The sequence below is a fragment of the Eriocheir sinensis genome, chromosome 14 (assembly GCF_024679095.1).
Source record: "Eriocheir sinensis breed Jianghai 21 chromosome 14, ASM2467909v1, whole genome shotgun sequence".
Lineage (NCBI taxonomy): Eukaryota > Metazoa > Arthropoda > Malacostraca > Decapoda > Varunidae > Eriocheir > Eriocheir sinensis.
The window spans coordinates 3,030,607-3,174,785 of record NC_066522.1 but is presented as its reverse complement, the minus strand read 5'-3'; the positions used below and the strand labels follow the sequence as shown (position 1 = coordinate 3,174,785).

The window sequence follows — 144,179 nt, the reverse complement described above, 5'->3', positions numbered from 1 at the left end:
TATAAAAATATACGTACAAAACACACAATAAATAATGTAAATGCATATAAAATTATGGATACAAAATACACATGAAATAATCTAAATTCGAATCCAAAAAAAAAATAATAACAATAAAAAAATGTAATTTTGAATGAAAATATATATAAATATAGATATATATATATATATATATATATATATATATATATATATATATATATATATATATATATATATATATATATATATATATATATATATATATATATATATATATATATATATATATACAAATAAATATATACACATAAAATAATTTAAATTTGAATGAAAATAAATACAAAAATAAACATAAAATAAGGCAAATTTGTAATGAAATATATATACAACAACTACTACCCAACACTCTACTACTACCCAACACTCTGCTCTGCTAAGTGTTATTTCTGATTCATTACATTCCATCACCCTCACCTTAACACACTTGCTTTCCTTCGCTGTACTAACCCCATACATCTCACAACCTCACAGTGGTGCACGCAAGCTCCTTCTAAACGTTCTACACGTATTTTTTTTTTCCTATTCATTTTCCAGGAAGTGTTCATATTAGGTGCTGTTTCAGGCTGTGATTTTCCTTGTTAAACGGAAATTTCCAGGCCACCAGACACCCCGCTCGCCGGCCGTATTCCCAGGGGACCCTTTGTTTCACCCGGGACCCTCTGTCTCACTACGCTCCGCGGAAGGATCAGCCAATATGCCCTCAAAATTGAAACGTTGTTCTAACTGTGGCCTTCGCCAAGCTCCGCAGTACTTTAGGACAAGTAACGGGGCAAGCGAGACTTGCCGTTTCTGCATCAAGGCAGAGCAAGATGAAAGAAAAATCAAGCACCTGGAATCCACGATCCACTCGTTAACGCGGGACATGAAATATTTGGCGGAGCGAGTCACAGCGTGTAGCAGGTGTTCCTGCTCATCTACTCGCGGGGGTACCTCACCCCCCCTTCCTTCCACCCCTGTTTCTCCCCATAGAGCAGCCTCCCTTCTCCTGCCTGCCTCCCCCTCCTCGCTGGTGCCTTCTCCCTTCACTTCCCCCTCCTCCTGCATCTCCCTCTTCCCTTCCACTCCTCCAACCGCTTCTCTCCTCTCCTCCCCTCTCCCCTCTCCTCACCCGCCATCTCCCCTCTCCACACCCGCCATACTTCCCTTCCCTTCTGCCGCCGCTGACTCTCATTCATCACCCCCCTCTCCCCTTTCCTCCACCTCTTCCCTCCCTTCCGTCTCTTCCTGCTCTTCCTCGCATTTAATTCTCTCTCCTTGTCCTCCCCATCCCTCCCTCCTCTGCTACCACTACCTCCCCCCTCCTCCTCCTCCTCCCCGCATCCTCCTCTCCCCTCCTCCCCTCCCCACCACCTCCACCACCTCAGCCACCTCCTCCTCCCCCCCTCCCCCTTCGACGTCATCCCTTCCTCTCTCCTTCTTCCACTCATCGTCCTCCCCTCCTCCTCCTCCTCCTCCTCCTCCTCCTTCCCCTCCTCTTCCTCCTCCTCCTCCTCCTCTTTCCCCTCCCCTGTTGCCGCCCCTCCCTCTCCTTCTGTAGCGGCTTCCCTTCCGTCTACTGACAAAGTTAATAAGAGGAAAGTACTGGTGGTTGGGGACTCTCAAGTCAGGTTCATTGACAGGTACTTTTGTTCAAGGGATAAGGAAAATAGGCTTCGAGTGTGCTTTCCCGGGGCAGGCATCCAGCACGTATCTGACAGAATGGAGGAAATTTTAGCAGGGGAGGGGACACAGCCAATCGTCTTCTGCAGTTACGGTGGTAATGACATCGGTAAGGTGGGTAGCGAAGAGATATTTCGGCGCTTCAGGGAATCGTTTGCTAAAGTGAGGGACTTCGGGGGGGTGCCGGCTGTTTGTGGGGTTTTGCCGAGGAGGGGGTTGGGAGAGGGATGGCTTTCAGAGCTTAGCAGTAAACAGCAGGCTGGCGGCCCACTGTAAGCGAAATGGTTGGCTTTTCCTTGACAATTGGGACCTCTTCTACAATAAAGGCACCTTGTATGCCAAGGATGGCGTGCACCTGTCACTCCAGGGGGTGGAGGTTCTCGCAGACTCCCTCGAGCGATCACTTAGCACCCTACAGGATTTTTTAGAGTAGGCGAGGGGGGAGGGCCTGTCAGTGCATCGCAGACTGGGACTAGGGGGCGCAGGAGAAATCGAAAGGATATAAGAAAGGATGGGCTAACGGCTTATTACACCAACAGTAGGAGTCTCAGGAACAAGATAGATCTACTAAGGGGGAAAGCATGTGTCGAGAAATTCGACATTATAGCTATCACGGAAACATGGGTAGATACTGCCAACAAAAACTTCATGTCTGAGTATGAAATAGATGGTTACCAGATGTTTCACAAAGATAGAAAGGGAAGAAGGGGAGGGGGGGTGGCACTTTATGTTAAAGACACACTTAAATGTTCCGCTAACAACTCTATTCAAACAAATGGCGACTCAGAATCAGTTTGGGTGGACGTCCACAAAGGGAAGGACAAACTAATTCTAGGGGTTCTTTACAGGCCACCCAACCTCAGCAGGCAGGACACTGATATATTACTACAAGAGGTAGGCAGGGCGAGCAGGAGCAAAAATGTCTGCATAATGGGGGATTTTAACTATAGGAATATAGATTGGGAAGGCGTGGTGGGTGATCTAGAGTCTGAGGATTTTCTGAAAGTAATACAAGATAATTTTCTCAAGCAGACAGTAACAGAGCCCACCAGGGGTAACAACATTCTGGACTTGGTCTTAACTAACACCGAGTATATGATCAGCGAGCTAGATGTTGGGGGAGAATTAGGTGGCAGTGATCACAAGGAAATTAGGTTTAAATTAGACTGGGCGGTGACCCATGAACTCAACCCGGTGTTGGTGCCCGACTTTAGAAGAGCTGATTATGAGGGGCTCAGAAAACACCTTGAGGAGGTAAATTGGGAAACCTTAGGGCTGGATGAGGGCCAGATCTCAGGGCTGGAACCGGAAAGACAGGGGAACCATGTAGAAATGACCTACAATAATTTAGTTAGAGAAATTGCAGAGGGTCAGAGACAGCATATCCCTTACCAAGCACGTAGGAAGGAAAATAACGACCCCAAATGGATGACCCGCAGACTCAAGCATGAAATAGGCTTGAAGAGAGGAATTTATAGGAAAATAAAGAACGGAGAGATCCACCTCAGGGGTAGGTATGTTGAGCTAGCCAGGTCGGTGAAGAAGAACACCCGCCTTGCAAAAGAAATTATGAGATTAGCCAGAGCGATCCCAGGCTTCTTCAAATTGTACAGGACGAAAACAAGGACAGAATTGGACCCGTTGAGAAATGATGAATGACTATTTCTCTGGAAAATCAACTCGGAGAGAGTTCAGATAGGTGAGTTGAAGAAAAACAAATCGAAGTATTCCCAAGGGTTCTGAAAGAAGGAAGTCCTAAATTCTGGTATGTGCCCAATCAATGGAAAGTAGCTAATGTGACGCCGATTTTCAAAGGGAGACAAGTCAGCCACCTCAAACTATCGCCCAATTAGCTTAACATCAGTTGTGGGAAAGATGTTAGAGTCGATTATAGCCAGGAGCATTAGGGACCATCTAGAAAAGCATAATTTAATTAATGACTCACAACATGGGTTCACAAAGGGTAGGTCTTGCCTTACTAACCTGTTGTCCTTCTACACTAAAGTAATCGAGGCGGTTGACAGAGATGAAAACTATGACATATTATATCTAGATTTCAGTAAAGCGTTCGACAAAGTCCCTCATCACCGGCTATTACTAAAATTACAGGCTCACGGCGTAGATGGGAAAGTTTTGAGCTGGATCAGGGCGTGGCTTAGTGGTAGGAAGCAGAGAGTGCAAATCAATGGTAGGAAATCTGAATGGGGCAGTGTTACGAGTCCCACAGGGGTCGGTGCTGGGTCCTCTGCTTTTTATTATTTACATCAATGATTTGGACACAGGAATCAGTAGCGATGTCAGTAAGTTCGCAGATGATACCAAGATCGGTAGAGTAATCCAATCAGACAGCGACGCTACCGTTCTCCAGGATGAGCTTGACAGACTATATGATTGGGCGAGGAAGTGGCAGATGGAATTCAATGTCGGGAAGTGTAGCATTTTGAGTGTAGGTAGGAATAACCCCTTACACAATTACTCCTTAAATGACACTCCTCTAAGCAGGTCTGGGCGGGAGAGAGACTTAGGAGTCCTAGTGAGCGCTGACCACCGTCCTAGGGCTCAATGCATTCAGGCTAAAAATCGGGCAAACAGAGTAGCTAGGTTTCATCTCAAGGAGCGTGAGCAATAGGAGCGCTGAAGTCATCCTCAAACTTTACTTAGCACTAGTTCGACCTCATCTCGATTATGCAGTTCAGTTCTGGTCCCCCTATTATAGAATGGATATCAAGATGTTAGAATCTGTACAGAGGAGGATGACGAAGATGATTCAGGGGGTGAGGAACTTGCCTTATGAAGACAGGCTAAAGCAGTTAAATCTACACTCTCTAGAAAGGCGAAGGGTGCGAGGAGACTTGATCGAAGTTTATAAATGGATGAAGGGATTTAATAAAGGGGATGTCAATAAAATTTTGAGAGTGAAAGAGCCAGGTAGGACGCGTGGCAATGGTTTTAAGTTGGACAAATTCAGATTCAACAAAGACATAGGCAAGAATTGGTTCACTAATAGAGTGGTGGACGAATGGAACAGGCTTGGGAGCCATGTTGTGGGTGCTAATACCATAGATACATTCAAGAAGAGGTTAGATAAAGCCATGGATGGTGAGGTAAGGTGGGGTTGAGTGTACAGGAGCTGCCTTGTATAGGCCAACCGGCCTCTTGCAGACTCCTTACGTTCTTATGTTCTTATATATATATATATACAAAATACACATTAAATAATGTAAATACGTATAAAAATATATAAACAAAATACACATAAAACAATGTAAACTCGTATCAAAATAAATCAACAAAATACCAATAAAATAATATATATTTGTGTGAAATTAATTTAAAAAAATACACATAACAACTGAAATTTGTATTGAAATCTATACAAAAAAAAACAGAAATAATTTAAATTTGTATGAAAATAGATATACAATACACATAAAATTAGGTAAGTTTGTTTTGAAATATACGTATATACAAATTACCCATAAAATATTGTAAATTTCTATCAAAATATATAAACAAATAAACATAAAATAACGCAAATTTGCATAAAAAAAAATAGATATATATATATATATATATATATATATATATATATATATATATATATATATATAGATATATATATATATATATATATATATATATATATATATATATATATACAAAATATACATTAAATCATATAAATATGTATGGAAAATATATACATAATACTCATAGAATAAGGTAAATTGTATCAATATAAATATACAGAATTTCAATAAAGTAATATAAAAATTTATGAAAATAAAGATGCAAAGTACCCATAAAATAACTCATATTTGAAAAAATATATATACAAAAATACACATAAAATAATTAAATTTGTATTAAAATAAATATCAAAAATACACATACAATAAGGTAAACATGTATTGAAATAGATATGCAAAATACACATAAAATAATATAAATTTGTATCAAAATATACACGAATACACACAATAAAATAGCGTATTTTCTTAGGAAAATATATATACAAAATACACATAAAATAATTAAATACGTAGAAAAATATATATACAAAATACACATAAAATAAAGTAAATTCGAATCAAAATAAATAAACAAAATTCCAGTAAAAGAATGTATATATGTAGGAAAATATATATACAAAATACAAATAAAATAACTAAAATTTGTATAAAAATATATACAAAAATACAAAAAAATAATCTAAATTTGTTTGAAAATACATATACAAAATACACATAAAATTAGGCAAATTTGTATTGAAATACATATACAAATACACATAAAATAATGTAAATTTTTATGAAAATATATAAACAAATACACATAAAATAACGTATATTTGCATAAAATATATATACAAAATATACATTAAATAATGTAAATATGTATAAAAATATATATACAAAATACACATAGAATAATGTAAAATTGTCTCAAAATAAATAAACAGAACATCAATAAAATAATGTAAATTTGGATGAAAATAAAGATGCAAAATACCCATATAATAACGCATATTTGTATAAAAATATATATACAAAAATACACATCAAATAATTAAATTAGTATTAAAATAAATATACAAAATGCACATACAATAAAGTAAATTGGTATTAAAATAGACATGCAAAATATACATCAATAATGTAAATTTGTATCAAAATATATATATGAATACATATAAAATAGAGTAAATATCTATGAAAATATACATACAAAATACATATAAAATGACGTAAATAAGTATAAAAATATATACATACCAAATACACCTAAAATAATGTAAATTCGTAACAAAATAAATAAACAAAATTCCGATAAAAAAAAGTATATTTATAATAAAATAAATATACAAAATACACATAAAATATCGAAAATTTGTATGAAAATATATACAAAAAAACACGAAAATAATTGAAATTTGTATGAAAATAGATATACAAAATACACATATAATTAGTTAAATTTGTATTTTAATACATGTACAAAATACACATAGAATAATGTAAACTTGTATGAAATGAAAACAAATACACATAAAATAACGTACATTTGTATAAAATATATATACAAAATACACATAGAATAATTTAAAATCGTATCAAGGTAAATAAACAGAATATCAATAAAATAATGTAAATTTGTATGAAAATAAAGATGCAAAATACCCATAAAATAAAACATATTTTTATAAAAATACATATACAAAAATACACATAGAATAATTAAATTTGTATTAAAAGTAATATACAAAATGCACATACATAATGCAATAAACACATAAAACAATGTAAATTTGTTTCAAAATATATATACGAATACAGATAAAATAACGTAGATTTCTATAGAAATATATGTACAAAATACACATGAAATGATATAAATACGTATAAAAACATATATACAAATATACACATTAAATAATGTAAATTCGTGTCAAAATAAATAAACAAAATATCAATAAAAGAATGTGAATTTGTAAGAAAATAGATATACAAAATACACATTAAATAACCTAAATTTGTATAAAACTATGTACAAGAATACACAAAAAATAATTTAAACTTGTATGAAAATAAATATACAAAATACACATAAAATTAGGTAACTTTGTTTTGAAATACATATACAAAATACACATAAAATAAAGTAAATATGAATGAAAATATATAAACAAATACACTTAAAAAAAATAAAAATTTTATTAAATATATATAAAAAAAAAAAATTAAAAAATGTAAAAATGTATAAAAAAATATATTCAAAAAACAAATAGAATAATGTACAATCGTATCAAAATAAATACAGATTGTTAATAAAATAATGTAAATTTATGAAAATAAAGATGTAAATACCCATAAAATAACGCATTTTTTATAAAAAATATATATACCAAAATACACATAAAATATTGAAATTTATATTAAAATATACAAAATACACATACAATAAGGTAAATTTGTCTTGAAATAGATATGCAAAATACACATAAAAAATGTCAATTTGTATCAAAATATATACGAATACACACAATAAAATAACGTAATTTTAATGAAAATATATATACAAAATGCACATAAAATAACACAAATACGTAGAAAATATATATACAAATACACATAAAATAATGTAAATTCATTATCAAAATAAATAAACAAAATTCCAATAAAAGAACGTATATTTGTAGGAAAATAAATATACAAAATACAAATAAAATAAATAAAATTTGTATAAAAATATATACAAAAATACATAAAAATAATTTAAATTTGTTTGAAAATAGATCTGCAAATACACATAAAATTAGTCAAATTTGCATTGAAATACATATACAAAATACACATAAAATAATGTAAATTTGTATGAAAATATATAAACGAATATACCTAAAATAACGTAGATTTGCATAAAATATATTTACAAAATATACATTAAATAATGTAAATATTTATAAAAATATATATACAAAATACACATTGAATAATGTAAAATCGTATCAAAATAAATAAACAGAATATCAATAAAATAATGTTAATTTACATGAAAATAAAGATGCAAAATACCCATATAATAACGTATATTTGTATAAAAAAAATATATACAAAAATACACATCAAATAATTAAATTTGTATTAAAATAAATATACAAAATGCACATACAATAAAGTAAATTTGTATTGAAATAGATATGCAAAATACACATCAATAATATAAATTTGTATCAAAATATATATAAGAATACAAGTAAAATAGAGTAAATTTCTATGAAAATATACTTACAAAATACATATAAAATGATGTAGATAAGAATAAAAATATATATACCAAATTCACCTAAAATAATGTAAATTCGTATCAAAATAAATAAACAAAATTCCGATAAAAAACATATATTTATAGGAAAATAGATATACAAAATACACATAAAATAACGAAAATTTGTATAAAACTATATACAAAAAACACAAAAATAATCTCAATTTGTATAAAAATAGATATACAAAATACACATATAAATAGTTAAATTTGTATTTAAATACATGTACAAAATATACATAAAATAATGTAAATTTGTATGAAATGAAAACAGATACATATAAAATAACGTATATTTGTATAAAATATATATACAAAATGCACATAGAATAATGTAAAATCGTATCAAAATAAATACAAAGAATATCAATAAAATAATGTAAATTTGTATGAAAATAAAGATGCAAAATACCCATAAAATAAAGCATATTTTTATAAAAATACATATACAAAAATACACATAGAATAATTAAATTTGTATTAAAATTAATATACAAAATGCACATACAATAAGGTAAATTTGTATTGAAAAAATATGCAGAATACACATAAAACAATGTAAATTTGTTTCAAAATGTATATACGAATACACATAAAATAACGTAGATTTCTATAGAAATATATATAAAAAATACACATGAAATGATGTAAATACGAAAAAAATATATATACAAAATACACATTAAATAATGTATATTTGCGTCAAAATAAACAAACAAAATATTAATAAAGAAATATGTATTTGTATGAAAATAGATATACAAAATACACATAAAATAATCTAAATTTGTATATGTTTTCTCATACAAATTTACATTATTTTATTGGTATTTTATTTATATATTTTGATACGAATTACATGATTATATGTGTATTTCTTACATATTTTTTTATACGTATTTACATTATTTAATGTGTATTTTGTTTATATGTTTTGATACAATTTTACGTTATTATATTTGTATTTGTATAAATATTTGATACAAATTTACATTATTTTATGTATTTTGCATATATATATTCCAATTCAAATTTAGCTTATTTTATGTGCATTTTGTATATCTATTTTCATACAAATTTTATTACTTCTGTGTATTTTTGTATATAGTTTTGTTTAAATTTCCTTATTTTATGTGTATTTTGTATATTTATATTTATACAAATACACATTCTTTTATTAGTATTTTGTTTATTTATTTTGATACGAATTTACATTATTTTGTGTATTTTGTATACATTTTTTATACGTATTTACTTCATTTTATGTGTATTTTATATATATATATATATATATATATATATATATATATATATATATATATATATATATATATATATATATATATATATATATATATATATATATAAATCTACGTTATTTATGTGTATTCGTATATATATTTTGAAACAAATTTACATACTTTTTTATGTATTTTGCATATCTATTTCAATACAAATTTACCTTATTGTATGTGCATTTTGTATATCTATTTTAATACAAATTTAATTTTTTATGTGTATTTTTTTATATATATTTTTATAAAAAAAATGAGTTATTTTATGGGTATTTTGCTTCTTTATTTTCATACAAATTTACATTATTTTATTAATATTCTGTGTATTTATTTTGATACGATTTTACATTATTCTATTTGTGTTTTGTATATATATTTTTTATACATATTTACATTATTTAATGTGTAATTTGTATATATATTTTATACAAATTTACGTTATTTTAATTGCATTTGTTTATGTATTTTCATTCAAATTTACATTATTTTTTGTGTATTTTGTATATGTATTTCAATACAAATTTACCTCATTTTATGTGTATTTTATATATTTATTTTCAAACAAATTTGAATTATTTTTGTGTATTTTTGTATATAGTTTATATATATATATATATATATATATATATATATATATATATATATATATATATATATATATATATATATATATATATATATATATATATATATATATATATATATATATATATATATATATATATATATATATATATATATATATATATATATATATATATATATATATATATATATATATATATATATATATATATATATATATATATATATATATATATATATATATATATATATATATATATATATATATATATATATATATATATATATCTATATATATATATATATATACAGAATTCTACGTTATTTTATGTGCATTCGTATATATATTTTTAAACAAATTTACATTGTTTTTTGTGTATTTTGCATACTTTTTCTATACAAATTTACCTTATTTCTTGTGCATTTTGTATATTATTGATATTCTTCTATTGGTATTTTGTTTATTTATTTTGGTACGAATTTACATTATTTTATGTGTAATTTGAATATATATTTTTATAAGTATTTACATCATTTTATGTGTATTTTTTATATAATTTTTTTATAGAAATCTACGTTTTTTTATGTGTATTCGTATATATATTTTGAAACAAATTTACATTGTTTTATGTGTGTTTTGAATATCTATTTCAATACAAATTAACCTTATTGTATGTGCATTATGTATATTTATTTTAATACAAATTTAATTATTTGATGTGTATTTTTGTATATATATTTTTTTTTTAATATGCTTTTTTATAAGTATTTTGCATCTTTATTTTTGTACAAATTTACATCATTTTAATTGATATTCTATGTATTTTTTTAATACGATTTTATATTGTTCTATGTGTATTTTGTATATATTTTTTTTTTACATATGTACATTATTTAATGTGCATTTTCTATATATATTTTATACAAATATAGGTTGCTTTATGTCTATTTGTTTATATATTTTCATACAAATATACATTATTTTATGTGTATTTTGCATATGTATTTCAATACAAATTTACCTAATTTTATATGTATTTTGTATATCTATTTTCATACAAATTGAAATTATTTTGTGTATTTTTGATTTACAAATTTTTGTTATTTTATATATTATTTTTTATATTTATTTTCCTACATATATACATTCTTTAACTGAAATTTAGTTTTTTGAAATTTATACGAATTTACCTTATTTTAGGAGTGTTTTGTATATATATATTTTTATACGTATTTACATCATTTTATGTGCAATTTTTATATATATTTTTATAGAAATTTACGTTATTTTATGTGTTTTCGTATATATATTTAAACAGATATATACATTATTTGATGTTTGTTTTGCATTTCTATTTCAATACAAATTTACCTTATTGTATGTGCATTTAGTATATTTATTTTAATACAAATTTAACTATTTTATGTGTATTTTTGTATATATTTTTATATAAATATGCGTTATTTTATGGTTATTTTGCAATTTTTTTTTCATTAAAATTTACTTTATTTTATTGATATTCTGTTCATTTATTTTGATACGATTTTTCATTATTCTATGTGTATTATGTATATATTTTTTATACATTTTTCCATTATTTAATGTGTATTTTGTATATATATTTTATACAAATTTACGTTATTTTATGTGTATTTGTTGATATATTTTGAGACAAATTTACAATATTTTATGGGTATTTTGTATATATATTTCAAAGGAAATTTAGATTATTTCATAGTTATTTTGCATACATATTTTTATACGCATTTACATTATTTAATGTGTATTTTGTATATGTTTTCTCATACAAATTTACATTATTTTATTGGTATTTTGTTTATATATTTTGATACGAATTACATGATTATATGTGTATTTTGTACATATTTTTCATACGTATTTACATTATTTAATGTGTATTTTGTTTATATATTTTTATAATAATCTACGTTATTATATGTGTATTTGTATAAATATTTTGATACAAAGTTACAATATTTTATGTATTTTGTATATATATTTCAATTCAAATTTAGCTTATTTTATGTGTATTTTGTATATCTATTTTCATACAAATTTAATTACTTGTGTGTATTTTAGTATATAGTTTTATACAAATTTACGTTATTTTATGTTTATTTTGTTGATTTATATTCATGCAAATATACATTCTTTACTATTATTTTGTTTATTTATTTTGATACGAATTTACATTATTTTATGTGTATTTTGTATACATACTTTATACGTATTTACTTCATATTATGTGAATTTTGTATATATATTTTTAAAGAACTCTACGTTATTTTATATGTATTAGTATATATATTTTGAAGCAAATTTACATTGTTTTATATGTATTTTGCATATCTATTTAGATACAAATTTACCTTATTGAATGTACATTTTGTATATTTATTTTAATACAAATTCAAATATTTGATGTGTATTTAGGTATATATATTTTTTTATAAAAAATGCGTTATTTTATGGGTATTTTGCATCTTAATTTTCATACAAATTTACATTGTTTTATTAATATTCTGCGTATTTATTTTGATACGATTTTAGATTATTCTATTTGTGATAGGTATATATTTTTTTTATACATATTTACATTAATTAATGTGAATTTTGTATATATATTTTATACAAATTTACGTTATCTTAAGTGTATTTGTTTATATATTTTCATTCAAATTTAATTATTATTTTATGTGTATTTTGTATTTGTATTTCAATACAAACTTACCTAATTTTACGTGTATTTTGTATATATATTTTCATACAAATTTAAACTATTTTTGTGTATTTTTGTATATAGTTTTATACAAATTTAGGTTATTTTATGTGTATTTTGTATATCTATTTTCATACATATACACATTCTTTTATTGATATTTTGTTTATTTATTTTGACACGAATTTACATTATTTAATGTGTATTTTGTATATATATATATATATATATATATATATATATATATATATATATATATATATATATATATATATATATATATATATATATATATATATATATATATATATATATTTTTTTTTTTTTTATACGTATTTACCTCATTTCATGTGTATTTTGTATATTTATTTCTATAGAAATCTATGTTATTTTATAAGTATTCGTATATATATTTTGAAACAAATTTACATTGTCTTATGTGTATTTTGCATATTTTTTCAATACAAATTTACCTTATTGTATGTGCATTTTGTATATTAATATTAATACAAATTTAATTACTCTATATGTATTTTTGTAAATGTATTTTCATAAAAATATGCTTTAATTTATGGATATTTTGCATCTTTATTTTCCTACAAATTTACATTATTTTATTGATATTCTGTGTATTTATTTTGATACGATTTTAAATTATTCTATGTGTATTGTGTATATATATTTTATACAAATTTACGTTATTTTATGTGTATTTGTTTTCATTTCATACAAATTTACATTATTTTATGTGTATTTTTTACATGTATTTAAATACAAAACTAATTATAAGTGTATTTGTAAATCTATTTTCATACAAATTGAAACTATTTTTGTGTATTTTTGTATATATTTTTATACAAATTTTCGTTATTTTATGTGTATTTTGTATATTTTTTTCCTACATATATACGTTCTTTTATCGGAATTTTGTTTATTTATTTTGATACGAATTTACATTATTTTAGGTGCATTTGGTAAATATATTTTTATACATATTTACATCATTTATATGTATTTTGTATGTATATTTTCATAGAAATTTACTCTATTTTATGTGTATTCGTATATATATTTTCATACAAATCATTGATGTGTATTTTGCATATCTATTTAAATACAAATTTACTTTATTGTATGTGCATTTAGGATATTTATTTTAATACAAAGTTAATTATTTTATGTGTTTTTTTGTATGTATATTTTTTTACAAATATGCGTTATTATATTTTTATTTTGCATCTCTATTTTCATACAAATTTACATTATTTTATTAATATTCTGTTTATTTATTTTGAAACGATTGTACATTATTCTATGTGTATTTTGTATATATATTTTTATACATATTTACATTATTTAATGTATATTTTGTATATATACTTTATGCAAATTTACGTTATTTTATGTGTATTTGTTTATATATTGTCATACAAATGTACATTATTTCATGTGTATTTTGTATATATATTTCAATACCAATTTGCCTAATTTTATGTTTAGTTTGCATATCTATTTTCAAACAAATTTAAATTTTTTTTGTGTATTTTTGTATATATTTTTAAACAAATTTTATTTATTTTATTTGTATTTTGTATATATATTTTCCTACAAATATATATTCTTTTATTGGAATTTTGTTTATTCATTTTGATACGAATTTACATTGTTTTATGTGTATTTTGTATATTTATTTTTCTACGTATCTATATTATTTTATGAGTATTTTGTATATATATTTTCATAAAAATTTACGTTATTTTATTGTGTGTATTCGTATATATTTGGATACAAATTTTATACAAATTCATGTTATTTTATGTGTATTTGAATATATATTTTCATACAAATTTACATTATTTTATGTGTATTTTTACATATATTTCATTACAAATTTATCTTATTTTATGTTTATTTTGTATATTCATTTCATTCAATTTTAAATTATTTTATGTGTATATTTGTATTTGTATTTAAGTTAATTTATGTGTTTTTCTATTTATATTTTCATCAAAAACTACATTATTTTATTGGTATTTTGTTAATTTAATTCGAAACGAATTTAGATTATTTCATAGGTATTTTGTATACATATTTTTATACGCATTTACATTATTCAGTGTGTGTTTTATATATATATATATATATATATATATATATATATATATATATATATATATATATATATATATATATATATATATATATATATATATATATATATATATATATATATATATATATATATATATATATATATATATATATATATATATATATATATATATTTTTTTTTTTTTTTTATTGAAATTTATTTTATTTTATGTGCATTTTTGTACATATATTTTTACAGAAATTTGCGTTACTTGATGTGTATTTTGTATATGTTTTCTCATACAAATTTACATTATTTAATTGGTATTTTGTTTATTTATTTTGATACGAATTAGATGATTATATGTGTATTTTGTACATATTTTTTATACGTATTTACATTCTTTAATGTGTATTTTGTTTTTATATTTTTATACAAATTTACGTTATTATATGTGTATTTGTCTAAATATTTTTATACAAATCTACATTATTTTATGTGTTGTGTATATATATATATATATATAGATATATATATATATATATATATATATATATATATATATATATATATATATATATATATATATATATATATATATATATATATATATATATATATATTGTATATCTATTTTCATACATATACATCCTTTTATTGACATTTTGTTTATTTATTTTGACGTGAGTTTACATTATTTAATGTGTATTTTGTATATATATTTTTATACGTATTTACATCATCTCATGTGTATTTTGTATATATAAATTTCTATAGAAATCTACGTTATTTTATGTGTATATATATATATATATATATATATATATATATATATATATATATATATATATATATATATATATATATATATATATATATATATATATATATATATATATATATATATATATATATATATATATATATATATATATATATATATATATATATATATATATATATATATATATATATATATATATATATATATATAGTTTTATACAAATTTAGGTTATTTTATGTGTATTTTGTATATCTATTTTCATACATATACACATCCTTTTATTGATATTTTGTTTATTTATTTAGACACGAGTTTACATTATTTAATGTGTATTTTGTATATATATTTTTATACGTATTTACCTCATTTCATGTGTATTTTGTATATATATTTCTATAGAAATCTACGTTATTTATGTGTATTCGTATATATATATATATATATATATATATATATATATATATATATATATATATATATATATATATATATATATATATATATATATATATATATATATATATATATATATATATATATATATATATATATATATATATATATATATATATATATATATATATATATATATATATATATATATATATATATATATATATATATATATATATATATATATATATATATATATATATATATATATGTATATGTATATATATATATATATATATTTCAATTCAAATTTAGCTTATTTTATGTGTATTTTGTATATATATTTTCATACAAATTTAATTACTGTTTTGTATTTATGTATATAGTTTTATACAAATTTACGTTATTTGATGTGTATTTTGTATATTTATATTTATACAAATACACATTCTTTTATTGGTATTTTGTTTATTTATTTTGATACAAATACACATTCTTTTATTAGTATTTTGTTTATTTATTTTGTACATTTTTTTATGTGTATTTTTATATTTTTTATGTATTTTGTATATATATTTTTATAGAAATCTGGGTTATTTAATGTGTATTCGTATATATATTTTGAAACATATTTACATTGTTTTATATGTATTTTGCATATCTATTTCAATACAAATTTACCTTATTGTATGTGCATTTTGTATATATTTTTTAATACAAATTCAAATATTTTGTGTATTTTGGTATATATATATATATATTTTTTTTTAAATGAGTCATTTTATGGGTATTTTGCATCTTTATTTTCATTCGAATTTACATTATTTTATTAATATTCTCTGTACTTATTTTGATACGATTTTACATTATTCTCTTTCTGTTTTGTATATATTTTTTATACATATTTACATTATTTAATATGTATTTTGTATATATATTTTATACGAATTTACGTTATTTTAAGTGTATTTGTTTATTTATTTTCATTCATATTTACATAATTTTATGTGTATTTTGTATATGTATTTCAATACAAACATACCTAATTTTATGTGTATTTTGTTTATTTATTTTCATACAAATTTTAATTATTTTTGTGTCTTTTTGTATATAGTTTCATACAAATTTACGTTATTTTATATGTATTTTGTATATCTATTTTCATACAAATACACATTCTTTTATTGATATTTTGTTTATTTATTTTGACACGAATTTACATTATTTAATGTGTATTTTCTATATATATTTTTATACGTATTTCCATCATTTCATATGTATTTTGTATATATATTTCTATAGAAATCAACGTTATTTTATGTGTATTCGTATATATGTTTTGAAAAAAAAATTTGTACATGTATTTCAATACAAATTTAACTAATTATATGTGTATTTTGTATATCTATTTTCATACAAATTGAAATTATTTTTTTGTATTTTTGTATATATTTTTATACAAATTTTCTTTATCTTATGTGTATTTTGTATATATATTTTAGTACAAATATACTTTCTTTTATTGGAATTCTGTTTATTTATTTTGATACGAATTTACATTATTTTAGGTGTATTTGGTATATATATTTTTATACTTATTTACATCATTATATTTGTATTTGTATGTATATTTTCATAGAAATTTACTCTATTTTATGTGTATTCGTATATATTTTTTGATAAAAATTTACATTATTTATGTGTATTTTGCATATCTATTTCAATACAAATTTACTTTATTGTATGTGCATTTTGTATATTTATTTTAAAACAAATTTAACTATTTTATGTGTATTTTTGTATATATAAATATATATATATATATATATATATATATATATATATATATATATATATATATATATATATATATATATATATATATATATATATATATATATATATATATATATATATATATATATATATATATATATATATATATATATATATATATATATATATATATATATATATATATATATATATATATATATATATATATATATATATATATATATATATATATATATATACATATATATATATATATATATATATACTGCATCTTTACTTTCATACATATTTACATTATTTTATGATTTCTGTTTACTTATTTTGATACGATTTTACATTATTCTATGTGTATTTTGTATACGTATTTTCATTGTTTAATGTGTTTTTTGTTTATATATTTTTAAACAAATTTACGTTATTTTATGAGTATCTGTTTAAATATCTTGATAGAAATTTACATTATTTGATGTATTTTATATATATATTTCAATTCAAATTTAGTTTATTTTATGAATATTTTGTATATTTATTTTCATACAAATTTAAATTACTTTTGTGTTTTTTTGTATATAGTTTTATACAAATTTACGTTATTTTATGTGTATTTTGTATATTTATTTTCATACAAATTCACATTCTTCTATTGGTATTTTGTTTATATATTTTGTTGCGAATTTGCATTATTTTACAAATACACATTCTTTTATTAGTATTTTCATTTTTATATTGATTTGAGGTTATATAATTTTATGTGTATTTTGTAAACATTTTTTTATACGTATTTACTTCATTTTATGTGCATTTTGTATATATATTTTCACAGAAATCTACGTTATTTTATGTGTATTCGTATATATATTTTGAAACAAATTTACATTGTTTTATATGTATTTTGCAAATCTATTTAAATACAAATTTATCTTATTGTATGTACATTTTGTATATTTATTTTAATACAAATTCAAATATTTCATGTGTATTTTGATATATATATATATATATATATATATATATATATATATATATATATATATATATATATATATATATATATATATATATATTTATCTTTTTTTTATTAAAAAAAATGCGTTATTTTATGAGTATTTTGAATCTTAATTTTCATGCAAATTTACATTAGTTTATTAATATTCTGTGTATTTATTTGATACGATTTTACGTTATTCTATTTGTGTTTTGTATATATTTATTTTATACATATTTACATTATTTAATGTGTATTTTGTCTATATATTTTATACAAATTTACGTTATTTTAAGTGTATTTGTTTATATATTTTCATTCAAATTTAATTATTTTTGATGTGTATTTTGCATATGTATTTCAATACAAATTTAAATAATTTTATGTGTATTTTGTATATATATTTTCATACAAATTTAAATTATTTTTGTTTATTTTTGTATATAGTTTTATACAAATTTAGGTTATTTTATGTGTATTTTGTATATCTATTTTCATACATATACACATCCTTTTATTGATATTTTGTTTATTTATTTAGACACGAGTTTACATTATTTAATGTGTATTTTGTATATATATTTTTATACGTATTTACCTCATTTCATGTGTATTTTGTATATATATTTCTATAGACATCTACGTTATTTTATGTGTATTCGTATATATATTTTGAAACAAATTTACATTGTTTTATGTGTATTTTGCATATTTTTTCAATACAAATTTACCTTATTGTATGTGCATTTTGTATAATAATTTTAATACAAATTTAATTATTCTATGTGTATTTTTGTATATGTATATTTATATAAAATATGATTTATTTTATGGGTATTTTTCATCTTTATTTTTATACAAATTTACATTATTTTATTGATATTATATGTATTTTTTTATACGATTTTAATTATTCTATGTGTATTTTGTATATATATATATATATATATATATATATATATATATATATATATATATATATATATATATATATATATATATATATATATATATATATATATATATATATATATATATATATATATATATATATATATATATATATATATATATATATATATATATATATATATATATTTATATATATATATATATATATATATATATATATATATATATATATATATATATATATATATTATTTTTGTGTATTTTTGTTTATATTTTTATACAAATTTTCGTTATTTTATGTGTATTTTGTATATTTATTTTTCTTCAAATATACTTTCTTATATCGGAATTTTATTTATTTGTTTTGATACGAATTTACATTATTTTAGGTGTATTTGGTATATATATTTTTATACTTATTTACATCATTTTATATGTATTTTGTATGTATATTTTCATAGAAATTTACTCTATTTTATGTGTATTCGTTTATTTGATACAAATATACATTATTGATGTGTATTTTGCATATCTATTTCAATACAAATTTACTTTATTTTATGGGTATTTTGCGTCTTTATTTTCATACAAATTTGCATAATTTTATTGATATTCTGTTTATTTATTTTGATACGATTTTACATTATTCTATATGTATTTTGTATATATATTTTTATACATATTTACATTATTTAATGTATATTTTATATATATATTTCATGCAAATTTACGTTATTTTAAGTGTATTTGTTTATTTATATTCATACAAATTTACATTATTTTATGTGTATTTTGTATATGCATTTCAATACAAATTTGCTTAATTTTATGTGTATTTTGCATATCCATTTTCAAACAAATTTTAATTATTTGTGTGCTTTTTTGTATATATTTTTATACAAATTTTAGTTATTTTATTTGTATTTTGTATATATATTTTCTTACAAATATACATTCTTTTATTGGAATTTTGTTTATTTATTTTGATACGAATTTACTTTATTTTAAATGTATTTTGTATATATATTTTTCTACGTATTTACATTATTTTATGTGTATTTTGTATATATATTTTCCTAAAAATTTACGTTATTTTATTGTGTGTATTCGTATATATTTTGATACAAATTTGCATTATTTTATGTGTATTTTGTATATCTATTTCAATACCAATTTACCTTATTGTATGTGTATTTTGTATATTTATTTTAATACAAATTTCATTATTTTGTGTATTTTGTATATATATATATATATATATATATATATATATATATATATATATATATATATATATATATATATATATATATATATATATATATATATATATATATATATATATATATATATATATATATATATATATATATATATATATATATATATAGATATATATATATATATATATATATATATATATATATATATATATATATATATACAGGGACGTGCACAGGTAGGTTGCCCAGGTTGTCTGAGCAACTGCCGTTTTGCCCTTCTCGGCTGATGTTGCCCTTCTGAAAAATAGTGTTACGAATGTGTGTATTTTTTCCTAATATTATTTCCTCCAGGGACGTTATTATAGTCCCCGTTTTCTATTTTTACCCTCCCTCCCCTAGTGCTGTTGCAAAAGTAACCAATGATATTTCCGCTTCCAACAAAACATTATTACACTGAAATTACCTATTTAAATATAAGTATTCATCAATCTAAAATTATTTTAACTATTTTCTCACATTTGAAAACTTATAATATTAGCTATCTAGCTAGTTAATTCATTCCCGCCAAAACGTACTTGAAGCGTCCCTCGCGGCGTCACAGTCACTTCCCCCGCGACCGTCGCGACGCCTTCACACACGTCCCCTCGCAGGTAAAACTCCCCCATATTCACCGTATTTTGTATAGTTAATAACCTTCGATAACATGTGCTGCTATAACAACTAGTGAGCTAAGGATCCCTAGAAGGCTGTGATAACTATGAATCCCATATTATACAGTTGACCGGGTGAAGTGAGGCATGTTGGGTATGATAGGCTGGACTGCTTGCATCACCCGCAGCCCAACACCCATCCTTCATACCGACTCACGATTTGCTTTTTTGTTCTTTGCTGTGCTGTGGGTTCTACAAAACGCTTTCGAACTACACAGTGCAGCTTACAAGTGTCAGAAGACAGTGACAGCCATGCTGGAAGTGTTCAAGGAAAACAACGCAGACATCATTTTCCCCACCCTATTCAAGCTGACCAAAATCTATGCCACTCTGCCAGTCTCCACAGCAACAGTGGAAAGGTCCTTCTCGAAGCTTAAGCTAGTTAAAACCAGGCTCAGAAATCAGTGTGGTCAAGAGCGGCTGTCTGACCTCCTCCTCCTGGCCATAGAGAAGGACATAGAAATAAACAAACACGAGGTCCTGAAGATTTTTGTTGACATGACTCCCAATAGACGCCTCCTCTTTTGAACGTTTGCACTGTCAGCATATCCCTTATGTAAATATGTATATGGAAGTAAGCAAGTTTATTTTTTTCAATTTACCTAGAAATAGTGAGCTCAAGTGCTGAATTTTTGTTTTTGCTTATTTGTAATATTCTAATAAAGACAGTGTGCATAAAGTGCAAAGCCTGTTAGGGTGTTTTGTTGTTGTTGTTGTTGCAGTTTGTGTGTGGGGGGGGGGGGGTTGCCCTTTTTTCAGGTTTGAGCAACTGCCCTCTAAAATTCCTGTGCACGTCCCTGTATATATATATATAAATATATATATATATATATATATATATATATATATATATATATATATATATATATATATATATATATATATATATATATATATAAGTTATTTTATGGGTATTTTACATCTTTATTTTCATAAATGTTTACATTACATTATTGATATTCTGTATATTCATATTGATACAATTTTACATTATTTTATGTGTATTTTGTATATATTTTTCTTACATATTTACATTATTTAATGTATTATATATATATATATATATATATATATATATATATATATATATATATATATATATATATATATATATATATATATATATATATATATATATATATATATGTATATATATATATATATATATATATATATATATATATATATATATATATATATATCTATATATATATTTTATATATATATTATATAATTTATGTTTATTTGTTTATATATTTTGATAGAAATTTACTATATTTTATGAGTATTTTGTATATACGTATATTTCAAAACAAATTTACCTAATTTTATGTGTATTTTGTTTATCTATTTTCATACAAATTAAATTATTTTTGTGTTTTTTTGCATAGATTTTAATACAAATTTTAGTTATGTTGTGTATTTTGTAAATTTAATTTCACACAAATATATATTATTTTATTGGTATTTCGTTGATTTTTTTTATACGAATTTACATTGTTTTATGTGTAGTGTGTATATATATTTTTATACGTATTTATATTATTTAATACGTATTTTGTATATATATATATATATATATATATATATATATATATATATATATATATATATATATATATATATATATATATATATATATATATATATATATATATATATATATATATATATATATATATATATATATATATATATATATATTTATACTCTTTTATGTTTTTTTACGTGTATTTGTATATATATTTTGATACAAATCTACATTATTTTATGTGTATTTTGTATATATATTTCATTACAAATTTGCCTTATTTAATGTTTATATTTATATTTATTTTCAATCAAATTTGAAATATTTTTTGTGTATAAATTTATTTGTATATACGATATTTTATATGTATTTTCTCTATATATTTTCATTCAAAACTACATTATTTTGTAGGTATATTCTTCATTTATTTCGATACGAATTTAGATTATTTCATGTGTATTTTCTATGCATATTTTTATACGCATTTACATTATTTAATGTGTGTTTTGTATATATATTTTTTATACAATTTTACTTCATTTTATGTGCATTTGTGCTGTTTTTTTATACAAATTTACATTATTTTAAGTGTATTCTGTAAATTTTTTACTACAAATTTGCCTTATTTTATGTGTATTTTGTTTATTTATTTTCATACAAATTTAAATTATTTTATGTGCATTTTTGTACATATATTTTTATAGAAATTTGCGTTATTTTATGTGTATTTTGTATATATTTTTTCATACAAATTTACATTTTTTTATTGGTATTTTGTTTACGTATTTTGATACGAATTTACATTATTATATGTGTATTTTGTATATATTTTATATACGTATTTTCATTATTTAATGTGTATTTTGTTTATATATTTTAAAACAAATGTATTTTGTATATATATTTCAATACAAATTTAGTTTATTTTATATATATTTTATATATCTATTTTCATACAAATTTAAATTACTTTTGTGTATTTTTGTATATAGTTTTAAATAAATTTACGTTATTTTATATGTATTTTGTATATTTATTTTCATACAAATTCACATTCTTCTATATGTATTTTGTTTATTTATTTTGGTACGAATTTACATATATATATATATATATATATATATATATATATATATATATATATATATATATATATATATATATATATATATATATATATATATATATATATATATATATATATATATATATATATATATATATATATATATATATATGTATATATTTTTTTTTTTTATACGTATTTACATCATTTTATATGTACTTTTTATATATTTTTTTTTAAATGTACGTTTTTTTATGTGTATTCGTATATATATTTTGAAACAAACTTACATTGTTTTATGTGTGTTTTGCATATCTATTTCAATACAAATTTACTATATTGTATGTGCATTTTGTATATTTATTTTAATACAAATTTAATAATCCTATCTGTATTTTTGTATATGTATTTTTTTTAAATATGCTTTATTTTATGGATATTTTGCATCTTCATTTTCATACAAATTTACATTATTTAATTGATATTCTGTGTATTTATTTTGATACGATTTTATATTATTTTGTGTGTATTTTGTATATATATTTTATACAAATTTACGTTATTTTATGTGTATTTGTTCTCATTTCATACAAATTTACATTATTTTATGTGTATTTTGTACATGTATTTAAATACAAATTTAAATACAAATTTAACTAATTCTATGTGTATTTTGTATATCTATTTTTATACAAATATAAATTATTTTAGTGTATTTTTGTATATTTTTTATACAAATTTTCGTTATTTTATGTGTATTTTGTATATTTATTTTCCTACAAATTTACATCCTTTTATCGGAATTTTGTTTATTTATTTTGATACGAATTTACATTATTTTAGGTGTATTTGGTATATATATTTTTATACTTATTTACGTCATTTTATATGTATTTTGTATGTATATTTTCACAGAAATTTAATCTATTTTATGTGTATTCGTATATATATTTTGATACTAATTTACATTATTTATGTGTATTTTGCATATCTATTTCAATACAAATTTACTTTATTGTATGTGCATTTTTTATATATATTTTAATACAAATTTAATTATTTTATGTGTATTTTTGTATATATATTTTTATACAAATATGCGATACAATACGGGTATTTTGCATCTTTATTTTCAAACAAATCTATATTATTTTATTGATATTCTGTTTATTTATTTTGATACGATTTTACATTATTCTATGTGTATTTTGTATATATATTTTTATACATATTTACATTATTTAATGTATATTTTGTATATATATTTTATGCAAATTTACGTTATTTAATGTGTATTTGTTTATATATTTTCATACAAATTTACATTATTTTATGTGTATTTTGTATATGTATATCAATACAAATTTGCCTAATTTTATGTGTATTATGCATATCTATTTTCGAACAAATTAAATTATTTTTTTGTATTTTTGTATATATTTTTATACAAATTTAATTATTTTATTTGTATTTTGTATATATATTTTCCTACAAATATACATTCTTTTATTGGAATTTTGTTTATTTATTTTGATATGAATTTACATTATTTTTATGTGTATTTTGTAGAAAAATTAAGCTACACAGCACAATTGATAGGAAAAGTGTGTGAATAAACAGAAGAGACGCCCGAGAGGAGGAGGATCTAAGAAGCGATACAGGTCAAAAAAAGAAGAATGTTTGTTTATATATCCGCCTAAATGCGTTCCATTTACGGCGCGAAAACCCGGACCTGGGTCTGGGTTAAACCCACAGAGTTATAGCGTCTTCCATTCAGCGTAACCCGTTTCTGGGTCGTGATCTGTAGAGTCCCTCATAGAGTCCCGACAACCTAAGACGCCATTATTGGCCCTGTGTTTTCGCCGCGCTTTTCAAACACTAGCACTAGCGGTGAAAACAGGGCCAATAATAGCGTCCAAATCTTAGGCTGTCGGGACTCTATCTATCAAGGGACTCTACAGATCACGACCCAGAAACGGGTTACGCTAAATGGAAGAGGCTATTATATATGATGGTATATAACTCTGTGTCTTTACCACGAGTTCTACTGACTAGATTCTGTTCGGTACTTTCCAGATTAAACATTAGTCTTCGTAGAATCTATTAGAAAAATGGTTCAAGCTATACATGAGGCAGGAGATTAGAAAAAAATGCGAAAATGGTGTAGCTTTGGTGCGAGTATTTAGCTTATAATAACTGAATGGTAGAGTGTTTCTCACCACTTCACCTGAAAAATGTTAGCATAAACACTTGGGATCAATGTCTTGTTGACTATAGGCACAGTGCATCATGATTTTAAAGTTTGCGAGTCCTCATAGCTTCAACAGGAGTTGACTCAGTTTTATTTAAAGTAGCTAGCGATCACTGGCAATTTAGGGGGGACAGAATTCCTTCATGGGATGTATAACAAAAAACCCACACTGACAAAGGCCCGTTTCCCCTTCTGAGGGGAAGAATCACTGAAGAAAAAATCCACATCATATTTTATTTTATTGTAGTAATTTATAACATAAAAAACATCCAAAAGTTCCTAATAAAAGAGCTCGTTTCAGAATTTGGTTCTTCACATTTTATGAGTGTGATGTACCTCTCTACACTTGCCTTGGTCTGGACTGCTTCCCGCCAACTCCGAACTGTGATGTAGTGCCACTCGCGAGCGGCGAGCTTCAAGAAGTGTTGGAAAGTAGCTTACTGACCAGAATTACGCATACGGCATACCTCCGGTTACGAAGTGAAAATCTTTTATTACTAGGGGACTGCTTTGTGGACGTCGTTACACCGGTGGCCAGCGTCACCACTCCTCCCAGCAGGGACTGACCGCCCAGTGAACAAATTCCAGAAATTCGAAGTTACAGATTCCGATTATCGGGACTCATTGTGTGGACCTCAGGGCAGGATAATATGAGCGGATTACTGTCCCCACTGTCTCGGAAGCTGGGTGTGGCGGCCCCAGCCACCCTAAGGTATGGTCACTACATCGGTCCTGCCACCACTGGGTAGCCTATATGTGATGTAGCGTAGCTCCGCCACCACAAAGTACCTTACACACCACTATATCGTGGTTACAGAGCGAAAATACGTACCCTTTATCCATAATATGAAGGTGCACATTCTTAGACAATAACCTAACCTGTGTCCTGCCAGACAGACCATGCCAGTTCAGTCCAGAGGCGTTGGACAAAGTACATTCGGGGCTTAGAAAATTTAAATTATCTCGAAAGGTTAAAATCACTAAATTTATTCACAATACACGGTCGTTTGCTCTGTCATGACATGATCAAGTACTGGCAGATCTTTCATAATAAATGTGCAATCTCCCCTTCAGACCTTTTTGTTCTAATTCCAGGTCTACCCACCAGAGGCCACCAGTACAAAATACCACATGTTAGGACCCAGCTTGAACTAAGAAAGAGGTCCTTCAGTGTCAGAGGCATTCCTTTGTGGAATTCCCTCCATGAATCCCTAGTTACCCTCCAGTCTCTATCTCCATTTAAATCAGCACTTGCTCATCATCTTGGGGACAAACTTTTAGAATATCATTAAATGGGCTGTAGCTTCTTCATCTAAACATATAAATTAAATTACAAATTGACTGCATATGATGCACTATCCAGCTCTTTCATTAGTATTTGTTTTTGTTTATGTAATTGTATATTGAGAGCTGGCGTGTTATGCACCTATACAGGCGCCCTGTGCAATTTTGTCCAGATCCAGATCAGCAGAGTGCTGGCTTCCTAGTACCCCCTCCTCATCATGTGGTTTGTGGGCTCGGGAAGCCCACCAGGTGAGCACCACTGATGCATAGGAGACAGTCGGGACGGCAGCTGCAGTCTGGGTTGCACTGGCTAGGTTTGATTGTGTTAGGTGTCCTTAGGTTAGATTAGTTTTTAAGCATGTACACCAAATTGGGTTAAGATTCGTTTTAGGTCCGTGCCAGTATCTCATTACCTACCTTATGAAACATCAGTATCTCTTCATATATCTTTTCTACAAACCTTCAACAGTCATGGAAACGCTTTGAAAATCCAATTCAAGGACTTTTTTTTACTCATGAAAATAGGGGATAATGTTTACGAAAGCACGTCGCCTCCTCTGGCGACGGTGCAGCTGGTGTTGCGAGAAATACCTCCTTGCTGAAATAAGTAACATATACATGTGGGGGGGTGGTCCAGGGGGGGGGCTATGCCCCCCCTGGTTAGAAGGGGGCTCGAGGGGGGCACAGCCCCCCCGTTAGTAGGTCGTAAAGTTCGGTTGGAGTAGTTTAAATATGCTCCCCGACCCTAAACCCTCTGCGAGCTATTTTACGGATGCGGCGGCTGCAGCGTCGTCGCGGCCACCGCCAGAGGAGGCGACGCGCTTCTGTAATGCCCCGACGAGCTTATTTTCCATCCTTCCTATTTCTCAACACAGCCTCTGCGTGTATCGAAATAACATGAGAAATTAATCAAGACAAAGTGAGGGTATTCCCCGGCTGCCTGGGATTGAACCCGCGACCAGCGTGACGGGAGAGCCACTCCTTACCGAGTCGGCCAAAGAGGTACCCCACTGGCTAAGTGGGTTATGGGAGGCTCGTTCATCAGGCCGTCGCCGCACTACACTTCCGTAAACATTATCCCCTATTTTCAAGAGTGAAAAAAAAGGCCTTGAATTGGATTTTCAAAGCGTTTCCATGACTGTTGAAGTTTTGTAGAAAAGATATATGAAGAGATACTGATGTTTCATAAAGTAGATTATGAGATACTGGCACGGACCTAATACGAATTTTTACCCCAAATTGTGTTTAAAAGACGTTTTTTCATCCTTAAGGGGAGGCAACACCTCCAAAAATCAATTTTTTGAGCCATACCTCAAAATTGGGTTTTTGACAGTTTTGTTATTCCTGAAATAATGCGGGTTTTCTGTGAAAACCACATCCACTTATCTCAAGTCTTTCTATTTTAAAATGCCCTTTGTTTACCGTCAATTAAAGGTTCTTTAAATGTCCCGCGCACGTGGTGGCACGTATGCCGTCACTCTGCATCATTTTGAAGCATTTTATTTTATTTTTGGCGTTTTTTTATAGTATTTTAGAATTTTGAGCATCATATGGCAATACCGAGTGTCGGTGGTGGTCTCACAGACTGTCATACGGGAAGGTTGTTGTCACCACTCTTGCCAGCGTTACCCTTCCATTGAACACTTTACTTGACAGTTTTTCTCAGTTGTTTTTGCTTTCACATCAAGATGGGGCGACTAAAAAGGCATAAGCGCAATCTGAGAAACCTTATGGCAGCTATAAATCAGCAAGGAGGGCTGCCAACCTCCGAGGAGGGTACCTCCGCAGAGCGTGATGAGACTATCACTGATAGTGATGGGAAGGAACAGAATATCACTGAAATCAATGTAAAATTGGTGTATGAAGCCCTCATCAATAACCTTGGAGCACCTGGACTGAACCGCATCATTGCAGCCCTCAGCATGCCTTCCATTTCTCAGGGCAAGTTTGACAGGTACGCAGGATACCTGTACAAGAGGATGGAGAGTCATTATGAAGATATGATGAAGAAGGGAATAGAGGCAGTTTTTCAGCACTACAGGAACACTGGTGTGGAGCCTGATGCAGCTACGGGATACCTGGATATTTCCTACGATGGCACCTGGCAGAAAAGAGGACACACTTCTCACGTGTAAAGGGGGCTTCGTGGTGCAGTGGTTAGCACACTCGACCTACAACCGAGAGAGCCCAGGTTCGATTCCCGGGCGGAGTGGAAAAATTTGGGCAGCTTTTCCGATACCCTACGCCCCTGTCCACCCAGCAGTGAATGGGTACCAGGTATTAATCGGGGGTTGTGTCCCGTCTCCTGGGATCTGTTCCCTTCTCCTATAAGTCCTTCCCCTTCTGTCTCTCTCCGGCATATGACCACAGATGTTGCGCCGACTAAACGAAACTTTCCAACTTTTTCTCACGTGTAAAAGGGGATCAGGTGCCTTTTCTGAAAAATTATGCTCATAATATAATGAGAAAAGAAGTCTTTATATCCTTAGTAGCCTTCAAATACACTATTACAACAATACACACAAATATTTTAATATGTTTATGCGGGAGCAACCATAAGTTTTCAGAAAACACACCATATCTCGAAACGTAAGTTTTTGTTATTAAAGTTGATATTACTCACTTATTAATTAACCGATTGTAAAAGTGAATATACCTATGGAAAGCTAAATGCATCCCCTATTTTTTGGCTGTAAGAAAAATTTACTTTTCTTAGTTGTGATTTACTTAGAAATATTTTTGTCAATAAAATTTACTGTTTTTTTTCAACATGTTTCTCATCATATTACAGAACTGTGAAAACACTTAGAAAAAATATGCCAAGGCAAAAATGTAGCAACAGGTATGGTTATTAAAGGGACAAAAATTCAAACTTGTGCGTGACCGTTACAAGCTAGAATATCCGTTACAACTTTCCTATTTTTCAGGTATAGTATTTTCATTTTTTCCGAAGGTATTCATCCAACTCCAGTGAAATTTACAGGGTTTCTTATTTTGTCAAAACACTATAAGCTGTGTATTTTTTAAAAGAACTAGGCCGAAAAAAATTTGCACCTTCACCTATAACTGGCATTGCCTCCCCTTAACCATAATATGAAGGCATATATGGTATTTTGAGGTGGTGGAGTTAAATTATACATTACCATTCAGTGGTTGCATTTCATGTTTTTCTTTTGTCTCATGATATTTACCGAATTTAACAACATTAGCTTAAGTATAGCATCAGTAGATCACTTTTTGTATTTGCAGCTTAGTGCTGGTAGACTCCTTTGAGAGGCTTGGTGGTTGGCCCCAGCCCAGACCAAAATTTGATATATGTATTTTAGGTGTGCGTCCATCTTGGCCCATTGCCAACTTGGACCATTCACCATTATCGACTCAGCCCACCTGGTGAACCAACTCGGACCATTTTTTTAATACCAACTCGGACCATCAACCATCAGCTCGATATAACTATCACTGCTCATTACTAACTACTTTGATCTCTCATTCATTGCTTCTCTTCACGTTTAGTGAAAATCTTTAGCACCAAACGAAACTACCTGGTCAAGAGTTTTCCATACTTTGATCAATCATTCAATGCTTGTCCTCACGTGAAAACCTTTAGAAGCCTTTGCGGTGATCGACATGTCTGATCTGTGTTTGGTGTGTGAGAATTCGGTGAGGCCCCGACAGGTATGTACTAGTATGGCGAATCTAGAAAGATTAAAACCTGTCTTATGCTAGCACTAAGCCACACACACACACACACACAGACACACACGGCCCGGTAGCTCAGTGGGTAGGGCGTCTGCCTCACAACCAGAAGGACCGGGGTTCGATTCCCCGGCCGGGTGAAGATAAGTTGGGTTTATCTTCTTTCACGTGTAGCCCTTGTTCACCAAGCAGTGAGTAGGTACGCGACATAAGGCGAGGAGTTGTGACCTCGTTGTCGCGGTGTGTTGTGTGTGAGTGGTCTCAGTCCTCCCCAAAGATCGGTCACCGAGCTCTGAGCTCCTTCCTTAGGGGAACAGCTGGGTGTCTCAAGAGAGACCCGCAGCAGACCACGAGGTGAATTACACACACCTGTAGTTTAAATGATAGAATTTTTGTAAGATCTGACTGTCAGGTATTTATATCATAACATTAGGCCCTACTATGTGATGGATGCATGCGCTGGCAGCACAGGACATGCGGCAGTGGTGTCACCAGGCTGGAATATAGGACGGCCATCAAGGAGGGGCACAACATAGACTGGAGGTGTAATTTCCGCAGAGCAGTGACACTAGTGCAACACCCACCAGAGATGAGAGATGTTTGGCACCTGACACAAGCGAAACTTCCATGGAAGATGAAAATATGGTGCCATCAGATACTAGTGCTGGAAGTTCATGTCTGACATCACTGGATGGTGATGCAGCTCCTGCTGATGACCCTACAGCTTCTAATGTTCGTACCTGACATGAATCCATAACATATGAAAAAGTGCTCTCATCAACACAAAGAGGGCAGCATAAACTTATAGACAGTTTAGGTTACGCATATACGGTGAAAAGAAAAACACGTGTTGGTGTACACTGGAGATGTGCTGTGAGGAATAAGAATTTAAACTGCAGAGATTACAAGAAAATATTTTCAATGTTGGACGCACAGTAAAACTACAGAACAACTACTTCTCCCCCTCCAGCACTCCACCCCCCCCCCCTCCACCCAAAACAAGCCTGGGGAACCAGGTTTTGGGGCTGAAGGCAAAATCACTGAAAAATGAGCTTCAAAAATTTCCCAAAATAAATCCCTTAAATAGGGAAAATTCCCTGGTCTCGAAAGTAAGGAAAGTTCCTAACATATACTCTTGTATTCTATTATAACATAACCTTGCAGCCGGTCTGTTGACGAGTGTCGGGCATGTCATTGGATGGTCAGCGTAGTGGAACCCCACCACTGCCACCCAAATCCGTCCCGCGCTACGTAATTTTCGACGGCCCACACCTCATGTCGAATGTATTTAAACTACCTTAACCAAACTTTACATAACCTAACCTCTAATGGGGGGCTTTGCCCCCTTCGACCCCCCTCCTAACCACCCCTCTGAACCCCCTCACATTATAACCTCTTGAGGAAAAAGACCCTAGAAATAAAGCAACTCTAGGGAAATGTCAAGTTTCATTTGCAATGGACGAAAATAATCATGCAATACTCACCGAGAGGGGAGGTGGGATCCAACAATTAACAATTACATATGGTACAATACTGACGGTTAGCCTGGCCACTTCTGCTAAGTTGATGCTAGATCCTTGTTACTGATTACTTTGGGGTACAAAATAAAACCGATTTGTGACAGCTGTCATCCAGCCATGATGCTCCTGCTGTCAACTGACCCGGTAGTGACCTACCGATAGCTACTTATCACCATGGCCTCCATTTTACTCAAATTTTGAGTTGCTCACGTTGAACAATATCCAGTTTGTTTCCTGACACATACTTGTCACAGCTTGATGTGACTGCGAGGCGCCAAGCGCACCCCATGTCACACGCCCATGTCACCAATGTTCGAATATGGTGGTATTGAAGGGTCACAAGGACTTGGTTTTGGGTTATTTGACGCCACAATGTGGCATGAGGTGCCTCATGGGCAAATCAAAGTGACATGTGTCATAAGACAAACATCTGGTATAGAAGTGGATAGTAACCAGTCCTTTTGTCAAACTACATGCATACCAATAAAGAGGTTAAATACTCAGTTAACACTTACTGAGAGGCAGGGTTGGAAAAAATCATGATTTAAAAAAATATTCAAAAAAATTGATTTATTTAATTTAAATCATTTTTTTTTTTTTTTTTTTTTTTTTTTTTTTTTTTTTTTTTGTTTGCACTGATTATTTCTTTCAGTCTTATGAGGCCATTTTCTTGTATTAAATTTGGCAATGTTAAATGAAACCATAGTTTAATACACATTACCCATGTTGAGTTTTCACAAAAATCATAAGTAGGACTAATAGTTTTTTTATTTTTTTATTATGATTTTGAGTATTTTTCTTGTAAGAGATGGCAATGATTCACTGGTGCCTGTTTTGCTACAGGACCAGTAGACTTGATACTTTTCCTCTACAACTGCTTCACATGTTCTTCTTTCTTCCTTATGTATACAGTAGAGCCTCACTTAGCGCGAGATCAATTAGCGCGAACCGCAATTAGCGCGAGCCACCATCTACCAAGAAAAAAAATAATTAGCGCGCAAGCCTCAGCTAGCGCGAGCAGCCACCACGACTGAATTTTGAAAATTGCGCCAACCCGCCATGATGCGCGGCACAAGCCGCCATGTTGCACGGCACAAGTCGCCATGATGCGCGGCACAAGTCGCCATGATGCGCGGCACAACCCGCCATGATGCGCAGCACAAACCGCCATGATGCGCGACACAAGCCGCCATGATGCGCAGCACAAGCCGTCATGATGCGCGGCACAAGCCGCCATGATGCGCGGCACAAGCCGCCATGATGCGCAGCACAAGCCGCCATGATGCGCAGCACAAGCTGCCATGATGCGCGGCACAAGCCGCGAGAGCCCTTACTTTAGCAGACGACGCCATGTTGATACAGGGCAAGTGCTTTGTTTACGTTGTGGATGTGGATACGGGCAACTGACCTTGGCCGTGTGTGACGCACACCCGGAAAATTTGGATTTGCCGGTTGTCCAAGTGTGATACTGCCTTAAGGCAGCGAAGCCGCTGACCGGGTGAGCGCCGGCGATGACGTCATCGGACTCCCAGCGAATCACAAGCGTGTTTTCAGAGCTCAGCAAATCGTAGGGTTGTTTTTTTAATTTGAGTAATTATCAAACCCAAAAGTCAGACCCACGTGTCCACCAAATATTTTTTTTCATATTGGTCACTTCATTCAATTAGCGCGAATTCAGTTAGCGCGACCGCGTTCATCCACCTAATTCTCGCGCTAAATGGGGCTCTACTGTGTGTGTATATATATATATATATATATATATATATATATATATATATATATATATATATATATATATATATATATATATATATATATATATATATATATATATATATATATATATATATATATATATATATATATATATATATATATATATATATATATATATATATATATATATATATATATATATATATATATATATATATATATATATATATATATATATATATATATATATATATATATATATATATATATATATATATATATATATATATATATATATATATATATATATATATATATATATATATATATATATATATATATATATATATATATATATATATATATAACAGTTTCTCCACCTATCCACTGACACAATCTTCCAAACAACTATCCCTATTCTTTGACAACACCCAGCTATCACCTTCCTCAACACTAAACATTCTCGGTCTATCCTTAACTCAAAATCTCAACTGGAAACTTCATATCTCATCTCTTACTAAATCAGCTTCCTCGAGGCTGGGCGTTTTGTGCCGTCTCCACCAGTTCTTCTCCCTGCACAGTTGCTGTCCATATACAGGGCCTTGTCCGCCCTCGTATGGAGTATGCATCTCATGTGGGGGGCTCCACCACACAGCTCTTCTGGACAGAGTGGAGGCTAAGGCTCTTCGTCTCATCAGCTCTCCTCCTCATACTGATAGTCTTCTACCTCTTAAATTCCGCAATGTTGCCTCTCTTTCTATCTTCTATCGATATTTCCACGCTGACTGCTCTTCTGAACTTGCTAACTGCATGCCCCCTCCCGTGGCCCGCTGCACTCGACTTTCTACTCATGCTCATCCCTATACTGTCCAAACCCCTTATGCAAGAGTTAACCAGCATCTTCACTCTTTCATCCCTCACGCTGGTAAACTCTGGAACAATCTTCCTTCATCTGTATTTCTTCTTGCCTATGACTTAAACTCTTTCAAGAGGAGGGTATCAGGACACCTCTCCTCCCGAAATTGACTTCTCTTTCGCCACCTCTTTGGATTCTTTTTAGGAGCAGTGAGTAGCGGCTTTTTTTTATTAATGTTTGCTTTTGTGTGCCCTTGAACTGTCTCCTTATATATATATATATATATATATATATATATATATATATATATATATATATATATATATATATATATATATATATATATATATATATATATATATATATATATATATATATATATATATATATATATATATATATATATATATATATATATATATATATATATATATATATATATATATATATATATATATATATATATATATATATATATATATATATATATATATATATATATATATATATATATATATATATATATATATATATATATATATATATATATATATATATATATATATATATATATACAGTACCAGCAAAAAGTATTCGGAAAATGCACGGGTTGTAGCATAAGAGTGACCTTCCATGATCAGAGCTTGCCCAAGCAGGTAGCAGGCTTAGATCTCATAATAGTATTACTGGGCACCTACAGTCAATGTCTAGCAGCCCTCCAAGTCCTGTTTCCCACCAGTGTCGCATGTGGGTCCGTAACGAACAAATGGTGATTGAAGCTTGCCAGGAAAATAAATTTCTGCCTTTTCTTCTCCCCTGTTGTTTTCCATACCAACACCTACGCACACACCTAAGATGGGTCCCAAGAACCTCACTGATCTAGAAAAGGCACGTATTCTTGCCTATCATGAAGAAAACGTGTCAGTGAAAGAAATTTGTAGGAGAACAGGGAAAGGAAAAACCGCTGTTTATAGCCTCATTATAGCCACATGCGGCACTGGCAGAAAACAGGACTGGGAGGGCTGCTAGACATTGACTGTAGTTGCCCAGTAATACTATAATGAGATCTAAGCCTACTACCTGCTTGGGCAAGCTCTTATCATGGAAGGTCACGCATATTCCGCATACTTTTTGCGAGTACTGTACATACTATATACTACAGTAAAACCTCACCATTTGTGCGGCCTTAATATGCAGCCATCATCCCACCATTTGCGCAGGTGGTCTTGCCATTTGTGCACCTTGTCGCTATGGTAACAGCGTCTCACTGGCAGCAAAATGTCGTTTCACGCCATAACCCGATTGCCTTTCCTCGTCTCATGGTGACTGCAATTATTCGATGTTTTCTGCCTCATCTTTGCACCACCATCATGCTGCACGCAGCGTCATCGAAGCCTAAACCCCAGAAGAACCCGATGATGACCATAGCACAGGTGGAAGAAAAAAGCGAAAGATTGGCCATGAGTATGATGTATTTCCTGCCAGCAGACCAGTTTTTTTTTTTTTTTTTTTTTTGCTGGTAAGGGGGGGGGTGTTGGGCCGTGACCACCCATATGTATTTATCTCCATGGGTTATTAAGTTCGCCATTTGCGCATTTGCCATGTGCGCACCTTCAGACCGCCCATATGTGCGCAAATGGTGAGGTTTGACTGTATATATATATATATATATATATATATATCTATATATATATATATATATATATATATATATATATATATTGTTATATTGATATATGGGATATCCAGGAGGGACGCGGGCTTGAATCCTGGCTGCCACACAGCTGGGATTTTTCAGTCACTGCCAAGTGGCCCAAGACTACCCACATGCTGCCCTGAAGACCACCTATCAACCCAGACTCTGGATAACCTCTCCAAAGAGAGGCTCATAGATGAGATCCTGGGGGCAGTATGAGCCAAAGCAGGATGGCGCCACTATAAACATTCACCTGCGCTACAACGGGCTGGACCGACCATCAGACCCCCACCACTAAAAAGAGCCTAACGGCACAATAGGCAGCGACGTAAAATAAATATATATATATATATATATATATATATATATATATATATATATATATATATATATATATATATATATATATATATATATATTTATTAAATTAAATCATTAGATATTTTACTCTTGATATAACACTTAAATCATTTTAAATACGGTATATTTGATATTGAATTAAATCCTGATTTTTTTTACTCAGATTTAAATCGATTTAAATCATTTGATTTAAATCAAAACAACCCTGCCGAGAGGTGAAGTAGAAATATATTTTGAGTAGACTAAAGAAGGCTAGAGTGTCGATCCATCCGGCCATCATGGCGACGAGAGGAAAACTGAGCTTCAGGAAGCCGCTTATGTGTCACCCCCGCGTAGTAACTCTTCATGAATGTAGTCCTTTAAAATTATAAAATACAAATACTTGCGCCATTATTTGCTTTAATATAGAGAAGAAAATAACGTAAAACTCTTAAGAACCGTTTTATGTCCGAAATCGTAATGATCCATGCGCGTTCTGGATATTACTGACTTAGGAACTAGTTTCTGTGATGTAGTACAAGGCAGCTATGAGGCTCAATCTGCTTAGGGAGCCCTCATGAAACTACAACACTGGACTTAGAAATTTTCAAGGCATCCCCACATATTTAAGCTGTTGAAGCAGTAAATTGGCATGAATCGGTAACTAAAACCTTAACAAGTGTGAAGCAAATGAAGTATCCTATGCACTCCGCATGCTATTTTTTTGCGATGTATTAGAAGCAGTAGTTGGCTTGATTAACCGAAGTGTGCAAGTGATTTTTTTAATTGTCATATTGCAGGGAATGAGTCGTCAGCAGGGCAACATAACTGCACTGTTCTTGTGTCACTGAGACGATGTCGTTCAGTGTGAGTTGTGTTCTAGTGGACTGCAATGGGTCCGATTCACTCCGACATCTACTTTTCGATGTACAGTACCCTCCCGATTTTCGCGCTTGCTTCGTTCCGCAGGTATAGCGCTAAACTCACGGATCACAAAACTCGGGGTATTGAAAACACTGAAAAAGTGCTTATTTGTTCTGGCCCGTGGAGAAGCTGACTTTTTTTCCCCACTTTACTCCCTTGTTATCTCAAAATACGTACCGTGTAAAAAGGAAGAAAATGTGAAGAGAAAACGGGTCGTTTTGAAGCCGCAGCTGAAGGCGGCTGGCTGTTCTGACAGTTCTGAATAGTGAATACACGCTTGTGATTGGACGAGTCCGATGATGTCATCGATGGTGCTCATCCAATCAGCAGCCTCTAACTATGACAAAACAAAAGCTTTGTGAATCTGAAGTCAACGTTGATAGTTAAATCATTACTTCGTTGCTTTTAGCGAGGGACATTAGCACGAACCTCTGCGAATCTCGCTCCAGCAAGTGTGAACACGGTCACCCAACCACTAGTTTCTCAAGAATTTTGTAGAGAGATTCAAAGTCGGCTGCATTTCACGAGAAACTCATCAAAATTCTGGTCAGAAACTGTCACCAGCATGTCGGTTATTTTCTCGTGAGGTCGGTAAGTTGTGGTCACAAGAAGAAGAGCGTATCAGCTGATTGGCTTTGTAGCTATACGTGTTTTTTTTCCAGTACCACATTGAGTTCCACGAAGCTATACTCTGGCTCATTTAAACATGCGGTTGTGGGCAGGGTCAGCCTAAAGGTTCCCCTTGTACAGCGTTGCCGCGTGTCTCCCAGCCCGCGATGTAGAAATGTTCTAATACATATAAGTAAAACCATGGCAAATATGATCAGCAAATATGCATACACGTTTAATCTTAGTATTATAACATATGAAAGAACAGTCAACTTATTATGGATAAAATATTTTATAAGCATATAAAGAAACGTGGCATACATATTTTACAGTGTTGCTAAAAAATGCTATACTTATTGAGTTTCCCTGTCATTTTGGGAAGTGTAAGTAGTTTCACAATTATGTTTAGATTGTATTGTGAAGGAATATACATTAAAATAAGCTGACATAAGTAAGAAAAAAATATACATTCAAATCCTCGTGGCGGTAACACCACGAGAGAGAGAGAGAGAGAGAGAGAGAGAGAGAGAGAGAGAGAGAGAGAGGCAACCAACGTGGGGTGAAAAACGTGGCAACGCTGTACTTTTGAATTATTCCTCACATGGCACCCTTTAACTGCATGTTTAGCTGAGCCAGAGTATAGATAAGCTTGGAGTAACCAAGTTGGGCAGGTCTTGGACTTGAGTCTTGTCCAAGCGTAGCCACTCCATTATCATGTCTTGGTCCTCATTGCTAAATTCTCGTGGCATTTAATTAACAGTAGCAAGCTGTAACACACTCTCCCATTGTCTCCGAGCTAACCACTCACGAACCATCAAATGCTTTCTTTTCATTTTTTCCTTTTCTTCAGCAGACACCACAAAGCAAACTCTGCAATGTCTGGATCCATTGTTTGTTTTGCTTTTCAGCTGATATATCCCAGAATGCAACAGTCCTCTGTGTGACCAAACTTGAGGATAAATTCAAGGCAGAAAATTGTCGGGAGGTAATTTCAGTGGGAAATTCCCGAAAAACTAGCTTGTGTGACTGCGCCTTTAAGCTGCTGGTGTCACACTGGGCCTTTTTCCTCCAACCGCGTTAGCGATAGGGGCGACTGGCAACTCCAACTTTTCCAGGTGTGCACCACACATAACCAGTGGCGTTCCTGAGGGGGGGGGCGAGGGGGGGCTGTTTGAAATCGCCCCCCGGGCCCCAAAGTGAGGGGGGCCCCAAAATGCGAAATTTAACCATTGCTGCTATGGCAGGAGGACAAGCTAAATTCAGTGGCCCCAAAATGGTCAAGGGCCCCATTTATATTTGGACCCGAAAGACAAATTTGGGTCTCACTAAAGGGCCCCAATTTTCAATTTTGTAAACAAAAATGTAACAAAAATGTTCAATTATTCAGTGTGCACCTAGTTTTAAGAAATAAAATGTCTGAAATTTGCATTTACAAGTGCCTTTAAAATGATTCTACAATTGCTCATATTCTAAAAATTTTCCCGGGGTGGGGGGGTGGGGGCTAACAGCACCCCACTAAACCCCGCAGCTGCTTTGGCTCATTGTGCTCGCCTCTCACCCCATAAGAGGGGCCCCAAATGGGAATGAGCCCCCCGGGCCCCAAAATGTCTAGGAACGCCCCTGCACATAACCAAGGTCGGTTGTCCGTATTCACAACGTAAACAAAGCAGTTGCCATGTATCGATTAAATAGTGAACAAAGCAGTCTGCCAGTCTACTTTCCGAGTTTCTTGGTTGGCCATTTTCCACTGCTAGTTCCTCACTCCTCAGCCACTGACATCGTCTGTTTGTTCACATACAGCCGCGCGGTTGATCGTACCCCCAACCATTTTCCATCCGTACGGACAACTGACAACTCGCTCCCGGTTGGGTGCACGGGCAACCTCGGTTGCCAATAGCCCCAACGGTTGGAGGAAAACGGCCAGTGTGACACCACCTTAAAATCGCGCGTGACGCCGACGGTAGGTAGACGTGACCCGTACATGTCAAAGCAACGCGAAACTCAGGGCGATAATGTGCGAAAGTTGGGATGGTAAGAATTTAGGATTGAGCGCGAAACTCGAGGATCGCGAAACTCAGATAGCACGAAACTCGAGCGGGTACTGTATATCTAAAAGTACTGAATTTGGTACCTTGTTGGTGAATTAGAATGTATAAGACGTCTTACTACACATAGGTAATATTGTTGTTTTTTTTGTTGTTTTTTTTAGTTATAACATATACGTTTTCAGGATACTATAAACAGTGTTCTGACCCACGTGGCACCCCAGGGTAGGCCTAGGATCCTGGATACCAGTGCCCTGGCAGATAAGTCATATGTCCATGCCTGCTGTTCTTGCTGCTGTTGCCACCCTTGATGGCCCCACCAAGTTTATATTAGGTGCCTACTTTGATGCCCTAGCTGGTTGTCAGATTTTGTTCTGTTGCTGCTGTTTTTAGGACATGCTACAGGTAATTCTGGTCATTTACAGCATCAGTAATATCTTTACTTTTTCACCCAACCCAGCAATAATGAAATTGGCTGCTAAAGATGCCCTTGCTGGTGGTCGGTCTGCGATGCTGCTCTGATGTCCTAGGTGATTAAAGTCACTTCAGTAACAACATATCTCTTTTATTTTCACCCCCCCAGCATGATGCAAAGAGACTGGGAGCAAGTGAAAAAAAAATTATGAAAACATTTTTTGTTGTTTTACTTTCAAAACCAAGCCGTACTTTGACAGCTTGGCCCACACATACCCATGGGTCATAAGGCCTGGGGCCACTGGAGCATCACAGGGGACATCTGGATTCCACACTGGGCTGGCCAGGTGACCAAGACTGTCTGAAGTATAGCTTAGTTTATATGGGCTATTAAAATAGTCATTTCACATTTTTTTTTTTTTTTCAAATATTTTTTGTTGTTGTCTGTTTAACTTTATATCCATTGTATAGCATAAAGATCATGGTTTTTAAGAAAAATATAATAATGAATGTAATTGTTTGTTTATTATTTTTTTCAATTTCCTAAATTTGTTCTTGATCCGGTAGATGGTTGGTAGTCACGTTTGTATTTCAATGGTGGTATTCTATGGTTAAGCACAAGTGGATATATACACCAATAACCACTTATCAGCAAGCTTTAAATTTTAATAAATGGACAGCACAGTCTAATACATCAACGAACACTTATCAGCAAGATTTGAATTTTAATACACGGACACCACAGTCTAGTCTGCTTTCACTCCTTAATGAACTGTTACACTTGCTGTCTTAGTTTTCAAGATGACTGCATAGCTTTTCGATAAGGTTAACTCCTCCCACTTAATGGTAAGCTGATGTATTGCCTGTCTATTAGGCCCCCCACAATGGGTTAGGATTGGTTAACTTTAGTTTATTTTGATGAATTTCTGTGATTAGATGCACTGTACAGAAGGCTATAAATTTTCTTAACTCGTAAAGCATCGGCAAATATGACACCTTGTGATTTTGCTAGTGCCAGCCACATTTTTTTCCTTGTCGAAACCAGTCTCAACCCTCTCGCGCACGATGACGCGTTTCGCGTCATCAAAGGGTAAAAGTCTTGGCACATGACGCAAAACGCGTCATAAAAGTTAAAAAAATTGATTCAAAATTAAGTTTTTGGTGAAAGTGCATCAAATTTGTGAGCATCATTTGTTGGGATAAGTTTCTTAATGGTAACGTGGCAACCTTTCTAAGGGGCGTAGATGAGGAGCTTTGAGCGATTTTTATTTGTTAGCCTACTCTGACAGGAAAGGAAAATAATACAGTTTTCTTGGTGTAACTCAGGAACTAATAGGTGTATGAGGATTTTGAGGATACCATAAGAATCCTCACTAAATTCTGCTTCGAAACATATTCGGCTAAAATGGTTGGCCCACAAAATTTCAAGCTAGCGAGTGGGGAAGAGTTGGTACTTCGGATTTGTTGTCTACAATACTCTATACGGAGACTTGAAACAAGTTTGTATTGCTTATATATATACTTTCCTCTATTTTTATTTGCACATGTTCTAGTACAAGTCTTTATGAAGCCACTGATACCAAATTTATTGGGGTACGATATATCTGTGAGGGTAAAATATGTCCGGGAATGTAGAGTATCGCGGCGGCAAAAAAAGGCCGGTCGGGCCTGAGAAATGTATGTTGAGTGAAACAGAAACTTATTGGAAACTTACGGTGTGCGAGAGGGTTAAATGATGTGAAAGGAATGGAAATGACAGTCATTGCACCCAGAACTGACTGGAAGTGGTATTATGGTGCACAAAATATTCCACGCTAAAGTTAGCGGCCTAGCAAAACCTTATGTATGTGAGGCACCACGTGCAGTATTGGGGTAAGCGCCAACCACGTGGGTTTGGAGTTATGATCATATACTACTATTTTGACCCTTCCTCTTTTATCCGAGCAAGTCGTTTACCCAAAATCAACACTGGAAATAGGGTAAAAAGTCTCGGGAAAAACCTATCTCGCTGAAACGTATGGTCCGCGCAAGGTAGGATGGGCATGCTGGCGTGGAGTAATGGTGTAAGTCCCCAGCGGGCTCTGGGAGGAAGTGACGCAGTTGCCATGTCTAGCTGATCTAACTAATTTTTTGTACAATTTCTAACTTTGTTTGATATTCAATAGCTGATTTAATGTACTTTTGTTTGTTGTACTTTTTATAATTAAGTAGTGACAATTTTTAACTAGTTCGTTCTGAGTGAACATGACTAGCTACATTAATTACAACAATTTGCATTATCTTCCGACTGCTCTGAATCCCAGTAAATCACAATACTACGAGTAAAAAAATACTTCTGGTGGATTTTCTTCTTTTTTCAAAACCCAGGGTGTTTTTGTGTTTTGTTTTTTGTGTTTCTTTTTTCTTATTGCGCTTCGTACATAACATGGGCAGTTTTGTCTTTACATAAGCTTCATTTTGGTATCAAAATGATGATTCTAGCTTTAAAACCAACAAAAAAATTTGAAGTTGCAAAAACCTCAACTGCGATTTCTGAGTTTTTTAAAAACTGGCGCTTACCCCAATATTGCACGCAGCGCCTCATATATTTTTTTCACTTCCTATTTTTCTCATACTTCGAGGAGTGAGTTGGGGACATGCATAATATCGTTACTATGTTGAGAGGAAAACAGCATGTCATAATTTAGCTTCAAGAAATTATACAGTCACAAAAAAAGCCCTTTCCTATGTGATTGGTTTTGCATAATTGTTTTTGTGCGGGTGGAGAATGTGTGTGTGTGTGTGTGTGTGTGTGTGTATAATTCACCACAGCCTGATCAAGTGTTGGACTCGTAATCACCAGCAGGTACCCTCCCGACATGAGCAAGTGCTCTTTATCGTCAATCTCTGGGTACTGCCATGACCTCACACACCACACCCCCCATCCCCCTTGCTCAAGGGTGGACAGTAACCACTCCTAGTCAACAGAAAGAATCCGGCCTGAGCGGGCTCGAACCGCCACCCTGTCAGACTGTGAAGCCTGGCATCTACCAGTTGTGCCACGGAATGGTGTGTGTGTGTGTGTGTGTGTGTGTGTGTGTGTATTTACCTAGTTGTAGCTTTACAGGGCCTGGGCTTACTCATGTGTGGTCCCGTATCCGTATCCGTATTTGTCCAACTTTTCCTTAAAGTTTTGCACACTTCGCCAATACTACATCCTCACTTAGTCTGTTCCAAACCTCTATATTTCTTTGCGGGAAGCTATATTTCTTTATGTCTCTCAAGCATCTTCCTTTCCTCAATTTTTTACTGTGTCCTCTTGTGCTCCTGGTGTTTATTCCTTCTTTTAGTAGTAACTCCTCATTATCTACATCTTCCATTTTGCTCAATAATTTATAAATTAGTATTAGGTCTCCCCTGTCTCCTCTTTTTTCCAGTGTTTGTAGGTCCATCTCCTTTAATCTTTCTTCATATGTCAATCCCTCCAGTTCTGGATCCATTTTTGTTGCCATTTTTTGTATTCTTTCTACTTTTTTACGTGTTTCTTCTTATGGGGAGACCACACTGCCTCTGCATATTCCAATTTTGGTCTAATCGTAATGCTTCTTAACTTTTTCATCATATCCTTATCCATGTAGTGGAATGCTAATCCTATATTTCTCACCATTTTATTCGTATCCCCAAATATCCTTTAAACATGAGTCTCAGGCTGTAGATTAGCTTGTATTGTCACTCCCAGATCTCTCTCTTCTTGAACTTTCTTTAAGGGGGGCGACTAAGGGTATTTTTTGACGAATATATTTAAAATCAGACAAATACGTTTTTTTCGCTCAGCATGGCCGGGATAGCCAAAATTGCCATGTGGTGAGGTTTGTTTTCGTAAAATTAAAGCCCCTCACCCCCTGGAAGCCACATTTAAATGGCCCGCGCTATTGCATCATAGCCTGACTCGCACGTCAACACACGCTGTATCATTCAGTGCTTGTATGTACGTAAAATTTGCATTAGAATTTTTTTTTTTTTTCTCCGTAAATTTTGTCATCTGTCATTCCTCTCGTGCCGGATCGCAGGGAGGGTGTGAGTCGAGGAGAGGAGTGTGGCAGAGCCAGTCCCTACCCAGACAACAACGGGGAAGGGCACGCAACCTGTTCGTTTGTACTCCAGCCAAATAAAGGTCTTTAGAAATGACGTACAAACGCAAGTTGAGTAGTAAGAGAGCCATCAACATGAAGAAGGCTTATTGAACAAGATGGAGCGGCCAAGACCAGGAAGGGAGCAGTTTCAGAGCTTATGAAGCGAGGCATGATCCCGTCACGCTCACCCGCCGCTCATCACCACCACCAGCTGATTCACCACTCCCTACACCGAGTACCTCATCACACTCTTCACCACCATCACCTGCATCACCACCAGCTGCAGAATCATTGCCACATGAAACATCACTGCAGCTCCAACAACAAATTCTGCAGATAGGTGTTCAGTTGAACCCTCCTCCTCCTGATACAAGCAAAACTTTCATCACCGTGTGGCTTTCCCAGCTACAGACACTCATCGCGAGACAGAAGTGCCCAGTACGGTCGTGCAGGAATACCTTAACCGTAACCTCTTCTACAGTGAGGAAGGTGGCGCCTTCTGACACCCTCACCTGCGAGTGAGAAATACTTTTTTACAAAGGGGGACCAGATGCCTTAGCATTCTCCAGTAAGTCAACAAGGTATACACAATCATATGTGAAAATATTATGCCAATCAGATAAATACAAATGGCAAGACATGGATAAAATGGAAAAAACTCTTTAGAGGCCAATATCTCTGAAAGGAGTTTTTTACACTTCAAAAAATTTCACAAAATCAGGAAAAAGTCTGTCTGACTTCTGTTTGGTACCAACTAAAACTACAACTAAAGGGCAATTTTTTGTATTTATGAAATTTCAAAAATGTAAAAAGAAAACAGGACACAGAGTAGAGAAAATTGTAAGTGAAAAAAAATTGCAATTTTTTTGCTCGAAGACAAAACAACATATCACAATTTTATAAATACAAAATGTAGATATGTAAACAAAGTTTCCATGTTTTTTTTTTTTCACAGCAATTAACTGAAAAATAAAGTCTGTGAAACAAAAAAACAAAATATTACACTTTATATGAGTCTCCCCTATACTTCACCCAAATTTCATGAAATTCACAGAATGTCATATATTTACAAAAACAAATAACATACTAAGATTTCATAGCTATTGGACGTACCATATGGGCAGGAGGACCCCCCTTAATATAGCTCCATCTCCCATTCTATATGTCCATTTTGGTCTCCCTTCACTCTTTCCCATTTCCATTACATGACTTTTCTTCACATTAAATTCCATCTCCCATTTAATACTCCATTTCCGAAGCTTGTTCAGGTCATCTTGCAGAATTTCACAGTCTTTACTGTTTCTAATATGTCTTAAACAGTTTTGCATCGTCTGCAAACAGGCTCATATGACTGTTTACTCCCTCCGGCATATCATTTGCATATACTAGGAAGAGTACAGGTTGTCACCATTCTAAAAGACTTCAAACATACTGTAGAGTGAAAAAATCAAATGTACGAAAAGCTAGCTCTAGGCAAACAATGCATATACATACCAAAGTGTCTGCCATAATATGTACATAACTTTCTTGCATTGGGTATTTTTACAGTGGCATTACTAGGGGTCTATGGAGGAATCCTAATGCCCATACAGACTTATTCAGCTTGCCAAATAACATTTAAATCTCCACAGAGCAATGGCTAGTTTGTCTATCTACAAATCTGTGGGCCCAGGTTTGAATCCTGTTCTGGGCAGTTGGTGTGCAGTTCATTGAGTTGTTCATCCTCCCTTTCAGACTGCTCGATAAGTGGGTAGCTGGAGAAACCTGGGAAGAGTAAACTGTGGCAATCTCAGACTTAACACTGGCTTGAGCCTCAGAGAAATGGGTTCTTTCCACTACAGACTCAAAGGGCCAGTGTGACAGAGCTCAGCTATATTGTATGCATCCAGCTATACCTTTACCTTTTGTAATTCCAGATGGGAAGAGCTCTACTTTGCCTATGCTACTGTTACTGTAGGGAAATCTGTTAGCTTAACCCCCAAAGGGCAGGGGTGTATGGTGAAAACGGTTCTCCCCGTATGGCAATGTTCTGACGTTTTCCCGAAAATTGCTCACTTTCCATTATCGATTTAATGGCTCTCCCTAACCCAGTTACTTTAAATTTGTGACCATTCGCTTTATCCAACCTTCCTCTTCAATCTGACACAAACCCGAAGTCTCTATGTCATGCTGTGTTTCCGTGGTTATGTGATGAAGTGCAGTAACTTTAAGCTCTCAGCAAGCCTGTGTTTGCAGCACTGCACAGGTTGTGGTTGAGGAGTCAAGGTCACTGGCTGTAGACACTCAGGTGCAGAATTAGGCATGGAATATACAAAAAAACTCTCCTCCTGCCATTGTTACAGTTACTAAAACACTGAGAATGGCATGGAGGAGTTATGTGGCAGCCTATGAGTTATGCTGACCCATAAATCCCCATGCAAACTTCAAAATTACAGCAGAAAAGACAGACCGGAAAACCCATCACCCATCCTCTACGTGGCAACTGGAAAAACCCGTCACCCACCCTTTAAGGCTTAAAATACCAAATTTTTCCTTCATATTATAGTTGAAGATAATTATATTTGTTTCCTTTAATATGAAGGTACATATGGTATTATTGGAAGTCCGACACATCTTCATAACCATCTCGTGCATGGTGATGCGTTTCGCGTCATCAAAGAGTAAAAGGTCCTGGCGCACGATGACTCGAAACGCATCATAAAAGTGAAGAAAAATTGATTAAAAATTAAGTTTTCGGTGAAAGTGCGTCAAATTTTGGAGCGTCATTTGTTAGGATAAGTTTCTTAATGGTAACATATGGCAACCTTTCTAAGGAGCGTAGATGAGGGGCTTTGAGCGATTTTTATTTGTTAGCCTACTCTGACGGGAGAGGAAAAAAATACAGTTTTCTCAGTGTAACTCGGGAACTAATAGACTTATGAGAAATTTGAAGATACCATAAGAATTCTCACTAAATTCTGCTTCGAAACATATATTTGGCTAAAAAAGTTGGCTCACAAAATTTCAAGCTAGCGAGTGGGAAAGAGTTGGTACTTCGGATTTATTCTACTGTACTCTATAGGGAGACTTGAAACAAATTTGTATTGTTTATATATATATATATATATATATATATATATATATATATATATATATATATATATATATATATATATATATATATATATATATATTTTATTTGCGCATGTTCTAGTACAAGTCTTTATGAAGCCATTGATACCAAATTTATTGGGGTACGATATATCTGTGAGGGTAAAATATGTCCGGGAATGTAGAGTATCGTGGCGGCAAAAAAAGGCTGGTTGGGCCTGAGAAATGTATGATGAGCGGAACAGAAACTAATTGGAAACTTACGGTGTGTGAGAGGGTTAATCACTAAACTCATCAGTTTTGTTGTGTATTGTTTCAGTTATGAGACTTATTTTCTGACAGTCATTTTTTTAAGAATATAACATTTCCTTCACAAATACTTGCAACCACTGGTTCAAAAGAAGCAACATACCAGCTTGAGTTTCATTACTGGCACTTCCCTTATCAGATATATGTTGCACTTCCTTAGTCTTTACACTCCAGTTTTTGCATAATTCCATATGTAAGCATTTTCCAATGGAAGGTAGGCAAAAGTACTGCTGTTCTTGAATGTTGATATTTAGCAATACGTACAATGATGTGTAGTAATATTCATGTTTGTGATTGGACAGAAAGGCAGAGGAATTTTTGCGTCTCCTGGAGGTGCAGGGAGGAAGTCAGCTCTCCCTCAGCACCACTGCAAGGACTATCATCTGCCTCGATGTGGCTGCTTCCTTCACCAACACCAAAGTGGACAAGGTCAGACCACATACGTACCTCTTCAAGTAGATATTCGTTGAAGGTTGCATGAATTTCATTTATGAGACTTATTTTCTGATAGTCATTTTTTTTTAAGAATATAACATTTCCTTCACAAATATACTTGCAACCACTGGTTCAAAAGAAGTAACATACCAGCTTGTCTTTTTTTTTCCAGTAAAGGAGGTACCTCAAGGGCAAAATAAATATGAAACAAAAAAGCCTGCTCATACTTCCGGAAATACTTGATAGAGTAGTCAAAAGAGGGTCAGTTTTGGTGGAAGAGGTGTCCTGATACATGTACTACTTCCCTCTTGCAAGAGTTGAAGTCATAGGCAGGAGGAAATACAGATGAAGGAAGGCTATTCAAAGGTTTGCAAGCAACATAAGGGATAAAAGATGCTGGTAAACTCTTGCATAAGGGATTTGCATAGCAAAAGGGATGAGCTAGAGTAGAAAATCATGTGCAGTGGGGCCAAGGGAGGAGTGAAGGCATGCAATTAGCAAGTTCAGGAGAACAGTCAGCATGAAAATATTTAAAGAAGATAGAAAGAGAGGCAACATTGCAGCGGAATTAAGAGATAGAAGACTGTCATTAAGAGGAAGGGAGTTGATGATGCTACTACTGGCACTATAGTCAGTTCACCAGAGTCTGAGGTGTGCTTTATCAAGCATTGGCAATCTGCTGTCACACAGCATGTTTGATTGCATGGATAATGTATGGTAGCCTACACATAGGAAACCGTCATCAGTATCAATAACATGCAGGCAACAATACCAAATATTGGCAGATATAGTCAATTTTGAGTTAAAAATTATTACTTCTGTCCAGGGTTGGCAAAAACCAATGGCTTAATTTTTTTTTTTTTTTTTTTTTTTTTTTTTTAAGTATTTTTATTACAGCAATTCTATCTGTATAAACATATATGAGTTTGAAAAGGAATTATAGATAGATTTAGAACCAGATTTAGCAATATATTCATTTGATCTTCATACAATCTGTAAAAGAGGCAAAATGCAGCTTCTCTAACATGCTTTTTAATTGCAATGTTAAAGAGTAGTAAAACATGAAAGACCTCTTCTAATTTTCCAGTTGCATGCTACAAAAACAGTTGTAAGAGAGAGAGAGAGAGAGAGAGAGAGTTGGGGGGGGGCTTTCCTGGCTATCCCGCACCGCATACTGCCGCTGCATCGCGCTCCCCGGAGTTAGGGGCGCTGTTATGATGACTCAGAACAACAATGGCCGCCTTAGCATACACAGACTGTACGTATGTACAATTTACAGTCCACAGACGCCAGTGTCACCATGCAACATGGACAGCATGCATCTAATATCTACTGTGCTAGAACCTAAGTAATACTTATTCTGAGTTATTAATGAGAATAGAGTCACTAGGACTGAAAATCATTAGAATAGTGGTCCTGGCAATTATTCAGGCGACGATTACCATTGCAACTTCCAGGACAGGGTGTCCCCCCCCCCCACCCTTCGGTGATGACTGCATTCACGATGCCCCCCTACAATACCTAGTTACACTATACCTCGCTGCTACAGTAATACACTACCGGTACACAACACTATCACTTTGCACCTTGCTCCCGACCGCAGCTCACAGCTCTGAATGACTAGAATCGTGAGTCACTCTTTCCCTTCCCACAAAGGGTTGCCAGGTTTGGCATAATTATGCCAATTTGGTATATTCCAGACCTGGTTGGCATACTGGAAATTTAGTTTTATGCCTAACCTCATTTGGCATAATTTTTGGTATATTCAGGGGCGTTTTTAATATTATTTCATTTATATTCATAATAAGGTGCTGGAAGTCAAAGACGTTGACCAGATTCTATAATATATCTAGTGAATAAAACATCAGAAAAAAAGCATTATACACATCAGATGAGGGTACTGTTCCTCTTGGTACTGTTTCAGGACCTAAAGTTCCTGATCACCGCAGAACGCGTATTGTTCGTGTTGTTTCTATCATAACCCCAGCTCAAGTGGGCCTATGGAAAATATAATGCAAGGTTAAGCTGGGTTTCTCGGTGATGCACTTACTGCTCAGTAATACAGACTTGCTCTTTGCTTTCTATACCTATATATTACAAATATAAATGTTTTGTATGCCATTGAAATTTAACTACCATTTTTATGTGTGTGTGTGTGTGTGTGTATGGATCAGTGCAGTACTGTATGCAATATATAATTGCTCTGTAGGAATGAATATAAATTTGTTGTACTCCATTATAAATTACACATACCTGATTTCTGTGGCTTAGTGCAGTACTGTATGTTATATGCATTTGCTCAGTAAGTTTCAGAAAACAATAAGTATGAATAAGTATTGTACTACATTTGAATTTACACATAATTTAGCTACAAGTATTTTTCTGTATGCATGGTTGGAAAGGATTTTTTTTAAACAATTTATCTGCTGTTTAGTGAAGTGGCAAACATATTTATTTATATATATATATATATATATATATATATATATATATATATATATATATATATATATATATATATATATATATATTATATATATATATATAGATATATATATATATATATATATATATATATATATATATATATAATGTACCAAAATTATGTTTTCAGTTACTTTGAAGTTACAGCATTTGAATAGAGATTTGAGTTTACCAACTGACGTTTTCATCCTGGTGTTAGTAAAATGACTGTGCATAATAAAAAATTTAAAACCACATATAATGGAAACCACAATACCTGATGAAACTAAAAAAGATTCACAAAAAACACTGGTTTTATTGATGGGTTTTTGGTTTAAACCAGGGGTGTCAAACTCATGGCCCGCGGGATAGTCATAAATGGCCCACGGTATCACGGTAACTTCAATCTTGCCAATGTATTTTCTACCCTTGTTGGCCCCCATGACGGCACTTCAGAGTATGAATTGGCCCTCCAAGGGTTTTGAGTTTGACACCCCTGGCCCTGGTTTAAACCGCCAACCCTGCTGTACATAATTAAAATCTTACATATAGTTAAAACCACAATACTGATGAAACTAACAAAGATACACACAAAAGAAAAAAAATTGTTTTATTAATTGGTTTAAACCACTGTTTTTTTTATTGGTTTAAACCATGGTTTAAACATTTGGTTTAAACCGCCAACCCTGCTTCTGTCACAAACAGCTGTTTTGTTAATATGAAGCCTGCTAATTTTCTCAGTGGCAGACAATGGCAAGACTTAAATAATTATAATTAGCAATCTTGTAAAAAACAACTGTTTGTGACATCACTAATAATTTTTAACTCAAAATTGACTATAATTTATGGCATTTGTTATTGATGCTTGCATGTTATTGATTTTCTATTTGATGGGCACTACTCATGCCTTCAAGGCTTCCTGCAACTACTAATATATACTAATACATATACTTACCACCGCTACAATAAAGTTAACACTCTTATCTAAGAAAGAAAGGAAGCAAAGAAGAGAAGTGTGAGGGAAAATGTGAATTGGCACAGTGTGGTAGAGGCCATTAAATACCTCACTCTAGTATAGAATGAGCCCCTTACCTCAGAAAATTTCATCATAGGTTTTTTATTTTTTTCAGAAATTGGCTGTGAAGTTGTCTGGACTGACACGACCCCAGTACATGGCTTTAAGTCAGACTGTGATCCGCCTGTTGAACCTTTCTCCAAAGGTCACTGTGACTGATCTCTGTAAAACACACTCCATTACTTCTGCCAGCCACTTAGCTCAGCAGGTCCTTGCACTGTAAGTAGCTCATCCTTGTACAGTAAAATTTTGATGACCAGAATATCAGTGAGCCCAAGCTCTTAGGATTAATGATTTTTTCATATTATCAAATGACACCCCAAAATATGTGTACATACATATTGGATATTATTTCAAACATTGATGTGGATAGTTTGTTTACCCACCCATAATTTTATGCCACTCAAAACATTTTCGTAGGTCTATCTGAATGAGGAATGCAGCGTCCTCAACCTCCCCAAGCTGTCGTCCCCCCCCCCCCCATCTCTCTCTCTCTCTCTCTCTCTCTCTCTCTCTCTCTCTCTCTCCCCCCCCCTCCCCCCCTGTTCATGCTTCTTTCTCTGGGTAACTGGGGGATTAATCCTCCCTGGGGTCCTGTGTCCCTGCCCTATGGTGAGCAGTCAGTTCAGCCCCTGGTATGGGCTGGTTGGAGGGAGGGGTTTGCACCCCCTCCCCTCACAAAAAACCTTACCTAAGCCAAAAACAAATTAAAAAGTAGAGGTCGACCCCGATCCAGTCTTGCTGGGGGGCCCAACCACGCGGCAGGCTTCCACGATGCATCCACATCTGGGGAGCCTGCCATCAGTGACAGGTGCAAGGCAAAGCCTTTGGGACCCCTACATCTCAAAGGAGGAAGGGCCCCCTAGCCCCTCTTTTTGTTTTGGGTGTTGCCGGGATGGTGCAGAGGCTGTGCTCGCCTGCAGAACCAGACCTTCAGAGGGCTCTGTGTGTGGACTCCTGGAACGTCCAGAGCCTCTCGGACGATGATCGACTGCCCGACCTAGCAAATGAGCTCAGAAGGCTGAGGGTGGACATAGTGGCACTCTGAGATGAGGAGGCCTGGCAGTGGCAAAATCAGTTAGGGGGCCTTGTCCAGCCTCTTTCCCATGAATGCAGGAGTGAGGCAGGGCTGTGTCCTTGCCCCATTACTTTTCAACACTTATATGGTCTGGGTACTGGGCAGAGCTGTGGGCCAGAGTCATTGCGGAGCATGCATTGGCAATACCAGGGTCACTGACCATGTTTTTGCCGATGATGCAGTAATCCTGGTGGAGCCACTTGAGGTTTTGGTGATGGCTCTTAAGGCACTGCACGAGGAGGCGAAGCTCTTGGGACTTCAGGTCTCTTGGGCCAAGACCAAGGTACAGGTGATTGGAGACTTGCTAGATGAAATAGATGAAACAGTCAGGCTGTTCATGCGTGTGGCAAGGACGTTGAGATCTCAGAAAGTTTCACTTATCTTGGTAGCATAGTTCATAACAATGGTGAGACTCGCCAGGAAGTCTTTCGGCGGATTGGCCTGACCCACGGTGTTATGGACTCACTCAACACGAGTATATGGCGTTGTCGATACCTGTGCAGAAGGACAAAGATCCGGATCTTCAAGTCCCTTGTGCTCCCTGTCATACTCTATGGTTGTGAGACATGGACAATAAATAGGGACTTGGAGAGGCAGATTGATGCCATTGGTAATGAATGTCTACGCAGAATCATGGGATATCGCTGGAATGACTTTGTGTCAAACCGGCGACTACTCTGTGAGACTGATTCGACATATATTACCTGCATAGTCCGTCAACGCCAACTCTGGCTCTACGGGCACGTGGCACTTTACCCTGAAGCTGATCCTGCTCATCGGGTTGTCTCTATAAGAGACAATCCTGAGTGGAGGAGGCCAAGGGGACGCCCACAGAGTTCATGGCTTGAGCAAGTCAATAGATCCTCATCATTATCATCATTTCATTGACGCCTGCTCCTAGGAGCTCCCACCAGGGGATGGCCACGGCAAAAAAGTTTCCATCTTTCTCTATATAGACACTCCCTCCTTGCCTGCTCAAAGTTTCTCAAGGATCTTTCACCCCTCTCCCTAACGTACTCCTGCACCCTATCTCTCCATTTCACTGGAGGTCGTCCTCTAACATTCCCTCCCTCTATCTCACTCACATATACCATTCTGGTCATCTCACTCTCTTCCATTCGCTCCATGTGGCCGAACCACTTTAAAGTCTGTCGCTTCACTTCTTCCCTTCACCCACGTGAGACATTCCAAAACGCTCATACACACTTTCATTACTCATTCCATCCATTCTACTCACACCACAAGCACTCCTCAAATAACTCATTTCCACTGCGTGCACTCTAGACATCTGATTTTCATTCCAGGCCCATGTTTCACTTGCATATGTGAGGGTTGGTACTATTATTGTATTTCTCAAATCCCTCTTTACCTCCATGCTCACACTTCTGCCATTTATGATTCGTCCCAAAGACCCTACCACCTTTCTTCCTTGCAATGCCCTTTCTCTTGTCTCTCTCTCCGTACCACCATGCTTACACATAACTGATCCAAGGTACTTAAATTCATTGACCTCCTCCATTTCTTCACCATTCAAAATTATTTTGCATTCTTTTTCACATTCAATACCTACTCTGTATGGGCATACAAAATCTACAACCTCACTTCTACTCCGCTCACAAACCATCACTTTACTTTTGTTGACATATACTTTCAGCTTTCTCCTTTTACAGACACTATCAAAAACACTGACCAAATTTTGTAAGTCACTTTCATTTTCTGCAATGAGCACTGTGTCATCAGCAAACAGGATTGAATTCATCACCCACTTCCTTCCCTCAGCAAACATTCTTACTCCAACTTCCCCAACTTTGCCCTTCATTTCCCTCATGACACCATCCATATAAATATTGAACAACCACAGTGACTTGACACACCCCTGCCTTAATCCCACTTTTATCTCGAAATGTTCACTTGCTTCTCCACAAATTTTGACACATGCAGATGCATCCTCATAGAAAGACTTTATTGCACTAAGCAGTTTTCCTCCCACACCATATATCTTTAAAACATCCCACAATGCAATCCAATTGACTCTGTCATAAGCTTTTTCTAAGTCCATGAAGGCAGTGTATAGTTTCTTTTCTTTTGCTATTATTTTTTCTACTTCCATCCTGAAGGAAAATATCTGATCCACACTGCCCCTTCCTGAAGCCTCCTTGTTCATCACTGATTTTCTCTTCTGTAAGTCTTTGTACCCTCTCTATTATGACTTTTCCATATACCTTTTCCGGATATACTCAGGACTCATACCCCTATAGCTCCCACATTCCCCTCTCCTGCTATATCCTGCCGGGAGGTACTCAGGTTGGGAAGGGGGCCTGCATGGAGACTTACCCGGAGGGACCCCTGGGCTTGGCGTCGTAGATTGGGCGAGGCGACGCGCCCCCCAGCGAATGCCCCCACTGATTGATTGATATAGCAAAAATATCAAATAATGTAACCAAAATTGGCTTTCCATTGGTGAGATGCGGATGTTGTGGGCCAGAAAAGGGTAGTGCCAAGCAGCCTTGCTTAATGAGACCTTTCTAATCAATTCAAAGGTCTCTCCCAGGTTTTCACACTGGCAGCAGGCAATGTAAAGGACCTTGGCTGCTTAACATCCATTTCGACCCTGGCATTCAGCTGGAGTAGGTAGGAAGACACCTACCGAACGGGCGCAAGCCACTCCCGTTGAGGTATATATGGGAAGTGAGGAGGATGCTGAAGTCCTCCAAAGACCCTTTCCATGTCCTCACTAACCGTTTCCCTATTGTCTCATCAACACCAGAGAGTAGTTCAGCATGCTCTCTAAAGACAGATCCTCTCTCTATCCACACCACACTACATTCACACAACATACACACCTTTTCCCAAAATTCAAAATTCAAAATGGCATACCAAAACACTGCCTCGGAGTCCCCGCCTGGGGGGGGACCACAAATTCCCCCAGGGAGGACTCCCCTCCTGGCTGCCGACCTGAGAGGTGTCTTGATAACTCCTCAAACCTCTTTCTTATCAATTTCTGCAACATTCGCGGTCTTCGTTCTAATTTTCATTCTGCAGAACACCATCTCTCCTCCTCTAAACCTCACCTCTTCCTCACCAAAACACAGGTTTCTGAGGCTACTGACAGCAATCTCTACTCTGTTCCCTCCTACTATCTCTATCCTAAATTTCAATCCAAAGCTGGTTGTTGTGCCTACGTGCGCAACGACATCACTTGCTCTCGTGCCCACGACCTTGACTTCAGAATTTTCCACCACCTGCCTAAGACTTCATTGTCATTCTATTACTAAATACATCTGTGATGTTTATCTCTCACCTAACTCTACTAACTATGTAAAATTCTTTGACTCCTTGAACTCTTAAGTGGAGCACATTTTGACCCACTCTCCCTCTGCTGAAATCTCCATCTTGGGAGATTTCAATGTTCACCACCAGCTTTGGCTTTCATCTTCTTTCACTGACCATCCTGGTAAACAAGCCTACAACTTTGCTCCCCTCAATGACCTAGACCAGTTGGTTCAGCACCCTACACGTATTCCCAATCGTCTTGGAAACCAGCCCAACATGTTAGACCTCTTTCTTACCTCTATCCCTTCTGCTTACTCTGTCAAACTGTTCTCTCCATTGGTCTCCTCCGATCACAACCTTATTTCTGTATCCTGTCCTATCGCTCCTGTACACCCTCTGGACCCACCGAAGAGGCATTGCTTCTGGCATTTTGCTTCAGCTCGGTGGGACGACCTGAGGATGTACTTTTCCAATTTCCCGTAGAATGATTATTGCTTCCAGGAGCGAGACCCCTCTGTGTGTGCCCAGCACATCACAGAGGTGATTGTCTCTGGAATGGAGGCATACATTCGACGTACTTACTCTACTCCTCATGCTAAAAAGCCTTGGTTTAATCACACTTGTTCTCGTGCTGTCAAAGATAGAGAGGCGACTCACAAGAGGTACCAGAGCCTTCGCACTCCTGCTAACCATGATCTTTACATTTCTGCCCAGAATCGTGCCAAATCTATTCCCTGACTTACCAAAAACTACTTCATTGATAGAAAATGCCAAAACCTTGCTTTTTCTAATTCTTCCCGGGACTTCTGGCATCTAGCCAAAAACATCTCCAACTTCACTATTTCATCTTTCCCTCCTCTCCTTAGTCCTGATGGCAGCACCGCCATCTCATCTATCTCTAAGGGTGAACTCTTCTCTCAAACTTTCTCTAAAAACTCCACTCTGGACGATGCTGGGCATATTCCTCCTACTCATCCCCCCTCTGACTCCTTTATGCCTGCTATTAAGATTCTTAAGAATGATGTTTTCTATGCCCTCTCTGGCCTCAATCCTCAGAAGGCTTATGGACCTGATGGAGTGCCTCCTATTGTCCTTAAAAACTGTGCTTCCATGCTGACACCCTACCTGGTCAAACTCTTTCGCCTCTGCCTGTCAACATCTACCTTTCCTTCCTGCTGGAAGTATGCTTTCATACAGCCTGTGCCTAAGAAGGGTGACCGCTCCAATCCCTCAAACTACCGTCCTGTAGCTTTACTTTCTTGTCTATCTAAAGCTTTTGAATCAATCCTTAACCGAAAGATTCAAAAGCACCTTTCCACTTCTGATCTTCTATCTTATCGCCAGTATGGGTTCCACAAGGGGCGTTCTACTGGTGATCTCTTTGCCTTCCTAACTGACTCCTGGTCATCCTCTCTTAGCCATTTCGGTGAAACCTTTGCTGTTGCGCTGGACATATCAAAAGCCTTTGATAGGGTCTGGCACAAATCTTTGCTTTCCAAACTACCCTCCTACGGTTTCTATCCTTCTCTCTGTACCTTTATCTCAAGTTTTCTTACTGACCGTTCTATTTCTGCTGTGGTAGACGGTCACTGTTCTTCCCCTAAACCTATTAACAGTGGTGTCCTGCAGGGTTCTGTCCTATCTCCCACTCTCTTTCTGTTGTTCATTGATGATCTTTCCAAAACGAACTGTTCTATCCATTCTTACGCCGATGACTCTACTCTGCATTACTCAACTTCTTTTAACAGAAGACCCACCCAACACGAACTAAACGACTCCAGGCTGGAGGCAGCAGAACGCTTAGCCTCAGACCTTACTATAATTTCTGATTGGGGCAAGAACCTGGTGTCCTTCAGCGCCTCAAAAACAGTTTCTCCATCTATCCACTCGACACAATCTTCCAAACAACTATCCCCTATTCTTTGACAACACTCAGCTATCACCTTCTTCAACACTAAACATCCTTGGTCTATCCTTAACTCAAAATCTCAGCTGGAAAGTTCATATCTCTTCTCTTACTAAATCAGCTTCCTCGAGGCTGGGCGTTCTGTACCGTCTCCGCCAGTTCTTCTCTCCCGCACAGTTGCTATCCATTTACAGGGGCCTTGTCCCCCCTCGTATGGAGTATGCATCTCACGTGTGGAGGGGCTCCACTCACACAGCTCTCTTGAACAGAGTGGAGTCTACGGCTCTTCATCTCATCAGCTCTCCTCCTCATACTGATAGTCTTCTACCACTTAACCCCTTCACTATGGCCGGGCCAAAACAGCGCCCCACGCCGTATCTGAGATCGCCACGCATGCCAAATTTCAAATGTCGCTATTGAATATAACAAGTTTTCAGCCATAAACCCAACATAATCATCATGTATTATATATGAAAACATGCAGAATTAAATGGTGCACATAAAGAACTCACTACGGCCGGGCCAAAACAGCGCCCCGCACCGTATCCGGGATTGCCGCGCGTGCCAAATTTCAAATGTCGCTATTGAATATAACAAGTTTTCAGCCATAAACTCAATGTAATCATCATATATTATATATGAAAACATGCAGAATTAAATGATGCGCATAAAAAAAATCACTATGGCCGGGCCAAAACAACGCCCCACGTCTTATCCAGGATCAGCACGCGTGCCAAATTTCAAATGTTGCTATTGAATATAACAAGTTTTCAGCCATAAACTTAAAATAATCATCGTGTATTATATATGAAAACATGCAGAATTAAATGGTGCACATACAGAAACATAAATTATTTGATAATTTTGAGATGTAAGCATAAATATAGAGATAAAATAACTCTTTTATTGGCCAAAGCAAGCCAGGACACAGTATGCACGTCCTCAGTACATGGCACGCAAGGAGCAGTATACGCGATCTCGTGTTGAAGGGGTTAAACTCCACCACCATGTTGCCTCTCTATCTTCTATCGATATTTTCATGCTGACTGCTCTTCTGAACTTGCTGACTGCATGCCTCCCCCCTCCCGCGGCCTCGCCTCACACGACTCTACTCAAGCTCATCCCTTTACTGTCCAAATCCCTTACGCACGAGTTAACCAGCATCTTCACTCTTTCATCCCTCATGCTGGTAAACTCTGGAACAATCTTCCTTCCTCTGTATTTCCTCCTGCTTACAACTTGAACTCTTTCAAGAGGAGGGTATCAGGACACCTCTCCTCCCAGAATTGACCTATCTTTCAGCCACTCCTCTAGCTCTTTTTAGGAGCAGTGAATAGCAGGCTTTTTTTTCATATTTGTTTCCTCTTTTTTATGCCCTTGAACTGACTCCTTTGCTGTAAAAAAAAAAAAATCAGACAAATGTCTATTTCAGGATATCATATTTTTGTTTCAAGAATTTGGACTTGGGTTTCTCAAATTATATGTTCCTGGTACTGGTACTGCTACAAAAAGTACCAGTGAAACTCAGTTTATCAGATTAATTAGATTAACTGTTTTGCAAATTCTTTGGTTTAGGGTTTAGTCTTTCTACAAGTGATAATAATTACATTACCTAAATTTCAGACATGAAAGAAGTTTACTTGGATGCATGGAAAGCATTGGAAAAATTAACTCTGGTAGTAATCTAGAGTGGCACACTTAATCAAATAGTAAAAGAGCTTTCACACATTCAAGAACTGTATCCTGAAAGACACCAATTAGCATACAGTTTGGCAGATCCTGGACATTTGGTGTCAATTATCAGACTTTGTGCTTGCCATGCAGTGTTCTGGAAACATTCAAAAGTTGGTCCCAAATTAGCCATATCAAATTAGGATTGTATTGCATTCCTGAGTCTTTGTGTTACTTCTTACCCATTTCTATCTCTTCGAGCTGTTTCCAGTTGCTTCATATGGCCCAAAAATTGTTGAAAGTCAACAGACCCATTTTCACTTCCTTTAAAATTTCCTTCTGTTGCAGCAATGGCACAGCCAGCCTCAGTTTGGTTGGCCCCAGTGGACATCTAGATACCACTATAACTTTAGCAGCTTCATTTGTTTGTTGGATAAGTAGATCAAGGTGTCCAGACCACTGTAGTCTATTTTGCTAGATGATAAAGTGAACTAGGTATGTGGTGTCTAAAACAAACAACAACAAAAATGTGGATAGAAACAGGAAAAAAAGTTTAGTGGGAGTTAAGTGTTGGAATCGAGTGAAGGAGAGTGGGAGGATTGATAGATGCAGCCACAGGGATACTTTTACATGGTTTTGAAGTGCAATTTGTAGCAAATCATATGAGGCTCTTGGTCTGTCATACAGGTTTGAGTTACATCGAGTAAGTGCAACCTCAAAGCATGTTTATTCGTGTTCCAAAAATTACCATTTGTTTTTAAAATTTAAGACTTCAGGATGCTTCTTGTTCATTCCAATCCACTTCTTATGCTCATCAATGGACTGGAGCTAGCTCCAATTTAGGGCCATTTTTCCAAGGTTTGGCTGAATTTCAAGTTTGGCAAGTAGTCCTTGAATAGGTGAAAGCTCCATAAGGACTTTTAAAGTTAGCACATTAACTTAGCTCAGTTTCTTCCCCTTAATGGATTCAGTAAATTTAAATTAGATCCAGTAACTAACTAAATAAATAAAAATTAGGTCAAGGAATTAATATGAAGGAAGTTTTGATTGATTACATTTATGGAAAAAGTTTTTTGTGACATTCGTTACACATAACATTGAAAATTACTTTTTTTTTATGCACAGATATGAGAATGAAAACACCAGCAAGGAAGTGGACCTCACCATGCCTATTTACCCCACTGCTGCAGTTCAAGCAGCTTGCAGGTAAGCATTCTGTCATACAAGTTCATATATAAGATTCAAATTCTGCTCCATTTCCCCTAACCCAAAAGACACCTCTAGATGACCTCCAACGAACGGCAGTGGCAGATCCAGGGGGGAGGGGGGCACCTGGTCACGTGCCCCCCCCCAAAAAAAAATATTATTTTTTTAATAACAATTAATAATAATTATCATTATTACCATTATTATTAAAATGCATAAATGAATGATTAGCTGCTACTATCCATATCAGACCCTATGATATACCATTTTTCGCAAATATCTTTCAAACGAAGACTCTGATCAGTATGGTGCTTTGGCACAGATTGTTTCACACACTTCGCTAATTTTTGACACTATTGTGCACTGCCAGATGCGGTTAATTATGGCGTTTACTCTTGACTGTGATGGCAAAACCTGTGTGAGCCACTTACACATTCGAACAAGTGAGGCGTGACGTATTTGTGACGTGTATCCACCACCTACCTCCACCCCTTGCTTCCCCTACTCCCAGCCCTCCCTTTCCCTCCCTCCTCCTTTTCCCCCGCACTCTCTCCCCCCGCCCTCTTGCTCTCCATACCCCCCCCCCCCCCTCTCTCTCTCTCTCTCTCTCTCTCTCTCTCTCTCTCTCTCTCTCTCTCTCTCTCTCTCTCTCTCTCTCTCTCTCTCTCTCTCTCTCTCTCTCTCTCTCTCTCTCTCTCTCTCTCTCTCTCTCTCTCTCTCTCTCTCTCTCTCTCTCTCTCTCTCTCTCTCTCTCTCTCTCTCTCTCTGTGTGTGTGTGTGTGTGTGTGTGTGTGTGTGTACATGCGATGTGAAGCGTTGCACACATATGACTTGTCTACACTGGCAAATAACTCGAAAGTATATGCTAAGTATGGTAGGGTTTTATGCACAGACCCTGATTCCTGTTCCAGCGTAACTGGATGTTGCTTAAGTGCTGTATGAGGTTTGTTTGGCAATTATACAACCATTGAAAGTTATACGAGTATATGGCCCTCCTTCCCACAGGTTACGTTGAGCGTATGATGGAATGAAGCACGTAGCTGACGCTTGATAATTTATAGGAAATCGCGTAAGAGACAGAAAGGAATAACGGTGGAATTGAAGCAGGAATTCATTGCAGAGTAAAAACGTGAAACGAAATTGGAGAAATATATGAATAATTTATTCTGATGTTAGGAAAAGACTGCCATACGATATGTGTTCATGTAGATATGTTAAAAAGTCATAGCAAACAAAAGTAGATAGCGAGTATATGATAATGTAAATAACAGACCACATAGGCTATGTTACTTCAACATTCATCACCATCGACAAACAGGTCATCCTCGTCATCACTGTTGATGCTGATGCAGACGGGATATAATTTCTATTTATCTGCCATTAATTCAAGTCATACGTGTGCATGGATTCATATCTCGTGTACAGCACAAGCGTTTGTGAGAGAGAGAGAGAGAGAGGGGGGGGGGGGGTATGGGGGAGAAAGAGGGCGGGGGAGAAGGAGGGAGGGTAAGGGAGGGATGGGAGTAGGGGAAGCAAGGGGTGGAGGTAGGTGGTGGATGCACGTCACAAATACGTCACGCCTCACTTGTTCGAATGTGTAAGTGGCTCACGCAGGTTTTGTCATCACAGTCAAGAGTAAACGCCATAATTAACCACATCTGGCATTGCACAATAGCGTCAAAAATTAGCGGAGTGTGTGAAACAATCTGTGCCAAAGTCCCATGCTGATCCGAGTCTTTGTTTGAAAGATTTTTGCGAAAAACAGTATGTCATAGGGTCTGATATGGATAGTAGTTTGCGTTAATTAACACAAAAATTATGTTTAACTCTTTGAGTACGGGTGGCAATATATTCCTCTGGATGCTGTGCACGGGGAAAATTCAGACATTTAACCCATAAACTGCGCAATTAAGATTCAGGTGGGTGCGCAATAAATGGCAAAACAATAACCTGATGGGAAACAATTTTTAGTATTACAACACCCAAGAGAGACATTTTGAGCACCAAATAGTGCAAAAAAAATAATAATAATTCACCTAATGTGGCAATGATGGCAGGATAAAGGTTGTGGATATGAGGCGACCTTGGGAGCGCTGGTAGTGACGGGGTAGATAGGACGGTGGCAGAGGGAAGATGACACACGGCACAGTCACGTCTGAACATTCTCTTGCCACTAATTATTCATTCCAGTTACAACAAACAAAATATATCACAGGAAACATCACTTTGTCAATTTCGATAATCAACCTCTTGCGCGTCATTATCAAGAGGCCAGTCATTAGTCACACCAGCAATATTCTTGTCAAAGTTATGAATGTCTGGCACAAAATCTGATCCATCAGACCAGACGAATGGAGTACGCGTTGTCTCACGTCTCTGAGGCTCCTGCTCTCCCTCTGCCTCCCTCTCTTCTCCCATCCCAGCTGACACCCCTCCCTCACGCAGTTCATTAGCTGAGTCTTCTCTTATACCCCCACTGTCGTATTCCTCATCTTTCTGCCACTCTGAATCATCGGACAGTGATGATGGTGTCAGTGAGTGACTAGGCTAGCTAGTAACTTTCCGCACTGTTGGAGAGGCAGCGTGTCTGTGACCTTGAGGGCCAGAAGCATGCTCACGCTTGCCACGCTTCCTTAGACCAGCTGAATCTGATGGTTGAATGAAATCTGAATCACTGTCTCTATCAAATTTGTCTACTACAATCTTTCTCTTTACCAATACTTTCTTTTTACCCCCTCCCATGCCTCCCCCTCGGTCACGACCACAGGAGCTATATGAGACTGGTTGGCATCAGTAGATGACATAATTCTACTCTCCATGGCTGCTAAAGAGCAACTGATATGACGATGGTGACTACATGGTGCGAAAGAGGGATGATGTTGCCACACAAGGTTCATTGGAATATACTTTGGCATTGCAGGAAATATAAATCTTCACCTTGGAACATGTGTCATCTTAAGATGTCTGGCGCAGTCTAACTCATAGCATCTTGAGATGTCTGGCGCAGTTTACGGGTTAAAAGAGGTGGAAATGGTGTCTTTCTTCTTTGCAATAATTGTATATTCATTTAGTATATATGGTGGTGTAATAAAACTTCTCTCCTAATAATAATAAAAAAGTTATGACAACCTAAATATGGCACATTTTCTCGTGGCCATGACGCATCGTGTGGAAGCACCCCACTCGCTCTCACACAAGCTCATGTGCTCGCCACGCTGTGCAAAGTTTCTGTTTGTTTCCTTGACAATTAGATCCAGTAAATCATTATCCATATATGCAAGAAAATAGTCACATTCTTGTTGCACTTCTGGGAAATTATCTGTGATTCCCACCTGAACACCGTCAAACTGAGGCACACTTGGTATAAAAAAACACCACTGGTCCACTGAAAGTTTCCATCACTAGCAGCAGCACTAGCTCTTGCACGCCCTCTTGTTGCAGTAATCCTAGATCGTGAAGAAACATGGCCATGCCTCCGTCTTGAAGTACTCGGGGCAGGGGTAGGGAGAGGCTGTGAGGCAGGCGGTGTATATACATCACTATCGCTGCTTCATTGACTAATGTCTCCAAAATCGGATAGCCAGTCACTGTCACTAGTATCACTGTCAATGTCACTACCATAGCAGTCATCAGTCACTGTCACTTTGATTCGCCCGCGCTCTACTTCCGCCCGGAGCAGAGGAACTGCTTGACGCATTACGAGACATGCCAGATGTATTGCGAACAAAAGTGGAAAATGATCTGTGGCCTTCGGTAAGCCGCGCGCTGGAGACGAATGAGAGTGGGTATGGATGCCATATGCCTCCACCATTCTTCTGAGTCAAGAACTGGTGGTATATTTGAAACTTAGGGAGCGTAGAGTGTGATGATTATATATATGATCTCCGTACAGGTGGGGTGTATGGTAGCGCACTTATATATACGATCGCCATATTCTAAGGGTTAAAGCTAAAAAGAAAAAAACAAACGTGAAATACTCCCCCAGAACAAGTATTTACACCTCAGTTTATTCACGCTCTGCGAGTTTCGCCTCACTGACTTGTCTATAGTCTATCGATTTTAACTTGAGCCCTTGGGCGCGACTCAGGGATTCCCCACACTGAATGATGCGGCCTGGCCCCTGTTGCCAAGGTCCGTCAGGTGGCAGCGTCGCATGAGCCATGTTGCCAAGTGATATGGAAGGTTTACTGAGTTGTTCTTTCCTCTAATCCCAAGCCATTCATAACACCATGCAGTCGTATTATGAATGTATATACGTATATTCCATAAATAGATAACGAACAGACTAACAGGGAGACAGATCGCCATATGCGCAGGTCATCGCTAGATCTGTAAACAATGGGGGTTTCCCCGGGCCAAGCCACAGGGCTCAAGTTAGAGTCGATGGACTATAGTACGCGAATCGGACAGGTACTGGACGAGGGGGAGAGAGGCTAAGAGAGCTGCGGCTGGTCGCTATTGACCTCCAAAGACTAGGCTACCTCTTAATAAATGATCCAGTTCAGGGCCTGGATGATTTACATGATTATGTCACTGAATTCAGAATATGGAGATCACGTTGATCTTCTGTACCTAAAAGTTCCTTGCCAAATGCTGTACTTGATACATATGAGCAGTGCTCACAAAATTATCCTGTTACAGAGAAAATTATTACTTATTTATGCCACTTTGCTCATTTCATCTACTACAGCTGAACAAAGTTTTTTTACACTTAAACATACAAAATCATACAGACGGTCAACTATGGGTGAGGAGAGATTGGATAGGCTTGCAAAATATGGATTCACCGTGAACTGACCAACGTTGATCTGATTGAAAATTTTGTTACGGCTGTCACTGATATATTTTCAAAAAAGAAAAAAAGAAACTTCATCCTGTAATTTGTACATCACAACACACACACACACACACACACACACACACACACACACACACACACACACACACACACACACACACACACACAAGATGGCGGACTGACACAGCTGATCATCCAGACGTGCTCTAAATTCACATCACAGCTGCGTGAGATTAAATCCTGGACGGCAAATTACTAAGGTGGGAGCCGTGCTAGGGTACAATCGTGCTGTTCCGAAGAAACAAAGGCTGTTGACAGTGTACAACATCGAGAAATGAGCGAGGAGGAGGCGGGGGCGGCGGACTTGCCGACCCCACTGGCAGTGTTTACATCGCCGGGCGCAGGGGTCAGGACAAGACAGGCAGCAAAAAGGCAAGATTTTGAGTTTGAGGGCTTCACGGATGACATGGAGAGAACCAGAGACAGAGACAGTATGTTGAGAAGGAGGCTCATAGACTTGGAAAGGCAGATGAAGGATATGAGAGATAGAATGGGGACACTGGAGAGAGAGGTGGACGTTCTGAAGACAGAGAAGGATGTTTGGAAGAATGCATATAATGACCTGCACAAGCAGGTAACATTGAACGAGAAAAAGGCAGAAGACGCGGAGGTTAAAGTCAAGGAATTAAATGAAACGCGTAAAGTCTGGAAGGAGGAGCAAGAAAAGGAGAATGTTAGCTTTAAGAAAATTGTGGAGGAACAAGTCAAGGCTGTGGATGAAGCTATAACTGAAAAGGTGATTAAGGTGATAAAAGAAAAACCAGAAATAGTGAGGGACTCTGCTGAAAAAAAGAAGTATGTAATAGTGGTGGGCATTAATGAAGAGCACAAGCCAGTTAGACATACAAGGGAAAAGAAGGAAAGGAAGGCAGTGGAGCAAGTAATTGAAGCAATTCAGGAGGAAGATCATGAGCTGGCAGGAGAGATTGAAGAAGTATTCAGGCATGGAAAGTATGAAGAAGGAGCCCAGCGACCAGTTAAAATTAGATTTAGGTCTCAAGTGGCTGCAGAAGTGGTGGGAAAGTCATGGAAATTAGCAAGAACAGAGACCTACAAAAAAGTCTGGGTAAGAAAGGACAGAAGTGTGGAGGAAAGGAACACGATAAGAGAATTGAAGAATCAAGCCAATGAAAAGAATGAAGGAAGATCAGAAGAGGATAAAAGGAAGTTTTTCTGAAGAATGATAGACATGGACCTAAGGAAGTGGTGCAGAAGGGAAGAGGTGACAGCTTGAAGGTGGCATACACTAATGTGAACGGGTTAACATCGTCAATGTTATGGGGATTATGGAATCCAAATTGACTGGTAGTATAGATGCATTTAACTTAGGGGATGGTAAATATAATGTATGGATGAGAAATAGCAAAAGTAAACAAGGAGGAGGAGTGATGCTATTGTTGAAAAAAGAAAGGACAGTGGAGGGGGTCACCTATGGCGAAGGGGAAGCGGAGGTCTTGAGTGTGGGATTAAGACTGCATAGGGTAGGATGCAGAAATATCATAGTGGTGTATGTCCCTCCAAAAACCAATTCATGGACAGAAGAATTGTACAAGAAGAAGCTGGAAGACACATTGGATTGCCTAAGGAGATTGCTGGAGGAGAAGGAGAAGATTCTGATAATGGGGGATTTTAATTGTTAGGAAATGTCATGGGAAAACTGGTCATCGGAAAGAAGTAAAGCTTCATGGGGGAACAAGGTTTTGGAATTGGTTATAGAAAACGTCCTCACACAGTGGGTGGAGGAAAATACAAGATTCAGAGGAGGAGACGAGCCATCTAGATTGGACTTGATAATCGCCAGAGAGCCAGATATCGTGGAGGAGATGAACTATAAGAGCCCTATAAGGAAGAGCGATCACGTACTCATCGAGTACATATTACAAGAAGGAGGTAAAATAATCAGGAATGAGGACTACAGGAAAGAATGGTTTAACTTTAACCCGTGGGCTTCGGCTATGGGAAAGCCGAGAAGTGGCCGAGAAACGGCAAAATTACACTTCATTTTGAGACTAAGAAAAGAGCATGGAACATACATCACAGTACTCCTCTCATAACCATAAAGCTGTTAAAAATATTTACTTTTACTCAAACTCCATTCTGTTTGGGTGGTGTTTGTTACAAAATAAACAGTCTTGAGACGCGTGGCATCTAGCCGAGAGTCGCTTCTTGTCTACTTTAGAGAATTTGACAAGTGATTACTGTGCGGATAGCTAATTCAGTCTGCCATGACCTTACAGCACCACCTATGACAAAAAAGCCCATCTCAAGATCACTCACCCACCACTGTGACTCAGGGCATGTATTGTGTGTTGCTCTATGCCACCACCGCCTACAATTAACTCGAATTAGGGGTTTTATGGTGAGCCCTTTTTAGGGTCCACCGTGCCACAGCCACGACTCGTGAAAGCCCAGAAAAGGGTCTGCCGACGTTCTCAGGTTAATAAGGCAAATTTTGAACAACTTGGGAAACATTTTGGGGAAGCACAATGGGATACTTTTTTTTTTTAGGCTGAAAATGTGGAGGAAAAATGGGCTATCTTTCTACGGATTTACAACGAAGGAGTGGAAAAGTGGGTACCAAGGATGAAAGAAGGCCAGAAATCAAGAGAAGAGTGGTATAATAGAAAGTGTGTAGATGCCAAGCAGGAAAAGGAGAAGGCATGGAACAAATGGAGAAAAAATAGGAGGAAGGATCTATGGAATGAGTACAAAAGGAAGAGGAATGCTTATGTCAAAGTAAGAAGAGAAGAAAAAAGGAATTTTGAGAAAAATACTGTAGATAAGCGCAAAGACCAGCCAAAACTGTTTTATAAGTTCATAAATGGAAAGTTGAAAAATAGCGATGAGATTCAGAAAGTTAAAGTTAATGGTGAAACTTTTGATAGTATAAGTGAAATAGTAGAAGTGATGAATAACTGTTTCCAAACAGTGTTCACAAGGGAGAGTGAGTTTGAAGGTGTAGATGCAGTGCCGGGGAATAGAGTGGGTCTGGAGAGAATACAAACATCAGCAGATGAAGTTAGAAAATTACTGGAAGAATTGGATGCGAGGAAATCAGTAGGACCAGATGGTATATCAAATTGGGTACTAAAAGAGTGTAACCAGCAAATAGCTGAAAAGTTGAGCAACTTGATTAATGTCTCACTAGCACAAGGGAAGGTACCGAGAGACTGGAAGAGGGCTAACATCATCCCAGTACATAAAGGAGGAAGTAAGGAAGACCCGTTGAACTATAGGCCAGTGTCATTAACAAGTGTAGTAGCAAAGATGTGTGAGAAAATTATAAAAAAACAGATGGGTGGAGTATTTAGAAGGAAAACATATAGACCGGATAACTGGGGAAACATAGGCTGGTATTACAAGACACTGCCATATCACATCAGCTATTTCTAAAGGTCAAAGAGGGGATCAATCGGATTCTAATGACTGTTTCTTTAGGTTAATGGTACAGAAGAAGGGTCAGCCTACCATCAGGGTCATAAAACTACCCCTGGAAATGCCCACAACTTTACAAAAGCCTTGTCAAATGTGTTCTTGGGCGGCGAAATGTCTCATAATACGACCCATACAATCTTCTTATAAACATAAAAGCAGCATTTACATATTTAGATGAAGAAATGGTGAAGAAACTAATAACATCAATGATATGTCCAAGACTGGAATATGCAGCATTAGTGTGGTCACCTAGATTGAAGAAAGAATTTAGAAAGTTGGAAGGAATACAAAGAGCAGCGACTAAATCACTGGAAACTCTGAGAGAAGACTGGAAAGACTGGAGAAACTGGGACTAACAACACTGGAGAGCAGAAGATAGAGAGGGGACCTAATAGCATTGTACAGGATACAAGAGGGATTGGAGAAATTGGACAGGGAAGACCTAGTGCTACGTGACAGAAGTGTGACAAGAGGCAATGGTAAGAAATTGAAGAAGAGCGACTGTAGGAGAGACATCAAGAAATACAGTTTTCCATACAGAAGCATAACAACATGGAACGGACTTGACGAGGAGACTGTGTGCGAAAACGATTCATGAATTTAAAGCCAAACTGGATAATAAGCGTTATGGAGACGTGACAGCACGAGCCTAGTACGGCTCTTTTCCTGTATTTCACAACTAGGTAAATACACACACACACACACACACACACACACACACACACACATACACACACCCTGGTTAGCAGGGGGGTCGAGGTTAGGTTATGTAAAGTTCAGTTACAGTAGTTTAAATGCGCTCCCCCACCCCCCAATAATAAGTGATTTTACGGTGCATCATACGTGTGTGGGGAGGTCCGGGGGGGCTGTGCTCCCCCTGGTTGGCAGGGGGGTCAAGGTTAGGTTATGTAAAGTTCGGTTACCGCAGTTTCAATACACTCCCCCACCAAAAATAAAAAAATAAAAAAATAAAAATACGGCGCATACCCCTGATTAGCAGGGGGGGTCGAGGGGGGCAAAGCCCACCCCATTAGAGGTTAGGTTATGTAACGTTCGGTTAGAGTAGTATTAACGCAGCAAACACACTACCTAAATGTTACGTATCATACGGCAGCGTTTTGGTAATGTTAAGGCCCCCACACACTATCACTCATGCATGCGCATTCATGCATGATTGCGCAAACACGTCAATCGTTGGTTTTGGCCACACTGTCACTCACGAGTGCACATGCATCAGTTGACGCGCGTTGCTCAGCCAGTCAAGATGAGTCCGGAGGCTGCTTGCGTTGCCATTATCCTTGCCCTTTAGAGCATGAAGCCAAAGAAGAAAAGGAAAAGAATAGTGTGGATAAAGGACTGGCTTCAGAATAGGCATGAATTCACCAACGACAACCTTCTATAAGAACTTTCAAGTTTCTATTTTTATATTCCTCACTTTTAATCTTCTACAATGCTGGGAAACTTTATACAGTTCAATAAATTCGCGCCAAAATGCCTGGGTTTCCTGTGTGCTCGCCATGGCTGGTGGTGGAAGACTGATAGTTTGCTCATTCATCGCCACACACTGTCGATTATGCATGTCCAACCGTCATGAATGACGGTTAAAAATCCAAACGTGTCGGACCCTCGTCATGCATCTGCAATCGCATGCGCATCACGTAGCGCATACCTGCGGTCGTGCCCACACACTGTGGTTATGCATGCACAAACACCATGAATGCGCATGCATGCATGATAGTGTGTGGGGGCCTTTAGGAAAGTTCGTAGTATATACGTATCATACGTCCCCTCCTAAAATACTGTTATGCCGGATGTATTACTTGGGTTCCGTGTCGCTGTCACAAGACTCCGTGGGAGGGAGATATATATAAACACTTTGCACAACTTCTGTAGTTTAATATTCTTCCTTAGTAGTACACTTCACTCTGACTCTTCACTGACCACTAGCTTACTATGACTGGGACTGCACTCCTCTCGCTCTCTTCTCCTATATATATCCAGAAAGGAAAAAGGCTGTTTTCTCTTTGTCCTGCTCCGCCATTTTGACTTGGTGATACCCAGACTTCATATCCAGTGTTGAAAACCACTTGGAGCCCACCAAAGCGTCGAGCGTGTCATCGATCCGTGGGAGTGGGTATGAATCCTTGATGGTGAGATCGTTGTGGGCTCGGTAGTCCACGCAGCACCTGAGGGAACCGTCCTTTTTCCTGACGAGCACTACAGCAGACGCCCACGGGCTGCTGGACCGCTCGATTAACCCTTGTTGCCGGAGATCATCCATCACCTCATCCATCTCCTTGCGACAGGTTGGTGCCATCCTTCGAGGAGCTTGCTTCACTGGGCGGTGGCTACCTGTGTCGATGTGGTGCTCTACCAGGTCCATACACCCCAAGTCCAGGTCTCCTGTGGAAAACACATCTGAATTCCTCAAGAGAAGCTCCCTGAGCTGTTCCACTCTAGACCCTTGGAGCTCCTGTCAAACAGGTCGCGCAGGTAGTCGGGCAGCTCTTCCTGGGGCTTCGTCAGGGTTCTCCTGCAGACACAGGTTCTTGGTTTCTGGTCGATCTCTTGGCACAACCCCACCATGGTCCCTTGTTTTATTTTCTTTGGGCTGAAGGAGACATTGGCCACGACGACAGGCACTTCCGCTGCAGCAAGGTCTACCAAAGTACTGCCTACAATCACCCCGTTTTCTACCGGGCATCGACTTCCACTCTCTACCACACACAGGCTAGCCGGGGGGGCACCCGTAATTTGACAGGGTAACAGCATCTCTGACCTCGGAGGAATAATGGTGGTGCGCTTGACCGTCACTGGCAGGCCCTCCTTGTGCACAGTCGTCAGTGGCACCCTCCTTCCTCCTACAGTCAGCTGCTTAGCACGGAAGTCCAGCTCGCACCTGTGGGAGACAAGATAATCCATACCTAGGATGCAGGGGTCGTCCATGTTAGCCACGTACACAGAGAGGGACTCTTCCTTTCCTCCGAGCTCAAACTTCACGTCCACTGGGCCTCTGAGCTCTGCGTAGTGTCCTGTGACTCCGCACAGTCGATACGACGTCTTAGGAAGCCAACGATGACTCACCATGTCAGGCCGCACCAATGTGCGTTCCGAGCCTGTGTCGACGACCACAGGCCACAACACTCCGTCAACCTTGCCCTCCACTTGGCAGCTTGTCATGGTGGTTCTCCTGCACACTGATATCTTCGGGACATGTACAGGACAGACTGGTCGTTGCCCCCGTGAACCAGTCCTTCTTAGTTTCCCGAGTGGTGGTCCCTCGTTGGGGGCACATTTTTCCGACACTCATTCTTCCAGTGCCCCTTTTCTCCACAGGTCCAGCACCTGGGTCCTTCTCTGGGCTTCTTCTTAGCGCCACCTTCATATTCCTTCTTCCTCTTATAGCATTCGTTCTCCTTGTGCCCAACCTTCTCGCAGTACCAGCACGTTCCTTGGAACCTGTCTGTGTCGCTGACAGCGCCCTTTCGTGCCCTAAAGCCAGAAGTCGAGTCGTCCTTGAAGCTTGACAAGCTAGACCTAACAAAGGACTCAAACTCCATGGCACGTGCCAGAGCTTCCTGCATTGATGTTGGCTTAGCTTGGTTCACTTGTATCTTCAGCTGAGGGCTGTCCAGGGTATCGATGAATTGATCACGCAGCAAAACCGTCAGCAGGTCAAGGGTGGCACCTGGGTATGCCTTGTGCGCCATGGTCTCAAGGTCCTGAGCGAGTTCCTGAAGAGACTCGCCGCGCCTCCTGTTGCGGGTTCTGAACCTAACCCTGAAGAGCTCGTTTTGGTGCTTGGTCCCATATCGTTGCTCCAGCGCCTGTGCCAGCCCGCTGTAGCTTCCCTTTGTCGCATTGTCGAGCTGAGCAAGGACCTCCAGCGCCGCCCCTTTCAGGCTAGTGGCCAGCTGTACCGCGCACTCTTGGTCATCCCATCCATTCCGAGCTGCCAACAGCTCAAACTGAGCGCGGTAAGCCTCCCAGGAGACCTTGCCACCAAACTCCTGAGGCTTCTTTCTAACAGGCGGACCCAGCAGACTCATGGGGCTGGCGGAACTTCTTGCGGGGATAAACTCAGGCGAAACAGGGCTCAAACTACCCCGGACTTGCGTAGGAGAAGCATCTTGGGTACAACTAGCCCCTGCAGGCACTGGCTTTCCGTTTCCAGCCAAGCAGTCTTCAAGGGCCTTCACTCTGTCACTTACATCACAAACTGCCTGTTCAGTACGGATCACCTTTCCCTGCACTTCTAATATTTCTTTGTGTGTCGTCTCCCGTACCACCTCCATCTCTTGTTGAAGATTTGTGTGTTCTTTCTCCACTTCTATCAGGCGTTGTCCCAAGTTCGTGGTCACATCAGTCATTTCTCTTCGCACTGATTCACTTTCATCTTGTACTGCTTTTAGCTGTAGCTGTAATCCTGTGAAGCGATCTTCTAGCTGTTCTTTGAGTTCTTGGAGTGTTCCTTCTTGTTGTTGCTGTGCTCTTTCTTGTTGTTCTTTTAGTTCTTGGTGTGCTCTTTCTTGTTGTTCTTTGAGTTCTTGGAGTGTTCTTTCTTGTTGTTGTTGTGCTCTTTCTTGTTTCTCCCCCTGTAGTCTCAAGGCTTCCAAAAGTTCAGTCAACATGTCGTCCCTCTGGGCAGCTTGGGAACGAGTCTCCATGGCGAAAAAACAAATGGCTACACTCCTGACACCAGTGTTATGCCGGACGTATTACTTGGGTTCCGTGTCGCCGTCACAAGACTCCGTGGGAGGGAGATATATATAAACACTTTGCACAACTTCTGTAGTTTAATATTCTTCCTTAGTAGTACACTTCACTCTGACTCTTCACTGACCACTAGCTTACTATGACTGGGGCTGCACTCCTCTCGCCCTCTTCTCCTATATATATCCAGAACAGTACAGTCTAGAATGTTACAGTATATTTTAGATCATACAAGAACATGTAGCAAAAGTATGTGCGGGTTGGCAACACTTCCCGCCTGGCGCCTGGCCGCGCCCCGCGGGGCGCGGACGAGGCTTTGCTCCCCGCCCCCTTGCTCGCTCTTCCCGGAGCCTTCTAGAGCCCCATGGACGCCGGGGGAAGCTTCCAGCACAACAATACCTATGTTGTATTTAGGTAGTGTTTGGTTGCGTCACAACAATACGTTTCCTAAACGTAACGAAGACATTATTGTAATTCGTGTTACATCTACGAATACACTACGTAATGGTTTTACGTCATGATGATGGTGATGGTGATGGGGACGTGGTAAAAAGGTAGTAGAAACGTTAGAAAACGTGCTAATGAACGTCGTCATAAGGTTGCAAAGTTGAAAGGTCGTGAGTTACGTTGTGAAATAAGCTGTAAAGACGTACCTGGGAGTCCACACAATTACGTAAAAGTTACAAAACCGCTACCTTTATACAACGTAGTAAATACGTAATTGTGTTAGCTGGGAATATGCTTCCCACCTAAAAGAACCGATTTCCCCCTTTTTCTACTTTTAAGTACTTAAGCCTGCATATTATTGTTGAGGGACATGTATTTCGTTCCTTAGCTATAATATGGAGGCGTATTATCGTATTTTGGAAGCGCGGAGTCAGTCTCCACAATTACCTTCAATTACTGGCAACACGAACCCTTGAAGCAAATTCGAAATGCGGTCAGTCAGGATTTACGTGTTCGAACAGCTCGGGCAGGAGGTTCGAGAGCTTGCATTTGCTCTAGAACCCAGTACTCTCTAGGGCGCGACGTTGGACGGATCACGGGTAGCTAGTGGTTTTGCTTGTGTCAATGATAAACAATGAAGATACACCGTCTTTGGTTCCACGGACTCTACTAGCAGGACAGAAACCTTGCGATGAGGTGACAACCTACTAGAACCGGTGGTAGCGAGAGGGCATGAGTGTGATGTAGGCGGTTCATGTGGACGCAGCTGGGCGAGGGCGCGACGCCAGACCGGTTAGGTGAGTATCGTTTGGTGGGTTCACTAAGCTTCTCTCCCAAAACAAGCTTGGCCTCCAGTGGGAATGCGTGGTTTCCGTATGGGGAACATTAAATACGTCGCAAACACTTATTTTAGTAGTCGTGGGAGGAAAAAAAAATCCCTAAATGTAGGGAGTTTCTCCTAGGGTATCCCCCCCCCAAAAAAAAAAATGCGATTGCGACGGTTTTCATGTCCCCCACCCGAAACCCCGCATTCCCACAGGTCCCCCAGCTTGTTTTGGCGGTGAGGGGGGATTATGGGCAAACACTATAATTTTTTTTTTTTTTGTTTTTTTTTTTTTTTGCTAATTACAAGGACATAACTGTTATGCCTCCACTGATTTTTTTTTTCCACAAAGAGGAAACCTTTTTGTATTTTTATGTGGAGTAAAATAAGTATACTATTTAGTTTCACACATTTTTCATTGTTCCTTTCCCCTCAAATTCCAAGTTTTTTTAGAGTACTTGCAAGTAAAATATTATACAGAGATGCAGATTGTTAAATTAAAAGGAATCCACAATAAATGTTCTACAATAGTTACTCCTTCATAAGAGAGAAAGAGCAAACCCTTCTCAAAGAATGGCTCAGTGGTATCCTCAAGTAAAGTATTTTTAATTTTTGCGTACATTTGCATTATTATTAAAGGGATTTACCTGTTTTACTCAGGCAGTTCAGGAATGATACTTCATTACAAAAGGATTGTTGCATAAATAAACCAAAGTATGGATTGAATTTTGATGTTCTCAAACAAGATAAAAGTAGGTGATGCTCCCTTAAGAGGGTGGGTGAGCTTTATGCTGTCTAGAGTCACAGCCACACAGGGAGAGGATCTCATTCTGTCTTACCTTCCTGAGTTTGTGGCAAAGACAGAAACAGGCCTTAACCCCATCCCTAGAGAGTTCTGTCTTTGCAGTCTTTCCTCAGTTGTGGGAAGAGAGGATGAGGAGCATCTGCTTTGCCCAGTGCAGGCTTTACATCAATACCTTCAAACAACATCTTCCTCCTCTCAGCCTCGGAATCTTTTCATCTCGGTGTGGGATCCCAAATGGCCAATGTCTAAAGCAGCAATATCCTTTTTCTTCGGGATACAATTAAGACAGCCCATGAGTCTATTTCCAGGGATTTAGGCCCTTTGTTCAAGGTCCAGGCACCTGACATCAGGGGTATTGCCACATCTATGCTTCTATGGAAGAACAGTTCCATTGCCTCCATTTTAGTAGCAGCCTGCTGGAAGACCCTTCAGTTTTTGCAGACTACTGCCTGAATTCAGGACATTCAGAGGCAAGAGGGAGACGTCCCTGCCCTGGGTCAAGTGATCACCGCTTGGGACTTGGTGGGCTAGCATCCTCATCAGTATGACCATCCCTCAAGGCAGCAAGTGCCTTATATTTCGGGATTTCATTGGTTGGTGTCAGGGGTTTTCATGGCTCTGCATTCCTCAACTCATGCCCCTGGACACCAGATCTTCGGTTAACAAGGAAACTCCCAACAGAAGTTCAATGGGTACCAGTACTCAAGGTTCATCGACGACATCCCAGAGGAGATCAGAAGTCCCTACCTGAAGCCGGGATGCAGTCTCCTTGAAACTCGCATGTCTCTGGATCCTTAGGTGGGACTAAGCAGAGTTTGTAATGTGGACCATTCACCCTTTGTTGTATTCGACACCAATGGCATGACCCCCTCCTATAATATGGGAATCTGCTAATATAAAAAACAGGTTTTATGTGAAACAAATTACATTTTCAGACATAAAATGTATTTTTTCACTTACCTGCTTCTTATATACATAACCCACCCATCTTCCATGTTACTTACCATCGTTTCAAGAAAGAATGACGGTCACAGCTGAGAAAGGCAGGGTTGCCATGACTTGCCAGAGGTTGCCAAGGGTGGAATATGACGAAAATTCTTTTGAATGTGGGATTAGACGGCTAGGTAGTAGGGGAGCATTGTCAATGCTATTATATGAAGCAGGTAAGTGGAAAAAATACATTTTATGTCTGGAAATGTAATTTTTCTTATATTGGAGCAGCGTCCAGCTGGCTTTTTCTTGTTTTTGGCCCTTGAGCTGCCTCTCTTGCTGTAAAATAAATCATTTAAATTTCTTTTGAATATTTCTTCCAATGGCAGTCAAAGGCGTCATTGTTTTTCCGTTATCAGTATGTCTGAACCTCAGAAGTCAATGATGGCCAAAACTGTCATTACCACACGAAAGGATTAATGGGTGTTAAACTTTTAATGTATCTGTATGTACAATTCATGTATCAATATGATATAAAATTACATTTTTGTAATATTTAATTATGTTAAATATACTCAAAATTTTTAAAAAAAATTTTGGGGGGGAGTGTTTTTTAGTGTTTATTGTTTGTTTGTTTTGGCAGGCCTTTTTATGCCAAACCTGGTTCCACATAGCACTTTTGGACAGAATAGTTAAACACTTCTAATCAACTCCCCTCCTCTTACTGGCAGTCTTCTACCTCTTAAATTCCACCGTAATTAAGTTGCCTCTCTATATTCTATTAATATTTTTGTGCTGACTGCTCCTCTGAGCCTGTTAACTGCATGCCTCCACCCCTCCAGTGCCCCCGCTACATATGACTTTCTACTCTATTTCATCTCTATGCTATCCAAATTCCTTCTGCAAAAGTTAACCAGCATCATTTTTCATCCCTTTCACTGGTAAACTCTGGAACAGCAACCCTCTCTCATTTGTATTTCCTACTGCCTATGACTTGAACACTGATGGTTGGCTCCCAGTGTGGCGTTAAGCCTCATCCCCCTGATTTGGTTTGGCTTGTGTTTTGTTTTTTTTTTTTTTTTTTCACCTGTGATGGCTTTCTTGATGGGGCCTGCAGCCCGTCGTGGCACAGGCAAGTGTATTTATAGTGGCGCCATCTTGCATTGGCTCATGCTGACCCCCGGAGCTCATCTTTGATCCTAGAATCTAGAGTCCAGGTTGATAGGTGGTCTTCTGGACAGCATGTGGGTATTCTTAAGCCACTCTGCGGTGACTGAAAAATCCCAGCTTGTAGCACTGGGCGCGAACCCGCGTCGTCCTGGACGCGGTGCCGTCATGTTATCCACTCCGCCATCACCTCCCCAAGCAGGATGGATGAACTTCAACATGGTACCGTGTCTTTTTGTCAACTGCTTGTCGAAATCTGTCCCATCCAAGTTTATTTATATTTTTATAAAAGTAAATGATGACATATGTTTGTATATACAGTAACCGTGGAAAGTTGCAAGACTGGTCATTTTGAAAAGAGGAATTAAAGAAAAAAAAGAAAAATTGAAGTGATACATTTCTTTTAATATTTAGTACGACCTCCACAGGCCTTCAAGACAGTCTCAACATGCCTAGGCATGGAATCAGATAGCTTTTGACAAAAGTCCAGGGGTAAGTGATGGATCCAGAGTTTTTTCAGTGATTCAATGATGCGTGGCACTGATGACATGTCCTTGTTCTCCAGCTTCCTCTTCATGTAACCCCACATTTGTTCAATGAGGTTAAGGTCTGATGAGTTACCAGGCTACTTCAACACGTTAATCTAATGATCTTGGAGCCACTTCGTGACTTTCTTTGCCTTGTGGCATGGTGCACTGTCTTTTTGGAAGAACTCACACTCGTGAAGCTCATAAAGTCAATAAATGTTCATTTATTGTACAATTTTTAGGGAGCACAAATAAACCAGCACATCCAAACTCACCAGTGAAACCTACCCAAATCATGACAGAATCAATGTTTCACGGTTGTCTGCACATACCGACTTTCAAATGGGTTGGCACCAATAGGGCGATGCAACCTGCCCTTCCGCTATGCTCCACACTGGAATGTGGATTTGTCGCTCCACATCACCTTCTGCCACTGAGCCACAGTGAAGTCCTTGTATGCGTGAGCGAAGTGGTAGCTTCAAATGCTTCTTGCACTGTCCGCACCGCAACATCTCCGAGCAGGTCTGGGTGCGCTTGCTTGAGTTCTCTGGCTGTGATACGTGGATTTTTAATAACCTCACGTCTTATCAGCTTGTCAGTCACAGATGTGGTCTTACGGGGATGGCCTGGGACCGGGGCAGGTGGTGGAACTTTGCCTGGCAACAGAAACTAGGCTCTTTTTATCAAGGCAAAAATAGCAGCATTGCTCCAACCTGTGCGACACTGAGCTACAAACAATGGAGGTTCCAGCTCACCACCGTGGTGAGTTGTCGAAATACAATATTCACCCGCAACAAAGAGTATAATGATCGCAGCGTGGGAAACTGAAAGACCACTGACAATGCAGCAGAAGAGGAGCCAGTCTTGTAACTTTTCGCAGTTACTGTAAGTAGGATATTAGCAATCACTCTTCTTCTTTTGACCTGTTCTGCTTTGCATTGCTGTTTAGGTCCTCCTTGGTACTTCTTTACACTTAGATGGTTCACTTAGTTACTCTGTGATAGTAGAGATTGGGTTCCGCGATGCACAGATCAGGATGGGACAAACCAAATCAGGGGGACGAGACTTAACGTCACACTGGCTTGTTATGGCGCTGGCAAGCGTTTATAGAGGCACCATCTTGCTTGGCTCATGCTGCCCCTCTCTAGAGAGAGCGACTATAGTCCAGGTTGTTAGGTGGTCTTCAGGACAGTATGTAGGTAGTCTTAGGCCATTCGGCGGTGACTTAAAAATCCCAGCTGTGGCAGCAGGCGTCAAACCCATGTCTTACTGGACACAACACCAGCACGCTAACCACTCAGCCACCACCTCCCCAATGACCTGTCCATTGCTATTCAGACTATTGGACTGTTAGTGGAATTCGGAAGTCGAAGCATATAGAAAGGACTGAAAGGGAATCTCTTGGATTTGACAAAAGCCTTCCTCTTCGGGAGCATTGCTGTAGCTTTTTAGTGTTTACTTTCCCTTAACCCTCTCGTGCACCGTAAGTTTCCAATAAGTGTCTGTTCTGCTCATCATACATTTCTCAGGCCCGACCGGCCTTTTTTTGCCGCCGCGATACTCTACATTCCCGGAAGTATTTTACCCTCACAGATATATCGTACCCCAATAAATTTGGTATCAATGGCTTCATAAAGACTTGTACTAGAACATGCACAAATAAAAATAGAGTAAAATATATATATAAACAATACAAACTTGTTTAAAGTCTCCCTATAGAGTATTGTAGACAATAAATCCGAAGTACCAACTCTTCCCCACTCGCTAGCTTGAAATTTTGTGGGCCAACTTTTTTAGCCGAATATGTTTCGAAGCGGAATTTAGTAAGGATTCTTGTGGTATCCTCAAATTTCCCATACACCTATTAGTTCCCAAGTTACACCGAGAAAACTGTATTTTTTTCCTCTCCCGTCAGAGTAGGCTAACAAATAAAAATCACTCAAAGCTCCTCATCTACGCTCCTTAGAAAGGTTGCCACATGTTACCATTAAGAAACTTATCCCAACAAATGACGCTCCCAAATTTGGCGCACTTTCACCGAAAACTTAATTTTTAATCAATTTTTTTATCTTTTATGACGCGTTTCGCATCATCGTGCGCCAGGACCTTTTACCCTTTGATGACGCGAAACGCGTCATCGTGCACGAGAGGGTTAAGCTGTCTCATTTACTGTAAAAAAAAAGTGCATATCAGTATTTATCTCATTTTCATATAAACTATGAATTCAACACTGTTTTCATATCTGAATTTCCTCTATGTTACACCACCAATACCTCCACTCTGTATTCATCTTTTGTTCTCACATCCATACCACATTTCCAATATACTTTTGTATCGCTGTCATAACTCCATCACTAAACACACATTTCAAATATTTTTGCTCTAACTTACAGTGTGCTGAAAGTGAAAGTGACCAAGCAACAACTGTATGAATGTAGCAGCAGCAAGAAGACATTGTATCTCAGACTAGTGGAGACCATGACAACCTTGGCTCAAAGGCTTCACTCACAACAGGTGGGACACACACATTGGTTTAATCTCATTAGTAACAACTGATAGGCTGGATTCAAGATGGTTAATTTTGAGATTCATGAGACTTTATGAAAGTCAGTTCATAAAGTATCGTGAATCTCAAAATTAACCATCATGAAACTGATTGTCTACCAAAGACAGAGTCAAGTTATAGGTTCCTTACATGTGACATTGATGTCCCACGATCCATCTGTTGCAACTTGTTTACATTTGTTTGAACGTCTTTTACACATGTAACTTAGTAAGAATTTCCAGTGGCTACCTTTAATCAAATGTGTCACCTATAGCACTGTTCAAGTGCCACAACGTAATGTCTCCTTTTTATCTCTAATCAGCAGGAAGTCTGGAAAGACTTCTTTGAGAACTTGATCTGCATTTGAACAAATCCACCATAATAATTGGTTTTGATTTGTCCTTCACCACATTTACTCAATGCATGATTTTCAGTCTTCATTTTTGAGATGGCAACTTGTGTAAGGAACCTGTAGACATATTGAGGTAGGAATTTTTCACAAATAGACCTCCAGTCTCTGCTCATCTTTTAGGGGCACTGTGGACTGTGTGAATTAATTCCCTATTACTCGTGATCATTGGATTTTTTTTTATTTTTTTATTATTATTATTATTATTATTATTATTATTATTATTATTATTATTATTATTATTATTATTATTATTATTATTATTATAAAATATTATGGACTCATATATAACCAGATTTTGCTGTTGTTTTGTCAGGGAAGTAAAAGTGGGGGTAGCAAACACAGGACGCTGATGGAGCTCGTTGAGGAGAACCTGAAGCAATGTTCCCCTGAAAAATGGAAGACTGACCAAGAGGATTATGAAAATACTACAGATGATTATGAAGGGTGGAAGAGCAAAATACTTAAAGCTGCAGCCACCAAGGAATAGTCCATGGCACCCTATGATCAACATAGTCATTGCAACAATAAGTGCTTCTGGTCGAACAGAAGATAAAGACACAAATTTAATTTCATTCACTTGTCATTGACCAATCACAAGCAGATTTTTATTGTATCTTCCCTCTGCCTAGTTCATTTATCAATCCAAGGTTCTCTTTTGTTTGTCTTAATGTTTTAAATATAGGTTAAATGAAATAATTAATAAAAATGTATTTTAATATATAAAAATGTTTCCTATATTGAGCTCACATATCGAAGGCCTGAGTGACAGGGTGGGAGCTGCCACTGAAAAGTGACGATGTAACGAGTATCTTTTTGTACCAAACTCCCCTTGCTACTAAACTTTTGAATCAAGGGAAAATGAATTTTCAGATAAGGATGGACATCTCATCCTTATGAACCTGGACACAAAAAATACCAGCACTTGATGCCTAAAATTTACAAAGTACTTTCATACTTTGCCGTCCATACACTCATGACCCATTACAGTTTTCACACATCAGTGTAAAACAAACATTTAATCAACATATGTTTCCTTACAAAGGAATTAATAAAATATCAATCAGTTAAATATCATTCATAATCATATGATCATTAATGACGTAATAAGTCAAACTATCTTTTCAAAGCTTCCCTAGAGACAACTACAGCCCCACATAAAACTATTGCACTGTCTTCAAGAACTGTTACAGTTTAAAATGGATTTCAGAGTTACAGGCAATTGTGTGTGTGTGTTGAATATGTGGTTCTCCAAACATTCTCTGAAAAAAGTTGGTTAACTCCTGGCTAGCGCCGTGTGGGGTGAGTCTTGCTTGGAGTGGCAGGAGGTTTACTCCTGGAGACTAGAGCGTGGATCAAGTAGTTGGACATGCCCACAACCAACGAGAACAATTGCATGGAGTAGCCACTGAAAAAAACAATGAATTCAGTAACCCAAACAATTATCACAATGTCACAATAAACAGATGGGAAATACAATAATAAACACTACATGGGAGACTGTCTTTCATAAAGCATTCATATATTAAAATGTACAAGTACTATGTTCTAACCAACTGTTCTTCTGGCACCTAAGCAGCGTTTGTAACACTGCACCTGACTGGCTGCCTTCCTCACCACTCTTGTGACAGTCTTTTAATCCAGATGAAGGAAGATTGTTCCAGAGTTTACCAGCATGAGGGATGAAAGAGTGAAGATGCTGGCTAACTTGTGCTTAAGGGATTTGGACAGTAAAGGGTTGAGCTATAGTAGATAGTCGTGTGTGGTGTGGTCGTGGGAGGGGGGGAGGCATGCAGTTAGCAAGTTCAGAAGAGCAGTCAGCGTGAAAATAACGATAGAAGATAGAAAGAGAGGCAACATGGCAGCGGAATTTAAGAGGTAAAAGACTATCAGTAAGAGGAGGAGAGCTGATGAGATGAAGAGCCTTAGACTCCACTCTGTCCAAGAGAGCTGTGTGAGTGGAGCCCCCTCACATGTGAGAGGCATACTCCATACGAGGGCAGACAAGGCCCCTGTATATGGATAGCAACTCTGCAGGGGAGAACTGGCGGAGACGATACAGAACACCCAACCTCGAGGAAGCTGATTTAGTGAGAGAGGAGATGTGACATTTCCAGTTAAGATTTTGAGTTAAGGATAGTCCGAGGCTGTTTAGTGTTGAAGATGGTGACAGCTGAGTGTTTTCGAAGAATAGGGAATAGGTGTTTGAAAGATTGTGTCGAGATGATAGGTGGAGAAATTGGGTTTTTGAGGCATTGAGGGACACAAGGTTCCTTTTACCCCAATTGGAAATGATAGTAAGGTCTGAGGTTAAGCATTCTGCAGCCTCCAGCCTGGAGTCATGTAATTCCTGTTGAGAGGGTCTTCTGTTGAAAGAAGTTGAATAATGCAGAGTGTAGTCACCAGCGTATGAGTGAATAGGACAGTTTGTTATGGAAAGATCATTGATGAATAATACGAAGAGAGTGGGTTATGGAAGAGCCCTGTGGAACATCACTGTTGATAGGTTTAGGGGAAGAACAGTGACCGTCTACCCCGGCAGAGATAGAATGGCTGGAAAGAAAACTGGAGATAAAGGAACAGAGAGAGGGATAGAATCTGAAAGAGGGCAGTTTAGAAAGCAAAAACTTGTGCCAGACTTTATCGAAAACTTTCGATATGTCTAGCACAACCGAGAAAGTTTCACCAAAACTGCTAAGAGAGGATCACCAAGAATCAGTTAAGAGAGCAAGAAGATTGCCAGTAGAACACCCCTTGCAGAACCCATACTGGCGATCAGATAGAAGGTTTGAAGTGGAAAGGTGCTTTTGAATCTTCTGGTTAAGGATTGATTCAAAAGCTTTAGATAGGAAAGTAAAGCTATAGGGCGGAAGTTTGAGGGATTGGAACAGTCACCCTTCTTAGGCACAGGCTGTACGAAGGCGTACTTCCAGCAGGAGGGAAAGGTAGATGTTGATAGGCAGAGACGAAAGAGTTTGACCAGGCAGGGTGTCAGCACGGAAGCACAGTTTTTAAGGACAATAGGAGGCACTCCATCAGGTCCATAAGCCTTCTGAGAGTTGAGGCCAGAGAGGGTACATGCACATGCTCTAAGGCCCCTTTCACACGAGCGGTTTCTGCCGCTCCGGCGAGCGGCAGCCGCATGGCACCTGGACATCTCGGTCAAAAGCGGTGTCTGCCGCATCCGCTTCGGTATCTCCTTCAGCCATATTTGTAATCCTCTCTTGAGGGATCCCACAAACAAGACCATCTTTCAATCTCGGAGATCAGCAGCTCCATGTCATGATAATTTTTGATTAGCCATAACCCTGAAATTTATATGCAGATGTTTGTTGTACAGAGGTATACAGAATTAATATGTAAGACACTAACATTTTTAATATACATTAATTGAAAGTTCATAAGATAGAAAATATAGTGCATACCAGCTTTTCCAATGATGCAGACAAAGTGGTCGCGAGCCCTTCCTCCCAGTGTTGACAGACAACTATCCCTCGCCGCATGTGTGAACGCGCCCATAGCAACACATGGCCACCGAAACCGCTGTGCGGCATTCCTGCCGCTGCGGTCTTGCTGGCAGTCCAGCAGGGTGCGGCTGCCAGAGCGGCAGTCCTGCCGCTCCGGCTTCGTGTGAACGCACCCATAGGAGTCAATGTAAAGCTAAACCATCCAGCACGTGCTGCAGCGGCAGAAACCGCTCATGTGAAACGGGCCTAAGTGTTACATGTTATAATTTTTACATAATCAATCAATGGGGGCATACGCCAGGGGGCGCGTTGCCTCACACTCCCTATGATGCCAAGTCCGGGGGCACCTCCAGGCAAGTCTCCATGCAGGCCCCCTTCCCATCCTGAGTACCTCCTAGCAGGATCTATCGATTTAAGCCACGAACTCTGTGGGCGTCCCCTTGGCCTCCTCCACTCAGGATTGTCTCTTACAGAGACAACCAGATGAGCAGGGTCAGCTCCTGGGTAGTGTGCCAAATGCCCATATAGCCCGAGTTGGCATTGACAGACTATGCAGGTAATATATGTTGAATTAGTCTCACTGAGTAATTGCCGGTTTGATACAAAGTCATTCCACCAATATCCCATGATTCTGTGTAGACACTTATTACCAAAGGCATTAAGCTGCCTCTCCAAATCCCTATTTAGTGTCCATGTCTCACAGTCATATAGTAAGACAGGGAGTACAAGGGACATGAAGATCCGGATCTTTGTCCTTCGACACAGATATCTACAGCAACACCATATACTCATGCTGAGCAAGTCCATAACACCATGGGCCAGGCCAATCCACCGTAAGACTTCCTGGTGAGACCCACCATTGTTCTGTACTATGCTACCGAGGTATGTGAAATTTTCTAAGATGTCAATGTCCTCGCCACACACATGGACACACTGTACTGTTTTATCTAGCAAGCTTCCAAACATCTGTACCTTGGTCTTGGCCCAGGAGACCTGAAGTCCCAAGGGCTTCGCCTCCTCATGCAGTGCCTTGAGAGCCATAACCAAAACCTCTGGCAATTCTGCAAGGATTACTGCATCATCAGCAAAACTCAGGTCAGTTACCCAGGTATTGCCAATAGATGCTCCTCAATGACTGGTCCACAACTCTGTCCAGTACCCAGTCCATACAAGTGCTGAAAAGCGATGGGGCAAGAACACAGCCCTGCCTCGCTTTCACATTCATGGGAAAGAAACTGGACAAGCCCACCCTCACACTTCACAGCACTCGGTCCCAGAATACAGGCCAGTCAGCAAAAAAATAGTCCTTGCAGAAATCCCTCAGAGTTGCAGCAGATCCCAGAGTGCCTCTCAATGAACTGAGTCAAACGCCTTCTTGCGATCTACATAGGCTGCAAGCATCCTCTGTCGAAACTTACGTCAGCACTCCACCAGTACACAAAGCGCTAGGATACAGTCAGTTATCGAATTACCAGGCATGAACCCAGATTGTTCAGGTCTGCAGTTTCAGCAGCTGGCTGTGGATCTGTATTAGCAATAGGTGGGCAAGCACCTTGCCTGGCTGAGTAGTGTAATACCACGGTAGTTGTTGCAGTCTTGGTGGTCCCCTTTCCATTTCCAGATAGGGACGACCAGCCCCTTCTTCCAGTCAGGAGGAATGGTACCACACTGCCACACGGCAGTCAAGACAGCATGCAACACGCAGGTCATGGCCTCACCTCCAACTCTGAGCAGTTCCACACGTTACAGGTACCAGGTGCCTTTCCACCCTTCAACTTTGCCACAGCCTCTCTGACCTCGTCAAGAGAGGATGGGCTTTCTCCAATGGGTGGATCAGCATCCGCCACCTGTAACTCACTAACTGGAAGCTACCCACTTGGAGGGTCCGCTGTATACAACTGCTCGAAGTACTCAGCCCAACAAGCCCTCCACCTATCCACGTCTGACACAAGGCAGCCATCAGCTGTTCGGATAGTGCTCATCTGAGAGGGAGACTTGGAGCGGAGCTTCTTCAGGGCTTGGTAAGCAGTCAGAGGTCATTCACATTTAAAGGTCCCTCGACTTCATCAGCAAGACTCCTGACATACCTCTCCTTGTCTCTCCTCAGGGGAGCTCTAGTCCTATGCGACAACCCTGTATTGGTTTCGATTCCCAGCAAGCCTGGCAGCACAACTCCTCGATATTTTCCAGTCTTCGCTGAGGCAAATCCATCTCTAGATCCCAGGCGCTCTCCAATGCACTTCTTGGTAACTCAAAGAGTCAAACATTTGAAGGCATCCCACAGTTCTACAGGGTCCTCGAGGGTGCTGAGCACATTGAACCAATTTGAGACTGTCACTGCATACTCCTGAGCACATGCCAGGTCATTCAGCCTCTCAGATGAAACACAGTATTGTTGCATCTCGAGATCCTCCTTGACCTGATATGAAGCCTGAGTGTTGCAACAACAAGCTTATGATCAGTTTCGAAGAACTCCGCACTCCGGTAAACCCTGCAGTTTTGAAGGATCCTCCAACAAGTGCTCATGAGGATGTGATCAATCTCCGTAGCTACCCCTCTGGCATCACTATACCAAGTCCAGTAGTGCAGCTCTAGTCTCTGGTGCCAGGAACCTGCAATACTCAACCTCCTGGATCTTGCAATATTCAGGAGAGAGCTGTTGATGTTCTTGGTATCAGAACCATGGTGACCAACACACAGCTTGTAGCCAACCCTGTCAGTGACAGTAGTAGCATTGAAGCCGCCCAGGACAATGAGTGTTTCCCAGGAGGGCACAGGTCTAATACGGAGTCAAGTTTGGCGTAGAACATCTTCTCTTCAGGTTCACACATCTCAGTAGGAGCGTACACTGCAACAAGAAACATGAAGCCCAGTGTGTGCTCCAGCCTTAATCGCATTATACGCTCATCAAATGGAATAACCTTGACCACAAACGGCAGCAGTTGGCTTGAGATGCTCATTGCTACCCCCTAGAGACGATAGCCATTGCTCATGCCAAACCAGTAATAGGTGTAACTCCCCTCACTAATCTCACCACTGCCACTGCCACCCTCAGCCTTCTGAGCTCATTTGATGGGTAGGGTAGTCAATTACAGTCCAAGAGGCTCTGGACGTTCCAGGAGCCCACACACAGAGCCCTCCAAAGGTTAGGCCCGGGCCTGGTTCTGCTGGCAGGCGCTGCTTTTTCATCACCCTCGCCGCCCCCAAAACAAAAAAGAGAGGATAGGGAACATTTCCTCCTTTGAAGTGAAGGGGTCCCATAGGCTTTGCCCTGCACCCGTCACTGACAGCACGCTCCCCAGATGCGGATGCATCGGGGAAGCCTGTTGCATGGTTGGGTCCCCCTGCTGGATGCTGCATTCCTCATCCAGACAGACCTGCCCCTTAGCTCACCCCTTATACATTTTACTTTCTTTTTTAACTTTTAAACAAACTGCAGAAATTATATGACAAAGACAGTCAGATATAAACTTCTTATCAAGTTTTATTTACCACCTGAAGGGCATAGCAACCCAACCCAGCACCACCACCAGCGTGCACTACACCGATCTGAAGGACATATGTTTAGATCATTAAATGTTTTACTTATATCGCATGTTATATATAATCTGATTATACTATAATGTTCATGACTCTCCTTTATAGTACAAAATGGTTTATATCAATATTGACTCAATATTTGCTGCAAATATGTGTCAAGTGGTATAAACATTTCAGACCCATTCTTTCACTTAAACTAGTCATTATTTCTTAAATTTTTGTTTTACATAAATGTGACAAGCATATTTAGGATGCAAGATCAATGAGGCATGCAATGATGTTTAGTAAAATTGTCGATCTTGTATAAGAGTTCGCTAATGTAATAATTTTAAAATTGTCGATCTTGTATAAGAGGTTAGCTAATGTAATAATTTAAAAACATGTGCAAGTGACTGTCACCTCCACAAGAACCAAGGGGAAGGCAGCCACCCAGGTGCAGCATAACAAATGCTGCTTAGGCATCAGAGGAAAAGTTGGTTTGAACAGACTATAACATCCTTTCCCCAGACTTGTTATATACTATTTCCTAAATACAACTTCCAACCTCATTAAATTCTTATTCCTACCAAGGGTTTCCTTCACACCTTAGGACAAAGATTTTATGATTTTTCATGACAAAATTATGAAAATCTATGACCTAGTTCATCAAAAAATTTGTATAATTCAATGGGTTAGTGCTGCTGTACAGTCGTGGGACACAAGTGATGACACAGTTTCCAAAATGTTTCGGATGCCGCTAGCGAAAGACGGCAACTATCCAGCAGAACTACATTCGAGTTATATGTGACGTATGTGTGTGTGTGTGTGTGGGTGTGTTCACGAATCAAAGAGTGGGTGTGGGTGTGAGAGAGATATTATTTAAGGATTTTTCTTACGAAACTGTGAGCATCAACTGCACGATGATTGTTTCTTTAAGAAAAATCTGTTATGAATGCTCTTGTTTCCACTAGTGCATGCTCTGTAATAAGATTTTTGCATTCCATAAGCTAAATATTTGCTTGGCTTTGGTCATCAGTGTGTATTCTGGAGAGAGAGATGAATTTCTCTTAAGGGAAAAAGTTACTGCAAAATAATAGCCTACTTTTCTTAAATGCATAATAATAACTTAGTATTCATAAATGCAAAGTAATAGCCTAGTTTCATAAATGCAAACAAATCGTTTAATATTCTTAACTGCAAAATAATAGCTTTGTATTTCAGTTCAATTCATAATAGCCTACTAGTTTCCTAAATGCGCCGCCTGGCATGGTCGATGACGTCATTGCATAACATCGTCAAGCGAGAGTTAAATGGTGGTATCATTATATATTTTTAGACCATATCAGAATATTTGTGCACGTTATCAATGTTTTCGTCGTATTTTCTTAGCGAGGACATTGCAGGAATGGATACAACATTTATTCATATGCATAATAGCGTTGTAAACAACTTTAGCTGTCCCTGACTAAATTTGAACGAAATGTAAAGAGACACTTTCTTCCACGAATTTAAAACTTGTTATCAGTATGCACAACTGACATATTCATATCTAATAAATTATGTAGACTGCATATGTAGTGACATATCTGAATATTAGCCTCTTTCCATGCGGTGTATATATTTTAAAGTCGGGGCCGGTGAATGAAACTCAGTGGACAGTGTGTCATTGCTTGTGTCCCACGATTGTACAGTCGACGCTAGAGAGTAGTGTCACGGTTTTCAGAATGTTTAGCCTGGTGGCGGTATCTGGCAACTATACCACGGTGGCGCATTCACTGGTGATGTTAGTGATGCGTATCAGTGTGTACCGTGTGTGTGTGACCGTGAAATTATAATATTGTATAATATTATATTATATTATAATATAATGTAGTTAGAAGTATACCAGATTACATGAATTCAATTTAGAAATGCGATAATGAATGTCTTCTACATGATGATGATGATGACGAGGTAAAACATTACGAACAGTCTGAAACACTTTTTCTTATTAAACTTTGAAAATACCGTGTGCAATGCTGTCCCTCACAGAGGCAGGCAGTGACTAATGGTCCCTACCATCAAACAGCAAATAGGCTTTAGGGTCTGTTTAACCTGCAGCCTTAATTCCCGTCACTATAAAGCCTTAAAGACAATTCAGATCATCAATAATCTAAAATCATTCCTCCGTGAAGATTACATAACATCTAAGTATAAATACGTGTGTGTGTGTGTTGAGTGCAAGCGCGGAAAAGCCTGCGGTCGACGACGCCATCATGTGAACGTTTATAGCCTATAATTACATATAATTTTTTTAATAAAGAACAAGATCTCGGCTGTCAGGGATTTATTTTTTAGGTTAAAAGGCATAACAATCTCCCTCAATAAGTGCAGTATATTTTTAAATGTATCATAGTTTGATAAACAACTTAGAATTGCTCTTGACTAAATTTGACTGAAACTAAAAGCTCGTGTCAAAATGTAGCGACAGAGCCGAAAGAAAATATATTTATTAAGCGTTAGCGACGGGCACTTTTGATAAATATCTATCTTAAAATTATGGAGAGTGCACCTGTGACCACCGATCACCACAACAGTACGATTTCGATAGGATGTAATAATTTTCATGTCCTCCACGCGACAGTCGGCTATAGAGAGTAGTGACACACTGTCCAGTAAGTTTCGTTCAGAAAGCGACATCTGGCAACCCCTCCACACGACATGAAAATTATTATATCCTATCGAAATCGTACTGTTGTGGTGATCGTGGTCACAGGTGCACTTCTACATAATTTTAAGATAGATATTTATCAGTGCCTGCGCTAACGCTTAATATATTTTTTCTTTAGGCTGTCGCTACATTTTGACACAAGCTTTAGTTTCGCTCAAATTTAGTCAAGAGCTACTCTAAGTTGTTTATCAAACTATGATACATTTAAAATATGCTGCTTATTAGGGAGATTGTTATGCCTTTAACTAAAAACAAAAAATTCCTGACAGCCAAGATCTTGTTCTTTATAATTTTTTAATACGTAATAATAGGCTATAAACGTCACATGATGGCGTCGATCATGGCCTTGGCTGGAGCAGCGGTATTCTATTAAACCCCTTATGTCCGCAGGCACTGCAGTTGAGCTGTCACGTCAGTGGCTGTGGAAACGTATAATTTTTAATACCTAAAAAAATAGGAGAGAGAGAGAGAGAGAGAGAGAGAGAGAGAGAGAGAGAGAGGCTGGGTGGGGATGGGAGACATATGTCCATCAGCGAAAAACGAAGGGGTCAGCTAGTCAGCGACGCCCCGAGATCAACACACACACACACACGTATTTATACTTTGATATTACGTAATCTTCACTGAGAAATGATTTTAGATTTTTAATGATCTCCTGAACTGTCTTTGAGGCTTTATAGTAACGGGAATTAAGGCTGCGAGTTAAACAGACCCTCAAGCCTATTTGCTGTTTGATGGTAAGGACCATGAATTACTGCCTGCCCCTGTGAAGGACAGCATTGCACACGGTATTTTCAGTTTAATAAGAAAGTGTTTCGGACTGTTCGTGATGTTTTACCTCATCGTCATCATCATCATCATCATGTAGAAGACATTCATTATCGCATTTCTAAATTGAATTCATGTAATCTTGTATATTTCTAACTACATTATATTATAATATAATATTATACAATATTATAATTTCACGGTCATACACGCACGATACACACTGAAACGAGTCACTAACATCACCAGTGAATGCGCCACCGTGGTATAGTTGCCAGATACCGCCACCAGACTAAACATTCTGAAAACCGTGACACTACTCTCTATCGTCGACTGTACATAGGATGCTGTAAAACATCCAATGAGCTGTAAACAAAGCAGACACTTCAACATCTGCCAAGTCAACTTTACACACAAAATTATATGTATTAATAAAATTGTTATATGTTATTTTTGTTTGAGCTAAATGCAATATATTGAAGTAGATTAAATCAGAATATTGCCTATATCCCAAAATTTCTTTATAACTGAAATGAGAAACTAAATGATAATCAAATACTTGCACAGAAATTAATTTCCCTGTAATTTTATTCAGAAATTTACATGACAGTATTTTTACATAATTCCATGACTTTTACAGAATACAGTATACCCCACATAAGTCGGACCAATTGGGGGGAAGGCCAATCCGAGTTTTCCGAAAATCCGAGTTACCCAAGGGATTTTTTATTTTTTATTTATTTATTTTTTTTTTCCACATTTTGCATGCCTGCTACCATTAACAGTTGAAATGGTCTGTGTAATGCATTACGTAAATAGGTACTACATACATGGCGCGCGCACACACACACAATCACAAGGGAAGGTACCAATGGACTGGAAACGGGCTAACATCATCCCAACATATAAAGGAGGAATTAAAGAAGATACGTTGAACTATAGGCCAGTGTCATTAAAAAGTGTAGTAGCCAAGATGTGTGAGAAAATTATAAAGAACAGATGGGTGGAATATTTAGAAAGCAACAGTATTTTAACAAATAGTCAATTCGGATTCAGAGGAGGACGATCATGTGTAACCAATCTGATAAGCTTCTATTCAAGAGTAATTGATATAATACAGGAGAGGGACGGTTGGGCAGATTGCATGTATCTGGACTTAAAAAAAGCATTTGATAAAGTGCCCCACAAGAGATTAATATGGAAACTCAATCATGTTGGAGGGCTGGGAGGGTCAATGTTGGATTAGATTATGGACTTTTTAATGAAGGGAGAAATGAGAACAGTAATTAGGAACAATAAATCAAGCTGGATGGAAGTGACCAGTGGAATCCCCCAAGGATCAGTGTTGGCTCCAATTATGTTTGCAATATATATGACAGAAGGGGTGACAAGCTATATGAATATGTTTGCTGATGATGCTAAAATAATGAGGAGGGTGGCTAATGAAGAAGACTGTGTAGCCCTAAGCCAGGATCTAGACAGAATAAGCAAATGGTCACAAAAATGGGAAATGACATTCAATACAAAGAAGTGTAGTGTGATGGAGTTTGGTAAGAGCAGTAGACAAATATCAGGGAACTACTCACTGAGTAATGAAAGAATCATGAAAAAACTGAGGAAAAATATCTGGGAGTGACAATAACAGACAAGTTATCCTTTGGAAAGCATATAAACAGGATAACTGGGGAAACGTACAATCTTCTTAGAAACATAAAAGCAACATTTACATATCTAGACGAAGAAATGGTAAAGAAACTAATAACACCGATGAAACATCCGAGACTGGAATATGCTGCATTGGTGTGGTCACCTAAATTGAAGAAAGAAAGTAGAAAGTTGGAAAGAATACAGAGCAGCAACTTAACTACCGGAAACTCCGAGAGAACATACTTATGAAGAAAGACTGGAGAAATTGGGACTAACAACACTGGAGAGAAGAAGAGAGACAGGGGACCCAATAGCATTATACAGGATACAAGAGGGATTGGAGAAATTGGACAGGGAAGATTTAGTGGTTGGAAAGTTTCGTTTAGTCGGCGCATCTGTGGTCATATGCCGGAGAGAGACAGAAGGGGAAGGAATTATAGGAGAAGGGAACAGACCCCAGGAGACGGGACACAACCCCCAATTAATACCTGGTACCCATTCACTGCTGAGTGGACAGGGGCGTAGGGTATCGGAAAAGAAGATTTAGTGGTACGTGACGTGTGACAAGAGGGGATAGTAAGAAATTGAAGAAGAGCGATTATAGGGGAGACGTCAAGAAATACAGTTTTCCATACAGAAGCATAACAACATGGAACGGACTTGACGAGGAGTCTGTGTACGGCTCTTTTCCTGTATTTCACAACTAGATAAATACACACACACACACACACACGCACGCGCGCGCGTCATGCACACACAAACACACAAACACACACACACACACATAAACACATGGCGCGCGCGCGCACACACACAACCAGAAGGACCGGGGTTCGATTCCCCGACAGGGTGAAGATAAGTTGTGTTTATTTTCTTTAACATGTAGCCCCTGTTCACCTAGCAGTGAGTAGGTACGCAACATAAGGCGAGGAGTTGTGACCTCGTTGTCGCGGTGTGTTGTGTGTGAGTGGTCTCAGCCCTCCCCAAAGATCGGTCACCGAGCTCTGAGCTCCTTCTGTAGGGAAACGGCTGGCTGTCTCGAGAGAGACATGCAGCAGACCAAGAGGTGAATTACACACACACACTCACACACTAAAGAATCAATATTTAAAGAGCCACAAGAAAACAAGATAAATGTTCATATGGAAGAAGTCTCAGTAAATAAAGAGGAGATATATAAATTGTTGGGGGAGCTGGAAGAGAGGAAAGCGGTAGGACCGGATGGAGTCTCAGGGTATATATTGAAAGAATGTAGAAATGATTTGGTTGGACCGATATATGACATCATTAAATGCTCAATAACAACTGGTACTGTACCTAAGGAGTGGCGGAGGGCCAAAGTGGTCCCTATATACAAAAGTGGAAGGAAGAACCCTTGAATTACAGACCTGTATCATTGACCAGTGTAGTATGTAAAATATGTGAGAAAGTGATAAAGAAACAATGGATGAGATTTCTCGAAGAGCATAATTTAATCACAAGTAAACAGTATGGATTCAGAAAAGGGCACTCATGTGTGACAAAATTACTGAGCTTTTACTCAAGAGTGACAGATAAAATACAGGAGAAGGACGGATGGGTTGATTGCGTTTATCTGGACCTAAAGAAGGTGTTCGACAAAGTTCCACATACAAAACTGCTATGGAAACTAGAAAATAAAGGAGGACTGAAAGGGACAATGAAGAACTGGATGGAAAGCTACCTAAAAGCTACCTAAGGGAAGAGAGATGAGAACAGTGGTTAAGGACATAAAATCGGAATGGAGAACTGTAGAAAGTGGAGTGCCTCGGGGATCGGTATTGGCACCAATACTTTTCTAAGTATATATAAATGACATGACTGAGGGAGTAAATAGCTATATGAGCCTGTTTGCAGACGATGCAAAACTGCTCAGACATATAAGAAACAGTAAAGACTGCGAAATTCTGCAAGAAGACCTAAACAAGATTTGGAAATGGAGTATGGAATGGGAGATGAAATTCAATGTGAAGAAATGTCATGTTATGGAAATGGGAAAAAGTGAAGCAAGACCAAAATGGATATATAAAATGGGAGATGGTGAAATATTAAAGAAAGTACACAAAGAGAGAGATCTGGGAGTAATAATGCAAGATAATAATCAGCCAGTCATAAAAATCGGATATTCGGTGATACGTATAACATGGTGAGAAATATCGGATTAGCTTTCCACGACATGGATAAGGATTTGATGAAAAAATTAATTACCACCATGATCAGACCAAAATTGGAATATGCGGAGGCAGTGTGGTCTCCCCATAAGAAGAAACATATAAAGAAACTAGAAAGAATACAAAGGATGGCAACAAAAATGGTTCCAGAGCTGGAGGGATTGACATATGAGAAAAGACTAAAGGAAATGGATTTACTAACACTAAAACAAAAAAGAAAAAGTGGAGATCTAATACAAATCTATAAATTACTGAGCAAAATGGAAGTAGATAACAAGGAGTTACTACTAAAAGAAGGAATTACCACCAGGAACACAAGAGGACATAGTAAAAAATTGAGAAAGGAAGATGCTTGAGAGACATAAAGAAATATAGCTTCCCGCAAAGAAATATAGAGGTTTGGAACAGGCTAAGTGAGGATGTAGTATCGGCGAAGAGTGTGCAAAGCTTTAAAGAAAAGTTGAATAAATGCAGATACAGAGACGGGACCACACAAGCATAAAGCCCAGGTCCTGTAAAACTACAACTAGGTAAACACACACACACACACACGATGAGGCAATAGTAAGGGCTACAGAGCGAGCGAAAGCTGAGGGAGACACTGCCATGCGTTTGCTAAGTCAGCTGTGTAAACACTGATCTTGACGCCGCCAGTGCCACGGCACACGCGCCCATTTCGCATCTCCAACAGCTCGGACAACTCCTCAAATGACTCGGATGATGTAAGAGCGTTCAGGGGTATTTTAGCCAGTATAAAAGCCGAGTGACTTAAAATTACTCAATCAGAGGGCAAAAAATGCCTACCGGTGCACTCGGGATAGAACGTAAAAAAAAGAAAAAAATCCTGAAAGTGTCCGACTTATCCGATATCCAACTTATTCGGGTCTGACTTAAGTGGGGTTTACTGTAGGCCTGAAAACTTGATTACCTATCCGGGGGAAGGGTAAACTACTTTATATATGGGTGCCACTCTAACAGAGACAGAAAATACAATACTTACTTAGTATTAGGAACAGGCTCAGCTTCGTTGGCACTGATGATGAAGATGGGGAACAACAGCGAGAAGAAGCAGCCACTGAGAAAATGAGAGTTGTTCATTTATAATTAGTCTGACCAACAGATGCAAATAGAATAGGACCAACTCCCGATAGCTAGAAAAAAAAGTAAGATATTGGAGTGCAGAATTCTATTCCATCAATCTATACTGTCTCCTTGGTCAAGTGGTTAGCACGCCTAGCTACCAATCTGCAGACCTGGGTTCAAATCCTGCCCTAAGCACTCAGCGTGTACCCAACCTTACTGTTCACCCTCCTTTTCAGGCTAATCAATAAATGGATACTCAGGGAAACCTATGTTGAGGTAGATTAAATCAGCACATTACTTATATCCCAAAATTTCTTCCTTACTTGAATATAATATTTGTGACAATAAGGAGACTGAAAATGAGAATCTAAACGGTAATCAAAGACTTGCATAGAAATTCATTTTACTGTATTTTTATTTAAACTGTGGTATCCTAGATGTCACACTTGCCCTGTGTCCCAGGGTAATGATTTATCACACACCAAAGGCTCACGGATGGATATGGGCAGAGGTCACACACAGCTATCACATATGCCCCCAACTTTACCTTTACCTTTCTCAATAGCTCTGATGCCCTGTTCCCTTTGGCAAGTCACCTCAAGGGGGTATTTATGCCAAAATTCCAATCCAGGAAAACGCTGTGTACCATGAAGGCCCTCCTAAATACCCCACAACAACTGATGGTTTGGTGAACTAGCACCCAACCATAACAACCCTCTACTGTTGCTTACTTTGCTGCCAATGATAGCAACACCGCAGCTTTTAGAGCATCACATATTTATTGTAAACAATTGAACTTAACAAATCAAACTAAAATAAATCTAACCCAACTAAATTATAGCTAACCTAACCACTGCCAAAATATGATATGCTAGACTGCACTCATAAATTTTTTTACTTTAATATTTTGCAGTTTCTTCAAATCTGGAAGCTATTAACTACTGCTCTGCACAGAGACCAAAATACTACACCTAATGTCAGTTCTAACCTTGCACAAGATGGCTACCATAATATTAGCACTTCAGAACACCAACTGATAGTACATCTTCCTTTTTGCAAGGGAATTAGCTGTGAATCATCACCTTGATTAGAAACTAACTAACTAATAGAGAGAATATGCCAGGGGGCATGTTGCTTCACTCATCTGCCGCCTCCACCCTTGACAGTTTTTCTGAACAAGGCCCCACACAGTTACCCTTCCCACTCTAACCAACTCTTTCTTGGCAGGATCAATTTACCCTAGCCATGAGTCACAGGGTGTTCCCTTGGTCTCCTCCACTAGTCAGAAACCATTACTATTTTGATATGAAAATATAGGGTATATATATGTGTAGTATAGCTACCTCAAAATACCTTATACACTTTCATATTATGGTTGCAAGGTGAAAATACATAACCTTTTACCAAAATATGAATGAGCATAAGGTTAGAAACTAAACTAACCTAACCTAAGCTGACCATGCCAGCATTGCCAATGCATCAGCATAAGGGTGGTGGCTGCGGTCTACAGTGCAGCAATTAGGTTTCATTAGTTGCTAACTATGCGTGCCTTCATATTATGGTCAAAGTACATGTATTTTCATCCTTTACCCATAATATGAAGGCATGTAATGTATCCCAAAACATGATGCATTTCATATCAGAATCTTTTATATAAAGGCCTTCAAAGTAAATTTAAAGTATTACTATCAAATACAAGGACAGGACTTCATAAAAATCAGTTGTGACCTTGTGTTTTACACAAAAAAGGAATTCATATTTTACCAGTATTATATGATCACACAATGGACTTAAGATAGTTTAAACGGCAATGCACTCATACTTTCTGGAGGCACTGCATGTATGCATAGTCACAACCTGAGTTATCAAGATCACATCATGAGACATGCCCAACTCAAATTATAAATCTACATACAGCTATTAACCCATAAAAGATAATAGTACACTAGGCAAATTATATTTATAAAGGGCTTTCATGTAAATACAGTTAAAAATATATTATTCAGCAAGCATTCATATGCAAGACCTATGGAAACTGAATAGTAGGTTAGGGTGCAAATACTGTAACTGCGTGTGGCTGAGGTGCTCATCTCTGATCCATTGGCACTTTTGAACCTGTGGTAAGTAAGAAACAATTTACCCTGGGACAAGGGCCAATGTGAGATCCAAGATTGTCATAGTTTACCTTCTCCAGGTTTCCCCAGGTACCCATTTATCAACCAGCCCAAAAAGGGTGGATGTACAACAGCTGGATGAGCTGCACGCCAACTGCCTGGGCCAGGATTTGAACCCAGGCTCGGGTAGAAGTAGTCAAGAATGCTGACCGCTAGGTCACAGAGGTGGATGAAACTGAATGTATACTATATTATTTATGACACATTTAGGAGTCATAGCCAATACAGGCATATAGTAGTATCACAAGATACGAGCCCAGATAAGGACTACCTCCGGGCCGCTTGGAGGCTCCGACATTTAAGCAAGCCAAGAATTTTACATGTAGCAAACACTTCATTGGAGGTAAAGTACTAGATAACTGTATATTAGTATAGCAACACAACATAAATGGAATCAACAAATCATCTGTGGTTTCAATGTGGGTATGGGTGTGATATTAGCTTTCCAATGTGTCAAGAGTTAGATAATGTCAGGTAAAATTCAGTAAATTTTAATTAGTTAACCCTTTCACTCCGGGGGACGTATATTCATGTCCTGGTCACCAACTTTGGCCAACCGCTCCCATCCAGTGGATGTGTCTATACGTCCTACTTGCCACATACGGGAGACGTGTATATAAGTCCTGTTTAATTTTAGTATGCCATAGCAGGGATACGTTTTCTGGGACATGGATGGTTTTAGAGAAAAAAAATTTGGGTAACAAAACTATACAGTAACGAAGAAGAAATTCTACTGTGAGAACTTTTGCATTCTTTCGCAAACATATCTTTATCTCACACACACACACACACACGCACACACAAAGGGAGGAGGGGGTTGATAAGTTCGGCCTATATATATCTTATGTGTGTGGAGTTCCTCTTCCTCTGAGTTGAGTAGCCATTACTCACCACCCCCTTGGCTCAAGGACGCGGCCTCCCCTCCCTGCCTTCTATTCTCTTTCTTTCTTCCTTCCTCCCTTCAGTGTGTGTGTGTGTGTGTGTGTGTGTGTGTGTGTGTGTGAGAGAGAGAGAACTAGAGCATGAACTAGTGCTAGGAAAAAAGCATGTTACATTATCATCATGCACTCCTTTGAAAGTTGTAAAGCAACAAGGTGGCATGAGTCTGGGATCAACATAAGAGATTGTAGCCTATTCGATTATAACTTCCAAAAGCAGTTTTCCACAATTATGAAAGATAAACAAACTACCCAACCACCCATTTAAATGTTGAATATGATTTAAGCATGTACATGTTGATGGTAAGTTGGGGGGGTGACACAACAGTAAAAAGAAATGCTAATCTGAACATGCACAGGTCTACTGCTATTCAAAATAAAGGAATTTACTTAAGTTAGTTAGTTTGAACATTACATGCATCTACTTCTCACTGATGGGTAATGAAGGTGCAAGGCATTCAAGAAACCTTACCTGATGTACATTGAAGAAGGGTACATCGTGATGACTGTCAATGGGAGGCCAAACCCGATGAAGTATGGCCAGTTGGCCTCAATGTAGCTACCAAAGGGAAAAATGGTTTATCAGTACAAGCCATATGGTAATACATTTATAAGGTTCAGATTACCAGCTAAACTATACCCCTATATCTGCCCTGTGTTGGACAACCGGGCCCTTGCATAATCTCTATCTTCTTGTGCAGTGCATGAATAAATCAATACATTGGGGGTTACATTGCCTCACCCATCCTATGATGCCATCCTGTGGATTCCTATGCAAGCATCTTTCCCATATCAAGTACCTCCCAGCAGAATCCATTTACTTACTTTAGCCAAGAATTTTGTGAGTGCCTCCTTGCCCTTTTCCACTCAGACATGCCTCTTTCAGACACAACCCAGTGAGCAAGGTCAATTACGGGGAAGCATGCCACGTATCCACATAGCTGGAATTAGCATTCACAGACTATGCAGGTCTCAACTCAGTTTCATGAAGTAATTGCAGATTTGATACAAACCTATTCCAGCAATACCCCATGAATCTGCAAAACATTTGTTAGCAAAGGTGTAACTATTAGTGTCTATGTCCATAGCTGGGCGTTATCGCGATACTTTATCGCTGATAACAAAATCGGGTTATCGGCCATTCACTACTCATTTAAATATAATCGGTATCTTCGTTACTTTTGTAACCAAACTAGCGATAATCGCTACTTTTTTCCGACTCTCAGAAAAAATAACACGTTGTCTCCTCCCTACTGCGCATGCGTGGCCCAGGTGCCCAGTGTTGTGTGAAAACACTTCAGTGTATGAAATATCTTCGGTGAAGAGATTTCAAACTTAGATCATCAACATTAAAACACTTGGTTATTTTTTGTGTTAGACTCAAAAATCAATATATCAAAAAGAAAAATCATTTAACTTTGCCCAAAATGATTATTCACTGCCTCAGATTTGATATTCCATATTCGTTTTTGAGCATGCCATGGTATTGAAGGCACCCGGTGTTGTGTTATTTGGTGTCCCATTGTCAAAATCTGGCGCTTTTGTTTACAAACACTGGTCTCTTGTGAACTGCGCATGTTCAGACCAGTAAGCGTAGCCCGGTACAGTCTCACAAAGCTTTTTAACACATTAAGAGTTGCTGAAAGGCTGAATCAGACACACAGTACCACCATCCTCACTGTTTCTGGAACGACATTCTGTACATATAAATACAACTCGTACAGAGTGTCGTTCTAGAAACAGCGAGGATGGTGGTAGTGCTACTGTACGTATGTCTGATTCAGCTTTCCAGCAACTCTTAATTACGGTTAAAAAGCTTTATGAGATTGTATAGGTCTACGCTTGTTGGTCTAAGCATGTGCAGTTCATGAGAGACCAGTGTTTGTAAACAAAATCGCCAGCTTTTGACGGTGGGGACACCAAATAACATAACACGGTTCAGGCGTTTCTAGCATTACCGTCCATAGGTACGTGTCAACGTGTGGTTTTCAGATTTTGTAAGTTTTCTAAAATACAGATAATGAAAATTTGAATTTATCTATGTATTTTTTATTTGAAACATCAATATAGTATCGTTTTCGCCTATCGGACTTATCGCTAGCTAGTATCGGAATTGTGGATTTATATCGGGTATCGGTTATCGCCTGTAATTGTGTCTCCAGTTAACGAATATCGGTTATCACCGATAAGGTTTTCCATTATCATGTATCGGTTATCGGGAATAAGGTTTTCCGTTATCGTGCCCAGCTATGTCTATGTCTCACAACCAAGTAAGACAGAGAGCACGAGCGACTTGATGATCCACATTTTTGCCCTTCTACAGTACCATCCCGAGTTTAGCACTTGCTTCGTTCCAAAGGTATCGATAAACTCAAGGATCACAAAACTCAAAGTATTGAAAACACTGAAAAAGCACTTATTGGTTCCAACCTGTGGAGAAACTGACTTTCTTTTTCTTTTTTACTTACTCCTTTGTTATCTCAAAATACATACCTTAGTAAAAGAAAGAAAATGGGAAGTGAGAACGAGTCGTTTTAAATCCGCAATTGAAGGCTGCTGCCTTATGATTGGCTGGCAGTTCTAAAAACACGCTTGTGCTTCGCTGAGTCCAATGACATCATCGACGGCACTCACCCAATCAGCAGCCTCACTGCCTTCAGGTGGTGTCACACTGGCCGTTTTCCTCCAACCGTTGGGGCTACGTACGCCCAACCGGGAGCAAGTTGTCGGTTGTCTGTAAGCTTGTGTCACACTAGGCCTTTTTACTCCAACTGCGTTGGCGGTAGGGCCAACCGGCAACTCCAATTTTTCCAGGTGTGCGTCACACAGGGCCATGGTCGGTTGCCCATAAACAAAGCAGTCGCTCTGTATCCACATGGTGTTGTCTGCTAAAGTAAGGGCTGTTGCAGCTTGTGCAGCCATTACCCAAGATATGGACTTGTTGCTGCAGTTAAATGGAAGGAAGCAGCGGGTGTCGGTACGATTATGGGTTCAAAGACAGGAGGACAGGAGTGTTTACCCAAACCTCGTCAGAGAACTGGGTAAATTTCCAGAATATCACCCGTGGGACACTGTTGGACAAACCTATTTTTTCTGGTAGTTTTCTGTTATGAAATAATCTGCTAATTGTTTCTGTTGCAAATCATTAAATCACTAATATAATGATTGACTTTTCAGTACCTGTTGTACAGTACCCTCTCGAGTTTCGCGCTATCCGAGTTTCGCGATCCTCAAGTTTAGCGCTTAGTCCTAAATTCTTACCATTCCGACTTTCGCGCATTACCGCCCCGAGTTTCGCGGTGCTTTGACACGTACGGGTCGCGTCTACCTACCGTCGGCGTCATGCATGCTGCCTTAAAAGGTGGTGTCCAACCATTGGGGCTATGGGCAACCACGGTTGCCCGTATCCCCAGCCGGGAGTGAGTTAATTGTTGGGTGTCTGTATGAATGGAAGACGATTGTGGGTACGAGCGTGGGAAAGTGGGTACCTCACGGCTGTATGTAAACAAACAGACGACGGCAGTGGCTGAGGAGTGAGGAGCAATGGAAGATGGCCCACCAATAGACTCATAAAATGGACTGACAGAGCTGGTTTGCTTACTGCTTGATTAACAAGATAAGAGAATATCCCGTGCTGTGGAACCACAATCCAAAACCCTTTTACTCTAGCCTATAAAAATTGTAGAACCCCCAGTGTTGTTTTCCTTTTCTTCTTCTTCTTTTGACCTGTAATGCATGGGAGCGACGGTGAAAAGTAATAGTGGAAAATAGCAAAAAGGGCATAGAAAAGCAAAATCAGGGAAAGAAAAGGACAGAAAAACACCTAAGTTCAGGGTGAAGTGTATAAGTGCGCACTGCAAAGTATTTAAGTGCACATTGTGAAGTATAAAAGTGTGGAGAAAGAGGACCTAAGAAGCGATACAAAGCATTACAGGTCAAAAGAAGAAGGAGGTCCACTACACTGGTGCTGTTGTAAAGGCAATACCTCCAACACCATCACCACATGACAGCGACGGTCGGGTCCACTACACTGGCCGGTGTTACGAGAGATATCTCCCCGCTGAAATTATTCATTCTGCTGTCCAATACGCATGTACGCTGTGGGAATACACAGCATTAAAAATATTAATTTGCCTGGTTTTGTTCTAGTTTGTCCGCTTGCGATCTTTGTGAGCAGTGAGGGAAGTAAGGAAACAGTATGCAAGTTGAACCTCTCTGCGAGCTATTTTGCGGCTTCGGCGGCAGTTTACGTTCAATAGGCATTGAGAAGTCAATCATGATATTAGTGATTTAAAGATTTATAACTGAAAGACTATATCGTAACACACAAAACTACCAGAAGCTATAGGTTTGTCCACTATAAACACTCGCCTGCGCCAGAACGGCCTGGGCCGACCATCAGGCCCCACCTGGAAGAAGCCTTGGGCCGACCATCAGGCCCCACCAGGAAGATGCCTACCGGCGCAACAGGCAACGACATAAAAAAAATAAATAAAAAAATGTACCACGGGTGACCGCTAGCGACCGCCCTTACTTTAGCAGACGACACCACGTGGACCACAAACATGTTCTCAGAATTGCCAGCCAATATTGTAAGGCAGCTGCCTTCAACTGCGGCTTCAAAACGACCTGTTCTCACTTCCCATTTGCTGCCTATTACCAAAGTACGTATTTTGAGATAACAAGGGAATAAAGTCGAAAAATTGTGATAACAAGGGAGTAAAATCGAAGAAAAAAAAGTTGTTGGGTTTTTTTCCACGGGTCAGAACCAATAAGCGCTTTTTCATGGATTTCAATACCTCGAGTTTCACGATCCTCAAGTTTAGCGCTATACCTTCGGAATGAAGCAAGCGCGTAACTCAAGAGGGTACTGTAAGTGCACCTGCTGCCACAGCCAGAAAATAGCTCAGAGAGAGGTTCAACTTGCTTACTGTTTCTATTATTTCACTCACCGCTCTTAAAAATCACAAGTGGACAAACTAGAACAAAACCAGGCAAATTAATGTTTTTCCTGCTGTGTATTCCCCCAGCGCATGCGTAGTGGGCAGCAGAACAACTTATTTCAGCGAGGAGATATTTCTCACAACAACGGCCACCATAGTGGACCGCCGCCACCATGTCCCGTCCTGAGCTGCGTATTTCTGCCACCCCACGCTGCGTGCCGAATAAATTTAAACTAACCAAACCTAATTTAACATAACCTACCTAAGGCTTCACCCCCCTTCCGTATGCGACAGTAAAGCAATATGGCAGTGTGTTGTATGGACACAAAATGCTTCATATGGCACCAGGGTGTTCTTTGCTGTGAGACAGGTGATGTTCAGAAATAATACCAAGAACTGTGCTGTGAAGACTGGTGTTGTGTTCCTGAGCCAATAAATAGCCTTCATGCAGTGATTCATGGGTAAATTTACAGAAAATAGCATCTTGATATTTCCAAAAAACAAAACTGTCTTCATGTGCATATGAAGGCCCATAATTTGGACAGATTTTTTGGGGGGGGGGCTTGAGGGCATCATAGGTTCGTGAGGTGGGGGAGCTGGCAAGCGAAGTGAACATAGCCATGCTGTTGGGGGATGTGTGAGAACAGCTCTGTTTATTAACAAGTCTTTGTTTGTTTACATTCGCTTCTGAGCATGCATAATTCATGGGAGGACAGCTAGAAACACAACACTGGGAGTCCTACAATTTTCATAGACTGGAGAAAAAAGTTTTTTGAATTGTAGTTCCACCGCATGGGGTGTTCTCTTATCTTATCAATTAAACAGTAAACAAAGCAGCTCTGCCAGTCCACTTTACAAGTCTCTTGGTGAGCCATCTTCCACTGCTCCTCACTCCTCAGTCAGTGCCGTCATCTATTTGTTAACATACAGCTGCACGGTACCCATGTACCCACAATAGTTTTCCATTCATACAGACAACCGACAACACTTTCCCGGTTGGGCATACAGGCAACCGCGGTTGCCCACAGTCCCAATGGTTGGATGAAAATCACCAGTGTGACATCGCCTTTTAAGGCGCATGACGCCGACGGTAGGTAGATGTGACCCGTACATGTTAGAGCAGTGCGAAACTCAGGGCGGAAATGCGCAAAAGTCGGGATAGTGAGAATTTAGGACTAAGCGCGAATCACAAGGATCGCGAAACTCGGATAGTGCGAAACTCGAGAGGGTACTGTACAAAGGTATCAACAATGCCATAAACTCATACTGAGTGAGCTCATAACACAGTGGACCAATTTGATCTGCCATAAGACTTCCTGATATGACATGTCATTGCTCTGCACTATGCTACAATAGTATGTGAAATTTTCCAGGATCGCAATGTCCTTACCACATGCATGAACAGAGGGTACTGTTTCATCCACTAAGCCTCCCAATATCTGTGCCTTTGTCTTGGCCCAGGGGACCTGAAGTCACAATGGCTTCCCCTTCATGTGCAGTGCCTCGAGAGCTATCACCAGATCCTCTAGAAACTTAAAGATTACTCCATCAACAGCAAAAGCAAAATTGGTGACCCTGGTATTGCTAGTCCTAGGAGAATAGGTTACAAGTTGCACAAAGTCATAAACTATCGTTGCATTTGAAAATTAGTTCAACTATTCCTATGTGTCTATATGATCAAAAATTAAAATCAACCAATGAGCAGCAACTTTCCTCTTCCCCTATGCCAATGAGGGTTTTGAAGGGATTCAGTCTCTCGTCTGACACATGCTTGTTGGTGGCCTCTCAAATATTATATTCTATATTTTCATCACCTATTTCTCAATTTTTTGTTTGACTAACTGGCCTCACAGCTGCACGGAGTGTTTTTTATTATCATTATTATGGCCCTAATTTAATTTTCATTGTATGGAGAGCAACTGTGTTGTATGGAAAATGTGTCCTAAATCTAGGTGTCGCATGACAAGGAAATACTTTAAAAGAAACATGCTTAGTGGAGGGTCTACTCTGCCATGCCTAGCAGTACAGCTCTGGTCTCTTTTTTATCATGAATCTGCATTTCTCAACTTTCTAAAATCTAAATCTTGCAAAATTCAGGAGAGAAGTGTTGGTGTTCATGGGAAAACATATTAATCACAGCCATCTATCTCAATGCCAGTAATAGCATTAAAGTCACCCAATAAATTGTGTTCCTTGGGGGCCATTGATCTGGGCTTCATATTCTTGTTGCAGTATACACTCCTACTAAGATGTGTGAAACTGAAAAGGAAGTGTTCTATGCCAAACTCAATTCTGGAGACCAGTGCCCCGCTCAGGACACACTCGTTGTCTTGAGCATAAAACATCTGTTCAGTTTCACACATCCCAGAAGGAGCATACACTGCAAAAGAATACATGAAGCCTAAAGTGCAATTCATTCTTACTTTCATCATATACAGTAAACCCCCATGATAACGCGGTTCAGTTTTCGCGGTCCTGGTATTTTGTGTTTTTTTTCTGTAAGACTTATTAATTTTGATATCGCGTATATTTTCGCCATTTCGCAGCATTGTTTATGAGTTTAAATCTCACGCATCACAACAGAATGGCCGTACATACTGATTCAGCCAATCAGAGCGTCAGTATTGTTTTCTCGGCCGCTGATTGGCTGTTGTGTTCTAGAAGCATCTCGCTGCTTTTCATCTCGCAGGGAGAGAAGCTGTTCGCCGTGTTCTGTCTCAGTTCCGCGTGTCTCCCTACAGTGTACAGTGTGTTTCTACTGTTTTAAAAGTGTTTAAAGACCTTAAAATGCTTGTAAAACTACTGTAAAAGTTATAAAAACATGCTTAGGATGTATTTAAATAAAGTATTTCTATTTCGCGGATTTCCACTTATTGCGGGTGGGTCTGGAATATAACCCCCGCGATGGAGATTACTGTACTCATCAACCAAAATAACTTCAACAAGTGGCTTCAGTCGGCAGAAACATTTCCATTTCCTTGTACATGATATTTAATAGACAAATGGGATTCAATTAGAACAATTTGTTTTCATTTAACTTTATAAGTAGTATGAAACCATGAATGGATGATCTGTAAACTGTACTTTATAATTTGTGTACATGTCAGGTTATTTAACATATTGGGAATTAGGTGTAAGAAAGTTTTAAAGTAACTCACCTCAGCCGTTTGTACAGCTCCCAGCCCATATTGAACCATCTGTACTCGAAGGCATAGAGTGACTGTAGCATACACATGTGCACACCACTCACAATCGTGCTCACGCCCACAAGTGGTAGCATCCTTATCATATTTGCCTGACAAGGAGCCAGTAAGCCATAATGAGACATTTGATATCCATCATGAAGACTGGAAATAAATAGGCAACAGGAATCTTTATTGAAGTATTTATTTTGTTGTCAGTTAACTTTCATTCTGATAAGTGACCATTTTCTTTTCCTGTTCAATTATGTAAAGGATAAAACAAGAAGCACAATAACAACTATATGAAATTAAATACATACCTGCATTAGGAAAAGAAACTGAATGAATATGGAGATGAAAATGTCAGCCACCATTTTGCTGAGGCTACTGATGAGCTGTGGCTGTCCCTGGCGCTGACGGTAGGCACTGTCCGCGATATCCTGCAGAAAATTACACAAATATTGCCCAGCATATGCATACATCAAAATTATCTACCACTATCTATCTATCTGCCCATTTATATATCCTAATACTTCTTCCTAAGAGATCCATCAAAGAGGTGGCCACAGTAAATCTATTTTGTATTCTATTACTGCACTCCATCTCTCTAATGTATTTTTTAATTCTATCTGTTTGCTTTACTGGTGGCCTTCCTGCCTCCTCTTGCCCTGTAATTCAATTCATATGCCTTCATAAAATCACCATTCTGCATCTTCATTAAATTTCTCCCAGATGTTATCCCATGTATGCCTAATGTTTTCTGATATTTTAAGCTTCCCTCTCAAGTGAGCGCTATCCACACAGCAGATGGCTGCCTTGTGTCAGACATGGATGGGCAGAAGACTCATTGGGCTGAGTACTTTGAGGAATTATGCATGGCAAACCCTCTGAGTGGGCAGCTTCCAGCTACTGGGTTGCAAATGGCAGATGTTGATCCACCTCCCGATAAAAGCCCATCCTCTCTTGATGAGGTCAGAGAGGCTATGCCAAGGCTGAGTGGTGGAAAGGCAGCTTGTATTTGTAATATCAGTGCCGAGCTGCTCAAATCTGGAGATGAGGCCTTGATCTGCGAGTTGCATGCAGTCTTGACTGCTGTAGAGCATTCTGTTACCATTCCCCTGACTGGCAGAGGGGGCTGGCAACCTCGTTATGTGAGTGGGCAACCTCATAATGAACCAATAAGCTTCCTGTCACCTGCCTTTCCAAGTACAGCAGGCGCGCCAACACGTCTTCACACTACACAAAACGCCTACTTCGTGGCTTGAGCAAGTCAACAGCTCCTGCCATGAGGTACAGTCGGCTATAGAGAGTAGTGACACACTGTCCAGTAAGTTTCGTTCAGAAAGCGACATCTGGCAACCCCTCCACGCGACATGAAAATTATTATATCCTATCGAAATCGTACTTTTGTGGTGATTGGTGGTCACAGGTGCACTCTACATAATTTTAAGATAGATATTTATCAAAAGTGCCCGTCGCTAACGCTTAATAAATATTTTTTCTTTAGGCTCTGTCGCTACATTTTGACACGAGCTTTTAGTTTCGTTCAAATTTAGTCAAGAGCAACTCTAAGTTGTTTATCAAACTATGATATATTTAAAAATATGCTGCACTTATTAGGGGAGATTGTTATGCCTTTTAACTAAAAACAAAAAATTCCTGACAGCCGAGATCTTGTTCTTTATAATTTTTTTAATACGTAATAATAGGCTATAAACGTTCACATGATGGCGTCGTCGACCACGGGCCTTGGCTGGACCAGCGGTATTCTATTGAAGCCCTTATGTCCGCAGGCACTGCAGTTGAGCTGCCACGTCAGTGGCTGTGGAAACGTATAATTTTTAATACCTAAAAAAATAGGAGAGGCTGGGTGGGGACGGGAGACATATGTCCATCAGCGAAAAACGAAGGGGTCAGCTAGTCAGCGACGCCCCGAGATCAACACACACACACACACACACACACACACGTATTTATACTTTGATATTACGTAATCTTCACTGAGAAATGATTTTAGATTTTTAATGATCTCCTGAACTGTCTTTGAGGCTTTATAGTAACGGGAATTAAGGCTGCGAGTTAAACAGACCCTCAAGCCTATTTGCTGTTTGATGGTAAGGAGCATTAGTCACTGCCTGTCTCTGTGAAGGACAGCATTGCACACGGTATTTTCAAAGTTTAATAAGAAAGTGTTTCGGACTGTTCGTGATGTTTTACCTCGTCGTCATCATCATCATCATGTAGAAGACATTCATTATCGCATTTCTAAATTGAATTCATGTAATCTTGTATATTTCTAACTACATTATATTATAATATAATATAATATTATACAATATTATAATTTCACGGTCACACACACACGATACACACTGAAACGAGTCACTAACATCACCAGTGAATGCGCCACCGTGGTATAGTTGCCAGATACCGCCACCAGACTAAACATTCTGAAAACCGTGACACTATTCTCTATCGTCGACTGTACTTGGGATGGGAAGAGGGCCTGCATGGAGACTTGTCTAGAGGAACCCCCAGGTTTAGTGTCACATGGCAGGCATGGCAACACACCCCTATTGATCGATTGATTAAATCACATGTTCTCACTCCCTCACTGTACTTCTGTTGCACTGACACACACAACTAATAGTAAATAGATAAAAGATAAAAAAGACTAACTTTAGAGATATTTTCATATACAATAATCATGGGATGTACTATAAATGTTTTATCATGTAACTCAATCTCCACCTTGCATTTTCATGAATGTTATCATTGATTATGATTATAATGATATTCCATTAGCTTGGGACATCCTCAACAATAATTTAGCACAAGTAAGTACAGTCACCTCTCGATTAACACGAGTTTAAATAACGCGTTTTTGATTTAACACGAGTTGATATTTAAGGAGATACATTTAACTAACGCGATATGTTTGATTTAACACAACTTTCATCGATGGCGTCACCACGCAGAGAAACTGTCTCAGTCTAAAGCTGTGAGTGGAACGTTTCTCTGGAATACGTACACTGCATTTTGACCTCTACTATGGCACTCAAGCGTCCTTCCACCTCCTCACAGGAGGTGGAAGGACGGGGTGAGGAGGGAGGAGGCAGAGTGGGGTGAGGATTCAGCAGACGATGACGACGACCAGTGACGCATCAATAATGTGATGGTGAGTGTGAGGACGTGTTTTTGTTGTGTCAGTGACTTACAAATGTAATGTAGCAATTCTTTCTTTAAAAAACTTTGACTTAAAGGAGTTATCTTTGTCACCAATAGCATGGGTAGTCAAAGGAAGAGGAAGGAGGCAAATGAGGCAGAGTGGCAGAGGTGAAGGGAGCAGCTGGTGACAGGGGCGCGGGGTAAATGTAAGAAGTATGACAGAGAGAGAACGAAGATGATGCACGTGTTTCTGAGTGAGATGGGACATGAGGTGAATGGGAGGACTGGAAGGGAGTGGATGGTGCTGCTGCTGGGGCTGAGTGGAGAGACGAATGGATGAGTAATTGAGGCAGTGAAAGAGTTCCTGGAAAGCATGTGGCATGCAAGATGTAGGGAATGATACCTTGCCCCGAGTAGAACATAGACTTTCCGCATGTTTTTGTTTTCTTTCACAGGAGCTGCCGACACAATGGCCTGGCTGGGGAGAAATCCCAAGCCACCTGTGACATCAAGATCAAGATCGAGGAGGGACGGTGGCCAACGCAGGTGAAGAACAAATTTAAATAAAATGTTTTTTTTTTTTTTTTTTTTTCCATGACCTACTAATGTATTAATAATGGGTTTTTTTAAGGTTAGAGTAACAAAATCCCCAAAATTGGCAGTCTTTCCCAGTGTCCAGGAACGTAACCCCCCCCCCCTATTACCATTGTTTCCTATGGGAAAATTATGTTTAAATAACGCGACATTTCCAGGAACATAACCCTCGTATTAATCAAGAGGTGACTGTATCTGATCAATCCAGGTGCACAATTGCATCCCATATTTTTTAATCTGCAATAATTGTTGCAAAATATCTGAGGGACACTGGTTTGTAACTATTAAGTAAATAAATATAGCGTTCACCAACCACTCACCTGGAACCAGATGGTGTTGATGAGTCGAGAGAGACCAAAGATAGGCAACACCCAAAACATATTGAAGAGGGCACTAAGCACAGGTTGCACATACATCCATACCCTGCTGTCCTTTTCTCCACTGCCCAGCAAGTAGCCCATCATCAAACTAAGGGCTGGCAGCAGTGCATACTCAAAGAAGAGCAGACTGAGGCCAAAAACTACCCCATTGAGGATACAACACTGCATGGTGCGATACATCACATTGTTGCTGCTGTCCTCCCTGTAACACATCAGCATAACAATAAACCCTGAAAATGGGAATCATTATATATCAGTCATTCACATATTTTCAGTTATTTTGTAATGACAAACTAATAATGGTCAAATACACTAATGATGCATTATACAAATAGGGTGTTGAAAGCATGTATAGTGCACAATGCAGTCAATCAAGGAACAGTTCATTAGTAAGGCAAAAATTCTAACATTTATTACTGTTCAAGATTAGTTCATATCACAAGTGTACCATGCTAAGAAAGAAAATGACTAAAGGTGACCAAAGGAATCTAAATTAGACGATTTATCCAGCATTCAATACAGACAAATAGTACCACAGCCTTCCACTCATTCTTCTATACTCCAATAACCATTTCTAACTTTATAAGGGTCTAGATACTATGCTTCTGATCACTTTTCAACGACATTATGCCTTAATGTCCCTTGCTGACTCCATTTAAGCCTGTCCTACTCTTCCCATTTCAATATCATTGCATATATATATATAGATATATATATATATATATATATATATATATATATATATATATATATATATATATATACATATATATATATATATATATATATATATATATATATATATATATATATATATATATATATATATATATATATATATATATATATATATATATATATATATATATATATATATATATATATATATATATATATATATATATATATATATATATATATATATATATATATATATATATATATATATATATATATATATATATATATATATATATATATATATATATATATATATATATATATATATATATATATATATATATATATATATATATATATATATATATATATATATATATATATATATATATATATATATATATATATATATATATAAGCTATGGATTGATAGATAGATAGAGAGACAGACAGATAGATAGATATACTCTACTATAAAGCTATAGCAAGTAGGTGATAAGACAAGATTGGCTATGAGGATGGCAAGGAAAAGTAAGACAATGAGGAAGACTCCCAAACTTCTTTTGAGAAACAAATGATAATTAGTTGAGGGCAATGATAAGTAAATGAATGACCATGCTTGGCCAAATTTTTTGTTAAGAATTTCTGACACCTTGACTGAGGGCACAAAATAATTGGTGAAATTATATCATTTAAAAGCAAGGTAGTAATACAATACCAAGAGCGATGTGAATCATGCACAATGGAACCAGCGAGGATCCTCCACAGCACTAACTCTTTTTGTTCAGCATGCTTCTGCTTCTTCTCAGCCTGTTGCGCTGCCCTTCGGCGAGCCAGGCTGGTCTCCTGAGGCAGACTGCTAACATCTTTGGAAGGTTCTTGTGTATCGTAAGTGAAGATCAATCCAAACCCAGCAATGCTGTCTCTCACTCCGCGTAAAAACCCATGTAATGTCGACTGTGGAAGAACAAAGGACTAAGACTGTAAACCTGTCGAGGTCAGAACTAAAAGTAAATGCAATAAAAAGCAAACTGAGTATAGAGACAAGGGAAAGCATATTTTAACCAAAAATTTTAAGAATCAAAAGAAATGCATAAAGTAAACATTTACTACATAATAATACAGGTAGCCCTCGAGTTACAACCAGGTTCAGGAGCGACAGGCTGGTCATAAGCCGAAAATTACATCGAAAAATAAAATAAAATGTTATTCAAATGTCCCACTGTGGATAGAGCAGCACTCCTGCACTTCCTACCCTCTCCCTTTACCCACCTCTTTCTTTATGCACTCGTCTCACTCGAGTCTACGTTCGGTTGACCCTTTAGATACACAACGTTGTGCATCGTTACCTCTTCCCTTATGCACTCGCCTCACCCGAGCCTATGTTCGGTTGCCCCGTTAGATAAACAATGTTGTGCATTGTTACAAAACTGATATACCAAGTTTTGCCAAGACTGTGGCAGGAGCCAAACACCCATCAGTATGCTGTGCAGGAGGGTTGTGCTGGCAGGGGGAGGGCAATGTTTGTAAACAAAGGACATAATGTAGTTATTTGAATAGCCAGTGTCACCTCTAATGCATCTCCTAACCTTTTGTGAATGTTTCATTCCACTATGATTGCTGTTTTCGGTAAATGGGGGAGGCGGAGGCTGAATGGATAGCGTGACGGCCCCGCGTTCGGGACGACGCGAGTTCAATCCCCGACCGGTGCCACCAAGCTGGGATTTTTCAGCCGCCGCCAAGTGGCTTAAAACTACCCACATGCTGTCCAGAAGACCACCTATCAACCCGGACTCTAGATTCTAGGATTAACCCGCCGTCTGCCAGCGCCGTATATATACGATCTAACCTACTTATGTCAAGGATAATACCAGCCACAGATATATATATCTCTGATATAACACGCTTGAACTTTGGCGGCTGGGCGCCACCCATGTGAGTCACCCAGCCCCACATCATGCGCGGCATCGCCGCCCGCCCCCAGTACTGAGTGACGACATGGCGCCCACCTGCTTAGAGAGATGAAGACATTTGGCTGTGTTACAACTGCTGCCCTGATGGGGGATGTGTATATGTATATATGTATGAAAAGTAGACACAGCAACCACAGAAAAATATATAGTGAAAAACACACAAAAACGATGTTTACAAGATATCCGCTACTTATCGCTGTCCTCCTATAGCGCCCCGCCCATCACTGTGCCCACAAACAACGCCCACAGGTTCATCTAGGTAATTTTTTGAAAAGAAAAAAAAAGCCTGGCTGGGGTTGGCTACAGGTCTTCAAATAGCCGGCAGACGGCGGGTTAAAGATGAGCTCCGGGAGGGCAGCATGAGCCAATGCAAGATGGCGCCACTATAAACACTAGCCTGCGCCAGAACGGGCTGGGTTGACCATCAGGACCCACCGGGAAGAAGCCTTGGACAGATCATCAGGATCCACCGGAAAGAAGCCTACCAGTGCAATAGGCCTCGACGTTAAAAAAAATAAAATAAATAAAATAAAAAAACAACTCTAAAGGATGCTGCTGGAATAATGTGAGGGAGTTGTTGTGAGCCACCATTTTGGTTGCAATCAGCTGATTGACTTTCCAGTTTGGCTCGCTCCCTTCCCCCACATCTGCAAGGAGTTGTGGGAGTTAGTGAGTAAACCAAACACAGCTGAAACTTGTAAACTGTGGAAATAACTGGGTAGACTCACTCCACCCTTGCTCGGCTCATGTGCTAGCCAATTGCCATCTGCAAGATCTAGCAGTATGCTTGTATAGCGGACTGTAGGCCTATAAACTGGTAGAGCATTGGCAGATCCAAGGGGGGGGGCCTAGGGGCCCCAGGCCCCCCCCATAGTCCTGAGTGGATACAGGAAAACTAGCTCAAAAGCGCGCTGTGGCTATAACAACAAAACTCGCAGGACATTCCAAATTGTGTGTTAGGCAATTTCGTCAGACACTTCAACAATCCGGCCCCCAAAAAACTTTTTTCCTGGATCCGCAACTGTGGTAGAGTAGTGACTACCAACTGCAGTGTGAGTAGTACCTACAGCTTGAGTTCTAAGGGCAAATGGAATGGCCCATACCACTCATACTTCCCCCCTCCTGCCAGCGAACAAGGACTGAAGACACTAGTGGGGGGGGGCGCAGGAGTGCTGTGTAAGCAAACAGTTGCTCTATCCATGGTGAGATATTTGAAATGTTAACTCATTACTTAACCCTTACAGTGGAACCTCGGGTCATGAACGCTCCTCATCATGAACAAATCGGTTCACGAACAAATTTTCCAAACAAAAAACGTCTCAGGTGACGTACGGCGTCTCAAGCTACAAACACGTGAGCCGGCAGGGTCGCGGGGTGACAAGCCAGTAGTATCAGCAGGAGAGTCAGTTGCAGTTGCTTAACCCCATTAAACCGCAAAAGTTTTTCGCAGGAGATCCCACCATAACGCAAAAGTCAGCCAGAAAATACACTTTGAAACTGAGAAAAAGTCATAAAAGATGTATTATAGAAAATTTTCTGGTGCACCCTGCTGTGAAATCCGTTTCTTTCTAGGTTGTCGCTTTTGGCTGGAATTCCATGATTCCCCCAAACTTTCAACTTTTTACTGGTGCGACGTACAGGAAAATTTATTAAAGATATGTTGCTCATTTTATCACGATGGAGTCTGAAAAGCATAGTTTATAATCTTTGACCCGGAAATCTACTGCCTACAGAGAGCCAAAGTTGTAGTGAAACTCGAAAATAATTTTGGTAAATATTTGTATTTTTTTCATTCTGGAATGAATCTCATTGAATAAAAGTTGAAGAAAATCATCCGTATAACTCAACTGTGAAATCAGATTATGATTTAGACAGACCGTTTCACTGGAATTCCATGATACCCCAAAAATTCCAACTTTTTACTGGTGCGACATACAGGAAAATTTATTGAAGAAAAGTTGCTCATTTTATCACGATGGAGTCTGAAAAATATAGTTTATAATCTTTAACCCTTAGATTACGGCGATCGTATATATAAGTGCGCTACCATACGCACCACCTGTACGGGGATCATATATATAATCACCACACTCTACGCTCCCTACATTTCAAATATACCGCCAGTTTTTGACTCAGAAGAATGGTGGAGGCATCTGGCATCCGTACACACTCTCATTCGTCTCCAGTGCGCAGCCTACCGAAGGCCACAGATCATTTTCCACTTTTGTTCGGAATACATCTGGCATGTCTCGTGACGCGTCAAGCAGTTCCTCCGCTCCGGGCGGAAGTAGAGCGCGGGCGAATCAAAGTGACAGTGACTCTGATGACTGCTATGGTAGTGACATTGACAGAGGAGGGAGGAGCAAGGAGAGAGAGAGAGAGAGAGAGAGAGAGAGAGAGAGAGAGAGAGAGAGAGAGAGAGAGAGAGAGAGAGAGAGAGAGAGAGAGAGAGAGAGAGAGAGAGAGAGAGAGAGAGAGAGAGAGAGACAGAGACAGAGAGAGAGAGAGAGAGAGAGAGAGAGAGAGAGAGAGGGAGAGCAGCCTCCCGTCCCTCGCAAGCAGCCCCGCCCCCCACACCCAACTCGAGGCCTTGCACGCGAGCTCCTCAAGTTTATTTCTGTCCAAAATTTTTTCACCTCAGACGGTAAAGATGCATTTTCTCCCTCAACTAGCAAGTGGTTTACCTAACAACAACACTATCAGAAAGTCGCATGAGGTTTAGAAACGTCGAAAGGTAAAGGCCAAGCCTTCACCAGCGGGGTTCACAAATGAATTGCATCGAAGCGGAGCAGCACACCCTCACCCGTCACTGGTCTAAGCCACACTGACTCCTGTCTCAACTCTCGGGTCTCTTCTTGGCTTCCCGCCTCAGTACGGCGACCACTTCTCATCTGCTCGCCCCATCCCCTCATGTGGCTGGCATGGATGGCTATGTGGCTGTGTCGCTTCATTTCATCCGCAGCGTGATCCGCCCAAGGCAGCGACTCTTCGTGTGTAGATCAATGCCAATGCAAACAAAAAAACACTGATTTTAATTGTTCCAAACCCTTTATAACGTGAATAATTTATGAATACATTTACCTCCGATATAAATATCAGGTAGTGACGTTATAAGAAATTTCATACACTTTACAACCTTCGAAAAAATATTATGACCATTTATCTCCACGATACATAACAAGCGGAATGTTTCTCCTATTTATTCTTCTTGGCAACGTTCGCAATAATAAAATAAAAAAATTACAGTCGCTCTTTTTATTGTTCAATGAGTGTCACCAATAGGACAGAAGCTGTACTCAGCTCCTGACTGACACAGTACTCCTACAGAGAGAGAGAGAGAGAGAGAGAGAGAGAGAGAGAGAGAGTGTGTGTGTGTGTGTGTGTGTGTGTGTGTGTGTGTGTGTGTGTGTGTGTGTGTGTGTGTGTGTGAGTGAGAGTGGGGTGTTTCCACGCGACGTGTCACGGCCACGAGAAAATGTGCAATATTTTTTACTGTCATAACTTTTTTATTATTATTAGGAGAGAAGTCTTATTACACAACCATATATACTAGATGAATAAACAATTATTGCAAAGAATAAAGACACCATTTCCACCTCTTTTAAATGTCTAAATTTTTCCCGTGCACACCATCCAGAGAAATATATCGCCACCCGTACTCTAAGGGTTAACCTGGAAATTTACTGCCTACAGAGAGCCAAAGTTGCAGTGAAACTCGAAAAATAATTTTCGTAGTTTTTTTCATTATGTAATGAATCTCATTGAATAAAAGTTGTAGGAAATTATTTGTATAACTCAACTGTGAAATCAGATTAATATTTGGACAGACCGTTTGGCTGGAATTCCATGATTCCTAAAAAAATCCAACTTTCGCTTCCCACTCCTCTGAACACTCCTGTGAACAAGATATTGGTTCATCTAGACCATGGGTTTTCAACCTGGGGTACACATACTCCCAGGGGTACGGGAGAGCAATTTTATGGGTACGTGACTGGTTTCTCAAAATACTTCGGTTTTGAATGTGCAAACCTATATGTAGGCTTACATGTGTTAGGCTAGACTAGACTACACAGGGACTTCCTTGTAAGTTACTAGTTATTAACTTGTTACAAGCCTTAACAACCAGCACTAGCTCACAGTCACTGGAATACAATACCCAGTGTCACACTAGCCATTTTCCTCTAACCATTGTGGCTACTGGCAACGCCTGTACGCCCATCCAGGAGCGAGTTGTCGGTTGTCCATAATCTGGTGTCACACTGGGCCTTTTTCTTCCCACTGCGTTGGCGGTAGCTTGGGCAACCGGCAACTCCAACTTTTCCAGGTGTGCGTCACACATGTAAAGGGAAATTAGAAGGGTGTGGGGGGAGGGGCAGAAGGGAGAGTCAGGTCATGTCATGTCATGACACACACACACACACACACACACACAGAAAGGGAAATGAGAAGGGTGTGGGGAGGAAGGGGCAGAAGGGAGAGTCAGGTCATGCCCTGACCAAACCCCTGATCTGACTCCTTTCTGCCCCTCCTTCCCCACACCATTCTCATTCCCCTTGTGTGTGTGTGTGTGTGTGTGTGTGTGTGTGTGTGTGTGTGTGTGTGTATGACAAGTCAGGACATGACCTGACCTGAGTCAGGTCATGTTTTGACCAAAGCCCTGATCTGATTCCTTTCTGCCCCATCCTCCCCACATCCTTCTCATTTCACCTTCTGTGAGTGTGTGTGTGTGTGACAGGTATGGACATGACCTGATCTGAGTCAGGTCATGTCCTGACCAAAGCCCTGACCTGACTCCTTTCTGACCCTCCCTCCCCACACCCTTCTCCTTTCTCCTTGTTTTCATCCTCTCTATCTCTCCATATTTCCTCCACTCCTTTTCCTTGTTCTCCCGTCTTACATCTTCTATCTATTTTTTTCTATCACTCTGTTCCCCTACTCCAATCTACTCCAATCGTAAGGCAGCCGCCTTCAACTGTGGCTTCAAAACGACCCGTTCCCTCTTCCCGTTCTCTCTCTCTCTCTCTCTCTCTCTCTCTCTCTCTCTCTCTCTCTCTCTCTCTCTCTCTCTCTCACCATAGCTACAATGTTTGGAGGAAAACGTCCAGTGTGATACTACCTTTTGAGGTAGCATGCGTGACGGCGATGGTAAGTAGACGTGACCCCTACACGTCAAAGCAGCGCAAAACTCGGGATGGTAAGAATTTAGGACTAACTGCGATACTCGAGGATCGCAAAACTTAGATAGCACGAAACTCGGGAGGGTACTGTAAAACAATGACCAAGCCTCAGAAAAACTATTCCGGTGAAGAAAAAATAACCTAAATGTAAAGGACAGAAACAGATTTTAGAAGGTAAAAACAGAATGTGAAATGTGTGAGATCGATTAAAGACACTTTGTGAAAAGTGTAAGACTACAACTGTAATACCCTGAATTCACACAAACCTTTGCACATCACAAAACAAAGAATTGATCCATATCCAAAAAGGGGATAACAAACATGTCCAATGCCAAGGACTGAACCCGCAACCAGCTAGACAGGAACCCATTCCTCAGCCATGGAGCTAAAGAGGTACCCCACAAGCTGAACAGACTTTTTAAGAGCTTCCTGCATCAAGCAGGTCACTTCACAACAATTGTATATAGAAGAAGAGGAAGACATTATTGGAGAATACTTAATTGAAAATAAAAGCAGTGAAGAAACAAAAAGAACTACTGAAAGTGTGGATAATAAGGGAAAAGAAAAGGAAAGAAAAAGAGGAAAAAAACAACCCAGACAGTGAGGGACTACATCAGGGAGTGTCATTACAAAGGCAAACCTCCCAACCTTAAATTTAAAATATGTGCAGCTTCATATTATGATTATAGGGCATGCAATTTTGCCCTTAAACCATTATGTGAAGGTGTATAAAATAGTTTGAGGCAGAAAGCTAAACTACACATTTACCTCTTAAGGGAGGAGTCCTCCGTGAAAATATGAAAATAATTTTCAAAAAATACGAAATTGAGTTATATGGTCTGACTCTATGGCAACACCCTGTTCTTTGGCTTTCGTATGGTAGATTTTTTTTAGTCAGACATAAATTTAAATGCCAATAGCGAGATTTAAATGGCTACTGTGTGGGCGTGGCACGCTGACTGCGGCGCATTAGCTGGCATGCCAAAGTATGGAATAAATGTTGAAAAATCAAACATGCAGCAATCTTCAAGGTGAAGTTTGTAACCCATGTAACAGTTTTGGAACACAATTTGGGTAGGCGGTGGCTGAGTGGTTAGCGTGCGGGCACCATTCACCGCGAGATAGTGATGTTTCATAAGGTAGGTAATGAGACACTGGCACGGTACTAAAACGAATCTTAACCTTTTTTTGTACAAGGAGAGACACATGTGGGTAATTACTGAGAATCACTACGCGCCTCCAAAATACGATATTACGCCTCCATATTATACTTAAGGGACAAAATACATGTCCCTTAACCATAATATGAAGGCAGAAAAACTTAAAAGTAAAGAAAAAGTGGTAAAGGTAGTGAAAAGGCAGATTATACATACGTACATTTGTGTTTTGGTAGCAGCGGCGGCTCTTGCTCTTGCAGTATTGGGAGGTGAGCAGTGTTGCCAACAATCTGGTTAGTGATGGTACATTAAGTTAGCGATTAGCCCACGCATGTCCACCACGCATGGTTATTTATTTATTTTTTAGAACACGCACCTTTACCTAATACTATACACGGCCCAAACCTACACAAAACCCTTTGGGTAAAGATGCATGTTCTAAAAATAAAAATTGACCACACGTGGTGGACCTGGTCTCACATGCGTGGGCTAATCGCTAACCAAGTGTTGGATCGTTGGCAACACTGCTCAACTCCCAATGGCTGTCACCAACACCAAAACAAATGTATGCTTTTTTTTTTTTTTTTTTTTTACGTCGTAGCCTATTGCGCCGGTAGGCTTCTTCCCGGTGGATCCTGAATTTCTGATGGTCAGTCCAAGGCTTCTTCCCGGTGGGGCCTGATGGTCGGCTCAGCCCGTTCTGGCGCAGGCGAGTGTTTATAGTGGCACCATCTTGCATTGGCTCATGCTGCCCTCCTGGAGCTCATCTTTAATCCTAGAATCTAGAGTCCGGGTTGATAGGTGGTCTTCTGGACAGCATGTGGGTAGTTTTAAGCCACTCGGCAGCGGCTGAAAAATCCCAGCCTGGTGGCACCGGTCAGGGATTGAACTCGCATCCTCCTGAACGCGGGGCCGTCACGCTATCCATTCAGCCACCACCTCCCCATCCCTCCCCTGTATAAGCCTTTTCACTACCTTTACCACTTTTTCTTTACTTTTAAGTTTTTCTGCCTTCATATTATGGTTAAGGGAAATGTATTTCGTCCCTTAAGTATAATATGGAGGCGTACGATCGTATTTTGGAGGCGCATAGTGATTCTCAATAACTACCTAGATGTGTACCAATCAATTGTCGTGTTGACTTCATCTTGATGTTACGGGTTCATCCTTCAATCAGGGTCGGACTGGCCTACCTGTGTGCCCGTGTGCCAATGACACATGGACCCCCCAAGGTACATGGCCCCCTGGACTTAACCCATGCTAAGTTATATAATAATGACACTGACTCTTGTCATTGTTAAATGGGCCCAGGCCCCCTCCAGCCACTATAGATGGCACAGCCCCCTTGAGCACCCCAGTCCGACTCTGCCTTCAATGACTGAAATCCGCAATGACCTGCAACCCCAGTAATACGATATTGCAATGTGACGTACTCGAGATATGTGGCTGCTTTAAGTGCTCTTTTATCCCACTCATACTCATTATCTAAAAAAAAAAAAAAAAAATACACCAAAATATGTAGAAAATTTGGCTGTAGTCTAAACAGCTTACATACTGCAAACTCATCCTCCGTGCAGTGTTCCAGCACACGGCTGCAAAGGGTGCTCTCCTTGCACCCCGCCCAGCCACTGCCAGCACAACACTGGGCCAGTATTCTCAAACCTTTCGGCGCCCAAGTACACATATTTGACAAAGTTTTCGAAGGCGTTTAGGGCATTTCCAGTTGTAATTTCATGACCCTGGTGGCAGTGTGATCCTTCTGTACCATGAATGTGAAAAAACCCTAATGAAAACCCGATTGATCTCCTTTTCGGCCTTTGGAAATAGTAGATGTGGGAGGTGGAAGCGTCTGAGAATACCATCCATGCTCCTCCTCCCATACTATTAAGACGGGGCGAATCATTTCCCCTTCAGCTTACCTTCAGTCCGTCCATCTCACATTCTGTTGGCCTTCCTTCCTTTATCACAACACCGTGCATCAGGACCGCCAGGGCCGCTGTATGGGGGATCGGACTCCCTCGCCCTGGGGACTGGAGCCTAAAAATACACGTAAAGGAATCCAACCACATGTGTGTTTATTGTTTATCTCCAACAGCTGATTCACCTTTCCCGCCAAATTCAAATATTGAGTCGCTCCCTCCTCGGTAGTTTTCCATTTCATAAGTCATATAGAGAAAAAAACATCGTTATTTTTCTAGGTTATTATTACCTAATTTACTGCATACTATGTAAATCCTCCTATGCACATTTCAGTTAAACTGCATATTATATAGCATATTATATACGGGAAATTATTTTCAGAGTTGCAAATCAATACTATAAAGGAAAAGTGAAATGTTCGCCATCCTATCCCCCAAGCAGTAGAATGAAACTACAGGAATATTGTATTAATTAAAGTGAAACGCCAGAATTTGCTTTTTACTATGCCCCAACATGACCACCGCGTGTACACACGAGAAATTAATCCAGATAAGGAAAGATTTTGCCGGCGCCGGGGATCGAACCCGCGACCTGCGAGACCGGGATCGAGAGCCACTCGATCCTTAACCAGTCGACCAAAGAGGCACCCCCCTCGCAGAATGATCGAGTTAATTATGGGAGGCTAGCCCATCAGGCAAGTCAGCTGCACTACATATGGCCCCCCATTCCTATTTAGATTAATTTCTGTGTGTTGAGACTTTCCATTTTCTATAAACTTCGGAGAGCATGGGCCATCACTCTACCTGTTACCCACTCGGGGTGACGCAACAGAATCACAGGATCGAGGATGCCACGTACCGCCTTGCCACCAGTGAAACACCAGAATATGCTCTTTACTACGCTCCAACACGACCACCGCGTGTAACGAAACACACACGAGAAAGTAATCCAGCAGACTAGGATAGGTTTTGCCGGCGCCGGGGATCAAACCCGCGACCAGCGAGACGGGAGAGCCACTCCTTACCAGTCTGCCAAAGAGGTACCCCCCTCGCAGAGTGAGTTATGGAAGGCTCGCCCATCAGGCAAGTCAGCTGCACAACAAAAGTATAAATGTAACAAAACGGATTGCAGACTCAATCAATTCTAAAAGCTGGTTCAAGAAGTGAGGAAAATACAGGAAAAAAAGGGGTGCCTGACCTGTATGTTGCATTTTCTCCATTTACTGATTAATATACCTCTAACAATGACATGCATGATTGTGTAACACGGTTGGTTGACGTCGAGTTATAGACTAGCTATTATTTGCGTATGGATAAGTTTTTCTCCTTCCTGACCCAATTAATACTTCCTTCTGTTTTCTCGTAGTGAGTTTTGATCACATCTGAGACGCTATACCTAGAAGACTGTACAGCCTTCTACCTACATTAAAAGTGAGGCCATGGTCACTATATAATGAACATCATACAGAGGAAGTGTGCGGGATCAGGGCGGGTGTGGAACATTTCTTCTCAGCTTCTACTTAATAAAGACAAGGAAATGCTGGTGTATTTCTATGAAAACCTACATACATCCTGAGTGCATATAGTGCAGCAGTTGAATAACTAAAAACATATGATTGTGGAAGAAATAAGGCAGACAAGCTCATTTACTCCGACGATCTGGGAGCGAGAAATTCTATGTTTTGAGTGGAATATTGTTCACCGGCTAAGCTCCGCCCACCTCTACCCCCCATATGCTTCACCTCACAATGAAGAGCTGCCTGCTGAGGGCCACTCCATGTATTATTTCTCCAAGGGCCCTCAGCGGGCGCTGCTCTTCACTGCGAGATGAAGCATGGGGGGTAGGGGTGGGCGGAGCTTAGCCCATACCTGTCAAGTCTTACGTTTTTTGCGTGTCTTACGTAATTTCGGTGATTTTCAAGTCTTACGGCGTAAGTTGAAAATCTTACGTTTTTTCTCTGCTTGCAATGGTTTTTTTTTTAATGTTTCTTTTAACCAATTTGAAATATATCGTACGCGCCATATTTAAATTCATGTGAGCGTACTGAGTAACGGTTACTTTTACGGTTAATGTGTGTGTGTATGTGTGTGTGTGTGTGTGTGTGTGTGTGTGTGTGGTTGGGGGGGGGGGGGGTGAGAGGAGGAGGTACCTCGATCGTGCACCCTGCTTGAGTCCGTCGGAACCATACCTGTCAAATCTTACGTTTTTTATACACAAACTTATGGTTTCTAACGCAAAATCTTATGGCAAGACACCACAGTAGCTGGACAGGTATGTTAGCCGGAGAGCAAGTCCACCCATAACATTGGCTTTCTTGCTCCCAGATCGTCGGAGTAAATGAGCTTGTCTGCCTTATTTCTTCCACATATCATATTGTTATGCCGGACGCGTACTTGGGTTCCGTGTCGCCGTCAGGAGACTCCGTGGGAGGGAGATATGTAAACACTGCACAGCTTCTGTAGTTTAATATTCTTCCTTAGTAGTACACTTCACTCTGACTCTTCACTTACCAATAGCTTACTATGACTGGGGCTGCACTCTCTCGCCCTCTTCTCCTATATATATCCAGAACAGTACAGTCTAGAATGTTACAGTATATTTTAGATCACACAAGAACATGTAGCAAAATATATGCGAGTTGGCAACACTTCCCGCCTGGCGTCTGGCCGGGACGGCTCGCCTTGCTCCCCGCCCCCCTGCTCGCTTCTCCCGGAGCCTTCTAGAGGCCTATGGTCGTCGGGGGAAGCTTCCAGCACAACACTATTCCCCCCTCTTAATTGTGATCGTCCCGATCACACACTTATGTAACTATATACAAACATAAGAAAATTAATCAAAAACATAATAATCGTCGTATCGTTGTGGACGCCTGCGTTGTCTCTGTCTTCTGCTCGGTGCCTCCTGCGCGTCTGTCTCCTGGTGCGCCTCGTCGTCGTCCGCTTCTTGGGGTGTCCCTGGAACATCTGCCGAAGCCGGGAGGTTATCTCCCTCGGCTGAAAGGTCCAGAAGGCCTACGTCGTCGTCGACCTCCTCTCGGTCCTGGACGTCCCTTGCGTTTTCGTCGGCTGCTGGGTGTCTGTAGTTGTTCCAGGTGTAGTTTCCCGGACCGTGGTACCTCCATAGGCGGTTGACGTGGACAGTTTTCTGCTTGGTCCTTTCCGTTCTCCGGATTCGGTAAGTCACGTCGGAGAGGCGTTCTAGCACAGTGTAAGGGCCTTCCCAGGGGCTCTGTAACTTCGGAGACTGTCCTTTCTTCCTCTGCGGGTTGTAAAGCCAGACTTGGTCTCCTTCCTTGAAGTCAACGTGGCTTGCCCTCATATTGTAACCGCGCTTCATGGCCTCCCCGGAGAACTTCAAGGCACCTCGGACTTGATGGTGCACCTCTTCCAGCCGTTCCTCTAGTTGACGGGCAAAACTGGAGGCGTCCCTTGGAAGGCTTTCCCCAGGAGGCCTTCCTGTCAGTAGGTCCACTGGCAATCGCAGCTCGCGTCCAAACATCAGCTTTGCCGGTGAATACCCCGTAGTCTCGTGGGCGGCAGACCTGTAGGCCATGAGAAGCGCAGGCAGCTTCTGATCCCATGAAGACTGATCATTGTTGCATTGCTTGGCCAACTCCTGGCCCAACGTCCAATTAAACCTCTCCACCATTCCATCTGACTGTGGGTGAAGAGGGGTGGTCCGGGTCTTCTTGATACCCAGAAGCTTGCAGCACTCAGCAAGGACTGTTGACTCAAAATTCCTTCCCTGGTCGGAATGGAGCTCGTTAGGCACACCGAAGCGACAGAAGAACTCCTCCACCAAAACCTTGGCGATGGTAGTGGCTTCCTGGTCAGGGATGGCGTAGGCTTCCGGCCACTTGGTGAAGTAATCCATTGTGACGCAGATGTACCTATTTCCGTTCGTCGTCAGAAGCAAGGGTCCTGCTATATCCACTGCCACCCGTTCCATGGGGGCTCCAACCTGGTATAGTTGCAATGGGGCATGGTGACGCTTTTGGGGGCCCTTCTTTGCACAGCACACCTCACACGCGTGACACCATTCTTCCACGTCCTTCCTCATGCCAACCCAGTAGAACCTTTGGCGCAGGCGACTCAGTGTCTTCTTTACCCCAAGGTGTCCGCTGGCGATGCTGTCGTGCATTTCTTTCAAGACGCCTTCCCAGGACTTCACAGGTAGCACCGTGGACCAGTAGTGGTCAAGACCATCATGAGAGACCCAGCATCGCTGCAACACCCCGTCGTCCATCCGAAGATCGAGTGTCCCACTGAGTCCAGTAATTCTTGGTGGTAGGGCTTTCTCTCGAGATTACTTCTCACCCAGGTAGCGTTGACGACTGACTCAGCCACTCCATAATTGGTCTCAGATCTCGGTCCTCCCGCTGCAGTTTTCCCAGGTCTTCCCATGGCACCTCTGCTGTCTGTTCCACTGTAGTGCGGCGGCACATATTCTGGACGCTTTCCCTCTGGAGGCAATGTTGACACTCAGGTAGGCAGGGGCGCCTCCTTGAGCTTCTCAAAGGCAACCTGAGTTTCCGCTGTCCACTCAAACTTGCGCCCCTTCTTCGTCAGGAGGTGCAGTGGTGCAGCAATCGTAGCGAAGCCTTTCACAAACCTGCGGTAGTATGAGCACAACCCGAGGAAGCTCCGCAGCTCCTTCACGTTGGTGGGTGTCGGCCAGTCCCTTACCGCAGCCACCTTCTCAGGATCAGTGCGTACTCCAGCCTCGCTCACGATGTGTCCCAAGTATTGGACCTCCTTTTGGAACAGAGCATTTCTTCGGGCTGAGCTTAAGGTGTACAGCTCTAAACCGGGCAAAAACCTCTGATAGCCTTTCCATCTCCTGCTCGAAGGTCTGGCCAAAGACAATCACGTCGTCGAGATAGATGAGTGTCGTCTTCCAGTGAAGTCCCTCCAGCACCCTCTCCATCAGCCGCTCGAACGTGGCCGGCGCGTTGCACAGGCCAAAGGGCATGACCTTAAACTGCCACAGGCCTTGACCATAGGAGAAGGCTGTTTTCTCTTTGTCCTGCTCCGCCATTTTGACTTGGTGATACCCAGACTTCATATCCAGTGTTAAAAACCACTTAGAGCCCACCAAAGCGTCGAGCGTGTCATCGATCCGTGGGAGTGGGTATGAATCTTTGATGGTGAGATCGTTGTGGGCTCGGTAGTCCACGCAGCACCTGAGGGAACCATCCTTTTTCCTGACGAGCACTACAGCAGACGCCCACGGGCTGCTGGACCGCTCGATTAACCCCTGTTGCCGGAGATCATCCATCACCTCATCCATCTCTTTGCGACGGGCTGGTGCCATCCTTCGAGGAGCTTGCTTCACTGGGCGGTGGCTACCTGTGTCGATGTGGTGCTCTACCAGGTCCGTACACCCCAAGTCCAGGTCTCCTGTGGAAAACACATCTGCATTCCTCACGAGAAGCTCCCTGAGCTGTTCCACTTGGGGCTCTAGACACTTGGAGCTCCTGTCAAACAGGTCGCGCAGGTAGTCGGGCAGCTCTTCCTGGGGCTTCGTTAGGGTTCTCCTGCAGACACAGCTTCTTGGCTTCTGGTCGATCTCTTGGCACAACCCCACCATGGTCCCTTGTTTTATTTTCTTTGGGCTGAAGGAGACATTGGCCACGACGACAGGCACTTCCGCTGCAGTAGGGTCTGCCAAAGTACTGCCTACAATCACCCCTTTTTCTACCGGACATCGACTTCCACTCTCTACCACACACAGACTTGCTGGGGGGGCACCCGTAATTTGACCTCGGAGGAATAATGGTGGTGCGCTTGACTGTCACTGGCAGGCCCTCCTTGTGCACAGTCGTCAGTGGCACCCTCCTTCCTCCTACAGTCAGCTGCTTAGCGCGGAAGTCCAGCTCGCACCTGTGGGAGACAAGATAATCCATACCTAGGATGCAGGGGTCGTCCATGTCAGCCACGTACACAGAGAGGGACTCTTCCTTTCCTCCGAGCTCAAACTTCACGTCCACTGGGCCTCTGAGCTCTGCATAGTGTCCAGTGACTCCGCACAGTCGATGCGACGTCTTAGGAAGCCGACGATGACTCACCACGTCAGGCCGCACCAATGTGCGTTCCGAGCCTGTGTCGACGACCACAGGCCACAACACTCCGTCAACCTTGCCCTCCACTTGGCAGCTCGTCATGGTGGTTCTCCTGCACACTGATATCTTCGGGGCATGTACAGGACAGACTGGTCGTTGCCCCCGTGAACCAGTCCTTCTTAGTTTCCCGAGTGGTGGTCCCTCGTTGGGGGCACATTTTTCCGATACTCATTCTTCCAGTGCCCCTTTTCTCCACAGGTCCAGCACTTGGGTCCTTCTCTGGGCTTCTTCTTAGCACCACCTTTATATTCCTTCTTCCTCTCATAGCATTCATTCTCCTTGTGCCCAACCTTCTCGCAGTACCAGCACATTCCTTGGAACCTGTCTGTGTCACTGACAGCGCCCTTTCGTGCCCTAAAGCCAGAAGTCAAGTCGTCCCTGAAGCTTGACAAGCTAGACCTAACAATTAAAGGACTCAAACTCCATGGCACGTGCCAGAGCTTCCTGCATTGATGTTGGCTTAGCTTGGTTCACTTGTATCTTCAGCTGAGGGCTGTCCAGGGCATCGATGAATTGATCACGCAGCAAAACCGTCAGCAGGTCAGGGGTGGCACCTGGGTATGCCTTGTGCACCATGCTCTCAAGGTCCTGAGCGAGTTCCTGAAGAGACTCGCCGCGCCTCCTGTTGCGGGTTCTGAACCTAACCCTGAAGAGCTCGTTCTGGTGTTTGGTCCCATATCGTTGCTCCAGCGCCTGTGCCAGCCCGCTGTAGCTGCCCTTTGTCGCATTGTCGAGCTGAGCAAGGACCTCCAGCGCCGCCCCTTTCAGGCTAGTGGCCAGCTGTACCGCGCACTCTTGGTCATCCCATCCGTTCCGAGCTGCCAACAGCTCAAACTGAGCGCGGTAAGCCTCCCAGGAGACCTTGCCATCAAACTCCTGAGGCTTCTTTCTAATAGGCGGACCCAGCAGACTCATGGGGCTTGCGGAACTTCTTGCGGGGATAAACTCAGGCGAAACAGGGCTCAAACTACCCTGGACTTGCTAAGGAGAAGCATCTTGGGTACAACTAGCCCCTGCAGGCACTGGCTTTCCGTTTCCAGCCAAGCAGTCTTCAAGGGCCTTCACTCTGTCACTTACATCACAAACTGCCTGTTCAGTACGGATCACCTTTCCCTGCACTTCTAATATTTCTTTGTGTGTCGTCTCCCGTACCACCTCCATCTCTTGTTGAAGATTTGTGTGTTCTTTCTCCACTTCTATCAGGCGTTGTCCCAAGTTCGTGGTCACATCAGTCATTTCTCTTCGCACTGATTCACTTTCATCTTGTACTGCTTTTAGCTGTAGCTGTAATCCTGTGAAGCGATCTTCTAGCTGTTCTTTGAGTTCTTGGAGTGTTCCTTCTTGTTGTTGCTGTGCTCTTTCTTGTTGTTCTTTGAGTTCTTGGAGTGTTCCTTCTTGTTGTTGCTGTGCTCTTTCTTGTTGTTCTTTGAGTTCTTGGTGTGCTTTTTCTTGTTGTTCTTTGAGTTCCTGGAGTGCTCTTTCTTGTTGTTGCTGTACTCTTTCTTGTTGTTGCTGTGCTCTTTCTTGTTTCTCCCCCTGTAGTCTCAAGGCTTCCAAAAGTTCAGTCAACATGTCGTCCCTCTGGGCAGCTTGGGAACGAGTCTCCATGGCGAAAAACAAATGGCTACACTCCTGACACCAATGTTATGCCGGACGTGTTACTTGGGTTCCGTGTCGCCGTCAGGAGACTCCGTGAGAGGGAGATATGTAAACACTTTGCACAGCTTCTGTAGTTTAATATTCTTCCTTAGTAGTACACTTCACTCTGATTCTTCACTTACCACTAGCTTACTATGACTGGGGCTGCTCTCTCTCGCCCTCTTCTCCTATATATATCCAGAACAGTACAGTCTAGAATGTTACAGTATATTTTAGATCATACAAGAACATGTAGCAAAAATATATGCGAGTTGGCAACACTTCCTGCCTGGCACCTGGCCGAGCCCCGCGGGGCGCGGACGAGGCTTTGCTCCCCGCCCCCCTGCTCGTTCTTCCCGGAGCCTTCTAGAGGACCATAGACGCCGGGGGATGCTTCCAGCACAACAATAGAAAGAAAGAAAATTTCCTTATCACCCGAAACTGACCTCACTTTTTGGCCACTCCTCTGTACTCTATTCAGGAGCAGTAACTAGCGGGCTTTTTTTTCATTAGGTTTTTTTTTTTTCACGCCCTTGAACTGTCTCCTTTTATGTAAAATAAAAATAAAATAAAAAGCTCGTTTACAGTCTGCTGGGACCTTGCCCTCTCCTAGATTATGACACAGTGAATCTTATCAGCTAATTGCTCACTGCATTCTCTCAGGAACCACCCTGACACACCATCCAGTCCCAATGCTTTCCTCACCTTCAGACCTTCCATTATTCCTGTCACCTCTTGTATTGAAACTTGTATTCCTTCCAGGTATTTTCTTCTCTTCCTTCATGTCCTTTAAAGTCACTGTACTTTGTAAACACTGACTGAAAGCAACCATTCATAACTTCCACCATTGCTGTCGCATCCTCGTACTTCTCACCATCCGCCTTTAGTTTACTTATTCCTGCTCTATTTTCAGCTTACTGTTGACATCTATGAAATAACTTTGGCTGTTTTTTACAATTTTCTATTGCATTCCTCTGTTCCTCTCTTCATATTCTATTGTATTCGTTTCTTGCTTGTTTGTACTTCACCCATTGGTTCTGTCTTTCCCTTCTCTACCTGTTCCATGCTACATCTCTCAACCTTCACTATTTCACATCTTCTGTTGAACCAAATTTTATTTATAATTTTCCTCTCCCATTTTTGGCACGTGTCACCTTACTCCCTCATTGTAAATCTCGAGTAAAGACACCCACTTCACCACTGCTTCAGCTCCGTAGAACTTACTCCAGTCCACTTCTTCAAAGTACATTTCAATTGTGCAAAGTTTGCCTTGCTGTAATTGTATCTTACAATTTTGTGTTCTCTTCTCCTCACTTCTCTTCCATCATTCATCATAAACTCAATAACCACATGACAACTTCTTCCTAGAGGGATTTTGTATGACACTTTTTTTCTATTTCAGGCTCCTTTATGAATACTAGGTCCAGCCTTGAAGGTTCATCACTCCCTTGAAATCTTGTGTTCTTGATCCATTGTGTAAAATTGTTGTCCATTGCCATCCTCAACAACTTACGTATTTTCCCATGACCCCTCACCTCCCTCTGAGATCCACTCCTCCCAACACACCTCTTTGAAATTAAATTGCCCCATCATGTTTAGGTTATAACTCCCACTTACCAGTTCCCCCACACCCTCCTTGTGTCCTTCATCATTCTCTCATATTCCTGTTTACCCCAAGATCTCATTTTAGGTGGAACATACACTACACCAAAGTCACTATTTCTTCTTCTTTCCCATTGTACTCCAACTTTTTTTAATCTTTTTGGCACATCCTTTACCATAGCTGTTTGCATTAATATAGTCTCTCTCTCTCTCTCTCTCTCTCTCTCTCTCTCTCTCTCTCTCTCTCTCTCTCTCTCTCTCTCTCTCTCTCTCTCTCTCTCTCTCTCTCTCTCTCTCTCTCTCTCTTCTCTCTCTCTCTCTCTCAATCATCAGTGACTGAAAATAAAGTAAAGGTGCCCAATTTCAAAAGAGCTAACTTCAGAAATCCGACAAAACTAACAGAAATACAACTATCAGATGACGGCAACGTAGAGGAAGCCTGGCTAAGCCTTAAAAATCACTTACTCACTCAGCAGAACACATTCGGCCCCTTGTGCGAGAAGCGAATTAACACTAATAAAAGCCCACCGTGGTTTAATAGCGAAATTAAACAATCAGTCAATGAGAGAAAATTGTTTTACAGGTTAAAAAGAAAGAACAAAAGCACGCCCGAGAACATTAGACTCTATAATGATGCCAGGCGACGAGTAAAAAAGACTAGTAGGTCAGGCAAAGCGTAGACATGAAGAAAATATTGCAGCCAACTGTAAAAATAACCCGAAATCTTTCTTCAGTTACATAAACAACAGAAAGGCGATCAAAGTGGTATTGGACCTTTAACAAACACCGACGGTGCACTAGTGACTGACAGCCAACACATTGCAAACCTCTTAAACAATTACTTTCCTCGGTGTTTAATACTAACAATCTTCCTCCCACTACCACCAACACCAGTACTATTGTAAATCTCGAGCATGCATTGCCTAATTTTGAAATAACAACCGATGAAGTCCTTGAAGCTCTCATTCACTTAAAACAAATAAAAGTCCTGGACCTGACAAAGTATATCCAACTCTGCTGAAAGAAACGAAGAGCGAAATACTCTCCTCCTCACAACCGTATTCAATATGTCCTTGCGACAAGGCATCGTCCTTCAGATTGGAAAAAGGCTAACGTGACACCGATTTTTAAGAAAGGAGACAAAAAATTACCGGGTAATTACTGGCCTATTCGTCTAACATCAGTAGTAGGTAAGCTACTCGAGACCATAATTTGAGACAAAATTGTGAGATACGTTGAAAACCACTCATTATTTAAGGATTCACAACATGCCTACCATAACAAGAGATTATGCTTATCGAACCTACTGACCTTTTTTGACGACCTCTCCTCAGTTTATGACGTAACAAAATCACGGACGTGGTTTATTTTGATTATCAGAAAGCGTTTGAGGACGCCATAAATTACTTTATATGATCATGCAACTACGTATTGAAGGTAAAGTACACCAATGGATCGCTAATTGGTTGAGCAACAGACAGCAAGGAGTGATGGTTGATGGAGTTAACTCAGACTGTGTGCCTGTCACTAGTAGTGTCCCTCGGGGCTCGATCCTTGGCCCAGTGCTCTTCATTATTTACATCAACGACGTGGATGTTGGACTCAATAACCGCATTAGTAAATTTGCAGACGACACAAAGATTGGTAACTCGGTTCTCACTGACGAAGACAGACAAAGCCCCCAAGAAGATCTGCACAAAATTTCAACTTGGTCGGATAGATGGGAGATGCCCTTTAACGTAGACAAGTGCCAGGTCCTTCAAGTTGGAACGAGGAATAAGAAGTTCGAATACGAAATGCCCGTTAAACTCAAAAGCGTTCAATGCGTCAAAGACTTGGGGTCAAAATCGCGTCAAACCTCAAATTCTCACAGCAATGCATCGATGCAGCAAATAAAGCGAACAGAATGTTGGGCTTCATTAAAGAAACTTTGTATTCAAGAATAAAGATGTAATACTCGCTCTACAACAGTTTAGTCCGACTCAACTTGTAATATGCGGTACAGTTTTGGTTTCCCCACCATGCAAAGGATATTGCTAAATTAGAAGGTGTTCAGCGTCAAGCAACGAAAATGATCCTTCCTTGCGCAACAAATCCTACGAAGAAAGGCTTTCTCCTTAACATGTTCTCTCTTGAAACGTCGCCTCCGAGGAAAATTGATCGAATGTTTTAAAATACTTAATGGTTTCACGAATGTAGACAGATCAACATTGTTTATGATCGATGACAGTCTGCGCACGAGGAACAATGGCGTAAAACTCAGATGTAGACAAGTAAATTCAGATTGCACCAAATTTTTCTTCACCAACGTTGTAGTGCGAGAATGGAATAAGCTTCCACCATCAGTGGTCCAGTGTAACACGATTGACTCCTTCAAAAATAAGCTCGACCGTCACTTCCTTCAACTTAATATCAACTAGAGCAGAAATGCAACGTTTTGGAGTCTTCTGATTAATGTAAAATCACTTAGGTTTAAGGACAGACCACCAAGTCTGGACCATGGGGTCTGTGTGGTCTGATTTTCTATGTAAATCTATGTAAATCTCTCCAAAACCTCTCAAACACCTGGGCACGATGGATGTGATAATGAATCGATCATGGCTAGTTGCCCCAGAATGAATGGTACCCCTGATTGTGATGACGAACCTGAATTCATTACTTCATACGATACATTTCGAGCCTGTGTTGAACTTGGCATTGGATATTTGATGGTTGCAGTAAGTCATGCTCACATTGGTCACAATGGAGACCCCGCAAGACCAGCACAGTCACACTGAAGGCCTCAGCTATTGTCAAATAGCACAGCGAATTAGTATGTCCATCTCTACCATTTCACTATGAGTCTGCAGATATGTGGAAACAGGCTACACTAGTGACAAGCCTCAAAGCCTGAAAGCTGCCTTAATAGTGCAATCAGCACGGGGTGTATACACTCATTAATAAATAAATACCTCCCATCCTCATGCATCATATACTTACCCAAGCTATCGCAGTATGTAGCTTACGTATTAGTTTTGGCAGATATTACAATTTTATATACTTTTACTGGCAATTATACTCCTAAACTACCACCTGGAATCATCATTCCCTCATTTGAATAGGAATGACATCAGCCACAGCATTTAAACTGACTGATAATGTCCTGAAGCGGAATAGGTTACAAAAATATTTTTATCCACACCACTCATGATAATTGTGTCAATAATTTCTGTAATGGATTGATGACCTAATGTCAGCGACTCGGTGCTAAACACCGCACCAGAATAACATTATCCTACTGATGAAAAAACACCCTTGTGACAAGAAATGATCACCATAATATATAAACAATTATTATACTATGGCTACATAACCGATATATTAGCTTCACACCACAGAACATGAGCAACGCATTATCGAGATCTAGCGACAAGGCTTATCACTGCATATGTAATACAGCCATTGGCACCTCACTCATTCGCCCAGAGCATGAGTACACAGGGCTACCACCGGGAGAGGTATCTTAAAATTTTTGTCCGTGTATCTCAGAATGCATGGTGCTTACAGAGTTTGAGAAGTTTTAGGTGAGAGTGTACATCAACACTAGAATTATTTATATGTACATAGTTATTCTTATAATCGCTCTTCCTTATTGCCATTTATTACCTACAAATAATGAAAATACATCTCAGGATTTATGATAGAACAGTGAAAGAGTGCAGAAGATATCTGCCTTAAGCCAATGTTTGCATTATGATTGTATGTACATAGCATCACTAAACACTACAACAAACAGGACTAGAAATATCAAGAAATCTTATAATGGAGGACCCAGTGCAATTGATGGATGTTGTCCTATTATGTGCAGTTTTGACTTTTACTTAATTTTGTTATGCTTGTCATTTAGGTTTATTTCTAATAGTTTGATAGCCACACATAATAAAGATGATGAATTAATTTTCATCATTATAATCATTGGCTCAAAGGCCTGTGTGATGGAGATGAGCACAGAGGCCACAAGCAGCTGTAGCGATGCCTCCAACTTAACCATTATTTTCACAATAATCTGGTATCTTAAATACTGGTAAGTATTTCAGTTGGAATACAAAAGTCATTTTGCTGCAAATTGGGGAAATTTGAGAATAGACTAATGAGCACATGAGAGCATTGCCGCTGCAATGATACCTAGTTTGATATACTATCTTGGCTGATTTTTCTGCACCAAGTTACATGACACTGACTTCAGTTAATAATTAGGCTGAAGAGAATAAAAAATAAGTACATAACATTTTTAAGAGATGATGCAGACCCTCTGCAGCTAAAGGAATTTTTTTCCTTGGATGTTAAAATATTATTTCTTTTTGTGACTTTATTTCCATAAATTATAAAATTTTGTGTTAAACCACCTTAAAAATAACAAAATGTGAAATGTCTGACACAATTTTCTATCTGTATATATCCATTTACATCAATTTTTTATATTTTGTCAGTACACCTTATTGTAACTAAAACAATCTTTTTTAAGCTATTTACTGTACAGTTGATTCATTTATGTACATTCTTCTGGGACTTCATATTGCATCAGTTTTTACATATTTTATACAAATAGAAAATGGGGATATTCTTTTTTATAAAAATAGACTGCATTTTGTTTACATGAAGCATATAATGATTTTTCATGCGTAACCTTTTGTAAGTTATACATGTTACAAAAATAGGTCTTCTTTACTCATGTCCTATTCATGTTCATGTAAGATGTAAGCAATTCTTATTGGGTATACAGCTTTCATCATGACCCCACTACTTAAAAAGAAGCAAAAAAGTAACTTTGCATGTACCTAAAACACAGGTTATAGGATAGGAACAGAATGAGTGAAGTGTAGTACATTGAGATGGTTTGGACACGTCATGAGAATGGGAGAGAATGAATTTGTGAAAAGTGTATGAGGAAAGGATTGAAGGAGGGGGTTTCAGGGGAAGGCCACCTGAGAAGTGAATCAATAGGGTATTGGAGCAAGAGAGTTGGAAGTAGCAGAATTGAGTGTACTGAGAGGGAGAGATGGCAACACTTCTGCCACAGCCACCACCTGGAGGGAAATTCCTGTGATGGGGAGGGTGTCAGAAATATAGCTAGATATATAGTTTCTTGGTTAGTTACATAGACCTTTCATTAACTTCAGCAGATTGCATTGACTGGAATATGCAAATCTATGTAAAGGACAATCTCCCAAGCTGACAATGTAGGCTTGTTGATCAACTGTTATCTGATCACATTTTCAATTTTTAAGGGGAGCAGCCAGGTGTATCTTTTGACGAATATTTTTGTAAAACATGAAAATCATTTCTTGTGCTCAGAGTGTGGGGAAGAGTGTGAAATATTAGGTGGAGAAATTTTTTTCAGCAAGATTTAAAAAACATAATCACTAGAGCAAGATTTAAATGCCCCGCAGTGTTGCGTCACTGCCTCACATGTGCCGCACCACATGGCATGATGGTGATACTGGTATTTTTCGTATAATTTACGTTATAATTTTTTTTTTTTTTTTTTCATGTTTTGCCACTTGGCATCCCTCCTCTCTCTGCTGTGTGTGAGTGGATATTAGAGCAACATGACTTAAGTGCTTTCCCAGCTCTCAGAGAGGAAGCACCATTTCTGACATCAGTTTACTGAATTATCTGCAATGAAAGGACCAAGAGAGAAGTCGGCATGCAACACCCAAGGCCAAGAGAAAGAAAACCTAGCCGGAGAACATTAGGAATGAATCTTACAACAACGAGGAAGGTGGCACCTTCTGATACCCTCACCATTGAGTGAATAATACCTTTTCGAAAAGGGGACAGATGCCTATTCCAGTTCTCTAGAAACTACACCTTTTCACCTTCAAATTAAAAAATGACCTTTAAATTTAAAAAGTTGACTTTCATATTAAAAAAGTTGACTTTCATATTTAAAAAAATGACCTTCAAATTAAAAAAGTTGACTTTCAAATTATAATACTTGACTTTCAAATTAAAAAAGTTTACTTTTAAATTTAAAAAATTGAATTTAATTTAAAAAAAAATGTAATTAAACTGAAAAACAAGTTAACATCATGTGAATGTATGTAGAGAGCCTGTTTTTGTAGCTTGTGGGATTTTTTCTCATCATATCCTCATTGGCAATTCTTTCGTGCCCCTAGTAAACGGTGCTAAGCACAACTCAGCCCTCTTAGTAACCCAGCGAGCATTTTTTTTTGTCATGATTTCATTATTCAAGGAATAGCCATAGCTGGGCATTATTGCGATAAGTTATCGCGATACTTTATCGCTAATAACAAAATCAGGTTATTGGCCATCCGCTACTTTATATAAATATCGGTATCTTCGTTACTTTTGTAACCAAACTAGTGATAATCGCTACTTTTTTCCGCCCCTCAGAAAAAAAACGTTGTTTCCTCCCTACTGCGCATGCATGGCCCAGGCGTCCGGTGTTGTATGAAAAAAAGTTCGGGGTATGAAATATGATCGGTGAAGAAATTTCGTACTTAGATCATTTTTTTTGTTGTTGTTGTTAGACTCTAAAAACACTATATCTGAGAGAAAAATCATTAAACTTTGCCCAAAAAATGATTATTCACTGCCTGAAATTTGTGATCCCGTTGTAAAGAGTGCAAACAGAGACCAGCAGCTTGTGTTAGCACGTGGCGGCGTGGCGCATGGCCTCTCAGCTGGGTCTCGAGTGACAGAGTGAGTGCCAGTGTTCCGGTTCCCAGTGCTTCTTTACTGAAGTGACTGTTAAAGTGTTAATGGTGATAAGTAAGAATAACTGAATAAGTTGTGATGGGCCAGTTCATGAGACCAGTGTTTGTAAAATAAAACTCCAGCTTTTGCCAGTGGGAACGGCAAACAACACAACACCGGTTCAGGCTTTTCTAGTATTACTGTCTATATGTACGTTCAACGTGTGGTTTTCAGGTTTTGTAAGTTTTCAAAAATATAGATAATGAAAATTTGAATTCATCTGTTTTTTTTTTATTTGAAATATCAATATACTATCGTTTTCGCCTATCGGACTTATCGTTAGCTAGTATCGGAATTGTGGATTTATATCGGGTATCGGGTATCGGTTATCGCCTATATTTGTCTCCAGTTAACGAATATTGGTTATCACCGATAAGGTTTTGCATTATCAGTTATCGGGTATCGGGAATAAGGTTTTTGTTATCGTGCCCACCTATGGGAATAGCCCGTGGAAAAATACTGCGGAAGTGACCGCCATTTTAATTGAGGGAGCGGGAAGTAGTCACAGGACAAGCGGGAAAACTAGAAGGCGGGAAAAGTGTGCTATTTCAAATCATATTCGTTATTACTGCCAAAGCTGAGATATGTGTGGGATGCATGACCCACTAATACCTAGTGCATGGTGTTAGGTTATTAATAAATAATAATCCATAGCCGTTAGGGCGTTTTAGCGTAAGTGTTACACAAAAAACGAGATGTCAGTATGGCGAGAGCTGGCATCTTGACCGCGGCTGGGGCACTGAGCATTGTGGGTCTTACCGCTCCCCGCAGCATCTTCCTCCGAGACTTCACCGCGTCAAGATGTCCCTCACCTGCCTCCCGTGCCTCGTGTCCATCATGGTGGTTTACCTGCCTTTGTAGTATCCACAAGTCCAGCGTGACTGTGTACTGCAAGGCGAGGGAAGCCGTTGGGGGGTAAGGAGGGCACGGCGTGTTGCAGAGAGGAACAAGAGGGGCTCCAGACCACGAGGTAGATCAGGTGTGGCTCCCGCTTAGCCCACCTACAGCTAAGTAATCTATTTGCATAGGATGTTTTAAGATAGATAACTAGGTTGTTGTGTGCCTGGGATTAATTCATTATTGTTAATTTCCAGCGTTTCTTTGTTGCTTTAAATAAACTTAAGAGCAGGTTTCATCTGGTCTTTGCTTGTCCTATGAGTGTGTGACTGGTCATAAAAATAAATAATTAAAGGACTAGAAGGGGCTGTGAGCCTGCGAACTTCATTTTCAGATATTTTATTTTATATTTTTATTGCTGAGAATTTACGGGATTTTCGGAAGTCCAGACCTTTCAAGAACCCCACATTTTTAATCCTGCACTGAAAATACATTTTATAATGCAAATTTGCAACACTGGTATTTTCTAAGTGTATAAAATTAATATCTGTGAAAAACTGCAATATCATCCTGTAAAAAGATAACGGTAACTGAAATAAAAGCGACAGAAGGCAACTACAGTATACTGTGGCAAAAAGACAAACTGTCAGGCCGACCAGCCGTAACGCTGAAACCAATGCATTCATATGGATTTTTTTCATCATGCATTACGGGGAGACAGTGACTATAATGTGTTTATTAAGTTTCATCACAATAGTGTTGAAAATAAATTAATAATTGAAATTTTATTGTTGCGTTACATATCACATTACATAACGCGCATTCAGCTCCCGTCCTCAGTCAGTTGCCCCACGACTGCTGCTAAGGTAGGTGCATGATAGAGATTCCCTCAAATTGTGAATACAGTACCCTCTTGAGTTTCACGCTATCCGAGTTTCAAGATCCTCGAGTTTCGCAGTTAGTCCTAAATTCTTACCATCCCAAATTTCACGCATTATCACCCCGAGTTTCGCACTGCTTTGACATGTACGGGTCATGTCTACTTACCATCGGAATCATGCACGCTACCTTAAAAAGTAGTATCACACTGGACGTTTTCCTCCAAACATTGTGGCATTGGGAGAGAGAGAGAGAGAGAGAGAGAGAGAGAGAGAGAGAGAGAGAGAGAGAGAGAGAGAGAGAGAGAGAGAGAGAGAGACTGAGAATGACACAATCCCTCTGCAGTCCAGCGTTGTCATCCTGGGCGTGGAGGTGGACTCCCAGCTGCGGTTTGACCGTCACCTTGAAAGGGTGGCGCACAAAGCCTCCCAGAAGGTGAACCTCCTGCGCCGCATGAAGAACCTCCTCGATGCTGAAGGCCTGAACACCCTCTATAAGGCACAAGTTCGTCCAGTGATGGAGTATGCACCGCTCACCTGGATGGCCAGCGCCCGCTGCCACCTCAACCTGCTAGACAAGGTGCAGAGGAGGCTGAACGCCTCATCAACGGCACCCAGCACCACCGACCGAGCCAGTGGGAGACACAGCGACAACAACAACACCACCCACACGAAGGAAGGGCAAGACCAGCCACGAACCAGCTGAATAGCCTGGAGCACCGTCGCCTGGCCCGCTGCTGCCGCACAAGTGCCCAGGCCTGACGGACCTGAGGGCTACCTGGAGGAGGCGCAGCACAAGAGCGGTGCTGAGCACAGCGCCCTCCTGGAAGTGCCAATGGCCCGCTCAGCACCCACCAGTGCCTTCTCCATCGCAGCGGTGGTGGTGGAACAACCTCACTGCTGATGTGGATGTGACACAACTGTCCACTCAGCAGATGAAGGTCCCACAGGTGGCTACTCCTACACCCACCGTAAACATGTATATAATTGTATAATATAATCGGCAGAAGCTTTTAAATAGCTCCCCAACGGTCGGGGAACTTTAGCATAGAAAAATAATACTGCCATGTACTAAAGTACTGAACATGTTTAAATAAAAAAAAATAGAGAGAGAGAGAGAGAGAGAGAGAGAGAGAGAGAGAGAGAGAGAGAGAGAGAGAGAGAGAGAGAGAGAGAGAGAGTCAGATCAGGTCTTTGGTCAGGACATAACCTGACTCAGGTCAGGTCAGGTCCATACCTGTCACACACACAGGTGAAATGAAATGAGAGTCAGATCAGGGCTTTGGTCAAAACATGACCTGACACAGGTCAGGTCATTTCCTGACATGTCTCACACACACACAGAAAGGGAATGAGAATGGTGTGGGGAGGGAGGGACAGAAAGGAGTCAGATCAGGGCTTTGG

The 144,179-nt window shown here is 38.9% G+C and overlaps 2 protein-coding genes across 4 annotated transcripts; one reads left to right on the top strand and one right to left on the bottom strand.

Moving 5' to 3' along the window:
* The first annotated feature begins 27,229 nt into the window (after positions 1 to 27,229).
* On the top strand, positions 27,230 to 83,828 carry LOC126998340 (origin recognition complex subunit 6-like). Its single transcript, XM_050859838.1, has 6 exons — positions 27,230 to 27,606; positions 49,807 to 49,933; positions 53,533 to 53,696; positions 62,531 to 62,611; positions 82,710 to 82,830; positions 83,587 to 83,828. The coding sequence occupies exons 1-6, from the start codon at positions 27,545 to 27,547 to the stop codon at positions 83,758 to 83,760; spliced, it is 729 nt and encodes a 242-aa protein (XP_050715795.1). The 5' UTR covers positions 27,230 to 27,544; the 3' UTR covers positions 83,761 to 83,828.
* A 145-nt stretch (positions 83,829 to 83,973) lies between these two features.
* On the bottom strand, positions 83,974 to 124,969 carry LOC126998338 (etoposide-induced protein 2.4 homolog). Of its 3 annotated transcripts, none has more exons than XM_050859835.1 (8): positions 124,940 to 124,969; positions 115,432 to 115,670; positions 113,973 to 114,234; positions 110,211 to 110,330; positions 109,867 to 110,003; positions 102,238 to 102,324; positions 98,571 to 98,645; positions 83,974 to 84,678 (listed from the first exon to the last, which is right to left on the bottom strand). In XM_050859835.1, the coding sequence occupies exons 1-8, from the start codon at positions 124,952 to 124,954 to the stop codon at positions 84,558 to 84,560; spliced, it is 1,056 nt and encodes a 351-aa protein (XP_050715792.1). In that variant the 5' UTR covers positions 124,955 to 124,969; the 3' UTR covers positions 83,974 to 84,557. The 3 variants fall into 3 exon arrangements, with proteins under 3 accessions (XP_050715792.1, XP_050715794.1, XP_050715793.1); XM_050859837.1 differs by having other exon boundaries at positions 115,489 to 115,670; XM_050859836.1 differs by lacking the exon at positions 124,940 to 124,969 and adding an exon at positions 124,576 to 124,731.
* Positions 124,970 to 144,179: the final 19,210 nt, after the last annotated feature.

Bases quoted from the DNA above. Each gene is read 5' to 3' on its own strand.
- LOC126998340 (XM_050859838.1), top strand. From the start codon at position 27,545: ATGAGCGGATTACTGTCCCCACTGTCTCGGAAGCTGGGTGTGGCGGCC. The intron at 49,934-53,532 runs GTCAGACCACAT...TATTTTTTTCAG, and splicing joins CCAACACCAAAGTGGACAAG to AAATTGGCTGTGAAGTTGTC. The intron at 82,831-83,586 runs GTGGGACACACA...TTGTTTTGTCAG, and splicing joins AAAGGCTTCACTCACAACAG to GGAAGTAAAAGTGGGGGTAG.
- LOC126998338 (XM_050859836.1), bottom strand. From the start codon at position 124,704: ATGTGTACTTGGGCGCCGAAAGGTTTGAGAATACTGGCCCAGTGTTGT. The intron at 102,325-109,866 runs GTGAGTTACTTT...TCCCTTTGGTAG, and splicing joins GAGCTGTACAAACGGCTGAG to CTACATTGAGGCCAACTGGC. The intron at 84,679-98,570 runs GTAAGTATTGTA...TGTTTTTTTCAG, and splicing joins GAGCCTGTTCCTAATACTAA to TGGCTACTCCATGCAATTGT.